Raw genomic sequence first — 121,896 nt, 5'->3', positions numbered from 1 at the left:
GGCCATCAAGGTGAGAACCTAGAGATGAGGGTGAGGAGCTGCTGCAATATAGGTGGGACTGAGAAGGGGTTCCAGCGGGGTGAGCTGGGGCACCCTGATGGGTAGCAGAGAAAACACACTCCCATGCCAGGCAGAACAGTGTCCGCTACTGGCAGACGCTGGTGAGCACCAACCACTGAGGTTAATGTTTTTCCCTTAAACATCAAGTTCAGAATCACTAGGGGTATACACACCCCATTTTGCAAAATGGTGAATCAATTCATCTCCCAAAAGTATAAAATGTTTTTCGGTTACATTTGAGACAATCCTGAGACTTTTATGTTCCCACCACCAGTTCATAAACAAACTAGACAGCTTTCCAAAGTGCACACACATTTGTAATCGCTGAATATACGAACGATGAAAATGTGAAGGGGACACACGTATCAAGCGCAGAACTGCTTTATCACTCGTTTCGCCAGCTCCTCCGGTTTCTTCCATGCTTGACTTTTCAAAAACAAGTTTTCTGGAAAATGTTTTGTCTTTACACTTTCTACTTTATTGCCGATCAAGATGTTAAGAAAACAACTTGGGAAAATTCAACGAGTGTTGAAATAGGATTCCTTGGAAGGAAAATTTCATGTTTTGCCCTTCATGATGTAACAGCACTTATGTAGAAACCCATCCATAGTATGTTAAGATCAGTCATATCCAAGTTTAACCAGGATATCCAAGTTCAAAAGCAAAACGAATGCAAATATACTTAAAGGAATATATGAATGATAAAAATGTGAAGCGAGGCATAATTAAGAGTCAGTCAGACCTAAAAACACCAGCACCATAGTATCAAGTAGTACACATATTCAGGTTACCTCTTAGCATTTATAGGGTTATTGTGAGGATTAAATGAGATGTCATATAAAGGATTTAAGGAATGTAAAGCTAAATATATTTTAGCTAATATTATCCTAGTATGAAGCAGAACCAACTAAACAATAAGCGTTGCTTTGATGAGTTTTAAATCCTGGCACTAATATCCATGTAGGCAGGTACTTATTTATTCTTCTTAGCTCAAAGCTGTCCTGTGGTTTACCTTCTCCTGAAAGTCCCAAATACCCTTTCATGAGGTCTACAAAGTAAACATGATTTTCATAATCATTGCAATGATAGTAATTCTAATTTGTTTTTTGGTTAATTCTCACCGGAGGATATACTTCCGATGATCTTTTCAGACAGAATGGGAGGGAGGGGGAGAGAAAGAGAGAGAGAGAGAGAGAGAGAGAGAGAGAGAGAGAGAGAAACATCGATGAGAGAGACACATTGATTAGTTGCCTCCTACATGACCCCAATGGAGCTGGGGATTGAACCAGCAACCCAGGCACACACCCCTGACCAGGAGTTGAACCCATGACCCTTCAGTCCACAGGCTGACACTCTAACTACTGAGCCAAATTGGCCAGGACAGTCGTAATTCTAATTTTATTAATAATAGTAATAATTCATTTTACAATAACACTAATGGCCTAACACTACTTTGATTTTTCACTGTGTTGACATTTGCACTGATGGTGCCAAAGCAATGGTGAGTAACACTACTGAAACCTTAGCACAAATCAAGATAGCGGGACCAATGTGTATTGGTGGACATGTTATTCTTCACTACCATGTGCTTATGAGAGGAAAAAATAAATAAAGCTAGTTTCACTTGACAATGTGCCTAGCCCTGGCCAGTTTGGCTCACTGGTTAGAGCATTGGCCCGTGGACCGAAGAGTCATGGGTTCAATTCTGGACAAGGGCACATACGTCAGTTGTGATTTGTTCCTGGCCCTGGTCGGGTTGTGTGGGAGGCAACCAGTCCATGTGTCTCTCTCATGTGATGTTTCTCTCTCTCTCCCCTCCCTCCCACTCTATCTGATGATAGAAAAAATATCCTCAGGTGAGGATTAAAAAAAAAAAAGGAATGTGCCCGATCCCTGGCCAGGTGGCTCAGTTGATTAGAGCATCACCCCCTACACCAAAAGGTTGCAGGTTCAATTCCCTAGGGCACATAAGGGAGGCAACCAATTGATGTTCTTCTCTCACATCAATGTTTCTCTCTCTCTCTTCCTTCCTTTCTCTCTAAAAAAATCGAATGAAAAAAAAGAATGTGCCTGATGATAACAGTATTTTTACTAAATCCTGACCTTTCAGTACACATCTTTTTAATATTCCATGTGATGGAATGAGAAGCACCCACAATGCACTTCTGCTGCACAGCTAAGTACAATGGACATCTTGAGAGAAAGCGTTTATACCACCACTTGAGTTATGAGCTGAATTAGCCATGGTTTCCATGGAACACTATTTTTACTGAAGAATGACTAACAAACTATGGTATTCAGATTTGAGTATTTGGCAGACATTTTTCTCAAAAATTAATGAAGCAAGTCTGTCACTTTATGGAAAACAATGACGATATTGTTACCAATGATAAAATTGGAACTTTTAAGTGGAAATAAACATTTTGGAAAACTCATATTCACCTCAGTGAGTTTGATAGTTTGCCAATAATTAAAGGCTTTTCTGATGAGATCAGTGGTGACATTAATGAATGTGATTTTTTAAATACAGTGTAATGACATGTGACAATATTTGATAGATCTGACCAATACATGCTGTTACAGAATTAATCATGGGTAAAAAATCCATTCAAGGTGGAAGACAGATCAATGGATTTCCTTGATATGGTTTTAGATTCCACACTACAATTAATCTTTAAGAAACTATTACTTGTCGAGTTTTGGTGTAATATCAAAGAAAAATACAGTACCCATAATGACTTCAAAAAGGTTAAAATATTTTAAAATATTTTTTCTTTCCTAACCACATCTTTGTGAGACCAGATTTTTTGTTGTTGTTGATCCTCACCCAAGGGCATTTTTCCATTGATTTTTTAAGATACAGTGGAAGGGAGGGAGGAGGAGAGAAAGAGAGAGAGACATATGGATTGGCCCACACCACCCCAACCAGGGCCAGGGATGGAAACTGCAACCCAGGTATATGCCCTTGACCAGGAATCAAACCCTTTGGTCCAAGAGAGCCTTTTTGGCCCAAGGGCCGATGCTCTAACCACTGAGCAAAAACAGCCAGGGCATGAGACTAGATTTTCTTTATATATTTCAATCAAAACATTACTACATTGAATGGAGAAGCAGATATCAAAATCCAGTTTTCTATTAAACCAAACATTGAAGAGATTTGCAAAAAGGAAAAATAATGCCACTCCTCTCAATCATTTTTTAAAAATCTGGGAATACATAGTGATGTTTAACTAAAACACATGATGTTAATATATAATAGGTTTATTATAAGTATTTTAAATAAAGTAATAAATATTTTGTCAGCTATTTTTTAATATGGCAAATATCAATATCTAACCTTATCCAAACTAAAGGTTTTTGAGATATTCAATAACTAAAGAGTATAAAGAGGTTCTAAGTCCAAAAAGTATAAGAACCACTATTCTAAATAGTTCTCCAAACTTGGGATGGTCTCCTTTGACCATTCACAGGAAGACAGTGCTTAGGGCAAACTTATACAGTAGAAAATGATCACTTCCTAGTCAGGTTAGGCAGTGGAATATTGTGAGGAAGGATCTCTTTGGCAGCTAGCTAGCACTGTGATAGTTCATTCTCCCAGTAACAGGTAAGTCTAATGGTACAATAGGACCACTGAATTCAAGAAAGGCAGGTCAAAGACCTTTTTGGAATGATGGGCTGCAAATCTGGGTCAAGGAAAAACAAATAACTGAAACCCCTTTTGATCATAAACAGATTAGGGAGAAACCTGCCCTTTCCCGGGCAAAAAAGACAAAAGGGAATTGCTATTGGATCTCACCATGGGCCCACGATTCTGCTCAAGAGGGCATAATAAAGGTGTTAAACCCTGTTGCTGGAATGGTGTGTGGTCAACTTCCAAAATTTAGCTCTCAGACTGATGTCGGAACCCCTCCATTGTCTGTCTCCTTTCCAATCAACAGGTGAACCAAGGCAGCCCTAAAGGCTCAAGTCCTTTCAGATTCTCACCTTCAGTTTGAGGGTAGAAAGTGGTGTATATATCTGAATATTGGTAGGCTCTGAATTTAATAAGGAATAAAAGCCACGAGAAACCGTTTGACCCCATTTCAGCCTCTTGTCCTGAAATTTCCATCTCACTGTGATGAAAAGAATCAATGTGTGATCTAACTAAAAAAAAAAAAGGGTTCTTGTCTAAGAGGAAAGGGAAAGAATAGGGGCCAATTCTAGCTTCAGAAAGGATGGTTTCTGAAAATAGGAGACTGAGCATCACCAATGAGGTCAGAGCAAGAACTGACTGGAATCACCCAAGTAGGCTCTTTAATTCTTCTTCTGATCACGGCAGGAAGCTTCCCGAATACCACCTTCTGTTTAGACATAGGCCCTCTTGGTCACAAATGACCACTTATCTTCCTCAAGACTTCTCCTATGTGAAGAAAGAAAAGAGTAATAATTTACCTGAACCCTGGAGTCAGCCTGTCTGGATCTTACCCTGTTGTAATGATCTGGGCGGATGACTCCATCCGTCCAGGCCTCAGAGTCCTCCTCTGTAAAATGGAAAGAGTGATAATGCTCCCGTCATCGGGTTCTTCTGAGGATCAGCCAAGATAATTAATGCGTGTAAACCACTTAACACCAGACTTGTCACCTACTAAGTGCTTAATAAACAGAAGTTATTATTAGGGATATTTATTTGCTCCATATTCTGCTCTGTGAACAGTGTTTTTCATTAGTTCTCAGTATAACTCCTTTTTTTCAGGGCTATTATTTCTGAGGTTCTGGTCCCTTATATCCCTGAGTCATCATCATTAAGATGCCGGGTTTCTGAAATCATCCCTTCTACTGCTCTCTAGGGCTCCCTCTCCCGACTGCTTAGCTCTCGTGGGGGCCCAGACCTAAATTCTGTGACTACGAGTCTCTCTGGGCTGGGCCACCTGTCTTAGAGGAATGTCCCTAGTCCCCTTGGAGACCACCAAGGAGGCGGCGACAACACTGAGCCTCCTCGGACTGTGAGATAAGCCGCAGCCCAGAAGTGGGAGCGAGGCGGGGGCGAGTCTCTGCTGCGCGTGGGGAGAGGGCGGGGCTCCGAGGTAGGAGCGAGGCCACACCCCGAAGGTGCGAGCTGGGGGCGGGGCCACACCCCGAGGAGGACCCGAGGCCCGGGGCGTGGTGGCTCCCCGGAGCCGATAGGAGCCTTAGGGATGCGCCAGCCGCCTCCACTGGTGGCGCGCGCCGTCACCTCGGTGCGTGAGGCAGCGCAGGGGTTAAGGCCGCCGGCGCCACCTGGGCGCCGCTGAGCAGACCCGAGAGCCAGCGAATCCCGCGCGGGCGCGGCGAACAGGTGCCCGCGCGCGTCAGGCGCCGGCAGGGGGCGGGGAGAGGGGCGCGGCCGGAAGCCCGGTGGTGCGGCCGCCGGTGAGCTCGAGCGGCCCAGGAAGGCAGGAAGGAGCTCGCCGGGCTGCGCGGCGCACGATGTGGAGCCGCCGCTTGGGCGCCCGCAGCAGCCGCCGCCGCCGCCGCTGCTGGGGCTGCCGCCGAGCCGAGGGACATGGAGCGCGGCTGCAGAGAGTGGCCGCGGGCAGCAGCAGCAGCGAGCATCGAAGCGACAGCGGAGCGCAGCCCGCCCGGTGAAGCGCTGCCCGGCCGGTGGCGGCAGCGGCGGCAGCAGCAACAGCAACAGCAACAGCAACAGGGCGGCTGAAAAGCCGGCGGCGCCTTTCCTCCCTGCAGCCTCCCCTCTCGCCTCGCGGCCCGTCCGTCCGTCTTCCTCTCCTCGGCCTTCCCTTGGCCACCCCCTCCTCCTCCGCGGCGCGCGCCGAGCAGCTGAGCCCGGGGGCGGAGGGAGGGGGCGCGTGCCGCCGGCTTGGGGGAGGGGCAGGCCGGCGCGCGCCGCGCCCAGGACTCGCGGGGACCCGGGGGGCGCGTGCCGCGGCGCGAGGCGAGGCGCGGGGCGGTGCGGCGGGGCCCCTCCCCCCTGCAGCCTGGCGCGCGCCGGCCGGGCCGCACCGCTGCGGGCTCCGCGCGCGCGGGCCATGTCCGCCTTCTGCCTGGGCTTGGCCGGCCGCGCTTCAGCACCCGCCGAGCCGGACAGCGCCTGCTGCATGGAGCTACCCGCCGGGGCCACGGACGCAGTCGGGAGTCCAGCCGCCGCCGCCCTGGTCTCCTTCCCCGGGGGCCCTGGGGAGCTAGAACTGGCGTTAGAGGAGGAGCTGGCGCTGCTGGCAGCCGGGGAACGGCCGTCCGACCCCGGAGAGCATCCTCCGGCCGAGCCCGGGCCTCCGGCCGAGGCGGCCGGACTGCTGCCACTGCCCGCCCAGGACCCCGAGCTGCTGTCGGTGATCCGTCAGAAGGAGAAGGATCTAGTGTTGGCGGCCCGGCTGGGCAAGGCACTGCTCGAGAAGAATCAGGACATGAGCCGGCAGTACGAACAAATGCACAAGGAGCTGACAGACAAACTGGAGGTGAGTTAGTCCCCTCTAGGGTAGGTGGGAAGTAAGGGGAGCCCAGGCACCAGCCAGGCCCTGGGCAGCTTCGGGAGCCACTCACCCACTCCACCCCTTCCTTGCTCACCCTACCTCCCTGGAAACCCCCTGGAAGGGTGGGGTGGGGGTAGGATGGAGGGTTTCAGATCATCAGACCTGGGCATCTATTGAATACACCTGCTTTTCCCACCCTGTTCACAACAAATGAGTTCATGCACAGCTCCAGTCGCTGTGGACCATTCTATCTATGTACTGTACACAGCATCTAAAATAGAGCTTACAGTATGACTAATTTATACAGCACTGAGGTGATGTCTGCACACAGGGACATGAGAAAGGGGAAGCATTTAAAATATGCTTCAGGTTTTCAGAGAAAGAGTTAATCTCTAATCAGGGTGTTAGCCTAAAGCTTTCCAGTTTGGGCATTAAGGCCTCCAGATGCCCTTGTCTTAACTTCCTGGCAGCTCAGAGTTGTGGGAAACAAGTGCCCCTAAAGGAGCTTTATATAGCCTTCAAATACTCGGGGATTAGGAAGTGTGGTTCCATTGCAGTCAGGCAAGCCTAGGCTCAGCATGTGACCCTTGGTAGTGGATTTAATTTGGACCTAAGTATTTACGTGCATTTAAACAGTACTTTTCTGTGTTCCGGGTCTTACACATGCAATTGCATGGCCAAATAGGAGAACCATATTGCTTCAACTATTGTTAATAAATACCCCTTAACGTAACGGTAAGATTTCTGCCATTTCTTGCTCTTTAACTAGAAAAGGGTTTTGAAAGTGGTATGGAACACCAGTATTTCTAAACATCAGAGAGATTTAAAAAGGGGAGGCATCTGTGGCAGTGGAAACAAGCTTATCTTTTTTCTACCTGTGCATTTACTATTGTTACCTGCTTTGGTTGCAACCAGATTTTTTTTTTTTTAAGTTACAAGAGAATAGTACAGTCCTGAATGAGGTCTGAAACTGACCCTAGTCTGGTTCCGTATCTTTGCTACTGGTTGAACAGTCAGAATGTAGATTCAGAAACTTTTCTGAATAATAAGATTTAAGTGTGTCTGTAGTCCAATAATATATCAAAAGTAAATCAGGGAGAAAAAAAGGAAACCAATGAGTGTCCTGTAGTTCAGTTGGCCTGTTAACTAGGTCTGCCAGTCGATGAACTCCTGAGATACCTCTCTGAAAAGTGGTTTGTGAAACCTATAGGTAGACTGCCAAAAAGCAACCCAATGAATTGAATTGTTTAATTTTCACTTGAAGTAGAGGTCTACAAATAAAAGAGTGTCTTTTTTTAAAACAGATTTGATTACACGGCTCTATATAGAAGTACTACTGCAGAGATTTATACTTGATTTGAAATTCCTTCAGTAAGGGACTTGATTGAAGAGACAGCAGACTTGAAAGGAACATCATATCAGTCAGTCTGATGAGTGGTAGATTTCAGAGTAATCCTGAGTGTGCAGTTACACACACACACACACATCCTGGATTCTAATGTGGAGCCTTTATACATTTCTTCAACAAAAGAGAAAGATTCAAAAATTTAGTAACAAGAAAGGTTCTGTTGTAAGAGAATAAATTACCTTTGACTTTATAAAATAGTTTAAGCTCTTGAACTGTTTTTTTTAAATCATCACTCCACTGCAGGTCAGCCTATGAACTCTAGTTACATTTCTGGAGGTTGGCTGTACAACAGTGTGAATGTACTTAATGCTACTGAACTGTACACTTAAAAATTAAGATGGTAAATTTTATGTTACGTGTACTGTAGTCCCCTCTTATCTGAGGACGATATTTCCAGACCCTTAGTTGATGCCTGAAACCACAGATAGTATTGAACCTCATATATTCTATGTTTTTTCCTATACATACATACCTACCTATGATAAAGTTTAATTTGTGAATTAGGCACAGTAAGAGATTAACAATAACTAATAATAAAATTGAACAATTAACTTGAGCACTTTCATCTTTTCACTTATAGAAAATACTTTATAGCTTCTCCAAATTGCCAGCATCACTACTCTTGTGCTTTGGGGTCATTATGAAGTCACAATAAGGGTCACTTGAACATGAGCACTGCAGTACCAAGACAATCGATCTGATAACCCAGAGGGCTACTGAGTGACTAACTGGCAGGGTGTGTACACAGCATGGGTACGCTGGACAAAGGGATGATTCACTTCCTGGGCAGGATGGAGTGGGAGGGTTCGAGATTCATCACGTTGCTCAGATAGGCGCAAAATTTAAAACTTGTGAATTGTTTATTTCTGGAATTATCCATTTGATATTTTTGGACCAAGGTTGACCCTGGGTAATTGAAACTGTGGAAATCAGAACTGCAGATAAGGTGGGGGATGCTGTACTTTACCACAATTTAAAAAATAACATTTTTTAAAAACCCAATATTGAGCCCTGGCTGGTTTGGCTCAGCGGTTAGAGCGTCGGCCTGCGGTACAGAGAGGCCCGGGTTCGGTTCCCGCTAAGGGCACGTACCTCGGTTGCAGTTTGTCCCCGGCCCTGGTCGGTCGTGCGGGTGGCAGCCACTTGATGTGTCCCTTTCATGTTGATGTCTGTCTCTCTCTCTTTCTCTCTCTCTCTCTCTCTCTCCCTCCCTCCCTTTTTCTCCCTCCCATTGTAACTGAACAAAAAATGGAGAAATGTCCTCGGGTGAGGATAAAAAAAATAGAAATAAAAAATAAAAAAAAATAAAAAGGAAACCAAGGACCAGAGAGAGAGAGAGAGAGAGAGAGACTGTAGACCCCAAGAAGGCAGGCACTAGATCAGTCTTTTTTTTTTTTTAATCCTCGCTCAAGGATACATTTCATTGATTTGAGAGAGAGAAACATTGGTGTGAGAGAAACATCCATTGGTTGCCTCTGTATGTGCCCAACTGGGGCTTGAACCTGAAACCCAGGCATGTGCCTTGATGGGAAATTGAACCTTCAACCTCTTTGGTGTACAGGACAATGCTCCAACCAACTGAGCCACACTGGCCAGGATTTTAGTACTGTTTTTTTAAGAGGGCAAAAAAAGTGAGATGAAAATTATTACATAATGGGACTCAGTAGTAGATTTAGGGAAGCAAACCTAGGGAAGGGATCCTTATTTGCATTCAGTGCTTGGTCCACTTAAAAAAAAAAATATATTTTTGCCCATTTGGTGTGGCTCAGTGGATTGAGCATCGTCCCATGGACTGAGAGGTCCTGATTCAATTTCTGGTCAGGGCACATGCCCAGATTGGGGGCTCAATCCCCAGGAGAGGGCATGCAGGAGGCAGCCGATCAATGTTTCTCTCTCACATCAATGTTTCCATCTCTCCTTTCCTCTCTCGCTAACAAAAATCAATAAAAACATATTAAAAAATAAATAAAATAAAAGAGTATTTTTTCTTTGTATTTTTAAGAATCATAGCCTGTACTTGCAAGAATGATGTTGCTTTTTCAGTTCGTTGCAGAAATCCATTTCTGTGACAACCAATTTTAGGTAAGCTAATGATATTAGCTTTGGTTTTTTCAGAGTTTTAAATAAACTTTATTTTTATAGAGTAGTTTTAGGTTTTCAGAAAAATTGGAAAGATGGTGCAAAGAGTTTCCATATGCCCTGTACCGAGTTTCCTCTATTACTGACATCTTACATTAGTATATATGATATGGTACACTTGCCTTAATTAGGAAGCTAGTACTGATATGTTGTTATTAACTGAAGTCCTTAGTTTATTCAAGTTTCCTTAGCCTTTACCTAATGTCTGTTTCTGTTCCAGGATTTCATCCAGGGTACCACATTGCATTTAGTTTTCGTATCTTAGTCTCTTCTTTGCTGTGACAGTTTCTTAGACTTTCCTTTATATATATATTATATACATATATTTATTATTAATTGATTTGTTTAGAGAAAGAGGAAAGGTGTTGGGGGACAGGGGAGAAAGAGAAACATGGATTTGTTGTTCCACTTACTCATGCATTCATTGGTTGATTCTAGCATGTGCCCTGACGGGGAATCGAACCCACAACATTGGTGTATCAGGGCAGCATTTACCAACTGAACTACCCAGCCTGGGTGACTTTCCTTGTTTTTGATGACCTTGACAGTTTTGTTTTGTTTTTAATTTTTTTTTTCCTCTATTGATTTTTAGAGAGAAGAAGGGAGAGAGAGAGAGTTAGAAACAATGATGAGAGAGAACATCGATCGGCCGCCTCCTGCATGCCTCCCACTGGGGACTGGGCCCACAACCTGGGCAGATGCCCTGACTGGGAATCAAACTGGCAACCTCTTGGTACATGGGTTGACACTCAACCACTGAGCCACACCAGCCGGGCGACAGTTTTGATAATAATTTTTTTCCTCTTTTTCTCTTTATAGAGGTATAATTGACACATTATATTAGTTTCAGGTATAGATACTAACTTTTAAGATACCACATAGCCCCAAGAAAAAAGGAATAACACTTGCTGATAGTTCTGCCTAGAGTTTACTGGTTAATTTCGCACTTAAATGAAAATATAATTTTAAAAGAAACCTTTCTTTTTTCAGAGTAGATATAAGGCTAAATTCTGTGTATTTATTAATAGAAAGGTCTTGAGCCCCCCCCCCCCAAGTGTTGGGAATCCTGAATTAGGATGTTTGTCACATGTCCAAAGAAATATGCGGACAGAACAGATTGATCAGCACCACCTGCCCTCTCCCCTCCCCACTAGTGCATCGGATTGTTTGAGTGGCTCAGTTGGGCTATTCACTAACAGCTGTTTGCTGAATATTTTTAAGTCTCTCTGTTCTTTTAGAACACAAGCCTAATTTATCCGGCCTCTCAGTAACACTGTGCTTACTGAGTTCTTGCTGTTGCCTTCTGTTCAATATTTTTTATTTTGGAAAAACTCAATAAAACCAAGAATCACAATTTCACAATTTTAGGATTGCAGTCAGCATTTGTTTCTGCATTCCATCTTTCTGAAGTGTCTGCGGCGACTAAAACGTTCTCCTTTTGGAAGTTCAGCAACATGAGGGAAGCATAGATGGAGCAGAAAACTCTCCTGCTGCTGAGTAGAAGTCCCTCCCATGACGTTCCTTTCTCCACATGCTCCGAACTGGGGCTGTATCAAGTATAACTGCAATGTGACTTTTTCAACAAATATACTAGCGTGGCTGTATCCAAATGAGTTGTCCCCTTGAAGTGATCAACTTGGGAGGCTGTACTCATATTTCAGTATTTATGAACAAAGCACCTTTGCTAGTGTGCTCAGAATTTTAATTTTGAATCACTATTTTTATCTTTTGGCACATTATTTGGACTTTTCTGAAATGGTAAACTTTGGACTTTGAGAAACATTCACAAATCACCCAGAGCACACTAAGGGGAATAAGATGTCAGGATGAAATGAGATCATCTCTGATGTGGTAAAAGGGGACTGCTTTTCTTGCATAACTATACACTGGTCCTTAAGGCTTTCCAAAAGAAGCATTCCAAAAAGTATTTGAAAAGAGATCTTGAATGGAATAAGAGCCTAGCTTCCCAAGGTGAAGAGATGACTGAGTATTCTGGAGGAGAAGATTCATACCCTCCTGTTAGCCTGTTGAAGTAATGTCATGCTTGATGTCAACCTTCAGTACATAAGCATTTCCTATAGAACTTGGATGGATGGATGGATGGATGGATGGATGGATGGATGGATGGATGGATGGATGCCTAGGCCTTATCCCGTTCTTAACTGGATCACAATCTTTGGAATAGGGGTTCAGGTGGGTATATTTTGGACAGTTGTACCAGAGCTTTTCTGAGAGTACCAGAAGTTGAGGGCCATTGCTTTAGGTATAGATTTGGCTCTTTTATACATACTGTGCTTTGAAGTAGGGAACATACTTACCTCTGAAAAGAGGCATTTGTATTTATCTCTCAGAAACAAAAAGATGTTCTTTCCTTCAACCCCAAAGGATCTTTTTCTGTCGAGCTGCTACTTCAGACCGTTAATACTTCTCCTGCATACCATGTGTCACATACAATTTATTACTTGGGTCAGCCTCTTCCACTAGAATAAGAACTCCATACCACCCAGCCAGTGTGGCTCAGTGGTTGAGCGTCGACCCACGCACCAAGAGTTGGCCAGTTGGATTCCCGGTCAGGGCACATGCCCAGGTTGTGGGCCCGATCCCCAGCGGGGGAGATCCAGGAGGTGGCCAGTCAATGTCCTCTCTCATCGATGTTTCCATTTCTCTCTTCCTTCCTCTCTCTCTCAAATCAATAAAGAAAAAAAATTAAAAAACAAAAACAAAAAACTCCATACAGGCAAGGACCTTGTCTGTTTTGTTCATCACCATGTTCCCAGCATGGTGGCTGGCTCATAGTAGGCACCTGGAATGAATGAATGAATCAGGAGTAAATATGCAAGGCTAATAGGCCATGATTTAAAGTAGGACTGAACCTGAACTTGCCTTAATGATTTTGAAATACGGTGCTAGATATAGCAACAAATATTTATTGAGTTGTGATTTAGAGCACTAAATGGAGTACGTGACTGAGACACAAATCCCAGCTCTGTCATTTACTAGTATTGACCTTGAGCGTATTACTTAACCTCTTCTGTTGCTTCATTTGTAAGAAAAGATCATCTGAAGGATCTCTGGAGTTCTTTCCATCTCTGAAAAGTCTGTGATTCTAAGTGCCTTGTATTATGCCAGTCGTAAAAGATGATTTAAACAGAGGCCTTCTTTTTTTTTTTTTCCCCCTCATCCAAGGATATTTTTCCATTTATTTTCAGATAGAATGGGAGGGAGGGAGGGAGGGAGGGAGTGTGTATGTGGGGAGAGAGAGAGAGAGAGAGGGAGACATTGATAGGCTGACACAACCCTGACCAGGGCTGGGGATCGAACTGCAACCTAGGTATGTGCTCTTGACTGAATCGAACCCTCGACTCTTTGGTCCATGGGCTGACGCTCTAACCACTGAGCAAAACCTGCCAGGGCTCAATAGAAGCCTTTTTTTTATCCTCACCCGAGAACATTTTTCCATTTTTTGTTCAGACAGAGTGGGAAGAAGAGAGAGAGAGAAACATTGACGTGAAAGGGACACATCAAGTGGTTGCCACCCACACGACCCAACCAGGGCTGGGGACAAACTGCAACTGAGGTACATGCTCAGTTGGTGGGAAATGAACCCAGGTCTCTCTGGACCGCAGGCTGACGCTCCAACCGCTGAGCCAAACCGGCCAGGGCTCAACAGAAGCCTTTTTTAGGGAGTCATTTTAAGTTGTTTAAATGTATAGTTCACCAATTAATTAAATGACTTGTTAAATTTGAAGTGAATGCCTAAGTTTAGAACCCTGTGCCCAAGGACAAGGATAAACATGATAAGTATTTCCAATAGCAATGGTATTCTCTTGATGAAACCAACTCCTTTTCTACTCTGGAAGACAGGGATATTTTCGTGGCTGTGAAATGGGCGACTTTTCCCAAGTGGCAGTGTTCTGTTGTACTGACTAATTGGGAAAAAGAAAAGTTAAGAGAGGCCCTGGCCGAGTAGCTCAGTTGGTTAGAGCATCGTCCAGATACAGGGTTGTGGGTTCAGTTACTGGTCAGGGCACATACACGACTCAACCAATGAATACATGAATAAGGGGAACAACAAATCGATGTTTCTCTTTCTCTCTCAAATCAATAAACAACAACAAAAAATTAGGAGTCTGCAAAGAGAAAAAAATGGAAGGCTGTGGAATTTTTTTAAAAATATGCTTTTATTGATTTTTTAGAGAGAGAGAAAGGGAAAGAGAGATAGCAACATCAGTGTGAGAGGTACATCCATCAGCTGCCTCCTGCACAAACCCCTACTGGGGATCGAGCCGGAACCCCGGGCATGTGCCCTGATGGGGAATTGAACCGGGACCTCTCAGTCTGTGGGATGATGCTCAGTCCACTGAGCCACACTGGCTGGGCAAGGCTGTGGAATTTTTAAGTTTTTAAATCCTCTTCACTTTTTACCCAGCACTTAGAACAAGAGAAACACGAACTAAGAAGACGATTTGAGAACCGAGAAGGAGAGTGGGAAGGGCGTGTGTCTGAGCTGGAGAGTGATGTGAAACAGCTTCAGGACGAGTTGGAGAGGCAGCAGGTTCATCTACGGGAGGCAGATCGAGAAAAAACTCGGGCTGTCCAGGAGTTATCGGAACAGAACCAAAGGTTATTGGATCAACTCAGCAGGGTGAGTCACAAGTTAAGAAATGATGGTATAAAATACTAAACATTGAAACAGAGCTTCTGTATAATGTCAATTATGTACATAGTAAAAGTAAGTCTCATTTTTGTTGCTTTTGGTGTTATAGCAACAAGTTAAATATCTCTCACCTACAAGGATTTTAGCTGTGCTGAACTGTGGGACCCTTGCCTGTCATTAGCCAGCTATGAGGCTTTAACAGTCACTTAACTTAGGAGTTTTCTTTTTAAAATGAGAGTTGTGCTTAATGATTTCTGACATCCCTTATAGCTCTAAAAGTCTGTGATTCCTTTGCCTTCAGAAAGCCTGTCACAGGTAAAATTATGTTAATGCATTTAGTTCAAATATTAAATGGTGCCTGCCATCTTTAAACTGAAAAGCTTAGCGAAACTGTCTAGAGCAAATGATTCTTATTGATGTTACATTTGTGAATGTACATTCCTTCGTATTATTTAAACACAAAAGGAGATATGTGCATCTGTATTTAAAATTTGTTCTCTTTCTTCCCACATTATGTAAAAAGTCTTTACTTGTACCTTTATAGGGTGGTGTCATGAAAGAATTAATTAACCAAGGTCAGGACTATAAAATCATTGCAAAGAAAGAATTTGAGGGCTGAATAGGTGGAAATCTAATTTAAATACTGAACATACCTTTCTAACAAATGCAGGAATGTTGTTAATGCTCCAGTCTCTAAACCCACCCACTTTTGAATCAAGAGCTAGATTTACTAGTGTACCTTAATCCATCTTGTGTGTTGAAAATAAAATTAACTCCTTAGCCAAAGGAAAAAAGAACTACTCTAATCTCATCTCTAAGCACTAATATTCTCATGAGTGCACTGCCCTGGTCTGCATGGTTAGCATTTGGTGCTTAGGTCTTTGGGAAAGGCTTAGCTAGAGCGGCATATGGTAACTTCTTGGTGTTTCCACTGATTTGATAGTTAACACTGTATGAAGTTATTTCACCAGTCACAGTTGCTTCTAGTGGGTATTCTGAGACTAGTTAAAGCCTTCATGCCTCACAGGGATGTGTGAAGTTAATAGAGAAAGGGAGAGGAAGGAGAGGTAGAGGTGAGAATGGAAGCGTCGGGGAGGGGAGAAAAGAAGGAAGGAAGGGAAGGAGAGAAAGAGAGAGATGCATTCCTATCAGAATGTATCTGCTATGAAATATCAGAATGTATCTGAAAGATGGCCCTGGCCAGGTGGCTCAGTTGGTTGGAGTGTCCTCTCAGTGTGCCCGGGTTGTGGGTTTGATCCCCCATCAGGGTACTTACAAGAATCAACCAGTGAATGGGTAGGTGGGTGGAGCAGTAAATCAGTGTTTCTCTTTCTCTCTCTCTCAAATAAATAAATAATTAAAAAAAATAAAATATATGTGAAAGGTGAGAATTCAAGTGATAGATCTAAAGATCTTACCTGCAGGTTTCCTAGCTCAGGAATCAAACCACCATTTGATTGGCTGGAAGGGAAGAGTGGGCTGTTCTTCAGGAAGTCATTCACAGGGCCAGCTCGGAAACAGCATTTCTGGCTCAGTTCAAAAACCGTTTTTAACAACGGGGAAGGGAATTTCTAACCTTATAAGACTATAGTTTTTTAAGTCTTCATTCATTATTCGTTCAAGATTAAACTAACCCGATAGGCCTTGCCACGTTGACTTATTTGTTCGAAAACATTCATTTCATACTTACAAGTGTTTTTTTTTATGGAGATTTAGGAAAGGAATACAACAAACCAGAATAACTAAAGGGGAAATTATTTCTTGAGGGCTAATTCATGTTATGAAAGAACTCTGCTTTCTGATCTGGGGAAAGGTAGATGGCCAAGAGAGATGAAGGGAGAAAGCCAACATTAGCGTGACATAGCAAAAGAGCCCAGAGCTGTGACTTTAGATGTTTCTCATTAGCTGGCGACCTTGTTTGTACCTCACTTTCCTTGTCCTTAAAATGGGGGTAAAAATGTGTACCGCACGCAGGTACTGGTGACATGAAAATAAGATCACGTGTTTCTGTGAAGCAGCATGTGAGGTCAGGATTTGTTTCGGCGTGGATGGTTCTTTGACCGAAGCGGTGTCTTTATCGTTCAGGTTCCTTTGCCTAATTTCTCTGTTGAAATCCCTGATAAGCAGCTCCCAAAAGAATATAGGAGGGTAGCATTTCCACTCGATCTAGATTCTTCTTATCCTCTCTGGCCTTGAATGTAGGCCCTTGGTGAGTTTAGTGGCCTTTTTTCCCCTTTTCTCTTTTTAAGCAGGACAATTCCCTGGGGTTTCCATCAGTGGCCAGTTTAGAGTGCATTACATTTTCATTTTATTAACCGGGTATTCAGGAGCTTGAGGCGCCGAGTGGTACTTTGAAATGAATTAAGATTCTCCTAGGACAAGAAAACAACCAGCAGAAGTAATAGAAGGCCGTGCTTTTCTTACAATGTGTATAATGTGTTTTTATAAGCATGACATGTATAATATCTAAAATGTAGTACATTTCTATGGTGTTTGTGTCCAAAGTATTTTTAAATATATTTCCTTTGCTGCCATGTTTCCAGGGTTCGTTCTGTTCTTTTCTCCTTCCTTCCTTCCTTCCTTCCTTCCTTCCTTCCTTCCTTCCTTCCATAAAAGCTCTATTGAGATATAATTCACATACCATAACATTTATTTTTATTTTTTTTAATTTTTTTTCTTTATTGATTTTAGAGCGAGGAAGGGAGAGAGAGATAGAAACATCAATGAGAGAGAACATCGATTGGCCGCCTTGTGCATGCCTCCCACTGGGGATTGGGCCCACAACCTGGGCATGTGTCTTGACCGGGAATTGAACCAGCCACCTCTTGGTGCATGGGTTGACGCTCAACCACTGAGCCACATTGGTCGGACAACATTTACTTTTTAAAAGTATACAATTCAGTCCTGGCCAGTGTGGCTCAGTAGTTAGAGCATCGGCCCACGCACCTAAGGGTTTCAATTCCTGGTCAAGGGCATGTACCTGGGTTGCAGGTTCAGTCTCCCACCCCCTGGTCGGGGTCGTGCAGAAGGCAGCCAGTTGATGTGTCTCTCTTATATTGATGTTTCTCTCTCTCTCTCTCTCTCTCTCTCTCTCTCTCTCTCATTCTCTGCCTTCCATTCTTCCCCCCTCTCTTTTCCTTCCACTCTCCAAAAAATCAATGGAAAAATTATTCTCAGGTGAGGATAATAAAAGTGTACAATTCAGCTCTGGCGGGTTTGGTTCAGTGGTTAGAGCATCAGCCTACGGACCACTAAGGGCACATACCTCGGTTGCAGTTTGTCCCCGGCCCCGGTTGGGGTTGTGTGGGTGGCAACCACTCGGTGTGTCTCTCACATCGATGTTTCTCTCTCTCTCTTCCTCTCTCTCTCTTCTTCCCGCACTATCTGAAGATAAATGCAAAAATGTCCTCAGGTGAGGATAAAAAAAATAAAAAAAAATAGAAGTGTACAATTCGGTGGTTTTTAGTGTATTTACAGAGTTGTGCTATCATCACTGCTGTCTAATTACAGGATATTTCACCTCCCCCCAGAAGAAACCCTGTGCCCATTAGCAGCCACTCCTTCATTCCCCCAACCCTCTACTCCATGCCCTGGCAACCGCTATTCACCATCTCTATGGATTTGCCTGTTCTGGACATTACATATAAATGGAATCATTAGCATCATGTTTCCAAGGTTCACCCACATGGCAGCATGTATTAGTACTTTATTTATTTTTACAGCTTGAGAATATTGTGTGGATATAACCCATTTTGTTTATCCATTCATTGCTTGGTGGACCTGTGGGTTGTTTGTACTTTTTGGCTGTCATAAACATTCCTGTACATGCTTTTGTGTGACCAAGGTTCTTTTCATCTCTAAACGAGGATACTATGAGCATGCATATCCCATGAGCTTCTGTATCCTCATTATGGTGGAGAAAGGGATAGGTACTGCTCTGATTTTATAGTTGGGAAAACTTTAGGGACAGAAGGAGACGTGACTTGATTAAGGATCTTCCAAGTCGAGACTGATTAGAGTTCCTGCGCCTCAATTTCAGATTTCAGGCAGCAGTGAAGATCATAGGCTTTGGAACCAGACAGCCCTGAGATCAAACACAGACTCTGCTATGTACTAGCTGGATGAACATGGAAAAGTTTTTTTCACCCTTAGTTTCCTCCTCCATGTAATGGAACAATTATATTACTAGTCCCTGATAGTGTCGTGTGGACTGAGATAATGTATACACAGCTCTAATCACAGAATCTAGCATATTGTAAGTGCTCAGTAAATGGTAGCTATATCATAAAGACCATGTCCTCATCATGTAGATGGGATTTCTGCATTTGTGAAACAGTGATTCTCTAACTTGTGAGTGGAAGAATCTGGTGTCCCCAGCACACACCAGTGTGTAAAAATGTTTTATTTAGTAGTTCAGTCTCTATGCAAAAATATTTGTGGAAAATGGGTTCTCGTAAGAGTTGAGCTGGGTTTATTCTACGGCACCTCGTATCCCCTGGACGCTGCTTGGATATATCCTGGAGATACGTTTATCCCCAGTTTATGTGCTTATTTGGACAACATGCCCTCTAAATTGTCTTCGAGCTTCTAAGATCACGAGTCTTGTGTTGTGAAACCCAGGCTGACATATTTGGAGAATGTGTAATTCACTTCCTAAGTTAGAAAGTAACACCACGACGGCATTGCAGGGGGTTTTAATAGGACATGTTAGATATTTACTCTCCTAACTATATCAGAAGTGGAAAGAGTACACTGGGCCCTGCTTTCACACAGAGGAGAGAAACATGGCCATCCATGCCTGTTGTCTGTCTAAGGGGAGTAGCCCCATGAAAAGCTTCATATAGAGGTTTGATGAGAATCTTCCTGATACATAGTACAGTACTTTTCACTGGTATAACAGCAAAAATCTCCAGAGCCCCCAGATGAGTTTCTCCCCAACAACAGCTGCAAAATATCAGAGCTCTGATCCGTATTAAAGAATCTTGAAGTGATTATTCACTGATTTAACCTGCTACAGCTTCTAACACAGTTCAGACACTGTGGGAAGTTCTTAATTCTGTGTGTACACTGTCAAGTCAAAGCAGTGATTTGAACAATGTAGAGACAGTCTGGTTCCTAATATTAAGACTATCAGCAATAACAAGCTTCTTATTTAGCCTTTTCAGTCTTCAGAGGCAGTTGAAATAAGATATTATTTTCAAAATGAATCTCAGTGGTATTAGAAACTTCTGTAAGAGTTCAAAGAAAGCCTTTTCATGGTATGAGGAAATCACCACTCACACATTCTTGCAAACACTAAGGTCAGACTTGTTGATCTGCTGACCAAAGAATGGGGAAAACTGTTGATTTCTTCCCCCCCCTTCACCTGAGGATATTTTTTCATTTATCTTCAGATAGAGTAGGAGGGAGGGAGAGAGAGAGAGAAACATCAATGTGAAAGAGACACATCTACTGGCTGCCTCCCACACAACCCTGACCAGGGACTGAACCACAACCTAGGTACATACGTGCCCTTGACCGGAATGAACCTGAGACTCTTTGGTCCGAGGCCGATGCTCTCACCACTGAGAAAAACTGTCCAGGGCCTTGATTTCTTCCTTTTAAAAATGGAGTTTAAAATTGCATAGGGAGCCCTGGCCAGTTTGGCTCAGCGGTTAGAGCATCGGCCTGCAGTCCTGAGAGATCCGGGTTTGGTTCCCGCTAAGGGCATGTACCCCGGTTGCAGTTTGTCCCCGGCCCTGGTTGGGTTACGCGGGTGGCAGCCCTCGATGTGTCCCTTTCACATAGATGTTTCTCTCTCTCTCTCTCTCTCTCTCTCTCTCTCTCTCTTCCTCGCTCTCCTTCCCACTCTATCGGAACAAAAAATGGAAAAAATGTCCTCGGGTGAGGGTAAAAAAATAAATAAAGTTGCATAGGGACTTCTAGGGTTTTTCTTCCCCAAAATATATAGCTCTAAAGTTTGTAGAAACTGGCTAGGAAATTTTCTTACACTTTTTCCTGCAATTTCATACACGATTCGTCTGTCATGCCTTTGTTTCACCTCTGTCCCTCACTCTCCTCCTGCCAGCACGTGTGTGGTCCTAGTCTCGTTTGCTTTACCAGGGTCAGGACTTCGGTTCACTGCAGGACTGAACGTAATTACTGGATAATTACGTTGATTTTTGCTTTTTCCATTTTAAAACATTATGAGATACAGTACTTTAAGCACACAGAAAACCGCAGAGAAGAATATAAGCCCAAGTTTGTAAAATCTAAACATTTTTCTTTAAAAAAAAAAACAAAAACAATTTTATTGATTTTTTTTTTTTTTTTTTTTAGAGCGAGAGAGAAACATCAATGTGAGAGAGAACCATCAATTGGCTGCCTCCTGCACGCCCCCTATGGGGGATCGAGCCCACAACCTGGGCCTGTGCCCTGACCGGGAATCAAAGCGGGACCTCTAGGTCCACGGGACGATGCTCAATCCACAGAGCCACACTGGCCGGACCTAAACATTTTTCATTCTTCAGATTTTTTGTAGGAGATGAAACATTATTGATGCATTTGAGGGTCTCATCTCATTGCTCTCTGCTCTTCCAGACTCACCATCCTCCCTCTTCACGTTCTTACACGTATACTAGCCGCATGCGCATATACGTGTCTGTGAACATAGATAGAGCTCCATTAAATACATATATACCCACCAGCAATGTATAAAGGTTAAATTTTTCCATGTTTCAAACATTTAATAAACAGCAGCATCGTGTACACATTTTGCAACTCATTTTTTTGGCTCCATGTTGTATTTGGGGGGATTGACCTATATTAATAGGCATAGTCCCAGTTCATTTATTTTAACTGTTTAGTATTTCATTGTGCAAATATAGTACTATATATATATTTTTTCCTTTATTGATTTTTAGAGAGAGAGGAAGGGAGAGGGAGAAAGAGATAGAAACATTGATGAGAGAGAACATTGATTGGCCGCCTCCTGCATGCCCCACACTGGGGATCAGGCCCACAACCTGGGCATGTGCCCTGACCGGGAATCGAACTGGCGACCTCTTGGTGCATGGGTCCACGCTCAGCCACTGAGACACACTGGCCGGGCGGTTTTGTCATATTTTAAAACTTTAGTCTCATGGATGTGAAATGGATTTTTTTTTAATCCTCACCTGAGGACATTTTTCCATTTTTTGTTCAGATAGAGTGGGAGGCAGACAGAGGAAGAGAGAGAAAGAGAGAGTGAGAGAGACATCGATGTGAAAGGGACATATCGAGTGGTTGCCACCCGCACAAGCCAACCAGGGCCGGGGACAAACCGCAACCGAGGGACGTGCCCTTAGTGAGAACCAAACCCGGGTCTCTCTGGACCGCAGGCCAACGCTCTAACCACTTAGCAAACCAGCCAGGGCTGAAATGGAATTTTTATTGTTATCATTTCCATTTCATGAATTACTAGTGGAGCTGGCCTCTTTTGTTTTTATGCTTATTGTGAATTACCTATTTATATCCCTCACCTGTTTTCTTATTGGTGCATAAGAACTTTTTGTTGTTGTTGTTTTTTTGGTATGTGCCCTTAGCAGGAACCGAACCCGGGACTCTCTGGTCGGCAGGCCGACGCTCCAACTGCTGAGCCGAACTGGCCAGGGCGGATTTTTTTTTTTTTTTTTTTTTTATATCCTCATTCGAGGACATTTTTCCATTTTTTGTACAGACAGAGTGGGAGGGAGAGAGAGTAAAAGAGAGAGAGGGAAACATCGATGTGAAAGAGACACATCGAGTGGCTGCCACCCGCACGACCAACCAGGGCCGGGGACAAACTGCAACCGAGGTACATGCCCTTAGCGGGAACCGAACCCGGGTCTCTCCGGACCGCAGGCGGACGCTCTAACCGCTGAGCCAAACCGGCCAGGGCCGGATTTTTTTTTTAAAAAGAAAAATCCTAACATTTACTCTTGACTGAGAGCCAAGATAACTTAAAATGAACATTTTAGAAGGCTGTAGGAAACTATTCGTTTGCTAGGACTGACGTAACAAAGTGCCACAGACCGAGTGGTTTAAAGAGAAGAAGGTTGCTGGCTCTCAGTTCCGGAGGCTACAGGTCCAGAATCAGGGTGTCAGGGTTGGTTCCTTCCGAGGGCTGGGAGGGAAGGATCTGTTCCGGGACTCTCCTCGGCTTGTGGGTGTCTGTCTCCTCCCTGTGTCTCTGTTCTTGTATGTCCGTCTGTTATCAAATTTCCTCTCCTTATAAAAACACCAGTCATAGTGCATTAGGGCCCAGCCTACTGACCTCTTTTTAATTTGATCACCTCTGTATCTCCAAATAAGGTCACATTCTGAGATAACGGGGTTTGAACTTTAACCTGTGAATGTCAACCCATAACAAGAACCATTTTTAGATGTTTTTTTCCCCCCTCGATAGGTCCAACTCTTGGATCTGAGTAAGTGCTGTCTGTGGAAGGTGTTCACAGTGGGGCCACTGTCCTGGGGGTTCTTTACACTCAAAAACATATTTACACACCAAAGACACATGTGCCTACAACTGCCTGACGCAGGGTTGCCATGACCAATGGGGAGATATTTAGAACCTGTAATTTTATACTTTGAAAAAGTAAGATCCGCCTCTCTTATTGCTCTCCTTTAATGACTAACTGGCATGCTGTTCGTTTGAGTAACATAGTGAAACCTTTGTTATTTTTTAGATCGTCTTTAATAGAACATTCAACAAATATTTGTTGAGCAAGGCACAGGGGATACAGTGGATAGCACAAGACCACTGCTCTGTGAAGCTAGTAGGAAGAGCTATATTAATAACTAAACAAGTCTACGAGAAGGGTGGTGTGCCGACAGATGACCAGAAGAAAGAGAGCGACTTTAGAAGGGGAAGGTAGGGAAGGCATCTCTGAGGAAATAACACTTGAGGCAAGACCTGCAGGGTGAGGAGTCAGCCACAGAAGAGCTGGGAATGGTGTTCTTTGATGGATACTGTTAGATGGTACACTCTTTGAGAACAGGGGTCACCTCTGGCTTGTTTATTGTTATCAACAGGTATCTAGCAGAGTGGGCATTCAATAAAACATTGTTGGTTGGCCCAGCCAGTTTGGTTCAGTTGGTCAAGTGTTGTCCCGTGCACCGAAAGGTTGCTGTTTGATTGCCAGTCAGGGCACATGCCTGGGTTGTGGGTTTGATCCCAGTCAGGGAGCATACGGAAGGCAAACCTATTGATGTATTTTTCTCCATCAATGTTTCTTTCTCTCCCTTCCTCCCTGTAAGCATGTCCTCAGGTGAAGATTAAAAAGAAAAAGAAACCCTGGCCTCTTTGGCTCAGCAGTTAGAGCATCAGCCTGTGGACCGGAGAGTCCCGGGTTCGGTTCCCGATAAGGGCACGTACCTTGGTTGCAGTTTGTCCCCGGCCCCAGTTGGGGTTGTGTGGGTGACAACCATTCCATGTGTCTCTCTCACATCGATGTTTCTCTCTCTCTCTTTCTTCTTCCCTCTCTCCCTCCAGTTCTTTCTGAAGATAAATGCAAAAATGTCCTCGGGTGAGGATTAAAAAAGGAAAAGAAAAAATGATTGTTGGTGGTTATTTTTGTTAAGTGACTAAGGTGCATCTCATAAGTAAACATTTAGCAGTATGTATCACTTTCTGAAGAATACACGATCTCTCCATGTGCTCTGCAGAAGAACACTCTCAACTCTTTCAAACTCACTCTTATACTGTGTGTGCGCTATTCAAAAGCCAGTGGTCAGAGGGGGACTGTGGATGTCAGTGCTGTGACAGGCAAGCGGGAGGTAATGGGGACTCAGTTGCCTCGAGAGCTGACGTCTTCATAGACGCTCCTGGCATGGCACCCACACCTCGTCTTCCATGAACTGAGAAGAGTGACCACAGAGTAGACAGAGCTTTTGTGTGTGGACGCAAAGCCTGGAAGTACATCTGGATGATGCTGTATCTCTCCAGGGGTCTGTAGGTTGATTCATTACTGAGAGTGCTGATGGAGATGGAATTGAGCATTTTATCTTTTACACCCCTGCCCCCCCAAAAATGATCTTGCCTCATGAGGGGGTTGGTCATTATTTGGGTTTGGGCATCATTCTGGCTACCTTCCCCCCCTTACAGGGAGCATACACAGGAAAGAACTCCCTGCTTCCACCTGTCTGTCATCTTAACTGTTCCTAGAACCCCAAACAGCCGGCACTCGTAGGTTCCCCTTCGGAAAGCTGCATAATGACTGTTTTTGTAAAAGGCAAAAGATTTATGCTATCTGAAGAGAAACCGGAGGATAATAATGACTGTTTGGGACCAAGCCTCACTGAGGATGTGTGGTAGCTCCATGTGCAGCCCTGGATGTGAAACTCTTGTGCATCCACCTTACAGTCATTGTGTTTTCCCTTCTTATTGCTTGTCCCAGTATTGCACGATGTTCTTCTAGCGCTTATTTCCCAGTGCCTTCCGTTCGTCCCTTTCCCCTTCGCTGCAGCTCTACACGTGTCTAACAAACCTGTCTCTGAGTCCTCACATCCAGAATTGTGGCCCTGTGCCTGGGCAGTATGACTTTGGGTAATGACTCTTTGACGGTGCCAAAGAGAGAAGCTGTATTTGGGACAATATAAAAAAGGGCTATTTCAAAGGCTGCATGAAGCCAAAAAAAAAAAAAAAAAGGTTATAGACTCGCAGAGCGAGAACGAGAGAGGGGGGGGGATAAAAAGACTCAGCAGGAAGTTAGGCCTAGGTCCAAGGCCAAGAGAAACCAAAGCTTGCATTTTAAACTAGAAGGACTTCGGCCAAGGGGCACCTGGAGGAGCATTCTGAAGACTGGTGGTGGAGAGGTTGAGGTAAAGGAACAAAGATCCCCTTGTGGTTCACGTGAAGCCGGGCAGTGTGAAATCTGTGTCTGGGAAAGCCTGGCACCCAGCGGTGTGTTTTGTGAAACGTGGTTTATCTAGTTGGGGTAGGGGTCACTTCTTAGAGAACTAAACCTTACTTACGAATATTCCTGACTAGATAGTCAGGAATTCAGATTTTGCTTCTGCCCTAAGTTTCTACTCATGGACTCTTTTTTTTTTGGTGATCTATTTTTTTAAATTTTGGTAAAATACATATAAGAGAAACTTGATCATTTAAACCATTTTAAAGTGTACAGTTTGGTGACATTAAAAAGATGGCATGGATTTTTTAAATTTAAAAAATATATACATTGTTTTTTTCCGATGGCAAAAAGAACTCATTCATGGTCATTGTAAAATAAAATTCAGACAGTACAGAAATATTTGATGTCAAGGGTGAAACTCCCTCACGATCCTCTGTCAGAAAAAAATACTAAAGACAGTTTGGTGTTAATTTTTTTTTTTTGGTATGTGCCCCTAGCGGGAACCGAACCCAGGACTCTATGGTCCTTAGGCCGATGCTCCAACCGCTGAGCCAAACCAGCCAGGACAATTTTTTGTATTTTTTTCACATATCATCCAGCCTGGCTGGTGTGACTCAGTTGTTGAGCATCGACCCATGCACCAAGAAGTCGTCGGTTCAATTTCCAGTCAGGGCACATGCCCAGATTGTGGGCCAATCCCCACTGGGGGGCATGCAGGAGGCGGCCAGTCGATGTTCTCTCTCTCTTTGATGTTTCTATCTCTCTCTCCCTCTCCCTCCCTTTTTCTCTAAAATCAATAAAGGAAAAATATTTTTTAAAAAACATTTCATCCACACGTACATGTGCATAGTTTTTCTGTTTACTTTTTGCTTTTTATTTATTTTTATTTTTTTTATCCTCACCTGAGGACATTTTTCTATTTTTTGTTCAGGTAGAGTGGGAGGGGTGAGAGGAAGAGAGAGAGAAACATCGATGTGAAAGGGACACATCGAGTGGCTGCCACCCGCACTACCAACCAGGGCCAGGGACAAACTGCAACCAAGGTACATGCCCTTAGCGGGAACCGAACCTGGGTCTCTCTGTACCCCAGGCTGACGCTCTATCCGCTGAGCCAAACCGGCCAGGGCTGCTGTCGTAGTTTTAACGGTTGCATGTCGTGTTGGTGTACATAGGGATGCACCGTGGTTGGTGTGCTGTTTCCTGTGGAAGAGCTCGTGTGCTGGTTACAGTGTTTGCGTGTTGCAGTCACTGCTGCAGTAAACATCCTTGCTGTACGTCGTTGCACTTTTACATTAGCATTCTCTAGGGTGGATTCTGGGGGTGGGTGTCTAGGTCACAAGGTTTGTACATGAAAATGTGTTTTAAAAGATTTTTTAAATTGATTTTTAGAGAGAAAGGAAGGGAGAGGGAGAGAGAGAGAAACATCAATGTGAAAGTAGAACATAGATCGGCTGCCTGCTTCACGCCCCTACCGGGGATCCAGCCTGAAACGTGAGCATGTGTCCTGCCCAGAAATCGAACTGGCAACCTTTCGGTGCACAGGGCGATGCCCAGCCCACTGAGCCACACTGGCCAGGGCCATTTAAAGTTTTAATAGATATTATCATACTGCCCTCCAAAAATATTTTAATCACCTGTACACTCCCTAACGTTTATCTTTATTAAGGCTGAAAACCCTATCATTCTACATACATCAATTGTAAAACGATAAAGAAAACAGGAGTGATTTTCATCTCACAAGTCAGGATAATGGTTACCAGAGGAGTGTATAAGAGGGGGTGGTTGGGGAAGTAGCTTTGGGGATGTTCTACTTCTTGACCGTGGTGGTAATTACATGGGTATTCACTTTACAATTATTTGTTGAACAGTACATTTATGTTTCGTGTATCTGTATTTATACATGTTATATTTTGCAATAAAAAATCATTCGTTAAACAAATATTTATAGTGTGCACCTACTATGTACAAAGGCACCGATCTGGGTGACAGGAAGCTGCAGTGAACAAGATCGGTTCCCGGGCCTAAAATAATGCAGTGGGGTTGACAGCAAGGAAGGAACCACACAAATAACATAAATCAGGTAGTGATGTGTGTGATGAAGAAAATAAAGCCAGATAAGGGGGGAAAGTAGTAGTTGAAGGGACAACTGGATTTTCTTTCTTTGTTTTGTTAATCTTCCCCCGAGGATATTTTTCCCACTGATGTTTAGAGAATGGAAGAGGGACGGGGAGAGAAACATCACTGTGAGAGAGACACATCGATTAGTTGCCTCCTACGTGGATTCGGGGCTGGGGATCGACCTGGAATTGAACCTTCAACTCTTTGGCGTGCAGGTCAGTGCTCTAACCATTGACCCACACCAGCCAGGGCTCGATTTTTGCTAGAGTTGTTCAGAAGCTGAAGTTTGAGCAGGCACCTGATAGATTAAAAGGAGTGAAGGAATGTTCCAGGCGAGAGGACTGAATGGAAAGCAGGCTGATGTGACCGGGATGTAGTCATTTTGGGATTGTGTGGGAGATGAGGTCAGAGAGGTAGTCTAACCAGATTAGTGTGCTGTGGAGCCGGTGATGTGTTTTGGGTAGGGGAGCCTCATGACCTGATTGATAGCTCTTTAAAAGATTACTCTAGCCTGGCAGGTGTGGCTCAGCAGGTAGAGTGTCAGCCCTCGGACCAAAGAGTCGTGGGTTCCATTCCAGTTAAGGGCACATATCTCGGTTGCGGTTCGGTCCTTGGCCCTAGTCAGGGTTGTGTGGGAGGCCGCCAGTCGACATGTCTCTCTCATATCGATGTTCCTCTCTCCGCCCCCCCCTCCTTCCCACTCTATCTGAAGATAAATGGGAAAAATATCCTCCGGTGAAGATTTAAAAAAGAAAGATTACTCTAGCTGCTGAGGGAGATGGATTCTAGGGGCCAGGGTGAGCCTGGAGGTCAGCGAAGGTGACTGGCCCCGGGAGAACTGATGGTAGCTTTGATTACGGAAGTGGTGAGAACCGTTACATTTGGGTGTATGTTTCGAAGGTAGAACCAACAGAACTTGTTATTGGAATGGATGGATGTGAGAAAGAGAGTTAAGGAAAGAAAAATAAGAAATGACTCAGACGTTTATATCAAGATTCTGGAGGAATAGTGGCATCATTAACCTGAGAGACCACAGATTATCAAAAGGAGGGTAGGTTGGCATATAAAACTGAGTAATTGTTTTTGGACTGTTGAGTTTGGGCTGCCCTTTAAACATCCATGTTAGTTTCATATAAATAGAACAATAAGAATTCTGTTGTATTGCCCTGGCCGGGTAGCTCAGTTGGTTAGCACATCATCCCGATATGCCAACGTTGGGGGTTCAATGCCGACAAGAATCAACCAATGAATGAATAAATAAGTGGAACGACAAATTGATGTTTCTCTCTTTTTCTCTCCCTCTCTCCCTTTCTCTCTCCCTCTAAATCAATTAAAAATAATAATAATTCGCCCTGGCTGGTTTTGCTCAGTGGTTAGAGCGTCAGCCATTGGTCCATTGGTCCAATGGTCCATTGGTTCGATTCTGGTCAAGGGCACATACCTCGGTTGCAGTTTGTCCCTGGCCCTGGTCGGGTCATGCAGGAGGCAACCAGTCAATTTGTCTCTATCACGTCGACGTTTCTTTCTCTGTCTCTCTCTCTCTCCCTCCCAGTCTATCTGATGATGAATAGAAAAGTATCCTCAGGTGAGGAATAAAAAAATAATAATAATTCTGTTGTATTGAGGTGAAATTTTGAGTTGTTTCCCATCTGAGCTCTCTCAGTACCTGAGATTCTGTTCTAGAACCTTCTGTTAGGTTGTCACCCAAGAACTGACTCCTTCAGAAACTGAAACTGTCCTCAGATGAGTGCCTGCTTCCCCTCTCCCCAGAGCCGACTTCGCCTCCGATCCCCTTTCTCCTTCTTACCCGCCCTGTACTCAGCTCCTAGAGCAGCCACTCTTCTGAGTTGTCTGCACAGTGACATGTGTAGGAGGAAGTGGATGCAAACAGGTGTTTCGTTTCCTGCCTGTTTGGAGCTGTTTTCCTCAGTCCGTGTCTCACGTCTGATGCACGCACAAAGAACAGAGGGAGTGTGTGTACTAGCTGGAGCTTATCTCCCTGAAAAGACTAACTTTCCTCTGAGGTGTAAACAGACTCTGGTTCTTTCACCAGCTCATTTGGGATCAACAGCTGCATCTGGTACACTTCCCGAAGCAGATTTTCCCCAGGTTTCCTTCTCAGGGATGAAGGCTTTAAAAGAGTGGCCATTGGTGTCACAGTCTCTTGCCTCTGGCGGGTGACAGACACATAGCCATTTCTGTTTCTAGGACACTTTATTAATTTTTTTTTTCTTTATTGATTTTAGAGAGAGAGGGAGCGGGAGGGAGAGGGAGATAGAAACATCGATGAAAGAGAACATCAATTAGCCGCCTCCTGCATGCCCCCCACTGGGGATCGGGCCCACAACCTGGGCATGTGCCCTGGCCAGGAATCAAACCAGTGACTTCTTGGTACATGGGTCGACGTTCAACTGAGAAACACCGGCCGGTCTAGGACACTTTACAATGAACAACAGCTGCTCATCAGAAGTAGTTTTAATTGCTGAATGGTGTTTTTGTTTAGTTTGTTTCCTTTTAGGGTGGGGACTGTATTACTTGTTTTCTTCTTAAAGTCCCTTCATGCACAGGCATTGTGTTGTAGAAAACAGATGTGGCAGTTATCAGTCAGCTTATCCTTGAAAGAAGTTATGCAAGCAAGATTATTTCCCAACCAAACAACAGTAATTTAAATTCCCAAAGATGTTTATGTATGGGACCTCCTCTTATTTCATTACTACTGTATGACGAAAGTAGTGGTCATTATTCTTTTTGACGGAGAAGGAAAGTGAAGATCACAAATTGAGTGAACCCTGGCCTGCTTGGCTCAGCGGTAAGAGCGTCGGCCCGCAGGCCAATGTGTTGCGGGTTCGATTCTGGTCAAGGGCACGTACCTCGGTTGCAGTTTGTCCTCGCTCTGGTTGGGTCGTGCGGGAGGCAACCAGTCGATGTTCCTCTCTCTCCCTCCCTCCCTCCCACTCCATCTGAAGATATATAGAAAAATATCCTTGTGTGAGGATTGAAAAAAACAGAAAGAAAAGAAATTGAGTGAGATTGCCCAAGGCCCTGCACTGGTTACAGGTTAACCACTGGTTTTGAAGACTGTTTTTGGTACATTTTCAAGGGTGGGTCATCAATCAGAAATAAAAACCTCCTCACATGTGATTCCATCCATTGGCTTATCTTTTAGGTGACAATAGGTCTGAGTGTTGTTTGGATGCCCCTAAACTCCAGAGTCATTTCGCGAAACGAACCCAGAGATTGGAGATCCACTTTTAGCAGTTTCTGGTGGTTACATCAAGAGTGTGCTAAAAGGACTGCAAAGCCAGAACAGAGCAGGGGCTTCTGCCTGTGGGAGCTCCCCTCCGTGAAGACAGTGTTGCCAGCTCCTCCCAGATTGGTATCATTGCTAATTAGTAGGCTAAACACATTAGGGCGGCAACTGCTTATTCTTTCGGCATATGGGTGTTTTTATGGGTAGAATCGTGTCTCGATTATTTGAGCCTGTTCTTAATTATGTACCCAGAGAGAACCATGCCGGATTCAGGAGTCTTCCGGTGGGCTGTGTTAGTTACAGCCGTACCTAGTTCTGATCATCTTTTTCAACAGAAGAGAGCCCGAGGTTCTGGCATATGAGGTCTAAATTTGGGAGGAGTTCAAGTCTCAAGATTCAGGTGAATGACTATGGGAATCGATCTTACTAATGCCGCTGGCTTTGACTTAATACAGTGGCAGCCGGATTTATTTATTTATTTGTCTTTTTTTTACAACATCTGGGTTCCCTCCGTCCCTGTAGACAGCTCGGGGTATTGTATCAGAGTGGTGAGAACAGAGTTAATGAGTTGCCCGTCTGGTGGGAGGTGGGGCCCTTCGAATGTTGTACCTGGCAAATGGGTTGCAGGTGACAGAAAGGTGGGCGTTTACTGGCAGGACAAAGAGAAATTGGCAGCAACTGTGCATTCTTTTGTTCCCCAGGCAGGTTAACCCCTAGTTCTGGTTTCTACATAGGGTAGCCTTGAAAAAATAAAATACCTGTATTCAGAGAGTAAACAGAATCGGCAGGAAAACAGGTAGTGTTTTGACTGGGATAGCATCTGCGTCGCTCTTCATGGGAGCCCGGGCAAAGAACCAGTGCTACCATGTCATTTTTAGAACTGAAAAAGAACATCTCATCTGTCTGGACCCGAGGTTTATAAAATGTTTGCTTTCCAGAGGTTCTTCATTTTTTTTAAATCCTCACCCGAGGATATTTTTCAGACAGAGTGAGAGGGAGGAAGAGAGAGAGAAGCATTGATGTGAAAGAGACACATCGATTGGCTGCCTCCCGCACAACCCTGACCAGGGCTGGGGATGAAATCCTCAACCGAGGTAAATGCCCTTGATCAGAATCGAACCCACAACTCATTGGTCCTCGGGCTGACGCTCTAACCGCTGAGCCAAACTGGCCAGGGAGGTTCTTCACATTTGATCATGGGTGATGTTTTCATTGTAACACTTGAAAGAACCATTGCCACAGAGCCTCCTTTCACAGGGGAGCGGCCCTTGGTGCCTCGGCACGTGCTGCTACCTAGAGACATCGGCCTGCAGCCTTCCCACCCTCTCCACTGACTAACGCGTCTTATGCTGTGGGGAGTTGAGCTGTGAAAAAACTGGTGGTAGTTACAGCGACATCACTGGGTCACTGAAATTTGTTTCAGTACTTTAAAATCAAAAAGTAAATCCACAGATACATCAAACTGAGTAAAGCTGACCCTGTTATCCTTATCCTCCCACTTCAAGTTGTTTTCAAAAGGCCTCATTGCTCTTACTGTGTTTATAAATGTTATACATTTAAAGTTATGAAATGCTTAATAAAAGATCGCCTTTATTGCCCTGGCTGGTTTGGCTCAGCAGTTAGAGCGTCGGCCTGCAGACCACAGAGTCAGGGGTTCTCGATTCTGGTCAAGGGCATGTACCTCGGTTGTGGTTCGGTCCACAGCCCTGCTTGGGGTCGTGCGGGAGGCAACTGATCGATGTGTCTCTCTCACATCGATGTTTCTTTCTCTCTCTCTCTCCCTCCCACTCTATCTGAAGATAAATGGAAAAATATCCTCAGGTGAGGATTAAAAAAATACATATAGCCCTGGCCAGTTTGGCTCAGCGATTAGAGCGTTGGCCCGCAGACCAGAGAGGCCGGGGTTCGGTTCCCGCTAAGGTCACGTACCTCGGTTGCAGTTTGTCCCCGGCCCCGGTTGGGGTTGTGTGGGTGGCAACCAGTCGATGTGTCTCTCTCACATCGATATTTCTTTCTCTCTCTCTTCCTCCCACTCTATCTGAAGATAAATGCAAAAAGTTTCCTCAGGTGAGGATTAAAAAAAACATATATATATGTATATAACTTTATATTACTTATTTATTGAGGCTTCTCATAAGATTTTATGTGGAAAAGGGTTGTGCTGTCAAAAGAAAAAAACAACAACCCATAATTTGGAAAACTCTTGGTTTAGATCAGAGGTTCTTAAACTTTGTTCCGAGTAGCCGTAGGTCTCCAAGAGGTACCTGAGGAGTAGTGGAAGAGCGGAAAGGGACATAACGTGGAGGATTTCTGTCCCCACCCCCCTTTCCATTTCAGTCGGAACATTCCTATGTTTTATATATTGAAGTCCTGATTAATATTTTTTTGGGAGGAAAATATGGTTTTTCAGCTGTATATTAAAAATGACTTGCAGATCACTCATCTACTAATAAATGGTTAAGGAAACCGAGACCCCGAGGAGTAAGCGACTTGCCATGTCTGCAGTCCTAGTCCCTCGCGACTTCTGGTGGGGCTGGTACTGAGCAGTGAAGCCATCTCTTTGGGAGTCAATAATATAATACCAATTAAGGAGAAAAACAAAGGCGTAGTGTTCACAATGTGTTGAGGGGTAACCGTAGTTACGTATTCTTACAGTATTTATTAATACTGAAGTTTCTATAACAGTTAAATCTCAAAATCTTAGTCACTTAACAGAGGGGTTAAAAACTGGTATTCTGATCGGTGGGTGGCTCTCTATTTGGATAATGATTTATTAATGATTTACTGATTTAGTCATCTCCATCTTGTGACTCTGCCACCTTCAGCAGGTGGCTTCCAAGGTCACCGCAGAAGGGAGCGAGCCCGGAAGGTTTCTGTGGGTCATGTCTGGAAATGGTGCACATTCACTGCCCAGAACTTGGTTACAGGGCCTCACTCAGATGCAAGAGAGACTGGGAAGGGTAGGCCAGTTTTGTGCCCAGAAAAAAGTGTGTTGGAGAATAGCTAGCCAGTCTCAGCCATAACAGTGTCAGAAAAAAGAGTCCTGGACTTTCCTTTTCTGGGCTTCAGTTTTCTGAAGGACTTGGAGTGGCTGATTGTTAAGAATCTACCAGTTCTAGGTAGAATGGCAGACCGTGTCACAGTGCCACCTTTTTTTTATACACGTACATCATTCCGCCCCAGGTAGAGAAGCTGTTGGCCTTTTTGTACGCAGGTAATACCTCTGGTAATCCCACATTTGGGGAAATTTGTTCACAGCTATAAATTGATCCAGAATCCCCACACTTTTTTAAAAAGTGGGTATGTTTTTCAGATTGCCTTGGGGGTAGGATCGATCCATGCATGGTTTTATTAAGTAGGATGAAACTGTTATAACAGATAAAGCCTAAAATCTCAGTGGCTTTCCATAATAGAAGTGTATTTCTCATTCCCATAAAGTCATGTTTTAATGAAAAGAACCGGCCTGGAAAACTGAAGACCTCACTTCTACCCTATTCTCTGTCCCTTACTGACCTTTAATAAATCCTCACTCTGAGTCTCAGTTTCTGTGTCAGTAAAACAAAGGGACTCATCTAGCTAAACGTCCTCATGTATCTTGGTGACTGCTACTAAAAAGAAAATTATCAAAGGGATGTTCTCACGTTATGTGGTATGTTGTGAGCCTGATGGCTTTGTAACGTTGCCTTCTTTACGTGCAGAACATAACCATCTATCTCTGGGACCAGGGGCAGCTCCTCTCACCCAAAGCCAGTGCAGTGCCTCTATAATGAGAAATAGAGAAAGGCTAAGGTGTTGGGTGCTACAACATTTATTTTCCATTTCAGTCATGACACATAAGGTACTTTCCCTGAACCTGACGTGGGCAGTGAGGAGGTATTCACCTGCTTTTCCTGTTTAAAATTCTGCAGTATAGTACTAAGGTTTTATGAGGCTGACGTTCCCACCTGTCCACGGATAATTCGGATTTTCCACATTGCCCTGGCGTTATTAGTTGCATTCAGCGCTGGGTGTTAGTCATTTGCAAAACTGGAAGAATTCCCCCTACGTGCACCTCTCGTCACTGGTTGCTAGGTTACAGCGTTTTACATTGTCCCTGTCTGGTGATGTTGCTATGGATACCAGTTATTCCTCTTCCTATGACACTGTTCTGGTCAGGCTCAGAGTGCAGACCAGACGTAACTATGATGTCAGACGTTTAGAATATGGCTTTCCGTCTACATTAGTGATAAGATCTAAGTAATAGGTATCAATTCCATGTTTTCTAATATATAAATTAAGGACATGAGGTGTAGCTGAATCCTGGACACACTTCATCACTGAGAACCCACCTGTATGCCATCATTATTCTACAGATGTAAAAGTAGCAGATTGAACTGTGAATAGGAGACCTGCTGTGCTCATGCTCCACACAGACCAGCATCCTGCCTCCTACAGGCAGGGCTCTCCATGGAATATAATCTTTTTGTATTTTTTATTTTTATTTTTTTAATCCTCACCCGAGGATATTTTTCTATTTATCTCAGAGTGGGAAGGAGGAGGGAGAGAGAAAGAGAGAGAGAGACATCGATGTGAGAGCGACACATCGACTGCTTGCTTCCCACACAACCCCAACCAGGGCTGGGAACCGAACCTCAACCGAGGTACATGCCCTTCATAGGAATTGAACCCACGACTCTTTGGTCCATGGGCCTATGCTCTAACTGCTGAGCCAAACTGGCCAGGGCTATGATACTTATTTTTGATGTTGCCCTCAAAGGTTAGGGACGTTTGGGGAGGCTCTTTGTCAAAATGTGTCAGATTCGGTTGATCTAAGTGCTGAAGCCTGTTGTCTACATTTTATTGCCACCTAATATCACACGTGGTTACATTTGTTTTCCTGCCAGGCTTTAGACAATCTGAAGGCAGGGACTGTGTCTTTAAGCAGTGCTTAGAATAGAGCCACACACACATGACAGGGATCCAGAAATGGCTTATTGATTTGTTCTGAAGACTGAAAGAGTAGGTCATTACCAATTTGACTTCAGATTTCTAGCATATTGGTTTAAGGGGGTACGAACCCTTACACCTTACAGTCTTTGAAGATCGGGCCCTAACCTGTGTCATTTAGCTGTTATCTAGTCTGACTCTTTGATCCCACAGTTGAAGAAACAATGAAGGCCCCAAGAGGATGTGACTCATACAAGGTCATAGAGCAAATAAAACTGTGGTTTCAACGAATGTGTTATAAGAAGTCTATAAAATAACAGTTTAAAATCTTTGCAGCAAAAATAATTCTGTGCACTTATTAAACAAAAGAGTGTTTTGTTTTATGCAGTTGGTTTGCTTAGAAATGGGGCAGTCAGACATATATTATTAAGGTTTTAATAGGAGCTCTATGAAGACCGGTTTTTGTTTCAAATCAACTCAAAGCCTTGCAGTCTACTTAAATACTCGACTTATCCCTCAGAAACCAGACTGAAACTGAACATAGTATAGGGTCGAGGGCAGCCTTTCAAAATTAACATCCTGTTTAAAAAACTGGCAGAATTCGAATGAAAAAGTCATCCCTAGCCTGTGTCAGCACTTCCCTAAAGTGACAGGAATTTATTAACCAAATAGGATCCTTTGTTTGGGAAACAGCAAAATGAAAGAAAATATGTCTTCTGAAGCGCAGACTGGCAAAGGTGTCAGTGAGGGTCTGTCCCTGTCAGTGGGAAAGACGGGACCAATCCAGGATACATAAAGCAGAGCCCTCTCGAGATGACATGTACTTCAAGGGGAAGCTCCCCTCCTTCCCAGGACCACATCCTTGGCCGAAGCTCTCTGACCTTTATGCGGTCATTCCCCATGTATTTCTCTGTCTTCCTCCCCATCTTCCCAGTGTCAGATCACCTTCCTCCGTGGGAGTGCTGAGCAGCACACTGCCTTCAGGGCCCTCCCCTTTGCCTGCTAAATGAAGTGGACACTTCTTGGCATGGCATCCAAACTCTGTGCCACCTGGACCTCGCACACACTTCCAGCCTCGTGTCCCCTTCCTTTCTGTGTGTGCCCTGTGTGTCAGATTAGCCAGTTTCCAGAGCATGCCCGGTGTTTTCCCAGCGCACGCTCTCACCCCTCATAGCCACCTGTCGGAATTTTCCCTGGTCCTAAGGCCGGGCTCGTGGCCGCTTCCTTCCGGAGGCCTTCGCTGTTCTTTCCCCACCAGTTTTCACCTCCCCTTCCACTGACCACAAAGGGCACTTTCCTACCTTTCTTTTGTCACTTGTGGTAAAGTCACGTGTCGGACTCTGTTAAGTCAGAGACAGTGCTCTTGGGGTACCTCCCACACAGGGATGAGCACCTTGTCTGAAACATAGAAACAAGGGAGCATGTAATACTTAGTGCTGTGGTTCACGTCTACAGTCAGTTGGAGTGTTTCCTAAAATTTTACCCGCCTAGACAATCAGTAGTTTACTTTCTTTCATGTTCACACCTTTTTAAAAAAAATATTTAGCCCTGGCCGGTTTGGCTCAGCGGTCAGAGCGTCGGCCTGCGGTCCTGAGAGACCCGGGTTCGGTTCCCGCTAAGGGCATGTACCTCGGTTGCAGTTTGTCCCCGGCCCTGGTTGGTTGTGCGGGTGGCAACCACTCGATGTGTCCCTTTCACATCGATGTTTCTCTCTCTCTCTCTCTGTTCCTCTCTCTCCCTCCCACTCTACCTGAACAAAAAATGGAAAAATATCCTCGGGTGAGGATAGAAAAAAAAAAAAATTTAATTTATCTTTTATTAACTTTTAATGTTATTGAGATATGATTGACATATAGCATGATATTAGTTTTCGGTGTACAACATAATGATTTGCTATTTGTGTATATCGTAAAATGATCACCAAATGTATGCTTGCTTTTGCTGAATTTCTTCGCCATTGCTTCTTATATCACTGGTTCCCAGTCCCAACATGAGAACTCTCACCCTTTGAAAAATGTAATCCAGCCCTGGCTGGTTTGGCTCAGCGGTTAGAGTGTCAGCCTGCGGTCCAGAGACCCAGGTTTGGTTCCCGCTAAGGGCACATACCTTGGTGGCAGTTTGTCCTCGGTCCTGGTTGAGTCGTGCGGGTGGCAACCACTCGATGTGTCCCTTTCACGTCTATGTTTCTCTCTCTCCCTCCCACTCTATCTGAACAAAAAATGGAAAAATGTCCTCGGGTGAGGATGAAAAAAAAGAAAGTGTAATCCAATTACCTTCTCTGCTTGTCACCCACACGATCCCAACCGGGGCCGGGGACAAACTGCAACTGAGGTACATGCCCTTAGCGGGAACCGAACCTGGGACTCTCTGGTCCGGATGCTCTAACCACTGAGCAAAACCAGCCAGGGCTAATTTATACTTTATAAAATGTACAGTTATTTTTAAGAAATATATAGACTTGTACAGCCATCACCATAATCCAGTTTTAAAATATTTTCATAATGCTTCCCTCCCCACCTTAAAAAAGTTCCCTTGTGTCCTTTTGCAAACAGTCCTCACTCCATCCCCCACCCTCAGCCCCAGGAAAACACTGATCAACTTTCTGTCTGTATTAATGTACCTGTTCTGGATATTTTATATATATGGATGGACTCAGACAGTATAGTTTTTTGTCTTCTTTAATGTAGCATAGTGTTTATGAGGCTCACTTACGTTGTAGATCATATCAATAGTTCCTTTTCCTGTTTTGTGGCTATTTTGTTTTGTGCATGCACTTATCCATTCACCAGTTTGTTGGCATTCGGGTTGTTTCCTGTTTTACCTATCGTGAACAGTGCTGCTATGAACATGAAGCTGACTCATGCACCTTTCTTTGTGGGACATGTGTTTTATGTATCTTGAGCAGATACCTAGGAGTGGCCTTGCTGTATGATGTAACTCTGTGCAACTTTTTTTAAAAATCCTCACCCGAGGATATTTTTCTGTTTTCATCAGATAGAGTGGGAGGGAAGGAGAGAGAGAGAGGAACATTGATGTGAGAGAGACACATCAACCGATTGCCTCCCATAGGGCCCTGACCAGGGCGGGTGACAAACCACAACCGAGGTACGTGCCTTTAGCCAGAATTGAACCTGCAACTCTTTTTTTTTTAATCCTCACCTGAGGACATTTTTGCCTATATCTTCAGACACAGTGGGAGGGAGAGAGGGAGGAAGAGAGAGAGACACACATCGACTGGCTGCCACCCACACAACCCCAACAAAGGCTGGGGACAAATTGCAACCGAGGTATGTGCCCTTAGCGGGAACTAAACCCGGGACTCTTTAGTCCGTGGGCCAACACTCTACCAGTGAGCCAAACCAGCCAGGGCTCTCTGTATAACTTTTTAAGAAACAGCCAAACTGGTTTTCAGAAAGACATTTTTATATTCCCACCCACAAATGAGGATTTCCGTTTCTCCACAAGAGGACCAAGGACCTTCTTTGTGTTTTTTTTTTAATAAATATTTTTATTGATTTTTTTTTTTAAGAGAGAGGAAGGGAGAGAGAGAAACATCAGTTGGCTACTTCCTGCACGTCCCCCACTGGAAGATCAAGCCCACAACCCAAGCATGTGCCCTGACTGGGAATTGAACTGGCAATGCCATTTTAGTATCTGCAGATTAATAAAAAGTATAAAAGTGACACATTATTAGGGACTTCGTAATATTTTCAGAAGGATTTATACAGGCAGACCTCGGAGATATTGCAGGTTTTGTTACAGACCACCTCAATAAAGCTATTAACAATCATTTTTGCTGGAAGGGTTTTGTTTTTTTTTGGTTAAAAAAAAAAACAAAACCGACATCTATAGAGTGCAATAAAACGAAGTATGCCTGTATTCTGTAGTCACAATAGCATTTGATGACACGATGTAGTCACTGTACAGGAGATGCTCTGTATGCTCTTTACAGCAATTCAATGTCCCCAAGGATCTGTAGTTGGGAGCGACTGGTCCAGATGACTCATTTAGAAAGAAATATAAACCATCTTGTGTCATTTTTGTATCATCTGTCAGATAGAGACCTAGAAACCTAGACGTTTGAAAACATGTCAGGTATTTGGCCCATAATAGGTGCTCAATTAATGACAGCTATTAGTTCTAGAGATCAGCATGGCTTACTAGAGAGTATAGGCTCTGGACTACATAGGTAACCATTCTAACTGATCTGAGTCAGGCTAAATTAATAACAATCTCCTTAACTCAGACTGCCTTGGAATGGGGACTATATGGATTCTTGTCAACACCTATTTTTGTAGTTAATTCTTGCTAACTTCAAATATCTGTTTGTATCTACCCATTTTCTTTTTTATTTTTTTTACATTTTTGAGATAGAGGAAGGGAGAGAAAAACATTGATCAACTGCCTCCTACATACTCCCTAGTGGGGATTGAGCCTGAAACCTGGGCATGTGCCCTGACTAGGAATTGAACTGGCGACTTCTCGGTGCACAGGACAACACTCAGCCAACTGAGCCACACAACCAGTCTACCCAGTTTCTTTAGTTTCCTCTTTGTGAACCTCTTCTCCCCACCCTACCCCGACCCCCGGTTTATCCAAGTCACTTCGAAAATGTCATTCCTGTCTTCTCAACAGGTAACTCTAGTCCCTGATCACATTAGAGTCACCTGGGCAGCTTTTGCACTAAATACAAATGCCTTGGTCTCACCCCCAGATATTCTGATTTGACTGCTTTGACGATGTGACCGGGCGTGACGATTTTTAAAAGCAGGTGATTATAATGTGTGCCCCAGGATGAGAACTACTATTCTAAGGTGAAACCAGGGTTGGTTCTTGCCTAATTCAGTATCAGCAGCCACGTTACAAGTGCCGGCAGACCTCGGAGGCACAGCCCTCCACCAGCAGAAAGATGACGACTCGCTTTTCTGCAGTCGTCTGAAACCGAACCCGTGATTTCTAGGTATGCCTGTATCTTAATTCCTTTGGCAGTCAAGGGATGGAGCACAATGGAGTCTCTGGGAGACCCCATTAGAATGATACCAAGCCACTGGGGGAACCACTCAGGTAAGACCTCCTTCCACCTAAGTAGCAAGTCAGTATCTGAAAGGAGGTGTGTGGAATGAAAGCAAAAGCCTTAGCCCTTGCTGAAGTCGGGGCATATTTCATCTGCCATCACTCCTTCTAGGAGGCAGTGTGCATGGTGAGATGGATTCAGGTTTGGGCACTGGATAAATCTGGGTTTATTTTGGCTTTTTTGATAACTAGCTGTGTTCGTTGAGATTCAGAGAGTTCGCAATTACATACTGTCTCATCTGGAGGGGAAAAGGGGGATTATTAACAAAAACAGAGTCATACACCTCGGGGGTCGTTTGGGTTTTAGACTGTACATAAAATCATGAGCGTACTGCTCGGCTTAGTCAACAGCAGCTGAGTTAGCGGGGCTGCTCATGCTGTGTCTCACCGGCTGGACACTACAGCCAGCGACTGAAGTTAGAGACGGTCTTAGACTGTGTGTATCTCAGGTGCCCTGTGCCCTACACTCAGAAGGTTATAAAATGTGATGTGTAGAAAATAGAAACTTTGATTTAAAAAAGAAATCTGACTGGTTGGCCTCCTAGGTAATAATTAAGAGCTGTGGCCTTATGACATTAGTGCTCAGCAAGTAAATGTTGCTACACATTGTAATGGCGGTAACCCCTCATTTCTGTATAATGAGATTCATGGTCAAAGTTATGCAATGTCAGACAACCCAGGAGCAAAAATAGTGGTGCACAGTATTTAGCAAGAAATGCTTCAGTGGTTTCAGCAAGTTTGATATAAGCAAGAGAATGGGTCTGAGGGGCAGCTGTAAAGAAGAACCAGGCCAGGAGTGGGAGAGAGGTCCAGACAGGCTGGGATGGATTCTTCCGGCCAAAATCAAAACATTGAAATGCGGTTCATTTCTTTTTCCCAGCTCTGTATGAAAAGGGCCGCGAAGCAATGAAATACTAGTAGTAAGGAGTACCCCTAGTGCCCAGATTTACTTTCTATTTATCTTTCCCCACGAAGAAGGAACCGGGCTCCTTGGAGAAATGACTAATCCCAAGTCTGGAGTAGGAACTTGACAGGGTGAGCCTGAGACATCCTCTTGTGCTAGGAGCAAGACGGCTTCCGGAGTCTAATGGAGTAATTCTCCTTTCATGGAAAACAAGCTAGTGGAGCTGTTAGAAAGACACAGACGTCCATTTGAAGGGACTCCGACTGGCTCGAGTTGGGCCAATCGGAGCGTTAGGAAGAGTAATGACTGCAGTGGATTTATATTCATGAACGTGGAAATCCGTGAGTGAGCATTGACACTCAGAAAAGAGAAAGCTTGACCCCCAATTGTCCGCATCAAAAATCACTCCAGTATCAACTCCTTACTCTAACTATGGGTAAAGGAAATAACTGAGCATTTTTCCTGGAGCATCTGTTTGTTTTTTAAGGCCTGAATAACTCTAGGTGATGAGGGTATGTTGTTCTTTACATGAGTATATTTTTAAAGAAAAGGGGCAAAAAACAGTAGAAGGTAAACTCAAAGCGCCTGTAACAGGGAACAGTACTCGTAACTGAGGCCAAGAAGGTTTTGTGGGTGCACGTGGAGGGAAGGACCTGTGGGAGTGGGGTGTGCAAAGGGAGTTTCTGCTGCACTGTCGTGAGGCTGTGGCTTGTCAGCTTTTCTTTTTCTTTCCTTGCTGTCTCTGTGGATGAGATTTTTAGTGTGAGATCTCTGTGCTGTGGCCTGCCAGAGACTTGGGACTACAAGAAGTTGTCCCCATGCAGCCGAGGTGGAGTTGGTATGAAACTGTGGTGGAAATTCCACAAGGAATCTGGGGTTATGTAAAGAATATGAATCGTTGGCTGTTTCAGTGCGTGAAACGAGAAGAGCGTGAGCAGGATGCCTCGTCGCAGGTCCCTTGGCAGTGACGTTGCATCTCGTCTCAGTCCCCTTGCGGTACCACTTCATCTTGAAATTGCCTAGGAGTAACGTTTTTTGTGTTTGTTTGTTTTTATTCCTCACCCAAGGATATTTTTCCATTTATCATCAGACAGAGTGGGAGGGAGGGAGGGAGAGACACATCGATGTGATAGAGCCACATCATCTGGTTGCCTCCCACACGACCCCAACCAGGGCTGGGGATGAACCGCAACTAGGGTACAAGCCGTTGACTGGAATCAAACTCAAACTCAAGACTTTTTGATCCTTGGGCCGATGCTCTAACCGCTGAGCAACCAGCCAGGGCCAAGGACCTGTTTTTTATCTTTCTTTATTTTTTGTAAGAAAAAATTTTTTTCTTGATTGATGTTAGAGAGAGATGGGAGAGGGAGAGAGAGATAGAAACATTGATAAGAGAGGACATCCATTGGCCACCTCCTGCATGCCCCTGGGGATCAGGCCCACAACCCGGGCATATGCCCTGACCGGGTATCGAACCTGCAGCTTTCTGGTCCACAGGACGACGTTCCAACCACCTGAGCCACCCAGCCAGCTCTATACCCCACACTTTTCTCTCGGGTATAGTGTAGTAAGTGTCCAAAACATCTTTAGTCCCATAGGACCCATTTAGCTATTTTCATCCAACACAGAGGCTAACATCACTTAATACCATGATCCCTAATTAACACATCTGTTTACTCTTTTTTTTTTTTTTTATCCTCACTCGAGGACATTTTTCCATTTTCTGTTCAGGTAGAGTGGGAGGGAGAGAGAGGAACAGAGAGAGAGAGAGAGAGAGAGAGAGAGAGAGAGAGAGAGAAACATCGACGTGAAAGGAACACATCGAGTGGCTGCCACCCGCACAACCAACCAGGGCCGGGGACAAACTGCAACCGAGGTACGCGCCCTTAGCGGGAACCGAACCCGGGTCTCTCAGGACCGCAGGCCGACGCTCTAACCGCTGAGCCAAACTGGCCAGGGCACATCTGTTTACTCTTAATTTGCAATGATAGTACAAGGTGGACTGACAGCAAGAAGATTCGGGTTCAGAAGCACCAAAAGGTTGATTGCCATGTACCTAAATGGGTCTTTTTAAGACAAAATTTTAATCGAGACAGTGGCGGGTTATCAGTCTCAGTCTGCCTTCCCATACCCCTAAACTGTCCAGGACTCAGGATTCACCCAGGAAATGGGCTGTTTTGGAGGGCTGGCTGTGAAATGGCTTTGTTTTCCTCCTAATGTCTGATCAGCGCCAGGGTCATGACTGTGCATTTAGTCAGGGGTCTGGACTTGGAAAGAAGCTGTTGCTCCCTGGGCCTGCAGGCTTGGCTCAGAACGCCAGTTCGGTAGTGCCTCCAAGCCTCGTTTTCACTAGACGTTTAAGTAATAAGAAAACACCTCTAGTTCTGTGTTTTGCTCTCGACCTTTGACTCTTAGCTTTACTGAATATTTCAAAAGCCCATTTGTCAGGGGGAATTTGAGAACTGATTCCTCCCAAAAACGATGACTGTCGAAAATAAGAAACGTGTTACTGTATGAAAAAGGCAGCCGTGGTGTAGCAGTGGCTAGAAACGCAGCTCTTCTGGCAGAGTCTGCCGATTCCATGGTTACAGGGGAGCGAGTGGTCAGCTGGGAGGGCAGCAGCTGACTTAAGAAAAAGCAGGCTGGGCCTTGGCCAGTTTGGCTCAACGGTGAGAGCGTCAGCCTGTGGACTGAAGAGTCTCGGGTTCGATTTTGGTCTGGGGCAAGAACCTTGGTTGAGCCTCAGTCCCCGGCCCTGGTTGGGGTCATGCAGGAGGCAACCAATCGATGTGCCTCTCTCACACAGATGTTTCTCTCTCTCTCCCCTCCCACCCCACTCTGTCTGAAAATAGATAGAAAAATATTCTCAGGTGAGGATTTAAAAAAACGTGTGTGTGTGTGTGTACATACACACACACACATCACAACCGAAATGAAAAATTAGAAATAAAACAGGGCCCTGACCCCAGTCAGGGCACATACAAGAATCACCCAATGAGCCCGGCCCGTGTGGCTCAGTGGCTGAGCGTCGACCCATGCACCAAGAGGTTGCTGGTTCGATTCCCAGTCAGGGCATGCCCAGGTTGTGGGCAAAATCCTCAGTGTGGGAAATGCAGGAGGTGGCCAGTCGATATTCTCTCTCATCAATGTTTCTATCTCCCTCTCCCTTTCTCTCTAAAAAACTTCTCTCAGTAAAGAAAAAACAAAAACAAAAACGAATCACCCAATGAATGCATAAATAAGTAGACCAATGAATGGATGTTTCTCTCTCTCTCTCCCCCCTCTCCCCGACCTTCCCTCCTTAAATAAATCAATAAATAAAATTTTAAAAAAGAAAAGAAAAAGCAGGCTGGTAAACATGGATCGCAGAGGTGGTCAGAGGTGGCCATGATCCAAGAAGGCAGTGGGGAGCTCCGGCAAAGTGCTGAGCAAAGGTGGGCCTGACAGGAGTACGTGGACCTGCTCGATGCCACGCAAGGGTAGGCATGTTAATGAGGAGCACAACAGGTACGCACAGAATGTGTTGCGGAACCCCAGGGGCAGCATTGTGCTCCGTGCCTGAATTGCATAGCTGTGATTTTACCTGAAGGTTAGCACCGTTTTCCCCCTCAGTGGGTAGGACGAAGATTCCTCGGCTTCATTCTCTAGAACACAGTCTCAGGCATTGCCATCGTTAGGACTAAGCGTTCTCTTTTTACTTTCAACTTGGTTGCCGGCAGTGGAACCCTGAGTTGAAATGTAGATCTACTTAGGATTTTCCAGTGTTTACAGAAGCTTTCCCTCCGAGCCTGCCATGTATAGCCTCAATCCCAAGAAATGCATCTCAGAATAAAGAAGATTCCATGGCCAAGGAAGTCCGGGAAACATGGACTGTTCTGTGCCTCTCTCGGAGATTTGCAGTGTGTATTAGTGTACTAACGGTTTGGGGAAGTCTCATAGTAAAGAAACCTGTTTGATTCAGTGTTTCCCAAACTTTTTGACCTCAGAATTTTTTTTTTTTTTTTTTTTTTTGCTAATACCTACTTTCTTTTGAAGCAATATTCTTAACTTGGGAAAGAACATACCCTTGGAAATAATAACTAGATGCCAAGTGGATTGAGCTCGAAACAAGTGGAGAAGATTTAGTTTAGCAGTAATGTTGCTCCATGACTTAGAGAAAATTTCAAAACCTCAGTAGGGAATCGATAAGCCCAAGAAAGGGACTGGTGATGATGAGATGGATGTATTTTGGAAAGTGGGACAGGCTCATGTCACTTAGACCTAACAGGATGACGAGGGCACCTCACATTTGCTTCAAGCTTTCAAATGTACCAAACTGACACCTCCCACAATCAGGACCCTGTGAGGTAGAAAGGAAGAGACTATCTTCATGTAACAAAAGAGAAACCGCATATTAAATGACTTTCCCAGAGTCACATGACATGGCTAATATGTAGTGAAACTAGATTATCTAGAACTCTGGGCTTCATCTCCAAGTCCAGGGTTTATGCGCACATCACCAAAGTAGTTGCTCACAACTATGCTAATGAGTGCTGCTTTTATAGACCTGTACCCTTCCTCTCATTCATTTTCTTCTTTTCCCCTGATAAGGACCTCTAATTGCATTTCTGCCCCTGAATTGCCACAGCATCTGAGTGATGAGCAGCCTAGACATCACAAATACCTAGTTTGTCCCTGGGCATCCTGCTTCTCAGAGGATCACAAACTTGAGACTTGCACACACTTCAGATTCCTAGTATAGAACATGACTCCAAATGTGAATTTAGATCCCGCTGTTTCACCTTTTCTGGTGTAGTTTTCTTTTTTTTTTTTTTTTTTGTACAGATAGAGTGGGAGGGAGAGAGAGGAAGGGAGAGAGAGAGAGAAACATCGACGTGAAGGAACACATCGAGTGGCTGCCACCCGCACGACCAACCAGGGCCGGGGACAAACCGCAACCGAGGTACGTGCCCTTAGCGGGAACCAAACCCGGGTCTCTCCGGACCGCAGGCGACGCTCTAACCGCTGAGCCAAACCGGCCAGGGCTCTGGTGTAGTTTTCATAAATTCAGCAGACATTTACTGAGAACCTGCTACCACCTATAGGCAGAGCCCCATCACCCCATTTGATTCCCCGATGCGTTTCAAAGTTGGAGACATCAGTACACTTCAGTCCTTAATACTTCGGGATGGATGTCATTCACTGGAGTTCAGCATGTGTTTACAGTTCCTTTTGTGGTGTGTGTGTGCGCGTGTGTGCGCATGTGTGTGCCGGGCACATGATAGGTGCCTAACCAATGTCTATTGAATGTGGGAAGGACTCAGTCAGGTCAAAACACAGGAGAAAGATGACGAGTTTGTGTGTTCACGCAAGCACTAGAACCGTCTGTGGTCTGAAAGGGTCGTGTCTGTCTCGACCGTCTCAAAATAAAATTCCTCCCACCAAATCTTCCCTTCACCTCATGACATTCGTACAGGGCCCCGCCTCTACCTGCTAGAACATTCCGTTCTTAGAGGCAAAGCATTTCCCTTCTCAGAAGCCAGCAGGAGGAGATCTTTCAGGAAGAGGAGGCCAGAGGAGGCCAGAGCTCCTCTTCCGGGTAGTTCTGTGGTCATGGGCAGTGACAGGAACAAGGAGCAGCCGATGACGATTTCAGGCGAGGTTGGTTGGTTGGTTGGTTGGTTCAGCCTGAGTATCTCATGGCCGAGTCAAGCTGTCCTTCCTACGGCCCTGTCACTTTCAGGCCGACTGATGGGTGAAGGAATCAACAGTTAGTTTCTGCTCGTCCACATTCTACCCACCTTCCCTAAAGGCGTGCCTCGCCGTTCCAGCACAGTGGTTGCGTCATCGGGTTGGCACTTATTTATTTATTCATTGCCTGGAAGATTTTGTTTTGCTTAACTTACTATTTTTTTTGTTAATCCCCTGAGAATATATTTTTTTCATTTATTTTTATTTTTATTTATTTACTTCTTTTTAAATGTTTTTCTTTAATGATTTGAGAGAGAGAGGAAGGGAAAGGGGGAGAGAGAGATGGAAACATCAATAAGAACATCGATTGGCCACCTCCTGCATGCCCCCCACTGGGGATTGAGCCCACAACCTGGGCACAGGCCCTGACCAGGAATTGAACCAGCGACCTCTTGGTGTATGGGTTGACACTCAACCACTGAGCCACACTGGCTGGTAGAGAGAGTGGAAGGGGAGGGGAGAGAGAAAGAGAGAGAAAAACATCGCTGTGAGAGAGACATCAATTTGTTGCCTTCCAAATGAACCCCGATCAGGACCAGCAATCGAACCTGCAACCCAGGTAGGTGCCCTTGACTAGGACCTGAGACCCTTCTGTGCATGGGCCAGCACTCTAACCACTGACTCATGCCGGCCAAGGCTTAACTAATTTTTTAATTTTTAAAACCAAAATCATATCATATGCTTCACATATTATTTTGTAACTTGCTTTTTAAGTTAGGGATCTTCTCTTTTCTATTCCAGTAATTTTTCACTATTCTAATTCTCAGTCCTTATTCAAATTTCCTTAATTGACCTAAAAAAAAAAATGTCCTTTACTCTTGGTTTGAAAATCAGAATCTAACCCAGGACTATGCCTTATTTTTATTGCATTATGTCTTATCCTTTAAGGGTTATTTATTTTAGTACAATTCCCCGTTTTGCGTTGACATGTTGAAAAACTGGGCCAGTTGTTCTATAGAAAGTTCTAGCCTCTGAGTTTGTCTGGTTGCTTTCTTATAGTGACCTTTAGCTCATTCTTTTATTCCTTGGCATTTCCTATTAACTGGAGGTTAAGCTTGGTGGATTCAAGTCAGACAGTTTTGGCCAGAAGACATGCATTTATGATGAATAACATCGGATGACACACTGTTGGTTGTCCCTCAGTATTGCTGAGACTGAGCTCCTGGACTATGGGGATGATGTGAGATCTTCCATTGTTCTGTCGTGTTTTTTCCCCTTTTGACAAGAAAAGTAGTCCATGGAGTAGTCAGGCATTGACTTTTGAACGATTCTTCTTTCAACTCGACCAAATACTGGAACACAATGTGTCATCGTTCAAAGTCACTGAGCATTCTGATGAAAGCTAAATTTTCGCATGTAAATTTCCAACATGGTTTTGGTCCATACAACTTATGTTCTGATTCTGGAACATGAGCTAGTTGTAAGACCAATAGAAATTACACTTTCTCTCTCTAAGATTGAAATTAGGAAGACTTCAGATATAATGGCTGAGATCTGCCATCTGTAGAAATGGCAAACTGAGAATTGTCTTTTAATGAGTAGAGGTTTGGGAACATGCAAAGTATAAGCTAGGTGATTTCAGGAAGGCATGACTGGTCTTATTTTTAACTAAAATTATAATACTGAGCTCAGCTATTGTGGCTCAGTGATTGAGCGTTGATCCATGCATCAAGAGGTCACTGGTTTGATTTCTGGTCCGGGCATATGCCCAGGTTGTGGGCCAAATCCCCAGTTGGGGGCATGCAGGAGGGGCCAATCGATGTTCTCTCTCATCGATGTTTCTTTTTTTTTCATTCCTTTTTTTAATCCTCACCTGAGGATATTTTTACATTTATCTTCAGACAGAGTCAGGGAGAGAGAGAGAAACATCAATGTGAGAGAGACACACCGACTGACTGCCACCCACACGATCCCAACCGGGGCTGAGGAATAACTGCAACTGAGGTATTGTCCTTGGCCAGAATCAAACCCGGGACTCCCTGGTCCGTAGGCCAACGCTCTAACCGCTGAGCCAAACCAGCCAGGGCTCTCATCGATGTTTCTTTCTTTCCCTCTCCCTTCCTCTCTCTCTAAAAAATAAAAATAAAAAAAAATTAAAATTATAATACTGAAATTAACTAAATACCAAGGAGTTTAAGATCTTCCATCTGGCCGATTAGTTTCCTTCCCTGGATTGGGATGTTGGGCTTGAACAGAAGCATCTGGTCCTGGGCAGTGGGTACCTGGATGGAGGGGGCATGATATGTGGCTTCGTGATCCCATTTGGGACATAAGATCATCTAAGAATCTTCCAAACTGGAATTTGGCTTCCACGACAGTTTCTTTCAAGAGATGCAGGGATCCATAATATTTCTATTTATTTCCCACCACTGCTGGTGGTCATGAATTAAATGAGCCTTCTGTTCAGGGTTTTACAAGCCCCTTCACAGCATAACCCTCTTCTTCCCCCGAGAGGAACCACTATCCAGACTTTTATGGTAATCAGTCCTTTACTACATAGCGAGTTTTACTTGCTAAATATGTATCCATAAATAATACCATTTAGATTTCCCTGTTTTGGAATTTTGCATAAATGGGATCATACAGTGTGAATTACATTGTGTCTGATTTCTTTCACGTAACAATTTGTTTTTACAGTTCATCCACGTTGAGACACTTCGCTTAGGTCATTCATTTGCTTTGACATATTATATCCCATTATATGAATATATAGTATGCCTATTTTGTTGGTGATGGTTGTTTACAGGTTTGGGCTATTAACAAATAATGCTGTTATAAATGATCTTGGACGTGTATTCTGTTGAACACAGCACACATTTCTATAGGATACACCCCTTGGAAATTGCTGGTACATAAATCTTGGACAGCTTCTTTTATTATTCCTAAAGATAGATTCCTTGCAATAAAATTAATGGATCAGAAGATGTAACCATGGAAGGTGATTTCAGAACTACTGTGATTTTACTCCATAATCAGTAAGATAGCCTTTATTCTAGTTGTATTCTTTCTGCTCCAGTGCAGACCAGCTACACTTTGTTCTGTCAGTAAGCACTTTCCTTGTACTGGGAGCATCAGATTTGGTTTTCCCTAAAGTTCGTCTGGAAATGTACTTCGTTCATGTGGCCTCTAACCTGCCTGTTTTTGTGGATTTATGTAGTAAATATGCCTGATTGGCTGGAAAGTGTAGAACTGTTGGTGAATCTCATTGTATAGAAATATCAATTCACCATGATCAAATGTATAAATAAATACACTGATACAGTATGCTTTAGTTTAGGATTCGATTTTCCAGAACTTAACAACGATCAAGTGAATGTTTTCAAGTGCGTGCTTCTGTGTTGTTGCTTTTACTTTAACAAATGCGACCCCTGTTTGTTCTTCTCCATAGTTCTTGTAGTTCTCGTCCTTCCTTGAGTGCAGGGCTACATTGTATTCCTTGCCTCCCATGCCTCCCCGTGGTGGAGGTTCACCAAGTGTATGTTGCGATGGACTGGATTATGACATTATTTGGAATCATTGCCTTTGTCTTTTTGCTCTCCCTTGGCATGTTAGGTTTATTAATGTGTGATCATTTTTTATTTACATAGAGCACCTTCTCTGCCACCTAGGAGGTCTGAGGTGACAGGTTATTTGGATTCTCTTTGGCTTGGAATAATTATTCTGGCATTTAAATGAGCCTCTGTCCGAATGTGCTCCACATTTTCGCTTCGATCTTTTCAAGCTTCCTTGCTCCCGAGAATTTTCAGGCTTATAAGACTTCAGTTAATTAGTAATCTCCATCACGGCATCCCAGATAGACGTGGACGCTGACGGACAGAAAGGGAGCAGAAGCAGCTTTAAATAGCATGGTGCTTAGTGGTGCGATAGCACTTTGTACCTGAGAGCCTTCACAGACGTTGACTAATCATCCAACACCTTGAAGAAGTAGGAAATGGGTTTTTATTATGTATTTAATGTCTGAGAAAGTGAGATATGCTTTTAATCTCTCACCTCTTCCTGAGAAGTTGATGTTCACTTGGGAACAACTCACTTTTTGTAGCCTGGTTTACAGAATACATTTCTTTCTTTCTTTCTTAACAGACTCATCCTTTGACCTTTCATTTTTCTTCAGGAGAAAACGGAGTCAACTTCAAAACTTAACTGCTTTCGTTTTCACAAAGCCAATCCACTAGGCAATTTCTGGAAGTAGGAAGCTACGCTTGCTCCCTTATCATCCCTGGAGAAACAAGACAATAGATACCAGCTCACAGCACTGCGTGAAGTCGAATTGTCCCTAAGGATGGTCCAGCAGTGGGTAGAGTTAGTTTGTCCCATATTTTTTATGTTTATTTTTAAAATTTTTATTTACTGATTTTAGAGAGAGGGAATAAGGAGGGAGGGAGGGAAAGAGAGAGAGATGGATTTGCTGTTCCACTTATTTACATATTCGTTGGTTGCTTCCTATATGTGCCCTGACCAGGGATTGACCCCACAATCTTGGGGTGTATTGGGACAGTGCTCCAACCAACTGAACTACCCGGACAGGGCTGTCCCATATTTTTTAAGGCCTGAGGAAGGAGGCCAGGTTGCTTACATGAATTGCTTCTGTCCACCCAGTGAACCAGGAAGTTAGGACAGGTGATCCATGTCCCAATACTTTTTCCTTAAACCAGTGGTTTTTAACCTTTTGTTCCCATCAAGACACGTGCTCAGAATGTTTCTGTAATGTTCACTTGGCTCAGAGGACTAGCTGTAACTATACCTTTTCTCTCCCACTCAAGAAAACATAATGAGCCAACATTTTGAATTTGCTGCTATTCATATTTTTTAACTAAAATATTTGCTTCATTACTTTATTAGCAATAACATGATTTGCAGCATAATCGCAACTGATCATGACCAGATACCAATATATTCATAGTTAAAGCTTCATACAAATTTTTCAATTGTTTCAAAATAGTACGTGACATTATTAGAAGTCTTTCAGTACTTTTGATTTCTTTAAAAAAACATACATACAGCAGTCTCTGCCTTCTCACCGACTCACATCCTGTGTTGTTCTTTTTATATTTTTTCAGTGTTTATTTTCTTTAAATCTTTTTTCTTTTTCTTTTTTGTCACATGATTGCCTATTGTGAGCCTACCCCTTTCTGGATACTGGAGAAGTTGGGCCCCCCTTTCCTTGGAGGACCCTGTAGTTCAGTGCCAGTGATAAGGCTTGTTTTGGAGAAATAATTGGTCATACTGGAGAAGTCACTTAACCTCTCCCAAGTTCGGTGTCCTCATTTAAGTAGTAGGTTAATACTATCTGCTGAACAGGTGGTATTATGAGGACCTGGCAAGTATTCACAGGACAGCACTTAGCACTGGGGCCTGGCTCAGGGTAGGCTCGCAGTGACTGTTGGCTCGGTTTGCATTTAGGGAACCACGCAAGACACTAACAGATGCTTAATTATAATACGGAGGCTGTTTTTGTACTTTTTAAGATTTTTTAAAATTGATTTTGAGAGAGAGAGGGAGAGTGAGAAACATCAATGTGAGAGGGAGACATCAGTCTGCCTCCTGCACACCCCCTACCGGAGATGGAGCCCACACCCTGGGCCTGGGCCTTCACTGGGAATTGAACCAGTAAGCTTTTGGTGCATGGGATGACACCCAACTAACTGAACCACACTGGCCAGGGCTAGAGGCCACTTTAAAAAATATGAATTGGCCCTGGCCAGTTTGGCTCAGTGGTGAGAGCGTTGGCCCACAGACCAATGAGTCACGGGTTAGATTCTGTTCAAGGGCACGTACCTCGGTTACAGTTCGTCCCCGGCCCTGGTCAGGGTTGTGTGGGAGGCAGCCACTCAGTGTGTCCCTCTCATGTCGATGTCTCTCTCTCCCTCCCTCCTACTCTATCTGAAGATAAATAGAAAAATATCCTCCAGTGAGGATTGAAAAAAAAAGAAAAAAGAAAAGAAAAAAATATGAATTGAGAGATAAAAGCAAGAACTGAGAGCTAGAATTTATTAGGAAAGGCTTCGTGGAGGATGGAGGATTTTAAAGAGACTCAGAATTTGATGATGAAGCTGTCAATATTATAAGAATAAGGAATGGATAGACTCTGCTTTGGAGGAAGAATTTGGGTCCCCCGTCCTCTTCCCCTTACAGAGAGTCTCGCCAGCTCCTTATCCCCATATAATATCTGTGTTGCTTCCCTCGTGACTCCACAGAAAATAATTCTAACCCAGTGGGAAACCTTGTGGGGCTAATCCTTGTCAGCATTACTGCCATTGCCGTGGCAACCATCAGATGCTATGTAATCTTACTGAGGCAAGATGCAAGAAGTATTTTCAACAATGCCCAAATCTGCTGGAAGATTGTCCCGTGGGGAGATTACCAAACTACTTAAAACTCTGTTTTTCCATATTTCTGTGTGTAAACATTTAATAATTTTAAGAAAAAATCTTGCCATGGATTTTTTTCTATAAGGAAACGGTATTATGCTTGAATTTTCTTGGAATCGTTTTTGCAAAATGGGCATAACAGATAAGGTAAAGCTGAAGGGCGAGGGGAGGTTTTATACCTAATTTATATAGCGTTTGTGACTACTGGTTAGTAATTGGGGGCAAAGGTAGTAATGGGCATGATTTGTCAGTCAGTTTTGTTCGGATGAAAGATTTAAAAATAAAATTTTTAATATTTACAAATAAAATGTCCAGGCAAAAAGTGAACTCATTCTGGCCCTGGCTGGTGTGGCTCAGTTGGTTGGGCATCGTTCTGTGCACCAAAATGTCTCTGGTTCAGTTCCCGGTCTGGGTGCATGCCTGGGTTGCAGGCTCGATCCCCTCATAGGCGCGTGCAGGAGGCAGTGGGTGGATGTTTCTCTCTCTCATCGATGTTTCTCTCTCTCCCTCGTCCTTCCTCTCTCTCTAAAATGAATTTTTAAAAATCAGTTAATAGGACATACCCCATACGTAGCATTATGGTAAAATGAAACAACATATGTTACCTTGGAGCAGTGCTTGGACATAGAAAGTGCTTGATAGTCATGATCTTCCTTTTCTTCAGGGTTAGTTTGTTGCATTCAGCCCAAACTAACAGAACACGAGAAATCTAAATTTAAAGCTCACTCCTACATATGCTTTTTTTGGGAAGGTGCCTGTTTAATAACAAGCTCCAAAGTAGGATTTCAGATCTATCAACTATCAAAAAGTAATGACCCTTACTGGCAACAATAACTTTTTTTTTAAAGACCTTATAAAAGACAGACTTGAGTGAGGTTTATGGAAGGCTCAGGGAAAAAGATTGTAGGTTCTAAGTATTGAAACATTCCACATGCAAAAGCAGAGTGAAAGTGTAGGTAGGAGCACCAAGCAGCAAATCTGCAGATCAGCCATGGGTAATTTACATCAAAGCCTGAGCCAGGGGACCTTACAGGAAATAATGCCCTCTCCTAGGGATGGGCTATTTAAATCAAAGGGAATTATGTCATTAATTCCCCGATGATCATGCTGGAACTTTGCTAAAGGGACATTCCTGGGGTTTAGCTTAATTCGCCTTCTGTTTTCTACAGTCATAACTTGAACCTCTCAAAAAGTACTCATACAACGTATTCAGATTTTATCTCATACAATAAACATGTGAGCACCTATTATATACCATGGACATTTTTAGGGTAACAAAGATAAATAGGAGGTACAGTTCCTGTCCTTAAGCCCTCCACAGTGTAAGAGAGAAAACAGACATGTAAACAAATAAATAAAACAGTGTGTGGCAAACACACAAAATAGAGTGTGTAACACTCAAAATAAGAGTATTATAGAACTGCAAATAATGTAGTTTTCTCCTGGGAGATTATAAAAGCAGTAGCGGTCACCTCTGAAAAAACTAGGCTGTTAAGTTTAAGAATTTATTAGGTGAAAAATTTCAAGGAAAGATATTCCAATAAGCACCTGGAGGCAGGTTCAGGGAGAGAAGAAAAAGGCGTAATTGGATTAATTGTTTGATGTTTACAGTGGTGGGAAGAAGTGACAACCATGTTGGAAGCAGTTTTTCCCTAATCCTTCTCCAGCTCCAAAGGAGAACATTTGAACTTCTTAACCTTCTTTTGAGGTCTAGCTGAGTCCCCTGGTGAGTCATAAGACCAAAAGAGGGGAGGGGGGAGTACTAGAATTTTGTTTATTAGGATTAGACATGACCGTTGTTTTCTGAGGGACTCCCAAATGTGTCCCTGTGACACCATTTGTCTCCATGGAAGATCTCCTGAGTGCTTCCCCAGCCCATTCCCCTCACCCTCCTGCTTATTCTGAAAGGGCTCTCGGTTTCTTTTCCAAGTGTCCGTGTAATCTCCTTTTCAAAGCATAAACGTTTCCCATTCCAGGAAGTCCCACCGTCCTCGGTATTTTCAACCCTAAGACAACAGGCCTGTTCCAAGTCAGACGTGTTCTTGGGGACAGTGCAGGGCCTCGGTGAACTGGAGAGTGATTCTTTTAGCTGGCCTGCATTTCCCTGTCCACTCCTGCCTTTGCCCCCAAGACCTTTCAAGGTTTTTCTGTGTCACGCTACCGCCATCCAGGCGAGAAGGAGAGGGCCTGAATTCTCCGCAGCACTGCCTCGGCTTGCACCCCCCATCAATCCCTGGGCCACGTTTTCTTCCGCTCATTCAATCTTTTACACATCTCTGTGCCCGTGACCTGAACATCAGATTTTGTAATTGACTTGAGAGAGAAACATTGGTTTGTTGTCCCCGTCATTCATGCATTCCTTGGTTGCTCCTTGTATGGGCCCTGACCGGGAATGGAACCTACAACCCTGGAGTATCAGGACGATGCTCTAAACAACTGAGCTACCCGGTCAGGGCCCACATCAGATGTTAAATCAGGGTTCATCTGTGAGGTGATTAGAGCTAGCGTGCAGTGACGAAGGTGACAGAAATAGCAGCAGCCAGCGCCCAGCGTACCTTGTGTGTACCAGACCCTGTTCTAAGCTCTTTCCACGTAGTCATTTATTTCCTCTCCACACCCTGTGGAGGTAGCTACCACTGATCCTTGTTTTACAGGTGAGGAAACTAGGCACGGCTAGTTAGGCAGTGAAGTAACCGGTGGAGAAGGAAGACTTCTTTTCTGACCTTGAGTTTGGAGAGTTCCGCACAGTCTCTGTGCCCCCTGTTCAGAGCCTACAAGGCAAGCGTTCCAGCCGTGTTGGAATCAGTGCGAAGGCCAGGCCATCAAGTGAACACAGGGGAGGGTGTGTCGTTCAGTTAAAAATACAGAAATAAAAGGCTGAGTGAATCCAAAGCTCCGGTTGTGAATACGGTATACGGGGACTACCTGGGGCCTGCCTGCCCTTTTTTCTTTTTCAATTAAAGCCCGTGGTGCCCGAGTTGCTGGTCGTTGATGCTGAGGGGTTACATTTGTGACAATGATTTCAAGAACAATAATAAAACTGTTATTGTGCTCTTATTTTAAAGTTCCAGGAAAACAAAATTAGACTTTGTCCCTGTTTAGTGGGTGTACATTTTCTAAACGTCAGAGAGGAGCTCTTACAAATATCTCGTGTGAGCGGGACCCCAAGAATGCATCGACCTCACAGGCGTCCCCGCACTTGAGTAGTAAACACCGTCATGGCTCCGGGCTTTCCTGTGGGCTGAGTTCTCGGCATCCCTGGAAATTGTCTGGTGTGCGGCTGTTTTTGTCTTTATTTAAACAATGGTTATGAGCCCTGGCCGAGTAGCTCAGTTGGTTAGAGCATTGTCCAGAGGCCCAAGAGAGGAAATAAGTGTATATACACTACACTAACACGCTCATAACCAGACATCTGTAACTATTTCTCAATCTATCCATCTGTATATATACGAGGTGGGGCAACAGTAGGTGTACAGCTGTTTGTATGGAAAATAATGAATAATTAACAAATAATACAAGAATAAACTGTTTCACGTACTCACAACTCTAAACCTACTGTTGTGCCACCCCCGTGTATGAACGATATGATCATAACTAATTGTACACACGTGTAGAAAGACTGGTGGAGGGGTTAACAAAATGCTAACAATATTTTATTTAAATATTTTTCTTTATTGATTTTAGAGAGGAAGGGAGAGAGAGAATACCAATCAACTGCCTTCTTCATGTGCCCCACTGGGGATCGGGCCCACAACCTGGGCATGTGCCCTGACTGGGAATCGAACCGGCGACCTACTTGGTGTGTGGGTCTATGCTCAACCACAGAGCCACACTGGCCGGGCTAAAATGCTAACAATATTTTAAAAGCATACCCACATTCTGTGGGGTTCTGCCACATTTAAATTGAGAAACAGATTTAATTATTTGGAAAATAGTGTGTTCTAAAGCAACAGTGTTCAACTTCAATTAAATACAAATGGTTTTGAATAATTTGCCATCTGTCTTTTGCTTTTTATTTATTTTTTGTTAATCCTCACCTGAGGATATTTTTTCCATTTATTTTTAGAGAGTGTGGAAAAGGGAGGGAGGGGGAAAGAGAGAAAGACATCGATGTGAGAGAGGCACGACCCCGACCGGGGCCAGGGATCAAACCCGCAACCCAGGCACGTGCCCTTGACCAAGAATCAAACCCTCAACCCTTAGTTCCATGGGCTGATGCTCTATAACTGCTAAGCCAAAGCAGCCAGGGCTGTTTCTTATTTTTAACAAGAAAGTATATAGTTAACAGTTCTTTTTTGGCCAGTTTAAACAAATTTAATCTAAATGTTTCATTTTGGGTAAATGTTCATAGGTTATTAATCATGTCAAGAAGAGGAATCGGGGAACAGCCCTGCTCAGTGAGGAGTGATCTGTCCAAGGTGGCCCTCTGACCAGATCGTACTTATGGGAAAAAGGAATACACCGTCTGTTTGTTTTGCCAATGTGAAGATTGATTAATAATAACCCAAGCACCCAGATTATAAAAGGTGTTCAGTTCAGATAGCTCAGGGGCTACTTAAGTGTTAACTCTCCAGCATTATTTAACATAGTTATTCCTCAGATGTCTTGTTTTTATAATCGTCCAATCTGTGTGCAGTGGAAGTAGAAGAGACATTTTGAGAATATTTAGAAATAAGTATCAGAAGATTAAAATGTTGCCTAATACCCAGTGGTGGCAAGGTATTGGGAAGCAGACATACTTGTACTCATTTGGTAGGGGTATAAATTGAGGCAACCTGTTGGGGGGACAGTTAGGCAATACCTATCAAAATGAATATGCGTATCCTTTTATCTAGTGATTCCACTTATACGCATTTATTCACTTAGAGGATAGTCTCCCACAAGCACAAAGAAGGGTAGGCAAGGATTTTTTGCAGCAAAGAATTGGAACACTCCACATGCTCATAAGTAGGGACTAGTTAAATAAACGATAGTACATTTGTGTAACTACCACACAATGATTAAAAAGAATAAGGCAGATCTACATATGGACATGGAAAGATATTACAATATGTCTTTTTAAAGCCAAAATTATTGGTAATGTTTTTTGGTAGATGGACATACAATAGACAATTTCAAGAAGGAATCCCAAGAAACATCTCCCGCGTGGGTGACGTTAGAGCTGTCACTGGAGGGGGCACTGGCGACGAGAGACAACTGGAACTTGTATTTCAGTCCTTCCACTGGTGTGGCTCAGTGGACTGAGTGTCCCATGGACTGAGAGGTCCCGGTTAGGACACATGCCTGGGTTTTAGGCTCGATCCCCAGTAGGGCGTTTCTCTTTCATATCGATGATTCTATCTCTCTCTCCCTTCCTCTCTCTCTCTAAAAAAAAAAAAAAAAAAATCAATAAAAACACATTTTTATGAAAAAATTCAGAAAAGTAAAAATATTGATTACAGATGACATTCTTTGCCACAATTTTGCCACAGCTTAAATCAGGCAAAACTCACCATTTTCAGAAGTAAACTGCTAAGTCCTATGCCTGCCATTTTCTGCTATCAGGATGAATTGTCCTAATATTTCCCCCCCACGCACCCCTGCCCAAAACCTAGAGGTAGGAAAATTCTTATTTCCAAAGGCCATGACTGCTGCCCCAAACCCAGGTAGGAACAGTTTTATCTCCAAGAGAAGGATGGCTCCTGGTGATGGGCTGGCTATTGCATAGCTTTGAAAGGTCCGAGGAGACCAGAACTAAAAGTTATGGGTGCTGATTGTTTCTGTATTTCCCCATATTTTCTAGCTTGACCCACCACCTTCGTGACGTGGGCTGAGTCACTTAGGCTGTTCCCGCACAGACCCCGAAGTGGACTGTGTAACATGCGTGATTCATGTCAAGGTGGTGATGCTCAGAATAAGGTGTTCTCAGCACTCGTTTTTTAAGAAAAACAACTGATCCTTGGATATTTGATTATTTCACACAGTTGCCCTACATTTGTCACAGTGCAATATTTCTTTCTATCCCTAGACTTCAGCTCTTTGGCTGAATCCTACGGAGTCCTGAAATAGGGAAAGTTGGGCGTTCCTTTAGTTAGACCTGCCCTTTCTGTGTTACTGTGTAAAGGAGAAGTATCTCCATACTTTGGAAAAGTGAGATTCAGAGAAGTGAAATGACATAGAACACGTGCACATATATGTGGTAGGACCGGAACTCTAACCCTGACCATCTGACTCTCTCCATCAATAGTGAGACGTCCCCGCGGGAGCGGAATGGGTCCCTTCAAAAAGACCACTCTTACCCTGGCTAACTCTCCCACTTGAAGAACTTCAAAGACGCTGTGAAATTCCTCATGGAGCCAAGACTGGCTTTGTAGGCTTCCTGACACTTTGATCAGAAAGCATTTAGAACATTAGGGTTGTGTTATTTATGTTCAGAAATAGATAATATTCATTCTGTCAGTCAGGTCTAAAGATCTAAGCCAGATTCCATCTCTGAAAAACAGAAGAAAATAATTTCTTTTGAAAGGTGCCAGTAGTTCCTTGCCAATGGTAGATGTATTCGTCTGGTGGATTCCCCTCCATCATCACAGGCAAATGATGGGCCACCTGGTTGGAGGGGGGAGAGCACAGAACCCGTAGGCCAATGACCAGGGCAGTGCCACTCCCCATTTCAGCCTCCACCTCCTTGTCTGCAGAGCAAGGCCAGTGATTCCTGCTTCGTAGGGGCCAGTGGAGATTCACATGAGAGGTGCCAAAGGCCTTTGTGAACAGTACAGTACGTCCCTCGGCACACCTGACGAGTCAGACATTAACGGAGACATTATAGCTTAGTGGTTAGGAGCTCAGATGCTGGAGTCAGGCTTCCTGGTGGGAAGAGACAGATTTTATTTCTAGGAAGATCGCTTTGAGAGAAGACAAGTCTACAGGAGCGTGTCTGATACCACCTGGGCTTGATTTGTCACCTTGGGTGCATCTCTGTGGCCTGGTTGTCTTGTGATTCATGTCAAGGTGTGGTGGTGCTCAGAATAGGTCTGCTGCCTGAATTACCCAGTGCTTTGCAAATCTAAACATATTAGAAACCCTGATAATTGACTGAATTCAGCACAGGCAATCAAACTGCAGCTCTAGGAGATGGAATTTTCCTCATGGGCCCTACGTTCTATTAGAAGAAATTTCAAGAGTCTTAAATAAAATTGCTTAGTGTTAAAAAAAGAAGAAAGGAAGAAATCCTTGCTAAATTGGACTCGTAAAGTTTGGTTTCGATAGTGAGCAATAGAAATGGAGAAAACTATTTCAAGATAAAAGAAGGCAGTATTGCAGTCCTAATTTTGTCCTCACCCGAGGGCATTTTTTTCTTATTTGCATTTATCTTCAGGTAGAGTGGGAGAGAGGAAGGAAGAAAGAGAGAGAAACATTGATGTGAGAGAGACACATCGAGTGGTTGCCACCCACAGAACCCCAACCGGGGCCAGCGACACACTGCAGCCGAGGTACACATCCTTAGCGGAAACCAAACCCAAGACTCTCTGGTCCATGGGCCGACGCTCTAACTGCTGAGCCAAACCGGCCAGGGCTGCAGTCCTAATTTTGGTGTAAGATGACTCAGAGTTTGCCTTTTTAAAAAAAATTTTTATTGATTTGAGAGAGAAAGATCAATTTGTTGTTCCACTTCTTTATGCATTCATTGGCTGATTCTTGTATGTGCCCTGACCGGGGATGGAACCCACAACCTTGGTGTATCAGGATGACACTGTAACCAATTGAGCCACCCAGTCAGGGCCCAAAGTTCTGATGTCATCACTTACTGAGATGTCAGGAAAGTGTCTTCACTTACCTGAGTCTGTTCCCTCAGTAATAAATTGTCAAAATGTTGGTTTTGCCAGTTGAGATAAAGCATTTAAAGCATTTAGCATGGTTCTTGGCACATAGTAGGTGCTCAGTAAATATTACTGTTATTTGTAGGCAAGTATGACTGATGTATTTCTAAGTGGTTAAGAAGTAGATGGTGGGTGCTCGCTTCAGCAGCACATATACGAAAATTGGAACAATAGAAGATTAGCATGGCCCCTGCGCAAGGATGACACGCAAATTCGTGAAGCGTTCCATATTTTTGATTGTTAACAAATATTATAAACAATTATACGGCAACGAATTCGACAATCTAAGCGAAATGGACACATTTCTAGAAACACACAGTCTCCCAAAACTGGACCGGGGAGAGATAGAAAACTTGAGCAGACCAATAACAACAGAAGAAATTGAAGATGTAATCAAGACTCTCCCAGCAAACAAAAGCCCAGGCCCGGCGGACGGCTTCACGGGGGAGTTTTACCGAACATTCAAAAAAGAGCTAACACCCATTCTCCTCAAACTGTTTCAAAAAATTCAAGAAGAAGGAAGACTTCCAAACTCGTTTTATGAGGCCAGCATAATTCTAATTCCAAAACCAGAAAAAGACACTACAAAGAAAGAAAACTACAGGCCAATATTTCTGATGAACAAAGATGCCAAAATCCTGAACAAAATAATAGGAAATCGAATCCAGCAATACATCAAAAAAATTATTCACCATGACCAAGTGGGATTCATCCCAGGGATGCAAGGCTGGTACAGTATTCGCAAATCAATATATGTGATACACCACATAAACAAAATGAAAGATAAAAATCGTATGATCATATCAATAGACGCTGAAAAAGCATTTGACAAAATCCAGCACCCATTTCTGATAAAAATGCTCAGCACTGTGGGAATAGATTGACCATATCTCGATATAATAAAGGTCATGTATTCCAACATGGCGGCGGAGTGAACAGAAGCTACACAGACCGTCTCCCAGGACCAAGCTGGAATTACAACTATAACACAGAAAAATCGATGGGAAAAAGCAACAGAAAAGCAGCTTGCGAGGACCATACAACCAGGGACACTGACTCAATCCTGGTAGAATTGCGAAGGCGCGAGACGGGGGCTGGGAGCCCACGGCCAGCAGCGGCCTTGGCTGTGAGCAGCGCCCTCGGGTTACACTCCCAGGCGGCCCCACAGCGCGGAGCCGGGACAGAGGCTAAAACAGCCACAGCCACTCACCTTGGGCTCCGGCAGAGGGAGGGCAGACTGGACTGGAACTGTGTGGGGACACTCGCGATCTGGAGGGTGCTCAAAGCTTTTGCTGAGTTGCTGCCATGCAGGACGGTGGCCATATTGCTCCTTCCCAGGGCCCTGGGGAGAGGCAGCAGCCCCTTCCTTGGAGATCCAACCCCATCCTGAGGGCCATTGAAATGCAAATTGAGGCTCACTAACGACCAGCATCTGCCTGACCCTCAGGAAATCCCCTTAATGCTGAGCACCTGAGGGAGGTTTTCAATCAACTGACAACCCAAAACTCTTCAAGTAACCTCGACTGCTAGCCTCCAGGCAAAAAGCTAGAGGATAACAGTACCTTTCCTGGCCTAGCAATTCTAACCAGGAAAGTAAGACTTGACAGTGGTGTTTAACGTGGGTCCTCCCTCGCTCATCCAAACCCAGGAGAGGGAGCCACAAACAGCAGAACACCAACACCCACAGGGAAAAGTTGGCAGACTCCAAAGCCCACTGTGATAGCCAAAATGGTGAAACACAGAAACAAAAGCCAAATGAAAGAACGAGACCTCCACCGAAAATGAGATCAATGTGAAGCAGTTAGGCAAGATAACAGAACTAGAATTCAGAGCCATGATCTTGAGGAAGCTCAACAGCACGAGTAAGGACATAGAGATGCTGAAAATCAACCAATTGGAAATTAAAAACCACCAAGAAGAGATCAAGAATGACATATCAGAAATAAAGAACACATTGGAAGGTTTAAACAGCAGAGTAGAGGAAGCTGAGGACTGGTTCAGTGAGTTAGAAGACAGAGTAGAAAAAATCAAACAATCAGAAAACCAAAAGGAAAAAAACGATTAAAAAACAGGAAGACAGCTTAAGAGAACTGTGGGACAACTGGAAACGTAATAATATTCACATAGTAGGAGTCCCCGAAGAAGAAGAAAGTGAGCAAGGGTTAGAGAATATATTCAAAGAAATAGTGACAGAAAACTTCCTAATTTGGTGAAGGAAGAAGGCATTCAAGTCCAAGAAGCACAGAGAGCCCCAGGTAAGAAGAACCCAAACAGGCCACACCAAGACACATAGTAATTAAAATACCAAAAATTAAAGACAGAGAGAATCCTGAAAGCAGCAAGAGTTAAGCAACAGGTTACCTACAAAGGAAACCCCATAAGGCTCTCAGCTGACTTCTCACAAGAAACACTGCAGGCCAGAAGGGAATGGCATGAAGTAATCAAGGTCATGAAAAACAAGGATCTGAATCCAAGACTACTCTACCCAGCAAGGCTGTCATTCAAAATAGAAGGTCAAATAAAGAGCTTCCAAGACAAAAAAAAAAAAAGGCTAAGGGAATACATTAGCACCAAACCAGCATTGCAAGAAATGTTAAAAAGACTGCTGTAATTAGTAGAAGAAATAGAAAGAAAAATATAACCATGGGTAAGAAGGCATGACTCATCTATAAGTTGTTTACAAGAGACCCACCTCACAACAAAAGACTCACATAGGTTGAAAGTGAAGGGATGGAAAAAAATTTTCTAAGCAAACGGAAAGTAAAAAAAGCTGGGGTAGCAATACTCATATCTGATAAAATAGATTTCCAAATGAAGACCATAACTAGAGACAAAGAAGGCCACTACATAATATTGAAAGGATCTATCCAACAGGAAGATTTAGCCTTGATAAACATATATGCACCCAATATAGGAGCACCAAAATATATTAAAAATCTTCTGGAGGACTTCAGAGGAGAAATCGACAGCAATACAATCATAACAGGGGACTTCAACACCCTGTTGACACCACTGGATAGATTCTCTAGACAAAAAATTAGCAAGGAAACAGAGACTCTAAATGAAGCACTAGACCAAATGGATTTAATAGATATCTACAGATAATTACACCCCAAAACTACAGGATTCACATTCTTCTCAAGTGCACATGGGACATTCTCAAAGATAGACCACATGCTAGGACACAAACTAAATCTCTGCAAGTTCAAGAAGATTGAAATCATATCAAGCATCTTCTCAGATCACAATGGCATGAAACTAGAAATCAATTGCAACAAAAACATGCAAAGACATTTGAACACATGGAGGCTAAATAGCATGTTCTTAAACAATGAATGGATTACCGAAGAGATCAAGGAAGAAATTAAAAACTTCCTGGAAACCAATGAAAATGAACACACAACACAAAATCTATGGGATGCAGCAAAAGCAGTTCTGAGAGGGAAGTTCATAGCACTACAGGCCTACCTCAAGAAACAAGAAAAATTTCTAATTGACTATATAACCTCTCAACTTAAAGAATTAGAAAGCAAACAAAAAGAAAACCCCAGAGCAAGTAGAAGGAACTAGTAAAGATCAGAGCAGAAATAAATGACATAGAGACAAAAACAAAACAAAACAAACAAAAAAAAAACATTTCAAAGGATCAATGAAACAAAGAGCTGGTTTTTCAAAAAGATAAACAAGATTGACGGACCCTTAGCTAGACTCACCAAGAAACAAAGAGAGAGAACCCAAATACACAAAATCAGAAATGAACGAGGAGAAGTAACAACTGATACCACAGAAATACGAAAGATCATTAACAGCTACTATGAACAATTACATGGCAACAAATTCGACAATCTAAGCGAAATGGACACATTTCTAGACACACACAGTCTCCCAAAACTGGACTGGGAAGAGATAGAAAACTTGAGCAGACCAATAACAACTAAGGAAATTGAAGAGGTAATCAAGACTCTCCCAGCAAACAAAAGCCCAGGCCCAGATGGCTTCACAGGGGAGTTTTACCGAACATTCAAAAAAGAACTAACACCCATTCTCCTCAAACTATTTCAAAACATTCCAGAAGAAGGAAGACTTCCAAACTCGTTTTATGGGGCCAGCATAATTCTAATTCCAAAACCAGAAAAGACACTACAAAGAAAGAAAACTACAGGCCAGTATCCCTGATGAACATAGATGCCAAAATCCTGAACAAAATAATAGGAAATCGAATCCAGCAATACATCAAAAAAATTATTCACCATGACCAAGTGGGATTCATCCCAGGGATGCAAGGCTGGTACAGTATTCGCAAATCAATATATGTGATACACCACATAAACAAAATGAAAGATAAAAATCACATGATCATATCAATGGACACTGAAAAAACATTGAACAAAATCCAGCATCCATTTCTGATAAAAAACGCTCAGCAATTTGGAAATAGAGGGATCATATCTCAACATAATAAAGACCATATGAAAGACCTACAGCCAACATCATACCCAATGGGCAGAAACTGAGAACAGGAACAAGACAGGGATGCCCACTTTCGCCACTCTTATTTAACATTGTACTGGAAGTCTTAGCCACAGCAATCAGACATGAAGAAAAAATAAAAGGGATCCAAATTGGAAAGGAGGAAGTGAAACTGTTGTCATTTGCAGATGACATGATATTATACATAGAAAACCCTAAAAACTCCATCAAAAATCTACTAGACTTAATAAATGAATTTGGCAAAGTAGCAGGATGCAAAATTAACGTCAGGAAATCGACGGTATTCTTATACACCAATGATGAACTCACAGAAAGAGAAACCGAAAAAACAATCCCATTTACCATCGCGGCAAAAAAATTAAGATACCTAGGAATAAACTTAACCAAAGAAGTAAAGGACCTATTTGCAAAAAACTACAGGACATTGAAAAAAGAGATAAAGGAAGATATAAAAAAGTGGAAGCACATACCTTGTTCATGGGTTGGAAGAATTCCCTGGCTGGTTTGGCTCAGCAGTTAGAGCGTCGGCCTCCAGTCCAGAGAGACCCGCGTTCCTTTCCCACTGGGGGTGTGTACCTCGATTGCAGTTTGTCCCCGGCCCTGGTTGTGTCGTGCGGATGGCGGCCACTCATTGTGTGCCTTTCACGTCGATGTTTCTCTCTCTCTCTCCCTCTCTCTCCTTCCCGCTCTATCTGAACAAAAAATGAAAAAATGTCCTCAGGTGAGGATTAAAAAAAAATAAAATTACCAAGGACAGACTTCACAGAACTAGAACAAATACTTCAAAAGTTCATTTGGGGCCCTGGCCAGTTCGGCCCAGAGGTTGAGCATCGGCCTGCAGACCAGAGAGTTGCGGGTTTGGTTCCCGCTAGGGGCACGTACCAAAAACAAACAAACAAAAAAGTTCATATGGAACCAAAAAAGACCTCGAATAGCCACAGCAATCTTGAAAAAGAAGAACAAAGTTGGAGGGATCACATGACCAGATTTCATATACTACAAAGCCACTGTAATCAAAACAGCCTGGTAATGGCACAAGAACAGGCAGATAGATCAATGGAACAGAACAGAGAACCCAGAAATGGACCCAAGACAATATGCTTAATTAATATTTGACAAAGGGGGCAAGAGCATACAGTGGAGTAAAGACAGCCTCTTTAATAAATGGTGTTGGGAAAATTGGACAGCTACATGCAAAAAAATGAAACTAGACCATCAACTTACACCATACACAAGAATAAACTCAAAATGGATAAAATACTTAAATGTGACCCATGAATCCATAAAAATCCTAGAAGAAAATGTAGGCAACAAAATTTCAGACATCATACGCAGCAGAATTTTCACTGATACATAACTTAAGGCAACAGAAACAAAGGAGAAAATGAACACATGGGACTACATCAAACTCAAAAGCTTCTGCACAGCAAAAGAAACAACCACCAAAATGGAAAGGCAACCCACTCTATGGGAGAGCATAATTGCCAATGATACATCAGATAAGGGGTTAATTTCCAATATATAGAGTGCTCATACAGCTCAACAAAAGGAAGACAAAAAACCCAATTAAAAAATTGGCAGAGGAACTAAACAGACACCTCTCCAACAGGACATACGAATGGCTAAGAGATATATAGAAATGCTCAACATCACTAATCATCAGAGAGATGCAAATTAAAACAGCAGTGAGGTATCACTTCACACTTGTCAGAATGTCCGCCATCAACAAATCATCAAACAAGTGTTGGCGAGGGTGTGGAGAAAAGGGGACTCTAGTACACTGCTGGTGGGAATGCAGACTGGTGCAGCCACTGTGGAAAACACTATGGTGTTACCTCAAAAAATTAAAAATTGAACTGCCATTTGACCCAGTGACCCCACTCCTAGGAATATACCCTAAGAAGCCTGAAACCCCAATCAGAAAGAATATATGTAACCCCATGTTCATAGCAGCACTATTTACAATAGCTAAGATCTGGAAACAGCCCAAATGTCCATCAGTAGACGAATGGACAAAAAAGCTGTGGTACGTATACACAATGGAGTACTATGCAGCTGTAAGAAAGAAAGAACTCTTATCCTCTGAGATGACATGGAGGGATCTGGAGAGTATTATCCTAAGCAAAACAAGCCAAGCAGAGAAAGACAAATATCACATGATCTCACTTATTTGTGGAATATAATGAACATAACAGTCTAAGGAACAGGGTAGTCCCTGAGACGTGGAAGTGGGATACAGACTGACAATCCCCAGAAGAGGGGGTTAGGGGGAGATAAACCACAGAACTTATATGCATGTATGCATGAACAATGGACATGGACAACAAAACGGGACAGGGCGGGGAGGCGGGGGAGGGGGTATCAGTGGGGGGAAAAGGAGAAACATCTATAACAAAAATTAATTTTAAAAAATGTAGCTGGTGGTGTCTGAAGTTAAATTTAAAACGTTGAAGGAAAAAGATGGTTTGATTGTTTTGCACTTTTTTTTACATTGATTTTTAGAGGGAGAGAAACATCAATGTGAGAGCAAAACCTCAATTGGCTGCCTCCTGCACACCCCTACTGGGGATTGATTGAGCCTGAAACCTGGGCATGTGCCCTGACCAGGAATTGAGCCAGCAACCTTTTGGTGCATGAGACGACGCCCAACCAGCTGAGCCATACTAGCTAGGGCTGTAATTGTTGTTTTAAAATTAGATCTATAGGTTAGTTCTAGTTGCCTAACTAGTCTGGGGGCAACATTTGTCTAATCTATGGGACCCAAAAAAAGATGGGCAATTATTATATAGCACTTGAAGATAAAAGAACCATGGAACATGTAGTCATTACTATGAAAGCCTCATTGAACAGCTAGCCTACCATTTCAACGTTATTACCATCCCACCTTCTCTTGAAAGCCTTTCCTAACCACTTCAGCATACGGTGATCTCTCCCGAGAACCTAAAAAGCTTACTGACCCCATTTGGCCTCAGAAAAGCACTGAGGCAGTTACCCTCCTGTCGGTGGCTGTCCTCTCTCCTGGGCAGTGTCCAGGGTGCTCCTCCGTGGGGGCTGGGAGGAAGGCCCGTGTGTCACCCAGGCAGCATTTTTTCAAAATGCTCTCCTGCGTGTTCGAGAGCAGGTACGGATACAATAAGGATGCTCTGTGTTCGCTGTGTTTTAGCATCAGGGTGGGACAGGAGCTCCTCAGCCAGCACTCCCCAGAGAATTAGAAGTTGCAAAATAATGTCCTTGAGGAATGAAAGGCAAAAGTCTTACCAGACATGACGAGGAGTTTTAAATGATGCCCGCGCTGGGTAGGAGTGAGCAGCATAGATGACGATTTCCCTGGGCCCCCAGGAGGTGGGTGCGCGGCACAGGCATTTCCGTGGTCGTAGGTATATCTGTCTTACTCTTTCGTGTGATATACAGTACTGAGACATTCTCCGAATTTGGATCTTTGCTGAGTTTCTGCAGTGTGCAGAGTAACGATGGTAACTAACATTTCGTTTCAGAGCTTATTACTATTTTCTAGACCTGCTTCCTCTGATCAGCCGAGTGGGCTAGGACCTAGACAGAGCCTGTCATGGTGGGGTGAGGGGAGGGGTTGGTCTCACGTGGGTGCTAGAGAACAACTGGGCCCAGGGGCGTACTCCTAGTAGAATAGAGAGTCGCAAAGACATGCTTGAGGAATGAAAGGCAGAAATCTGAACACACTCCCTTTGCATAACCTCAGACTCCGCTCTGAAGGTCTCCTGTGCTTGCAGGCATCAGAAGTTGAGAGACAGCTCTCCATGCAAGTGCACGCCCTCAGAGAAGACTTTCGGGAGAAGAACTCCTCCACCAGTCAGCACATCATCCGCCTGGAAAGCCTGCAGGCCGAGGTGAGCCCGGAGCTCAGGGGTGGGCTCTTCTCATGGCAGGCGCTGCATCGGGGCTCAGATCAGGGGCCCTCTGAATAGGGACACAAACACCTGCTCCCTCCGAAGTCTCTAGAGAGACCGATCTGTGAGGAGCTGGCTGGGGAACGCGTGATCCACGTTCCTCTGGGTGGTCTGTTCTGGAAAAATAAGGTTGCTCAGAGTTATGCTGAGTGTTTTGAAGTCATGAATGGCCCGCTTTTTACTGCATATGTTGACTCCTCCAAAAACATCCTCGCCGATCCTAAATCGAAGATGGGAGAGGGAGCCTTCCCTTTCTCCACTCCATGTGGGTCCCGTTCAGTTCGCCTGAACATGGCCTGTGCTCACCTGTAAAAGGAGCAGCAGAGTATCCACTTCGTGGGTGGTTGTGAGGATTTGCTAAGTTAACGTGTGGGAAGTCCTTGGTGTGGTGGTTGTAATGTCACTGAAGGTGTACGTGAGCCCTGGCCAGTTTGGCTCAGTGGTTAGAGCGTCGGCCCGCGGACTTGAGAGTCCTGGGTTCGGTTCCCGCTAAGGGCACGTATCTCGGTTGCAGTTTGTCCCCGGCCCCTGTTGCGGTTGTGTGGGTGGCATCCAGTCAATGTGTCTCTCTCACATCGATGTTTCTCTCTCTTTCCCTCCCGCACTATCTGAAGATAAATGCAAAAATGTCCTTGGGTGAGGATAAAAGAAAAAAGTGTACGCGAGGCAGTCAGGGTCTATGGCCCTGCATGGGCCGAGGGAGAACAATGTAGGAGACAACACTGAGAATCCAGGTGTGGGAAGTAAGAAGGGGAGGGTCTCCTGGGGAGGCTGCTCCCTAATCTGCTCCTGAGGACCCCTCTGCCAAGCGTCCTTCAGCTGAGTTACCCTTTGAAGGACACACGAGGGCCAGATGAATTATACCCACTGTGGTTAGGGAAGCAGCCAGCGTGGTCAGGCCCAGAGAAGCTGGCTGCTCCTCTGCTTCGTAAATGACCAAATGACCGGAAGATGTTTTCCCTAAAGTCTGTCAATCTCTTCTCTTTTCTGCTGCTTCCCACCCCCTCCCGCCCTCCCTTCCCTTGGACCTCCTGCTGGGACTGAGCAGCAGGTGCTTGAAGTAAGTAGTTTGCTGAGGTGGGTTCGGCATGCCTGTGTCCGTTGGTGCCTTCGTGTGCATGGCTCGTCCTTCAGCTGCGCCCGTCTTCTCCCCGCACACCCCCGCCCCACCCACTGCCTCTAGCCCGTGCAACACAGGGTCCTTCCCAGGAACTTCTGTTGCCAGATTTTGTCACAAGTTTCGGGGGGGAGGGGGGAGATGCCACCTCACGCCCATCCCTTGCTTCCAGCAGCCCTGCTGCTGTTAAAACCCGGACCATGAAATCGTTCACTTCAATACGTGACCTCATGGGGCCGGGGTTGTGCATCAGAACCGTAGTACCTCATTGCTTCACTGAGTGGAACTTGGGGAGCAAAGACGATCCACGGGAAGGAAAATGTCAAGGCCGGAGGGGGTTTAAATGAAAATCAGCCAGAGTGAGAATCCCCTTCACGTGGGCTACGTTGCTGCCGTGTCGGGAATAGTGGGCCCATTCACAAAAGGGGCCTGGCTCCTTTCGGTCCCTTACCCAGGTGCATACTTGAGAGACAGTCTTCCTTTGTTTGGCCAGACACCTGATCTCTCTGGACAAAGGCCACATACTTCATTTCCCCGGGACGGCATCCTATCTGATTGATGGGTAGCCATGGAGATCTTTGCCCTGTGAACAGAATTCTAGTGCAGAGAGTGAGAACGGCCGAAAAGCAGAGGGAAAGGTGGGAAAGGCCGGTCCCTGTAGTGAATTGTTATCTACACTAGACTGGAGGGCATGGAGAACCTCCTGCCCATGTCAGGAGACTGTTTATAAGCAAGACACTGGGTAGGAAATCAGTCCAGCAGTGAACTGATAAATAGGAGGAGCCGGGGGGGGGGGGGGCCTGCAGGAACTCCAGAAGCCCCCCAAGGCCACTGGCGGTCGGGGAGCCTGGGAAGGCTTCCCCAGCCCCGAGCAGGTGTTCTGGGGTGAAGCATCGCTGGCCCTGGGGAGTGCTGGCACAGCCTCTCACCCTGCAAACCTCGAGGCCAGAGAAAACTTGGCATCGCTTTCCTCTGTTTTCCAAGTGAAATCAAGAGACCAGACAGGCCTTCCTAAAAGATCGATATCGCTCTGAAGACCGGCTAGATAGTCAGGGGACAAACCTACCAGCCTGTTTAGTAAAAGGAGAGAAATTGCTTCTGCTCACAGATTACTTGCTCGGGAAGAGCAACCCCTTGAAGTCGGTCTGTCCCTGGTGTCCGTGCCCCATTCTCTCGCAGGACACAGGCTGGCAGGCCCCGCGTTGTTTCCTGAGCCCTGCCAGCTGCCCATTAACTCGGTGGAACTGGGACCTCTAGAGCCAGGCCTGCCAGGGGTGGGGGAGGCAGAGCCCCAGAGCAGGGAAATGCAGGGGCTCCGGGAGCTGGCTCGGCGCGCTCCTGCTCATGGCTTGAGAAGAAGGAAGAAGGGGACGGCGGGTTGAGTTCCACACCCTCCTGAATCGTGGGGTTGAAGTCAAGTTGGGGGCAGGCGAGGTGGGGCTCTTCTCTGTCTTATCTGTGGAGATTCCAGAACACGAACCTTCCCTTCTCCGCCTGGCACCCCACATTCCAGCCTCCCCAAAGCTCTCCTCCCACCCCTTCCCACGCAGGTTTCTAGAGGGGAGGGGTTTTCTCTTCAGCCTAGGAGTTTGCAGCTGTTTCCTCAGAGATGGGGGCGCCGGGCCCCTGGGCAGAGCACTCGGAGAGTTGCAGGTGTTTGTGTTGGGGGCTCGTCCCTCCCTCCCTCCTCTTCAGCCCGGGTGTAACTCCTCCCCACCGCCTGCTCTCCACCCTTTCAGATCAAGATGCTGTCGGATCGGAAACGGGAGCTGGAGCACCGGCTCAGCGCCACCTTGGAGGAGAATGACCTGCTCCAGGGCACCGTGGAGGAGCTGCAGGACCGGGTGCTGATCCTGGAGAGGCAGGGCCACGACAAAGACCTGCAGGTACCGCCCGGGCGGGGAGCTGTTCTGTGGGGCTGGGCCAGATCCAAGCCCAGCTGGGAGGAAAGGCTGGGAGGCCAGCGCCCCCTCGGGGTCGGGAGCGGGGGACGTCTCCTTGCGGGCCGGGTCGCAGTTCTGGGACACTCACTAAGTTGGCTGGTCTTGGCTCTGCCAGAGAAATGTGTCACCGCCCCAGGTCACCCTTCCATTTTATTCTGAGCCGCTGGCCCCCGGAGCAGCTTCACAAGAGTTCTTTCTGGGCTGTTGACGCAGCTGGGACACCGAGCGAGCGTGTCATTCTGCCTCTTGAGGGGGTGAGACCTGCTGTGGTCTCAGAGGGCGCCCGCGGCTCTGTGCTCGGCTCTCGGTGTCTCTGCTGCTGCTTCCCGGGGCTGTCGGCTTTAGCTGGCAGGAGCCAAGAACCTGCTGACTGAACACAGCCAGACTTACGTCCTGCTTCTGCCAGTTGCCAGAAACGACACTGGCTGACCCCTTTGTGAGCCAAATTGGCCTCTTTTCTTCTCGCTCAAGGAAATTGCTTCATGGCCATATTTGTCCTTACTTGGGAACTGCCACCAGGCCTCAGCTGAATCCCCAAGCTCACCCTTAACAAGAGACAACCCCCTAAACGAGATCATCACTCCCGGCGTCCCCAGAAATAGAGTGTAGCTGCTGCTACCAAGAAGCTTTGCTGAGCTGGCCTAGGGGCACCCGGGCCGGAGGCGGAAGGAGTGGCTTCCCCTCGGGCGTCCTCGGGGCCTGCCAGGGAGTGGAATGGGTCGCAGCAGTGCCACCCGTGTGCAGGTGGTCAGCAGGGATGCCCGAGCACCAGGCGGGCCCCTGGGCTGGGCGGTTAGCTGTTGAGGAAAAGCCCTGGGATGTGGGCTCAGATGGCTTAGGGGACGATCACTTGTTGCACCATCAGCTGAGCTACCATCTGACTGATGAATCTCTTTAAGGGCCAATTAGCCATTTTTCTCCCTCCATGTCTTTCTGTACCTTCAGCTTGGAACTTGGCCCACAGCGGGGCCTACGTTAATGTTGAATAGAAAACAGTGCTGGAAGGGGTCTGCTCATCTTGTAAGGTGGATGATGTCAACGGCGGGGAACGTCTGTTTGCTGCTTTTTTTTTTTTTTATCCTCACCCGAGGACATTTTTCCATTTTTTGTTCAGATAGAGTGGGAGGGAGAGAGAGGAACAGAGAGAGAGAGAGAAACATCGACGTGAAAGGGACACATCGAGTGGCTGCCACCCGCACGACTGACCAGGGCCGGGGACAAACTGCAACCGAGGCACGTGCCCTTAGCGGGAACCGAACCCGGGTCTCTTCGGACCACAGGCCGACGCTCTAACCGCTGAGCCAAACCGGCCAGTGCTCTGTTTGCTTCTTTACAGGGAGCAAGTCCGTCTGCGTACATTCTAAAACCGAGGCTGAGAAAGTGAACCGTGGGTCCGCAGTCGCTTAGAGAGCCCCACCGGCTTCACCTGGCGCTCGGGGATAACTTCCAGCCAGTGGGTGTTTCCCCAGCACTGACACCCCGTCGAGCACCCTCTCCTGAGGGTTGCCGAGGTAGAGGGCAGAGAGCAAGTGCAGAAAAATGGAAAAATCGCCCCAAAGGAACGCGCAGTCTAGCATGAGTTCTCAAATGAAATGTCCTCATTTCAAATCAAGAGCTGAGGGCTTGGGGGTGGGGAAGAGCCAGGACCCGTGCGGACTCCGGTGCCTGGCTGGCGCGGTGGACTGTAGGTCCCCCAAGTCACAGCATGTTCACAGCCTCACCACCTGCCGTCCACTGTCATCTGCTCGGGCCTCTTCAAGGGGCGTGTCCCTTTCCCCAGGGCCTGCAGCAAGTCGGGCGCTTCCCGCTTTGATGTGGAAAATCTGCGCTCACGGCCGAATTCTCGGCTCTCCCAACTATGGGTAGTTCTGGTTCTGGGGTTCATAAGAAACTCCTTCCACTGCTGCTGTGACCAGGGTCCCCCACAGACCCTTTCTGTTGCTGAAATGGCCTGTATGATACAGAAATAAAAGTTCCAGCTCTCTCAGGTAGTGTTTCAATGGTCCTAAATCGGATTTGTGAACTGTAGAGCCGGTGGCCTTGCAATGGATGTAATGCTGTGGTTTGTATCCTTCCAGTCAGACAAGGGAGGAGAGAAGGCTGAGCAGGCAGGGTAACAGGCCCACCACGGCCGGAGTGGCCCCCACCCCTTGATCTGGGTCACTGTGTCATTGGGGTTCTACGGTCAAACACCGATTTTTTTTTTTTTTTATCCTCACTTGAGGACATTTTTGCATTTATCTTCAGATAGAGCGGGAGGGAGAGAGGGAGGAAGAGAGAGAGAGAGAAACATTGACGTGAGAGAGACACGTCGACTGGTTGCCACCCACACAACCCAACCGGGGCTGGGGACAAACTGCGACCGAGGTACGTGCCCTTAGTGGGAACTGAACCGGGTCTCTCGGGTCCACGGGCCAATGCTCTAACCGCTGAGTCACACTGGCCAGGGCTCAAACACTGATTTTTAACCCACTGATCAAATCCAAATTGGATTTTTTTCAGGCTGAGAATTATTATTCATCGAGAACCCAATACATGTATAAAATTCAAGCGTTTTGCTAAAACTCTTAATACCCAGGAAAGGCTATTGTCCCTTGAAAGTCTACATTACTGCCCCATTTCATACCCAGCTGGGCCTCTTACAGATGTGTGCAGGGGCCTCGTCCCAGTGAGTAGGCATAGTTCATCCACAGGGGGCGCACAGCCCCACTGTGGGGTGACCCAGAAAGCGGGTGACCCAAGTCCGGCCCTCGCTCGGACGCTGAGCATGTGCTGCTAGGTCACTTCACATCGCACCATCTCAGTTCCCTCTGAAATGGGGAGACTGCGCCCCAGTTCTGCCCACGTTAAGGGCTTGAACTTGTTATACTATGTAAACACAAGGCGTTGGTGTCTTCCTTGTTGATGCATATAAATACATTTAGTGTCATCTTTGTTATCTCAAGGATGATGTTTCTCATTCTAGAGGGTTCTTCTACTTAATAGACTTCCCTGGTGTGCTTTGCTTTTCCTGCATAAGTCTGTGGATCAGTTATTGATCCACAGAGAGGGCAGACCTGTCCTGGTCTCTTGTTCTCTCGCTGTTATAATTAATTAAGCACCTTCGAGTGTGCATGAGTAATTGAACTAATTTTGTCCAGTGCAGAAGCACTTGTAGTTGTTTGTGCTGAACTTCTCCTGCTGAGATGTGTGTGGAGTTGTCTAGAAAATAATTGTAAAGCACTTTGCCAGTTCAGTATGCCGTTTGTAACCGGGCCAAATGCTTCCTAGGAATGTCTTTTTTCTTTTACGTTTTTTTTTTTTTAACCCTAATTTATTTTTTCTGAGTTTCCTCAAAACTGGGGCGGGAGGAGTTCCCACTGGACCAGCCGGTGTTGCTGATCCATGGGAACCACGCAGAGGAAGCTGTCGGCTCCTTTTCGTTCTGAGCCGCCTTGTTCCAGACCTTCCTGGTGAAGGCTCGTCTAGACCAGGAGGCCACAGCCTGGCCAATGCCAGCCCGCAGGGCGAGGCTCTCGGCCACCTAAAGAATTGGCTGGCTTTGCTCTGGTCGGTTTGGCTCAGCAGTTAGAGCATCAGCCTGTGGACCCAAGGTTGTGGGTTTGATTCAGGTCAAGGGCACATACTTGTGTTGCAGGTTCAATCCCCGGCCCGGGTCTGGGTCATGTGGGAGGCAACCAGGCGATGTGTCTCTCACATCAGTGTTCCTCTCTCTCTCTCTCTCCCTCCCTCCCTCCCTCCCTTACACTCTCTCTAAAAATCAATGGAAAAATATTCTCAGGTGAAGATTAACAGAGGGAAAAAAAACTGCCCTGGCCGGTTTGGCTCAGTGGTTAGAGCGTCGGCCTGTGGACCAGATAGACCCAGGTTTGGTTCCCGCTAAGGGCACGTACCTTGGTTGCAGTTTGTCCCCGGCCCTGGTTGGGTCGTGTGGGTGGCAGCCACTCGATGTGTCTCTCTCACATCGATGTCTCTCTCTTTCTCCCTCTCTCCCTCCTGTTCTATCTGAAGATAAATGCAAAAATGTCCTCAGGCGAGGATTAAAAAAAACAAAACTGACCAAAGGTTCTGCAAGGCCGCTTGCTGTCTGTGGGGCTACGGAGCTCGGAGTTGCTGCCCGCGGCCCCCGGTCTCTGAGCTTCTGCTGGAGCCCCGAGCCCCCTGGCCAGCAGTCTGGGGAAAAACACTGCAGTGTCTGCTCTACGATATTAATCCTCACCCGAGGACATAGTCATTGATTTTTAGAGGGAGGGGAGTGGGTGGAGAGAAAAAGAGAGAGAAACACACATCGGTGTGAGAGGGAAGCCCCTCCCAGGACGAGGCCTTTGGCCGTAAGCCGTGAGGTAGGACCGAAGGCAGACAGCTTTTCCCACGGGTTTGGAAATTCTTGGTGTTACTATTCAGACGTATTCCAAATCCCACCCCTAGCTCTTTTCCAAGCAGCCTTAACTTTTCATTAAAATACAACATACATGAGTAAAGACTGCAGATCTCAAGCAGACGGCCCAGTGAATGTTTACACATAAATACATACACCTGTGTAACCACCACGTGGCTCGACACATGGTCTCCTATCAGCACCCACGAGCGCCCCTCCCAGGCAGCACCCTGCCACTTCCTCAAAAATAAATCTGTTCTTTCATCTCTCCTCGCTCAATGAAATTGGGGCTCTTTTTATGAGTGGCATCATACAGTAGGCATTGTTTTATGCCTGGCTTTCGCTCAACATTGTGTCTGTGAAATTCTTGCGTGTTGTGGTACAGAGTAGCGGCGTGTTCTGTTTACTGCAGTAGAGTGTTCTAGTCGTCCGTTCTGTTTCTACTGGCGTTGGGGTTGTTGCCCATGTGTGGCTCTAAGGAGTCACGCTGCTGTGGGCATCTCGTTTGTCTTTCGTGCACACCTTTGTGTTGGGTCCGCCCCTGAAGGGTGGGGCTGCGGGACCACAGGGTCGCTGTGGATTTCACTCACAGACACTGCCAGACGGTTTCCTGAGATGGCAGCTCACCTTCCACCCCCACCAGCCCTGCGGGCCCCAGTTCCACATCTTCATCAGCCTTTGATATTGCTATTGTCTTACTTGTTTTAGCCACGTTGTGGTGAGACGCTAATGGTATCTTACGTGTGTGTGTGATTTTTTACTGTGGAGAATTGCAGGCAAACTCAGAAACAGAATAGTGCAGTCATGCCCCATGTACCCCACGCCCAACCCCACAAACCATGGACTCCTCACCAGTCCTCATCACAGCCACTTGCTCCTCTCTAAAGTCAATCCCAGCCTGGCCGGTGTAGCTCAGTAGTTGAGCATCAACTCATGCACCAAGAGGTTGCTGGTCTGATTCCCAGTCAGAGCACATGCCCAGGTTGTGGGGCCCGATCTCCGGGGATGACATGCTGGAGGAGGCCAATCGATGTTCTTTCTCATCGATGTTTCTATCTCTTTCTCTCTCTCTCTCCATTCCTCTCTCTCTCAAATCAATAAAGAAAAATTACATAAAAAGATAAAGTCAATCCCAGAATTTTTATAATTTCATCTGCAAATAACAAATACCTCTAAATGATAACTTCAGAAATATAACCACCAGACTGTTATACCTAAAACATTAGCAATAGTTCCTTAATATCATCAAATATCTAGTCAGTGTTCACATTTTCTGTGGTCTTATAAATGTTATCATTGCCCTGGCCGGTTTGGCTCAGCGGTTAGAGCGTCAGCCTGCGGTCCTGAGAGACCCGGGTTCGGTTCCCGCTAAGGGCACGTACCTCGGTTGCAGTTTGTCCCCGGCCCTGGTTGGTCGTGCAGGTGGCAGCCACTCGATGTGTCCCTTCACGTCGATGTTTCTCTCTCTCTCTCTCTTCCTCTCTCTCCCTCCCTCTCTATCTGAACAAAAAATGTCCTCGGGTGAGGATAAAAAAATAAATAAATAAATAAATGTTATCATTGCTTTTCACATTGTTCATTTGAATCTAGGTACAAATTAAAGTAGGCCTCCACATTGCTGTCGGCTGGTGTCTCTTAAATGTCTTTTAATCTGTAGGTTCCCCCTATACCTTTTGTATTTTCCTTGAAGTTTATCTGTGGAGGAAACTGAGCTGCTCGTCCTGTAGAATTTCCCAAATGTGCATTTCGCGGGCTGTGGCCCCTGGCGTGGTTTGCATGCTTCTCCCTGGTCTGTGTTCTTTGGTAAACGGGTGGTTGGACCCAGGAGCACGATCGGGTTCCGGGTCGGTGTTCCCTGCCTGGCCTGGCTCTCACAAGCCGCCCTACCACTTGCTGTCTCTCTGAAAGCTGCACCAGAGCCAGCTGGAGCTGCAGGAGGTGCGGCTGTCCTACCGGCAGCTGCAGGTGAAAGTGGACGAGCTCACCGAGGAGAGGAGTCTGCAGAGCTCGGCCGCCGCCAGCACGTCCCTCCTGTCCGAGATCGAGCAGAGCATGGAGGCCGAGGAGCTGGAGCAAGAGCGGGAGCAGGTGCTGACACCCCTGTCACTCTGGCATGTGAGGTTGCCTGGGGACCCCGGGGACTTGGGGAGCCCATCAGTGCCTCCTGCGTCGGCCTGTGCAAGCCCCTGGGCCTGTTGGCTCGAGAGTCATGAGCAGGCCCGGATGGAAGCATGTCCCTGGCTCATTGTCGCCCCGGTGGCTCATGGGAAACCTTGTTAACTAGTCATTAGCCTCATAGCTCTATGGTGACGGTCCTAGGTCACTCGTGAGCCATCCACTTGGCTTTTCATACTGCACATAACCACTCGTTCCCCTCGTCACGCACCGGCTCCCACCAGAGGAGCTGACCATACAGAAGGGCTTTATTTGGCAAATGGGAGGGGCCGGAGGGCAGGGAAGTAAGAACTGGGAGTCTGTATAGATGTCCTGGGCCCATATAACTGTCAGTATTTCTTGGCACGGGTGATTAAAAAACAGCAGCAACGTTCTCCTAGGATAGGGCCTTAGACACTTGGGCTCGCACAGCAGAAAGAGACCACCGGGTGGCGGTGCCCTCTGGAGCCCATGGTCAAGAAGAATTCTTTTGTGCGGCAGCTGAGGCTGCAGCTCTGGGAGGCCTACTGCCAGGTCCGCTATCTCTGCTCACACCTGCGAGGCAACGACAGTGCTGACTCGGCCGTCTCCACCGACTCCTCCATGGACGAGTCCTCAGAAACCTCGTCTGCCAAGGACGTGCCGGCCGGCAGCTTGCGCACCGCCCTCAGCGAGCTCAAGAGGCTGATACAGAGCATCGTGGACGGCATGGAGCCCACGGTAAGAGGCCGGGCTGGGCAGCTCCGTGCCTTACAGGGCCCGGCTAGCGGGAGCTTGAAAGCACGTGCAGAGTGGGGCTCACCCCGGAATGGGAACCTTATAAGTCTGCAAGTTTCTTCTGAGAGCCCGGAGTCCTGGTGGTGGAGCAGAGGGGCCAAGTGTCTGGCAATGGAGGTCTGCACGGGCCTCCCTCCTGCAGACACCAGGGCACGTGGAGGCCTTTCTCCATGTGCGTACGGGCCCTGGTGGTCTCGCCTTCAAGGGCTTTCCTTGGAAGCTTTGAGTGTAGAACTTTGGATCCAGGTAAACAGTGCAGATTCCTTTCCGAGATCGAGCAGAGCATGGATAGCCCGTTGGTCCCCGTGGTGGGGTTAGCTGGACAGGCCAGAGAAGACCTGGAGCTTCTGCTGAAAGTATATAAATGGGGGAGTTGAGATGATGCACAGGCCTTGCAGGGCTCGGTGTCGGCTCTGTGGAGAGGACCACCGTGTGCCCAGGGCCCCCGAAGCCTGGCCTTCCTCCTGCCTCACCCTCCACTCACCCTGTTCTCAGGCTGTTTCCCCTCAGGGGTCACCCCCTGCAGGGAGGCTGTCCGTGTCTGAACATGCCGTGGGGTCTGTGGAATGGGTTGCAGAATGGAGGCACGTGGTCCTGGGGAAGGGGGAGCCGTGGGAGGGAGGGTGCTCTTCACGCCACGTGATTTCCTTGCCCTGAAGCCGAAACAACCAATGTAGATGTCTAGCTGCTGTTGGCGGATTGAAACTGAGCAAGAGAATCTCTCTCCTCTAATCTTCCCTCCTTTCTCTCCCTCCTGCTCCCCATCTCCTCTCCTGTCTTGCTCTCCCCTGAACTAAACCATGTCTCTGCTCCCCTCACCCTCCAACTCTGCCCTCTCTCCTCTCCATCTCTCCGCTGCCCTCCACCCTCACCCCCTGGTTGGCTGGCTCGCTCCCGTGCGGTCAGAGCTCCCGGAGAATTGACGATGACTCTTTGGAAGAACAGATAAGGCAGACCAGTGAGGATTCGAGAGCCCTAAGGGAACTCATGGAGGGAGAGAGGGGTAAACTGAGGCAAAGCCTAGAAGAGCTGCAGCGACTCCACAGTCAGGTGAGCAGCCCCGTCCTCAGTCCGTTGCAGGGGGTATGCAGTGTCCCCGGATGCTCTCGGGAGTGTCCCTGTCGCACGTCTGTTCCCTCTGACAGACCCTCAGAGGGCAGTGCCCTGAAGCTGGGTGTCCTCAGAGAAGAAGCCAGTCCCCTGGTGTAGCCCAAAGTCGTTGTCAGGGATAAGAATGTCCGACCGGCCCTGGCCGGTTTGGCTCAGCGGTTAGAGCGTCGGCCTGCGGTCCGGAGAGACCCGGGTTCGGTTCCCACTAAGGGCACGTACCTCGGTTGCAGTTTGTCCCCGGCCCTGGTTGGTCGTGAGGGTGGCAGCCACTTGATGTGTCCCTTCACGTCGATGTTTCTCTCTCCCTCCCGCTCTATCTGAACAAAAAATGGAAAAATGTCCTCGGGTGAGGATAAAAAAAAGAGAATGTCCGACCGTCCGTTTCCTCGGATTCTGACCGTGTCGAGGCCACAGCTGCAGGACACCTAGGGATGTTTTTCCAGCAGCTTTGAGCAGGGAAGTTGGGAGACCAAGGGTCGATCTTTGCAGGTCTCCTCTCCGTCAGCGCTGTCTCCTTAGCCAGCCTGTTTTTCAGCCTCGGGGGCACTTATGCTGCTCTCGCTGTCCCTTCCCCAGTGGACCGTGATTTCCTCTCTCCTGGGAACACTGCAGGAAGGACATCCGTGTTCTGATCTGCACAGTTTGCCAGGGCTTAGGAACAGCCCCACCCGCAAAGGAGCTTCCACGGTGTGTCTTAGGAGATAAATAAATACAAGGTCTTCCTTTCGACCAGGGTCCTGTGCAGAGGTTCTATGTCACTTGTGGGGGACACCAGACAGGCAGCATATTAAACCCTGCCCCCACCCAGCCTGCCCCCCTCTTCTCTTGCCCAGAGCTAGTCGCCCCTTCCCTGCTACACGAGACTGATGAGAGGGAATTGAAGTCTGGCTTGTGCTCCAGTCTGTTTCTTCCACTTCAAGGACCGTATGGAAATAAACGCCTGCCCTGGCCCATTTGGCTCAGCGGTTAAAATGTCGGCCTGCGGACCAAAGAGTCACAGGTTCAATTCTGGTCAAGGGCGTGTACCTCGGTTGCAGTTCGTCCTCAGCCCTGATCAGGGTCATGTGGGAGGCAGCCACTTGATGGGTCTCTCTCACGTTAATGTTTCTCTCTCTCTCGCTTTTTTTCTCTCTCTCTCTCCCCCCCTCCCTCCCACTCTATATGAAAATAAATGGAAAAATATCCTCAGGTGAGGATTTTAAAAAAAGTGAGAGAAAGAAACTCCTGTTGTTTTTTGGGTCATGCCCATTAGACTTTCTAGTACCTTCCCTTGGAAGAAATTGGGAGTCCCACCCACAGCCGTTAACTACTGCCCCCACTGTGAAGACCCGGACGACCAGGACAGGGAGAGGCTATTGGAAGCTGTGGCTTGTTTCTGGCTGAGCATGGGGGGTAGGTTTGGGCAGCCAGAAACATTCTCCTGCCTAAAACCTAAGGCCCTCGGGGGTCGATGGGCCAGGAAATAGTGCAGACTTAGGGGCAGGTCTTTGAAACCGGAAGAAGACAGTGCATGAGAACGGGGGTCTAAACGTTCTTCGGATCAGTACAGGTTTTATTCATGCCGATGCCTATTAAAATGTGTGTCCGCTCTTTGATATTGGCTGGGTTTTTTTGTCTTGTTGCTTCTTGGAACTATAAAACCAGAAACACCAGAGGGCATTATTTCATCCAGAAGCATAAGCAAGGTGTAGGTTGCTGAGAGTCCCGTGTGAACTTTTTTAAAAAGTTTTTATTGATTAGAGAGAGAGAGAAACATTGATTTGTTGTTCCACTCATTGATGTATTCATTGGTTGATTCTTTTTTTTTTAATCCTCGCCCGAGAACATTTTTTCGGTTTTTGTTCAGATAGAGTGGGAGGGAGAGAGCGGAAGAGAGAGAAACATCGGCATGAAAGGGACACATCGAGTGGTTGCCACCCACACGACCCAACCAGGGCTGGGGACAAATTGCAACCGCTTAAGTACGTGCCCTTAGCGGGAACCGAACCCGGGTCTCTCTGGACCACAGGCCAACGCTCTAACCGCTGAGCCAAACCGGCCAGAGCATTGGTTGATTCTTGTATGTGCCCTGACCGAGAATCGAGCCCCCAGCCTGGATGTGTCAGGAGGATGCTCTGACCACCTGAGCTACCTGGCCAGGGCTTGAACATGAGCTTCTAAAGGGCACACGGCCCCCTTGCTTCCCCACGTCTGGACCTGTCATCCGGCTTTTCCACCCGTAGGACTGTCCCTGCCACCAGCACGTGATCTCAGCCCTCCTCATCCATACGTTTCTGATCAGTTTCTCTCCCCCTTGGAGACTCTTGATTCCCTTCCTCCTGGAGCCGCCCGGCCCTACGTGCTCACGCTTGCCCTCGTTCTCATCCCCCCTCCCAGTCAAACCTGAGACCCCCAGCAGACCAGACGCCTGGGGGTCTGACTGCCCTTTATCTCCAGTGTCAGGCACAGCGCCCTGCCCAGAGCAGGCGCTCGGAGAGCCATCAGCACCAGGGCAGGTAGCACCCCCGACGTGTAACTTCAGGATATTTTCTTTGAGGCTATTCAGTCACGAGGACCCCCATCTTTTTTGGGAAAAGTGGATTTAGGGGTGGCTGCGACCTGTCGATGTGTAAAGAAGCCAGATCGGCCATCAGCAGGCCCCCCGGTGGTGGGGGCAGGGCAGGGGCACGGGGTAGAGCTCCCGGCCCGCGTCAGGCACCCGGCTGCGTCCTGGATGTTGATCATCTTATTTGACTCTCACAAGAGCTCAGTCGTGGAAAATAGTTACATGTGTTCCTGCTTTTTATAAGAAGTGTCTGTGACTCCGAGAGGTGAGCCCCTTGTCACTCCTGAGGCCGGTGGCCGGTGGCGTCAGTCCTGAGGCAGGTCACTGGTGGTGTCTATCTTGACCACATTTTCCAGGTCAAAGCAAAAAGTTCTTGCTGAGTTCTATCTGGAGCCTAGTAAATGTTGGCATTTCCTGCCTCGCGTGTACTTTCATCCTGTCGCTTACTCAGTGAGCAGAACGCCTGTCTGGCCCACGGTTGGCCCGAGGTCCTGCCCGGGCTCATGGGGTCGTTGGAGGCCTGGCTGTCTCTGCCAGGTGCTTTCTGGGCCTTGAGTCCTGGGCTGCCAAGCTGCAGAACCTGCTAACGCTAGGGCGAGGCTGGCTTCTCCCTGCCGCCCGGCCTGCCCCAGGGTTAGCGCCCATGCGTCATGGCCTCTGCAGGTGCCCCAGCCTGTCCTTCCCGGAGGCCGCTAGCCCTGCTTCCCGAACTATCTCCACCCGAAAGCACGGAGCGCCAGGTCCTGACGTTCTCACGATCCCCCCAGGCACCCAAGACGACAAAGTCCATTGCCCATAGTGACAGGATATCGTCCTACACCCTCTTCTTTGTGGGGTATCCTCCCTCTGATTTCCTCCCGATGGCTACTTTCCCGGGAGCTGGCACCTCTGCTGTCTTAGTCTGGGGGTCCGGAGTGTCTGCAGGGAAACTCGACCTTCAGCCTTAGTCCGGGGCCTCGGTGCTATTCTGTCTGACGATGGGCAGGCCCGGGACTGGAAGAGAGTAGACCGAAAGGTGACGTCTCTCCCCTGCTGGGAGAGACAGACCTGTGTGGATGGATCCTCCCTTGGGAAAATGTCAAAAGTATGTGTAATATTTAACAAGAGGGCAGGTCAGGCATCCCGACTCCAGTCTGATCCTGTCGACTGTGAGAAGACTCCACCCTTCCAGTCACGCCACAGATGCGTGCTGAACGCTCCCCCAGTCCGGTTTTCTGGTTGTGGACCAGCAACTCCCTCAGCTCAACTTAGGCAGAAAGAGAATGTATGGCAGTTAAATCTGCTAGCTTTCAGAATCGACTGAAGTCTGGAGAACCGAGCTCCAAAACAGGAAGGAGCTGTGGAAGTAGGGCGACAGTCTACTGGCCTTGTAATAATTTCCCGGTGGCCTGTGGCTCTGCTGTCCCCTGACGGGCTGCAGGCCCAGGTAGGGGAGAGGGGTGTGTGTGTCTGGCAAGTCACGGATTCATGCCCAGGTGCCCCGGAAATATGTCTCTCACTTTTGGACTCCCCTAGTGGGGGGAGCCTGTCCTGTCTTCCACCAAGACTCACGAAACCAGGAATGCCCCCAGAATAGGAAGGGGTGTAGGGTGACTAGCCAAAAAAAATCACAGCTGTCCACTCACCGCACAAGCATTTTGGGATTAAGCGTCATCCAGAGACAGGCTCCGAGGTGCACAGATAGGACGCGCTTTCTGCCTTCACACCGCTCAGGGTCACCGTGAGTGCGTGAGCCGTGGTCACAGGAGCCTCCCCGCCAGAGTGCGGGCTGGGGCGCTGTTCACCGAGGCATGGAGCGCAGAAACGGTGACAGGTTTGAAGGGAAAGGTGACAGCATCCGTTAGGCGTCTAAATTGCATGTGGCCGTGGACCCGGCCAGCAGGGTGAAGGTGGTGGGGCCAGGTTGCGTCAGCTGCTGTCACAGAGATGGGAACCAGGTCCCAGGCTTGAACCAGCCAGGGCTCCGCGGGTTAACGGTGCTCCTCGTTGAGTAGAAACAAAACGTGAGTTTCTGCCCCCGCAAAATGTGTTTCAGAGCCCTGGTGCATGTGTGGTCTCCATTCATTAGTCCCTGGGATTGCCTTGACAAAGGAGGGGTGTGGTGTGCTGCGTCCAGAGGGGATCTGGTTCCGTGGCTGCGGTCCGGGCCCCGAGCTTCAGCCTAGCGTGCGGCATCCTGTCCCCAGGAGAGATGAGTCTCCCTCGGAGCAGGGGCCACAGGAAGTTGCCGGTTGGCCTGTGCTCCTCGCTCCTTTCTCCCAGCAGCTGTGGTGTCATCACGTCATCCCTTGGGCTTCCTCTTAGGTGACACTGCTGAGTGTGGAGATGACTGCACTGAAGGAGGAGAGAGACCGACTCAGAGTGACATCTGAGGACAAGGAACCAAAGGAGCATCTTCAGAAGGCCATCAGGGACCGGGATGAGGCCATTGCAAAGTGAGTGAGCGTGGCTTGTTTCATTTTACTTGGATGACAAGTAACATGCGTACATTCTCAATGTTCAAAGTTACATCACACAGCCCTGGCTGGTTTGGCTCAGCAGTTAGCGTTGGCCCGAGGACCAAAGGGTCGAGGACCAAAGGATTGAGGGTTTGATTCCCGGTCAAGGGCAAGTACCTGGGTTGCAGGTTCGATCTCAAGCCCCAGTCGGGGTTGTGCAGGAGGCAACCAATCAGTGTCTCTCTCACATCCATGTTTCTCCCCCACCCCGCCACTCGGACTAAAAGTCAATGGAAAAATATTCTCAGGTGAGGATTAATATAAATAAATAAGCAAACAAAGTTAAGTCATACAGAAGAATATAAAAGTGAGAGGGAGTGTTTCCCTGCACGCCCACCCCAGCCCAGCCCCGTTCTTCTCCGCAGACGCTGGTGGAACTGGGACGTGCGTTGTCCGCAGGCCCTTCCCTGTGCACACAGGCGCTGTGCGTGCAGGCGTGCGCTTTGTAACGCGTCAATGGATGAGGCTCTACGTGTCTTGTTCTCTCCCCCATGTACATCGCAGAGAGCCTGCCAATTTCATTGTGTCTACCTCGACATTTTTATTTTTAGGGTGGTTCTTTTTTTAAACTTTTATTCTGAACATCTTCAAGCTCACACAAGTAGGAACATACACCGGATCCCTTCTTACCCATCTCTCAGCTTCAGCAGCGATCGGCACGTGGCTGGCGTTTTACATCGCTGTCCTCCCCCTTTCTCCACCTCCCACTAGTCAGGGTTAGAGTCTCAGCACAACCTACTTGCTCATCTGTGAACACGTCGGTGTGGATCTCGACCAGAAAAAAGCGCTTTCTGTAAAACACCCCACCACCAAGACAGCGCTCTTGAGAAAACGTGTAACAGTTCTTAGGTCATCTAGTATCCAGGGTTTGGATTTCCCCAGTTGTCCCGTAAATGTCTTTTTATAATTGATTAGACCCAGACGCCACAGTCCACACAGTCCATTTACTTGTTAAGTCCCGAGTTTTACCCTCCGTTTGTTCATGTCGCATTTACTTATTGAAGAAACTGGATTGTGTGTTTCAGAGTTTTTCTACATTCTGAGTGTGAGTGCATCCCCAGAGTGGGATTGAACATTTTTTTCTTTCCCCTGTATTTCCAGGGACATGGGTGATTTTTTTCAATGTTTTGGGTTTTCTTTAGCAGAGAAGAAATGTATAAATGCATTCTCTTACATTAAAAAAATTTGGAAGTACATAAACAAAAAAAACAGGTTTACCTATATTCCCCATGTACTCAGTCTACCCTAGTCACTGAGTGGGAGGAGATAAAAAGTACTAAAAATGTATCTGTTTTAGGGTGCTTTAACCACGTAGTAACATCTGTGCATCACTTTGCTTTTGTCCTTTAACCCTCCAGCCACAGCAAGAGGTAAATATATTCAACCCCAGTTTTACAGATGAGGAGGCAGATTCTTTCCCCAGGGTCCCAGCAGTGGTGCTCGCTGGCCCCCTCGGGTCTCTGACTCCTGTCCCTACATCCTTTCCCCTTACCACCCCGCGGCTTGTCACGAAGCTAAAGGAGCTCATTGGAAACAATTTGTAATTAGATACTACATGTCATTAAAAAAAAAAAATTATAGGATACGTTTTAATTTCTGACTTTAAAACCTCCCACAGCTTCCCCTTCTGACTTGCACGTCTGCTGGCCCCGCCCTTCCCTTCTCTGGATCGTTTTCATCCTCTCCATTTCTTAGTGTTTTCCTTGGGTCCCTTTTCTATCTGGTCAGAGCCCCTTCGCAGTTCATTTAGGAACGTTGTGCTCGGTGAGGCTCACGAACCTGCGTGTTGTTGAGTGAACTCGGAGTCTGGAGGCTTCGGCTAAAAATAAAGGATATTTGTTCAAGGGTTTTAGAGTTTTCAGACTAGAAACACAGACTAAGACCCAGAAATGTTCCAAAGAGAGGAGAGTTCAAGTTCTTCGTCCTGCATTCTCAGCCCTGGGATTGGTCCAGGAGGCTGTCCGTCAGACGGGAGGCGTTCTGGATGTCGGATGCCAGGTCCTCTGAGACCAGAAGGTCTGGTCACATCAGTGGCCTGGCTGATGGCGGTCACGTGGTCCGGATAAGGGAGTCCTTCAGGGAGATAATCGGGGTTCTCTGGAGGTCTGGGGTATGTCCACATGTACAGGGTGGGGCAAAAGTGGGTTTATAGTTGTTTGTATGGAAAATAATACAACAATAAATAATAATAAAAGAATAAACCCTGTCTCACAGACTCATATAACTGTAAACCTACTTTTGCCACACTCTGTATTTTCAGGCATTGACAGGGGACTGGAAAGTGAAAACGTTTCTGTTCCCAGGCTAGTAAAAAAAAAAAAAAAAGAATAGAGTCTTTTCTCGTGCCTGGACCTTCAAAATGTTAATAGTTTTAGCTTGATGAAAGGGATTTCATTTTCTATATTCCCTACCTTCACTCTTTCCTCAACTTCTTTGCCTGGTAGATTCAGTTGGTGAATACTTGGATGGCAGTGCGATCATTTGGAGTGGGAGCTGACTTACGGATAAAGAACGAAGGGTGAAATTGTGTCGTACAGTTAGGGGGTAGAAGGTAACGTGAAGGTGCTAATGTGGAAGCCCCGGGAACAGAGCAGAGTGAAGTTAGCAGAGACTGTGGTCACCTCTTCTCAGCGAGGCAGGTGGCAGAGTGAGCATCAGGCTCGGACCATATTCTTCATCAGCTCGGGAGGTGGGAGATGCAACCGGAGAAGGTGCCAGGGTGCAGGAGAGAAGAGACAAGTCCCTCTCCCTTAAGATAAGTGGGACCTAGCCAGGACACCTGGGTGACAGGAGGCCACCAAATCCCCATGAAACCTCGAAATACCTACCGTTCCTTGCCCAGGTAACCTGGAGTCTGGGCAGATTTACAAATTCTCCTCACCGAGTAGTGGGGGGCTCTGCACTGTGGCCCCTGTCCTTCCTGGACCCTACAGAGCAGGGCTAGACCTTAGGGGAGTTGTTAGATCACCCCAGGACAGTTCTTTTTCTATGCCTTAGAAATGAAATTCTTGGTATATAAAAATTGAGACAACAGACCTAAGGAATCATTTAAAAAAAAATTTTTTTTTATTGATTTTTAGAGAGAGAACGGGGGAGAGAGGGAGAGAGAGAGAAACATCAATGAGAGAGAACATCGATTGGCTGCCTCCTGCACGCCCCCCACTGGGGACTGGGCCCACAACCTGGGCATAGGCCCTGACTGGGAATCAAACCGGCGACCTCTTGGTGCCTGGGTCGATGTTCAGCCACTGAGCTACACCAGCCGGGCATCCTAAGGAAACATTTTAAATTTGTTGGGGGAGTCACACCACATTCGTATAGGACCTTAAGAGTTTTCCAGGATGATAGATGATGTATTACAGAATTATGCCCCTGAAAACTATACAATTTTATTAACCAATGTCACCCCAATAAATTCAATTATATATATATTATATATATATAAAGGGGAATATTAAAGAAAAAAGTCTTACATGGTGATTTCATATACATCATCCTGGCTGCACTTTAGAAGCAGGTGGGGAGCTCTCCGGATGCCAGAACTCTCTCCAGAAAATTCAGCCTGACTCTCTGGGTTTAGAGCTGCTGCTTAAAAATGTCCTCCTGCCCTGGCCGGTTTGGCTCAGTGGTAGAACGTTGGCCTGCGGACCAATGAGTGGCGGGTTCGATTCAGGCCAAGGGCACGTAACTCAGTTGCAGTTCGCTCCTGACCCTGGTCAGGGGACGGCCAGTGGATGTGTCCCTCTCATGTTGATGTTTCTCCCTCCCTCACACTCTATCTGAAGATAAATGGAAAAACATCCTCGGGTGAAGATTAAAAAACAAAACCGTCCCCCTGACCCACCCCATGATTCTGATGGGTAGTCAGGAGTGAGAAACCCCAAGAAAAAATAACTTCCCTCTCCACCGGGCCTCTAGAATCTTATGGTGTTCCTTCTCCTTGCGGGAGAAAGGCCCTCACTAAAACAAACAAAAATCTGGGGCTAGCAATCTGCCTTATAAAAACAAAAAGGAGTCAGTTACTAGTGTTTTCATTTAAATAAGGAATTCTTCTAGCCCCTTAAAATATTCCTTTTAAAATCTCTGATTAATATATTGATTAGTGGTTTCTGCAACTTTGCTTTCCTGGTCTGGGGTTTCCCCCGAATGACAAGCACCAGTGTTCATTCCCTAGTGAACAAACGTTCCGAGGGTGCAGCCCGAGACCGGGATGTGGGGTGGGCAAGGCGGGCCCTGCTTCAGGCGCTTTCTGGGAGAAGAGCCCCCTCCTCTAAGCTCAGAGAGGGGCAGCGGCTGCTGGACCTTCGCCTCTCGTCTGGGCAGCGTTAGTCAGCACATTTCTGGGTTCCAGGCTGCTTGTGGCGCCACCTGCCGGGAGACGCCCGGGAGTTCATGACGCTGCAGCGAGGTGGGGCGCCAGGGATTCAATCTGACAGGCTGGGCGTCCATGGCAACCGGCTTCCTGCAGGATTTTCCGCTGTTTGCCACTGGCCAATGGCAGCGGGGGTGACGCAGCCTGCGGAGTCTGACGCGGGCGCTCATTGGACAGACCCAGCTCCGCTCCCTGCAATCCCAGGCCTGGCGGGCCGTCCTGAGCAGCTTCTCTAGAGAGAATGGGCGGGGCGCCGGTCTGGAGCAGTGGGGTGTCAAGGGCGGTGACTAATTGCTCACTGGACTGGAGGCCAGTGAGGAAGTGCTGGTCACGGTGGTGACCTGAAGGCTTTACTCCAAGTGCCCCGCCTTCCAGCCATGCTTAGCCTAGAGCGTTCCTGAGGCCAGAGCTGGGCGACCTCTGCAGGGGGGTAGCGGTCCTTGGGCGTGCACATTAGTCGCTGGCCCTGTGCAGCGAGGACACTTTTGCTAGTTTTCGTCGTGTCAAATGCAAAAGGTATGAAGACAAGGGCTAAATAATGCTCATTTTGGCAGCGAGACAACCAGTGCGACCTTTGCAGAGGCTACCCAGTTAGTCTACTGCACTTTTTATTCCTATTCTCGCTCCCCCTATTAATAGTATTTTTCATTGAACTATAATTTAGCAGTGTTGGGGAAGGTTTACAAAGTGGTATGTGTAACATTTCAAAATGAAATTACTAAATGCACAAGTGTGAGAGCACTTACCCATCCACGATCAGCATCCAAAGATAACCAAATAGACAGTTTTGCCAATGACTTTCAAATACACACAGGCAGTTTTTCTTTCACAAAGCAGGTATATCAGACCTTGTTTTTTGGTGCTTTCCTCCCCCAGACCCAAATACATTGTGAGTCATTTATCACCAGTCCCCTAACTGTTGGCTGCTATGATTAGCCAAGCTGTGATGATCACCACTTTGTGGCCACCTTTGCACATGTGTGTCTCTCTTAGATCCCTTAAAGGGGATATTGCTAGTGAAAAGGAGGGGACCAGGAGGATAAGGAACCCCACCTTTCACAGGGACTGGCCTTTTGGGGGGGAGGATTAGCAGCTCCCTCGTGCTGTGTGAGGCCTTTGATCTCCTGTGGGTTCTAGTTCTGATTTAAGTATCGTCCTCCTAACCACTTCGTCTGTGAGATGGCAATGATAGATAATCATCTCTTCCCCTACAGGTTGGTTAGGAAAATTAAGAAAACATCTTTGAAAGCATGCTACAAACTTTCCAGCCTTCTACAAGGAACATCGTAGTTACTGTTAGTGTTTGTTGTGCGTTCAGGGTCAGAGCCTGTTTCCTCCCCTGTGGACCCCGGGGCCCCAGGTAAAGAACCAGGTCCTGGCACAAGGTGTCCATGCCCTCCCTGGCTTGTCTGTTTTCAGGAAGAACGCTGTGGAGCTGGAACTCGCCAAGTGCAAGATGGACATGATGTCTCTGAACAGCCAGCTGCTGGATGCCATTCAGCAGAAGCTGAACCTCTCACAGCAGCTCGAGGCTTGGCAGGTGAGGAGCGGGAAGGCAAGGCTCCAGGAGCCTGAGCGCCGGCAGCGTGTAGGACAGTTGGGTCCTGGTGGTCCAGTGTACGTGGATGAGCAGCAACCCCGTCTTCACCTGCGGACATCCAGAGCCCCTGCTCCTCTGTCCCTGGGGCGGATGCCTGAGGCTACTGTCAAGAGCACTGAAGCCCAGGTTGTGCTCTTTGGGGCCGTGGTGACCCACAGGCTCGGAACAGGGGCCTCCTTCAGCTGGTCATCGCTGCTTTGTTTAAATTCACAAGAAGGAGGTGGCTGTTGACGTGGAGGGCCCAGGAAGCCCTGTACGACTGAATGAAACACGCAGGCAGGTGTAGTTCAGCAACCCTGAGGTTGCTGGCAGCTGCTGCCCTCCCCTTTGCCAAAGGCCAGCTTCCTTTTTCCGAAGAGCCCTGCCCTGGTGCGAGCCTGGGGAGGGAGTCGGTGTGGCCCTCGCCAGGAGCACTGCTCTCCGAGTCCGGCAGCCTCCCGTCTCAGGGCTAACGTGGCTCTCCACTGGCCGGGGCTCTGCTGCTTTTTGTTAACGAGGTTAGCGTGGTACAATTTCAGGATGTGGGTGTAGCCCTTCATGTTGCTCCCCAAGAAATCCTAACCAGACGGGTGAAAAGCTGCCCGCGGCTTTACCAGGCAAACCCCGCCGTGGAGGGCAGGTTCTGGTGCCTGTTCCTCCAGGGGCCCTTCTGAGCTTTGACCCTCCTCCCCACACCCCCCGAGAGTTGGTCCCTGGCTTACTGTCCTGTTCTTTTCTCTTCTCTCCTGGCTACAGTTTGCTTCCTCAGGGCTTTTTACTATCTGGCTCCTTTGGTTTCTGATCTAGTGGCCTTTCTCAGTTCCCGTATCAACAGCTTTAGTTGTACACCCCTCCTGCCTTTGAGGTGAGATTGACCCTCATCCCACCCACCTTCCTGCTCACTGCCATCCAAGTCCCGTCCCCGCCGCCTCCCTCACGGCCCACCATGTTCTGTGTGCTGGAGTCTGGCGTCATCTCTGCGCGCTGTGCCATGCCATCGGGCCCCGGGCTCCCTCCTCCCATCACCCTCATGTCCGTGAACGCGGCAGCACGTGGCCCAGTACTGACAGGCTGACCCCTGGTTTTTTGGTACCGCCTCATCAATGGGTTGCTTCACCCACAGAAATAACAGCAGGCCCGGCATTGTGAACAGCTCATGCGTGTGTGCGCGATGTTCTACGGTGACGTAGGCCATGGGATTCCCTTGGCAAGCTTTGGGGTATAGAGACCGCGGTGCGCAGTGCCAGTGGCAACACTGGCCGCTCTGAGGGTTTCTTTCTAAGGCGGCTCTGCCGTCCTAGCGCTGCAGTCAGCAAGGTGTGTGGAGCGCCTCCTGGAGAGGGCTGTGCTGGGGCTCTGACAGCAGGCGCTGGATTCCGGGGGAGGAGGAGGAGTACAGGGAGGACGAGTATGAAGAAAGACAGGGAGGGAAGGAGAGAAAGACAGGGAAGAGAACAGGACAGGAGCAGAGAAGGGAACAAGGTCGGCACCTGCCGCCACCTGGTGACATGGCTAAGAAAGTGTTTCACACTGAAACCTGCAGACATTTGCGTGACACCCATTGGGGAGAGCTTGGCTGAGCACGTAGGTGATGGACAAACTGTTCAGGGAGAGCGGGGCTGGCCAGCCCCTTCTGCCCTCATAAAGCAGTGGTTGCCCCGAGCTCAGGGAGCTCCCACCCCTGACTGTCGTGGGACACAAGCAGCGGGCTCACCCCAGGGTTTAGCCCAAAGCTCAGTGTCTTTTCACCAGGACATCCCAGAGCCCGCGGGGTTCAAGGGTGAAGGAATCAGGCAGATGCTTGTTTCCTGCTGAGTGACCTAGACAGGGCTGCTTAGATTTCTAAACCAGTCGTCGTCATACTGTTGGTGGCAGAGTGCCTTTGTCAAAGGGAGTCTCGCACAGAATCGGAATCCAGCGACTAGAATCGAGTGGGGTGCTCTGTCCAGCAGCTCCTCTGTGAGGTGGAGTCGGGTGAGGGGGCACTTTCTGGGCAACGTGCACAGATTGGAAAGGGAAAGGTGCTACCGCAGTGAGGGGGCTAAGGAAACGGGCCTAAGTTAAAGCAAGACAAGCCCCGAAGTGGTGATGCGCGGGCCTCTACCAGATGGGGCCTCGCAGAGGGGGCTGACGAGTGTGGTCGTTGGTAGGCAAGGGTAGCACCCAGGGAGTCTGCCCTTGTCACGTGTGGCTGCTGGTGATGCATGGGTGTCAGCAGCTCAGAACGGTAATTAGAAGGAGAAAGGGAGCTGGCAAGCTGAGGTTGCTGGCAGGGACAGGCACCCACCCAGCCTCAAAGGACGTGGGAGGCAGAGCAGAGAGGGGCTGTTACAAACAAGGCTGAGCACTGGCGTACAGCTGACGGCCAGCGTGGACAGACAGGAAGGTACCAGCTGCCTATTGGGACAAACCGTCTGTGGGGTCAGCCGAGGGGTAGCACGGTCAGGGAGAGGCCAGGCCCAGCGAGATGAGGTGCTGTGTGGTCCCGAGTGTCCCAGCATCTACACTTGCTGCTTTCTTGGTTGGGCAGCCCTGGCTGCAGCCGCTCACTCATCTCATCCTTCATCCTCATTTCACATCATCTCCTGTCCTTCAGGCTTGTCCCCTCCCTGCCCACCCCCAGTGCCAGGACACTGCCCTGCTCAGCCCCCTCCGTTGTGTTCTCTGCAGGATGACATGCACAGGGTCATTGACCGGCAGCTGATGGACACGCACCTGAAGGAACGGAGCCGGCCTGCTGCTGCCCTCTCCAGGGCCCATGGCGCGGGGCGTGGGGTTGAGCCCAGCACCACTGAAGGCAAACGGCTCTTCTCATTCTTCAGGAAAATTTAAGTTGGGAGAAGTCAGGCCAGCAAGGGTTGGTGGACCGGAGGCAACCGAAAGGGGTGCAGGTGAGGGCCCAGTGCACTGGGTTTGCATGCAAGGGCCTTCCCTGGACCAGGCTCCTGGTGCAGTGCCCGCCTGCACTGGGGCCAAGTCGTCCAGGAGGGCTGCTTGGCTTCTGAAGGCTGCCCTTGCCAGAGGGACGGGCAGGAGCCCTGTCGCACTGCCCAGCCAAGCCCTGCCTGGGTGTCCCTAGGATCTGCTGTTGTTGAGCAGGGCTCAGGCTGCCTTCGGAGCGGCCCTCCCTGCCCATCCCAGTGGCTCCCAAGCCCAACCCCAGGCGTTGCTGCCCTCCTGTTATGGAAGTTGGGGAACAGAAACAGGGGCCCTTTCCGCATGCCTCAGGAGGCTGTTGCTGCCCCCAGCTGGCTTGAGCCGCAGGGGACCTAGTCCTGCAGGGCACCAAGCCTGAGCCTCCATCCCTCCCCCAGCCCCAGGCCCAGGGAGTAAGGGGAGGCAGCCCCTCCCCCATGTGCATGCGCCTCTGCCAGGAGCACCTCTGCGGACAGGAGACCCAGCCCCTGGGGCCTGACGGCGGGGGCCGTTCTCTTGCCCTCAGCCTTGGTGGGCTCTGTGGCTTGGCTGAGGCCATCCCGAGCCCAGAGGAAGAAGGGCCTGCCCCCTGCTGCCACTGCCCTCCCTGCCCGGCCTCCGCCAGTGCGGGCCTTCCCCCTCAGCAGGGCCTGCCAGCCAGTCTCCTCCCAGGCCCTCTGCAGGCTTCAGCCATCCGGCCCTTTCCCCCTCCATGGGGCCGGGGCGGGGAGGGGTCTCCTCCCAGCCCCCTGCTCCCTGCACATATACAAGTTCTGGGTTCAGCCAAGCAAGCCCAGGCCACAAAACGACCCCAGAGGGGTCTGTGATCAGCCACCTCCATCTCAAGGGCAGCACTGTCACCAGGGGTGGATGCCTCCAGATACTGCCCACTAGGCTCGCAGAAGGATGAGTCCTGCCACCTGCTGCTTCTGCTCCTTCCTCAGCAGCCACTGCACCTCCTCACTCAGAGGCCCCGGGCTGAGCCAGCCCACAGGCTGCTTCACAAAGGATCGATTCCCTCCCTCACCTGGGGAAAGCACAGCAGGGACGAGCGGAAAGAATGTACCTATAGATATGTACATACCACAGTGCTGTACTTTTGTATGTAGCAATCATGTAAATACATGTATGGATTTTATAATATACATATTATATATAAATCTATAAAGGCATATTTTTAGAAAAACAGCGCACCACTGCTTCTTTTGAAAATAGTCTAAGAATAAATTGAATTTCTACAGAGCTTCCCGCCTCAGTCATTGGGTGCCCGGAAGGGCTGTTTGGTCGGAAGGCAGCTTACCTTTCAGAACGCACTGGCTGGCATGAGAGGCAGTCCACAGCGTGCCTGGTAGGTCACCTCAGCCACTGGGACCCAACCAGTGGATTCAGCCAGGAAGGGGCACCTCCCCTGGAGGGTGGAGGCATCCTGTCAGTGACGGCTGATCTGGGAGCAGTGGCGGAAGGCGCCGCCTCCATGCCCACCCTGGCCTGGGCTCCCTGCCAGGGAGTGCTGCACTTGCCCAGCCACAGGCAGGCCCTCCAGCCCGGCACACACTTCAAGCCAGAAAGAAGTCACTCAGGCAAAGCTCCCAGTGCACCCTTCTGGCACGTGGGGAATAAACAGGGCGCTCCCCCTGGCTTCGTACCACGTGTGCTCTCAGCCAACACGTCAAACCAGAGAACCTCAGCCTGGACCAACCTTTCATGGAGAAAATGAACTTGGCTTCTCAAAGTGTCCCTGGGCCTCGGAAGCACCTGTTCAGGACTCGGACAAGAACAAACGAGCTGGACACAGTGGATGGAAGAAGCCAGGCCCACCCAGAGCACAGCTGGAGGAGAGGAAACAGACCCTGGAAGAAAATTTGGCAGCTTGAACCTTTATTTTTAGTACTTTTTTAAAAAAAGCATAATTAGAAACTTTCGATACAGAAATAATCCTAGCAAACCATTTAAAAGTTTTGTTGTTCAACAGGATTTCGCATCAGGTCCACCAGGACATCGGCCCAGCCCTGTGAGGCCCCCACCCCCCCCCCCCATTCATGCGTACTAACACTCAGTGGGACAGGCACAGTCGTCACCAAAATCACCTCGCCACCTGGGTCTGGACATCCAGTTGCCAGAAGCCATGAGGGTTTCTAGCCTGGGCTGGACACTTCCAGGACCCCTCCTCTTATTGCTTGAATTTGTGAGCACTGCCACAGTGGCGTCATCTTAACGCTCAGAGTGGAGTGTGCTGCCCACCCAGGATCCATGATCGGCCAGGACAGTCTGAGGACGGAGACCCTGCTTTTGCTCCTGGCCCAACCAGACAAGGCTGCCTTCTGGTTGGCCCCACAGCACCGCCTTCCCAGGCCCACAGAACTCATCCTGTGGCTCCAAAGTGAATGCCTGTCACGTGGAACCACAGTGTTTTGGCATTTTGGGGAAGTGGGAAAACAGGTCAAAGGAACTCCCCATTTTGATTAAAAACCCCTCACCAGTGTTAATGAGGAAAATCTGCAGTGTGATCTGATTGTCCAGTCAGGACTTCACCTGGAAATTGCCTAGGAAAGGAAATCTAATAAAACACATCATGGTGTTGAAATAAATTATTCCCAGGTTACGTGATCCTTTTAGGGGGAAGGCGAATAAAATGTCCCAAGGAGGAGGGAAGGGGGCAGTAATCAAGTGCAACGACCCTGGTTTTTCCTCCAAGGGACCAGGTTAGGTCAAAGCTGCCCGGCTCCAAGCCCCAGCTGCCATGCCTTCCTCGTGCTACCTCCCTACTAACAGTTCCGTCAGTGATCTGAGGCCGCCTGCCGTCCAGCTCAGGGGTATCCTCCCCACAGTCCAGCAGCACCCACTCCCCACATCAAAGACCCAGGACCACAGACAAGGATGAAAGGCCCCTTCTTCTTTCCCACCAAGAAATGTCCAGAAAGGCAGAGCTGCTCTGCCAAGAGCCCGGCCCACAATGACAGGAAGCCATTCACTTTTTCTAAAAACACTGGACCCAAGGGGGAGGCCACAACTTTTGCTGCTGTGCCAACCAAACCTCAGGAAGAGAAAAAAAGTGTGAGGACTTAATTCATTTGATTTGGCTTCATTTTCGTAGTTGTTAAAATAATGCTCCTAAGCCCCATCCCTGCATGAACACACCCTGTCCTTCTGCTGGAACTGAAACAGGTTGGTATAAATAGAAGCCACAGCTCTCCTGGGTTTGCAGCTTAGAGGCGTCTAGAAGGCAAAACAAGAAATCTGTTGGCCAAAGGGCAGGAGTGACTCCCGTGGAACTGAAGGGCTGGGCCAGCTGAGGGCAGGGCCTCTAATGGGAACCCCAGGCCTATATCAAGGCCAGGCCTCCCCAGCTGCCAGAATGGTTAGGGGTAGGAGATGGGAAGGGCAGGGAGCTAGGCTGGGAACACAGACGGCACAGGCTCCGGAGATGGGTGAGACCCTACGTGCCAGGTACAGAAGTCCACAAAGGCCTGCAGGAGAGAATGAGTAACGTGGAGCCCACTCCAACAGTCCAGGTTGGCAAAAGATGTGGCTAGAACACGATCCTGTCTCCTCAGGAAGCTGCTGGCGGTGAGATGGGATGGGGAGGAGGATCTGTCGCAGCAGGCTGGCATTAGAGAGGCAAAGCCAGGGCAGGACGAGGGTGAAACGGCCGGTTAAAGCAATATACATTATGTACAAACTGGTTAATCAGTCCGCTCGCTGGCAACGTCCTCGCCCGGCCCAGGCGCCTTGGCCAAGGGGCAGGGGCACCAGAAGGGAAGGGCAGGTTGTCCAACACCTTCTTGTTGGTACTCGAGGGGGAGGGGAGGAAGTGCCGATGGCGCCTCCAGATACAAAAACGTGGAGAGAATTCTTAAATAACTGCACGAAACTGAGACTGTCCCCCGAGGAGCCCCGCGGGCCTCGGGCCAGGGAGTGGCCGCAGTGCAGTCTCTGCAGTGGGCTGGGTGAGGCATTAGCAGCAGCGTTTCTTTCGTTTACTATTCCTTGTGAGCTTCACCACATCGTTCTGTTGTTGCTGCTGCTGTTTCGCTAAGTTGTCTTTCTTTGCTCGGAGGACCAGCTCTGTGATGCAGTTGAACATCTGTGAGGATGAAGGAGGCAGGGCGCGCCTCAGACCTCGCAGGGAGGCCCCGTCTTGGCTGCGCTACCTCTGCTGGCCAGCATGGCCGCCTCCCCGCCTCCCCACCTCCCAGGGCCCAGCTTTCTATTTCCACTCATGACTTTTTTGATATGTATGTCCTCACACCCTGTCGAGAAGGAGGTGGTGACGTATAAAGGTCAAAGAGGAGGAACATCGAAGACCAACGAACTGTGTCCTGGGGAAGTCAATCTAAGGATTTACCACTCTTTTAAAGAGAGAAAGAACCCCTTTCCTTCAACTGGAATCTTCGGACAAGACAGCTAAAGGTGCCCCTGCTCTGGTGATGGGCTAGAGGACCCAGAGCCTGCCCACTCCATGCCACCTCACTGCACGTCCTGCTGAGAACCTCCCCTAGACCCTAAGTCTGCCCTGGATGCCAGGATCCACCTGCCAACCCACAGTCCTGTCCTCCACTCCGCCGGGAAAGGTATCATCCAGCACTTAACAGTTTACTTCACTTTTTCCTCACAACCCAAGGGCAGGGACTCTCACCCCACCCCAGTCTACAGAGGACACGAAGCCTAAGGATCTAAGTTGCTGCCCAAGGTCAAGCAGGCCCCACCACAGGCTCCCAAGTGGAAAGGTCAACACTGTGATCCTAGCCTGCCTGAGGCGGCGGGTGTCCAGGATACAGTGGGAATCTGGCTTCCCTCGGCCTCTGGACTCCACACACTGTGGGCAGGACTCACCCAAAGCCATGAGTACAGCCAGCCTGGGCTTGTGGGAAAAGCCCCAGCTTTTCTCCCACAGACTCCCGACTGCTTTCCAGCAGGCCCCACAAAAGTGAAGGGAGGCTGCGGGCCAAAGGCTCAGCCGTCTGCAGGGAATGTGCACCCACAGCAGGGGCCACCTGCTCTCTGGAGGCCGAGGCCGCAGGGAAAGCCAGAAAGCAGGAAGTGACAGTAGTGGGCACAGGGACAGGGAGGCAGATGACTGAGTAGCTGTGGTGTGGACAGGTCAAAGTTTGACTCAGTCTCTAACAAGCTGGAAATATTCCTTAAGTTGGAACCTCAGTTTCCCATTTGAAGCGTGGGAATAATTTTCCTCAGAGGACTTGAGATATGAGCTAACACTTGAAAGAGCCTGGCAGTTGATGGGGTGCTCTCTGTCGGCCACCCGGTGCCCTAGGTAGGCTAGCCGTGGGAGAGGAGGGCCGTGGTCGTGGAGCAGAACTGGCCGCACTCCCTCCCCGTCCCTGCTCCAATCGAGCCTCACCTCTTCCACGTTGACATTCTCCTTGGCACTGGTCTCAAACAACTGGATCCCCATCTGCCCGGCGAATTTGTAGGCATCTTCTGTCTCCACCACCTTCCGCTCAGGGTCATCATTCTTATTCCCCACTTCAAGGCAAAGCAAAGTCAGCTGGCCCTGCAGGGGCACCCCCTGGCACCCTCCATCCCACTGTCCCCACCCCAATGAGCCCAACCTCACCTAATATTCGGCACACATCATCACAGTTCTGGTTAATTTCGTGAAGCCATCGTTTGACGTTGACAAAGGACTCGGCGCTGGTGACGTCATAAACCACGATGACCCCGTGGGTTCCCCGATAATATCTGTAGGGCCAGTGTCTGTATCAGAGCTTCAGCCTACACAAGATGTGCCTGCCCACGCCCAGAGAGCAGCTGGGAACTGGGAGGGACAAACACTTTCCAGCAAGACACCTAGAGTCTCCTCCGCTTGGTGTCCTCACACTGCCCCAGCCAGCAGGAGGGGATGTTCAGCAGCCTGCATTTCACGCTGCCCCAAGGCACCAGTGGGGAGGGAGTGCTCAGCACCAAGGTGGCCAGCCGAGGTTATTCAGTCTGCCTCTAGCTTGAAACTTTTTTGAAGTTTTTGTTTTATATTTAAAATTCAGGCAGGTTTGGCATTTGACATTTATTATCACTATCCTTGTTTTGACATTCAAAAATGTTTCTCTCCTCAAATCTTAGTGAAATGCCATTCCAAGAAGATGCACTATTTGTGAAACTCTGCCAAGGTCTGAACTCCCTACTCCCTCCCTGGGGACAGGTGGGCACCTCCCAGCCCGCCGCTCCTCCATGCTGGTGGCAGAGAGCATGGAAACAGTAAGGGCATGCAGGTACAGTTGGAAGAGGGTGAACCAAACATGCAGACCCCGTGGCCCGAGATCAGCTAGAAGGTCTAGAAGGCAGGAGGGTATAAACATTCCCCTCCAGACACCATGTCCCCACTCATTCAGTTGATTCAGTAGGATAGACGGAGGACATCAACTTGGGGAGGAAGAGGATGACAAGGCCTCATACTTCCACTTCCCTGGAGAGCCTTCCTGGACCCAACAGCCAGGTGACACCCTGCCTAAAGCTAGAGAGACTCCTACTCACCAGGGGCTTCTGAAAACAACGAGGTAAGAACCAGTGCCCATGGCTTTGCCATCCCCTGCCTTGGGAAGCCCTAATAATCAAACACTATGCCCTCAGAACCAGCCCTGCCCCCTGCCCTCCAGCAGTTGCTGCTGAGAGCACCAGGTTACTACCCGTTCAGCTTGGTGGACACCCATCTGAGCAAGTACAAGTGCAGGCCAAGAATCAGGGGAAGAGATGACTGTCCCCTTCCAGCAAAGTGTGAGCAGTAGAAAGTGTTTCCAAATTCTCCTTTGCTAAGACTATTAAAGATACCAGGAAATACCTACAGCTCTGACCCCTGCACAAAAGGCCTGCTGCTCCATGAGAAATTCCACCCTCCTTGGGGCCCATGTAAGGAAACTCAGAGCTCTGGTGTGGAGGGCCCCAGGGCCTCTGGGCCACCATCAGTACTCACTTCCACTCACCACAGCTTAGCTCTGTGCCAGGCACAGCACCCGGCGCTTATATCCACTACCAATCATGTCTGTGACAATCTGGTATGACAGACAGGAGGGACTGCCTTTTTATCAGTGAGGACATGAGGCTGAGTGACCTGCCTGAAGCCACAATGCCAAAGTCAGGGCCAGGTATCAAAGGTGCTTCCCTTTCTCGTCACCTCTCCCTCTCATCTCACGCCTCCCTCCTCCCCAAACCCAAGCCCCTAGCCACACCTCTTGGTCAGTAAAACCCAGTTACCAAGAGACAAGAAACTGTGAGAGGATGACAATCAGGCTCTTTCTTGTCAGGTTAAAAGGATCCAATTTGAGTTTTTCTTTTAATGCCCTGATTCAGAAAAGGCCACATTATTGTACCCTGACCGCCCTAATCCCTGAAAAGAGAACGAACTCCCGACCTCTTCCAAGTCTCCTTCCTTCACCAGCTACCATCACAGAGTGGCGAATCTTTCCGTGGCCCCCTCAGCATGACCTGCAGAATCTCCTGCCTCATGAGGGGCAGAGTTGGGGACCCTGAGGTGGAGCTACCCTCAGCCTCCCCAGACAGGACAGCCAGCAGGGGCCGAGCTGGTGCCCACAGCCGCCAGGGTGCAGTGTTGCCCCCTTCTCCAGCACCCTGAGAGAAACACATAGCCCTCAGGCAGCTGAATAAAGAGACTGTTCACCCCCCCACCCCAAAGAAGCTGACCTCATGGCAGCCAGGGGGAGGGGCTGTGTCTCCTCTGCTAAAAAGGCCTGGGTACCCCACAGCCCACTGCCCTGCCTGAAGCATTTCTTGTGGCCTTAGGCCCAATAATCTCAGCTGCCCTGAATTCCAGGACTGGTTTTAGCCCACGGGAGGCACTAGAGTATCTGCCATCTGCCTCAGCCCCGGGGTAAGGGGTCAGCAGAGAGCAGGCCTATAGACTGGTTAAAGGCAAGAGCTTTGGCATCAGCCCTCAATTCAACTCCTGACTAACCAACCAAGCTAAGTCACTTCACCCCCTCTGGGCCTCACTTTCCTTGTTCATAAAATGGAGATAATCACAGGACTCTTTTTATCAGGATTAAATATAATGAAGTAGGTAGCGTCCTTAGCCAGAGTCCCAGCCCAGGGTAAGGACATCTGGAGTCAATGCCTTAGTCTGACCAAGAGGTCTTGTTCGGTCCTGGACACACAAACCACCCAAAGACATCCACCCTCCCCCAAGGCACCTCTGCCTTCCTTAGAGCCTCACCAACAGTCACTGAGACAAGGGGCTCAGGCAGCTCATCAGCAAGTAGCTGTAGAAACGGCACTGCACAGCCCCCAGGATGGGACCTCTGGGGTTTTGAGGTGTCTCGGACCACAGAACCTGAGTGCTCACCAAAGGATGACAAACCCACAAAAACTGCTCAGGATCCGAGCCCTTCACCAGGGCCAGCCAGCTGTCACCCCCGAGAGTGCCCCCACACTCGCAGCCACCACTGTGGGGGCTCTTCACCCCTCACACTTCCCACCCTCAGAAGATCCTGTAGCCAGCCTCGAGTCTGCCCCATGTCCATGCTGAAGGGAGAAAAGGGGTCTCTGGTCAGAGAACTTCCTCACCCCCCTTCCCAAGAGCCCCCATTCACAAAGGGACCACTGGGGGGAGATAAAGGAGAGGCCTACCGAAGAAGCAACTACTGTGGGCCAGACCCAGCTCCTACTGTGGCGTATACACCACGGTGTGCAGCCCAAGTTCTGCCACCCACTGGGAGCAGGATCCTTCTCAGAAGTCCCCTCATCTGTAAAATGAGGACAATAATAGTACCTCCTGCAGAAGGCTCAATGAGATACTCATGAAGCCCAGCACAGACAGAATACCTGGCACATAGGACTCAGCATTAAAGCAAAGCCTAGAAATAAACCCTCTGGGAAACTGGAAGCACAGAACAGTTAAGACAGCTTGCCCAAGGTCACACAGTAGAACAGAAATGTAAATTCTGCACCATTTGCCTTCAAAGCTGTGCTCTTTCCTGGAATCTGTTTCATTAACAGCCCAAGAACCAAGAGTTGGTCCACAGGACTCCAGCTGTCTGGAGCTCTAGCTGGGCAATCCTCCTATGTGCAGCTAAAAGTCACAAAGATGCTGCAGCAGCACAGGACAGCAGCCCACTGGGTGAGCCAGGCTCTCAGTAACCAGCTTTGGGGAGGCCAAGTAGTGGCCTCTCGGCAGCCTCCTATGCATCAGCAATCCTTCCAGGCCTCCCAACAGAGAGAAGCCAGCTCCTAGAAGTCAGGGTGGGTAACAGGATGCTGTATAGCTGTCACAACTGGCACCCCAGCAAGATAAATGTCATTGACTAATCACCAGGTGAAGCCAATATCATTCATCCCATTTTACAAAGGAACCAATGGCCAAAGGGTACAATGACTGGCATGCACAGTCCTGCCAGCCCCCAGAGCCAGGGTGCTCAGCCACTGCCCACCCACGAGCAGCAGCCACACCTCATTCCCTCCTCCTCCCATGTCTTTAGGAACAGGAGGGCTCAGCTTGACATCACCGACTGTGGCCAGCATGGAACTTATCTCCCAATAGCCTCAGGGGCCCATCCCAGTGACATTTGTACCATGACCTGGACTAGTCTCTCAAGTGTGTCCAATGTCAGTGGCAAGGGATCAGAATGGGGGCAGGCTGCCCTGACTCACGTGGAGGTGATGGTACGGAAACGTTCCTGCCCAGCCGTGTCCCAGATCTGCAGCTTCACTTTCTCCCCATTGATCTCCACAGTCCGAATCTTGAAATCCACTCCAATTGTGGTGATGTAGCTGCCTGCACACACACACACACACACACATTAGTAAGGCCCACAGGTGCCCCAGTCAGACTAAACTGCACTAACTCTGGCCCCAGCATGTTCAAAGTCCCAGGGACATAGTCCCTGCTGTGATGGAGCCCCATGGAGCCCCCAGTCCAGGGCAACAGACAAAATACAATGAAACAAAGTGATGAAGACAATTTCAAGAGTGATGAGTGCCACAAAGGAAATAAAACCAGGGATGTAACTGGGGAGGGACAGCCTCCTTTAATTAGAGTGGCCGGACTGTTTGTTAGCTATGGCCTGAGAACGATGGGAGGCCTATCATGTACTCTACATTTTTCCTTTTCTATTATATTCCAAACATTATTAATGACCCTCAAAATTAACTTCCTAACACAGAAGTCATGACCTGCGATTTGAAAAACAATGCTCAATGCAGAGGAGATAGTAGCAAAACTAGCAGTGGGGGAAGGGGGTCATGTGAGGTCAAGCACAAAGTCCGAGGCAAGTAGGGAGGGGGTGCACAGGCCTGATCTCAGGCATTTGTACCATTTAGAGAGCTTGGACTTTCTGTTGTGTGTGACGGGAAGGCACTAAAGGTTTTCATCAGAGCATGAGATGCTTTATAAACAGCTCTCCTGGGGCATCCCTGCGAAAGATGGAGTGAAAGAGAACTTTTGGCCAAAGTAACAGTCCTGTCCAGGCTTACAAAGGCCCCAAATGCTAAAACATGTTTTCACTCCTTTTGAAGTTTATAGTGTAACACAGTGCTGCAGACAGGGTACACATACAACTGACTCTATAAAGTATCAAAAACTCTAAAGGAAAGGTCAAAGTTCAAGGTGGGGTGGAGATCAAGGAAGGCTTTGGAGGAAATCACATTCAGCCTAGCTTGAAAGAATAGGTGAAATATCAAAGGTTGAGACTAGGTGGGGGTAGACATGCTACCCAGAGGAAAAGAACAGAAGCAAAACAGAGAAAAACATTCAGAAACAAGCCAGCCCTGGCACTCAGCAAGCACTGGATGACACCAAGGAGCATGGCCCAAGCACCTCTGGCTGCAGGCGCTCCACTAGCAGCTGGTGGCTGAATGAATGAGTGAGCAAGAGCTTGTGAAACAACAAAAGAATGAACAAAGAGTAGGAGCAAGAAAGCTGGAAAGGTGAGCTGAAAACAGATTATGAAGACCAGTGGTTTTCAACAGGGAGGACTGTGTCCCCACAGAGAACACTGGGCAATGTCTGGAGACATTTTTGGTTGTCACAAATGAGGCAAGGGGGGCAATGCTACTGGCATCTGGTGGGTGGAGCCCAGGGATTTTGCTCCACATCCTTTACATAACAGCCCCACAACACAGAATCACAAGGCCCAGAGTGTCAACAGTGCTCAGGTGGAGAAGCCTTGCCATGAACTCTGCTCACCTAAGGGAGAACAGCTGAGATTTGAGGCACAGGCAAGCCCCTGGGAGAGCCATATACTAGCTGGATAAATTCAGCAGTCTAATGCAGGTGGGCAGGAGCTGCTGCAATGCTTCAGGCTAGAACCAACTGAGATACTGGTAGTAGAAATGGAAAGAGGAGCGAGACGGCAAAAGAGAGCCCTCCAGGAGTAGAAGCCAATAGGATGGGGAGTCAGAGGGTCATACAGAGGAAAAGGAATATTTTTCAGTATAAGAAGAAGCTGCCCCTTTAGTGACCATTCTTAAACAGAAAGTGCTAGCAATAAACCACTGGTATGTACTGAAAGGTTACTGAATCCCAGGCACTATGACTTACAATATCACAGGTGACCCTCACAATAACCCTTTGTGGGAAGGATGATGATCAGTCCCACTTTACAGATGAGCTGAGACTTAGTCAGGCTTGTGGTCACACAGACAACTCTTTGCATATCACACCACCTGAGGTGCTGCTAGACTACTGCTGGGAGAACCCACTTCTCCACCAAGAGAGGCATTAGCCATGCAAACACTTCCTAGTTTTAGCTCACCCCTTAACCACATCATAGGGAATTCCCTACAAGACAGTCACATTTCATCCTTGATCAGAGAGGCTAGGCCAGCCCGAAGCCTCTGTGATGAACCTGATGTATTCAACACACAGAAGCACATCCACAGTGAAGAGGGAAATACAAACTTAAATAAGATAGCACTTTTTGCTGATTGATTTAGTAAAAATGACCACCAAGACCCCAGCATTGATGGGCCCTTTAAACCCCCTCAGTGGGCGTGTCAGTTCACTTAGTACAGCGTTGAAAGCTAAAGTTCAGAGTACCATGAAAGAGTTAAATGCACATACCCCCCTGACCTCGTGAATACGCTTCTATACCAAAAAAAGAAACATACAATGTATCCCAAGAAATGTAGTGCCACTGAAACTAGAAGCTACCAGAAAGCATGAACCTATCAAGAGCACTATTAACGAACCACGAGCATCCATGCACAGCCCAGGAAACTTCAGAGCCATTCAAAAGAACCAGAGGTCTGTAGGTAGCCGTGGAAGGGCGATCCTAGATACACTAAGGGAAAGCAAGCTGCTGACCCACCACATGTGTAGTGGAGCAGAAAAGTCGGAAAGATAGAAACCATGCTGAACAGAAGCTGCCAGGGCACCAGAGGGAGCAGGAGAAGGGACAGCTTTCATTTTTCACTTTATTGAGTCTTCCTATTTGAAATTTTACACAGGCATGCACTAACTTGTAATATGTTAACTTTTTTTTTTTAATGTTGGGGTACAGAAAGACCCAGTGTGGCCAAAGTATGGGCCTGTAAAGGATTTTTCTGAACTGGACAGAGTAAGACCGACCACAGAGACTTCTAACCTGTGCCTCCCTCCTCTCCTCCTTCCCCCAGCCTGCAATCAGAGTGACAAGGTTTCCGACTCGAGGCAGAGGCAGGTGTGTTCTGGCGCCAGGCAAAGGGATTTCAAAACCAAAACACCCCAGTAGCACCCCAGGGGCACACTCACCTGAGAAAGTGTTGTCTGCAAAGCGTAACAGCAAACTGCTCTTGCCCACACCTGCAGAAGAGAGAGCAGGATATGAGAGGTGACATAGGACCCCTCCCTCCAACTCAGTCCTTCTTTCTTCAGGGAGATGACACCCAGGTCCTAACTCTTAAGCTCAGTGGGACCCAGCTCCCTCCTCAATGCTCCTTTTGATTTCAAGCAGCTACACACCAAGAACATCTCCCCGACTCAATTTCTAGCCTTTTCCTGTCCTAGTGAAAGACAAGCTGCCGCCCAAAGCCCAGGGAAGAGATGAGAAAGGGACTTGTTCCCAGGTCCTGTGCTGAGGGCTAGCCCCAGCAACCCAGAGGAAGATACCAGATGACAGAAATAGGCAGAGGAAGGTCAACCAAAAGATACTGACCCCAAAGTGCGCCTAAAATGTGGTCCCTAGAAAACTGCATATCATGCCCTGGTCGATTTGGCTCAGCGGTTAGAACGTCGGCCTGTGGACCAGAGGGTTCCGTGTTCAGTACCCACTAAGGGCACATACCTGGGTTGCAGTTTGTCCCCGCCCCAGTTGGGGTCATATGGGGGGGCAACCACTAGTGTCTCTCTCACATCGATGTTTCTCTCCCCCCCCCCCCCCATCTGAAGATAAATGCAAAAATGTCCTTGGGTAAGGATAAAAAAAAAAAGAAAAGAAAACTGCACATTATGTGTGCAGCTTTGGTTAGTATGCAGTGTGAGGCGAGGACCTGTAGAGCTGCAAAGAACCCTGAGATCATCAGGGCTATTCTGCAGGTGTGGAAATTGAAGTCCAGACAACTCAAACCAATTGTCAGCCATCTTACCATCTTACCCCCATTATGGCACTGTCAGCTGGATCAGTGAGGACGGGTGTTTACCATACACTACCAGCCCAACAGTTTCTGTGTGCTCAGAGCATTTCACTTGCCAGAGCATCTGCTGGCATGCTTGTTCCCCGCATAGGCGGAACTCTCGTAAGCTTGGCTTTCCTTTACTTCAACACACAGCAGCTTTAGCCTGCCAGGGGCAACCTGTCCTTTGTCCTTCTGTCCCATCCTCTACCCCTGCCCCACCTAAGGCTGGCTGGGTCAACTGACCACAGAAGGAAAGAATTAGCATGCATAGAGCACTGTGTGTGGTGGGCACTTTGATGCTCCTATAACTCCAACTGCATCTGTTAAGATGAGGCAACTGAGACTCCAAAAAGCTAAGCAGCTGGCTTAGGAGCCTCCACAGCAAGTGGAACGGAGATCTGAATCCAGGGCTATCTACTTCAGCGCTCTAAAGGTCTTTCCAATACATATTGCTCGGGAGTCTTCTTGTGTCTGTTTCAGGAAGTTGAATACAAAGACCCCAAAGTGGCTCTTGCATCTCACTCCTGGTCGACTTTTAGCAGCAGTGCTATCAAGGCTAGATTTGAAGAGGTCTTAATCTAGGGTCTCAGAAAGCCCTACACCTAAGTGCAAATTTTGAGTATATGTGCATATTTGCAGGGAGGAGCCCATAGCATTCATCAGAAAGGGCATTACCTCTGCCCCCATCCCAGCTGTGCTTCTCTAACCCTAACTAATCCAAAGTCCTCTCTGATGATCTGTTTGGAGACCTCTCCAGGTGAGAACATTGTCCAGGGAAGCCGAGAAGAACTTGTTTTATGAAGTAAACCTGGGTCTGACCTTCCCAAAGGCAAGCTGGAGGTGCTGCGTCCAGGGTACCTGCTACTCAACCCGTGTCTGCAGCACGCTTGCTCAGAGCCACTTCCTCATTGCTGCCTCTGTGAGGCTTCCTGCTGAGCCCAAGTCCTGGGCTGGGTCCCTCAAGGCGCTCTGCCTATCGCCAACACCCCACTGGCCCTGCTGGCTCCTTTGCTTCCTCCTGGAGACTTCTGGGTCCGCTTACTCAGCTAAAAGCTGTTTCTGGGCAACTAGGCTGTGAGTTCCTCTAGGAAGGCGATTCTCACCTCACTTACCCTGGACATTCAATGTGTTGGAAGCCAGGCCCAGCACTTAGTAGGTGCCAACAAAACGCCATGTAATGAATTATGACTAAACGGATGCCAATCACACTGACAGCTATGCTATCTGACGCTATGAGTGCAGCATTAACAGGAGCCAAAGCAGTGCTTTTCAAACTTTGGGTGAGTGGCAAAATCCTTTTTTCTAATTAAATTTTACCTGACTCTCACACATCTAAAACAGATAAGGGGGGCGGTACTCTCTCTGCATGAAGCAATGAAGCACCAGCACTCCCTCCAGCTTGGCCTCTCTGGGTCCTCTTCACTCAGCCACAAACTCCTCTGCAGAGCCTCTGAAAACCACTAGGCTGCAGAAAGACCTCTACAGTCACCACACCAACAGCTCCTCCGAGCCTCATTTTGGGCCTGACACCAACCTCCAGCACTGCTCTTCCCTTTAAATGGAACAGACACCCACCCTGAGAAATGTCATCTCCTAAACATCCCTGGAAGAGGCCTTTTTGGGAAAATATGCTGTTACCATTCGTCCCACAGCACTGGCCTTAGGGAGGAAGTGACAAATCCCAATTTACCTTCACCACAGCTGAAGTCAACAGCTTCCCAAAGGCCATAGCTCGTAAGAAACCCAACCAGTCCAGCCCCATCACCTTTTACCTTGCAAGGAGCAGAGGCCAGCACTTGTTGCCTCTTGATAGCCAGGAGACAGACTTATTCTGCAAAAACTTCACACACCATTCTGTCATCACCATACTCCCCGCATCACACTCCCTCTCACCCTTGCTTCTGCCTTTTGAACTACACAGAGGCTCTGGCCCTCTAACAGCCTCCACAGAAGTCCCCACCCTCAGCCCTGCTCCTCCCTTGGGCTCTAGTTCCCTCACTCCCCTTTGCTTCAGTTCTACACTGCTGAAGACCTTTAGACCTTCCAGTAAAATGTTCTCAATCTGACTTAGTAACTAATTCACTGTATAACCTCAGACAAGTCACTTCCCCTCTCTGAGCCTCAATTCACTCATCTGTAAAGTGAAAAGCTTTAACTAGCTCTCTGATGGCCACTCCAGCCTCCGGGTTCTAAGAATGAAGATGGCTAGCTCATGGATCAGATGAAATGCTGTTACAAATCAGAGCCAATACCAGAACCTAACATACAGTGAAGAACCTTAGGCATAAAGAAGAACTACAGAAGCTGAGGAAATGTATTCCAGAAGCATGTACAATGTGACAGAGTGGGAAGAAGAACTCTAGATTTATAAAGAAACCAACATTCATTGAGGGCCTACTGTTTACCAGGTCTGACACCAGCTGCTCACACACGAATCCATGCGCGTTAATTCCTGGCTTTGCTTCTAATGAGCTGTGTGGCTTTGGACAAGTCAGTCAGCTCCTCTGAGCCTTAGTCTGCTTATCTAACAAACTACACAGGCACAGGGTGAGAACCAGATGAGAAAGTGTCTGTGAAATCATTTGGTAAACCTTAAGGAAGCATCTACACAAGGAGCCCAGGTCAGGGGAGTGCATGATAGTTGTCTCCCTGCTCAGCTACCAAAGCTTAGGTGAACTTCCATGGCTACCATCTCCCAGTCTCCTAAGGGTTCAGCTTTGAGTATCAGCTGTCAGGAGTAATTAAACTGCAAAGCATTTGTCTTCTCCACACAACGTAGTCCTCCATGCTCAGACTGAACTAGGAACCAGACCACATAAATCTTGACCCAGTGAGTCTTCTCCCACACCTGACTTCTGAGTGAAAAATCAATACACCATGCAAAATGTACTGTGAGAAAGGGGGCCAAGACCATCCCCTGGGTTTCACAGAGAAGAAAAGCCAGCAAGCCGCATCTTCTTGCTGAGTTTATGCTTTTTATTTCTGGATATCAACACAGGCCCTAGATGACTTGCAGAGGGATAAGGACCCCTGACCATGGTGGGCTGACTTTAACTCCGAAAGGAGAGAAATCACCCTAGGGCCAGCCCCACAAAACCATGGCCAGGGCTGAAATCAAATCCTGTAAAGGCATAAGCCTCCGGACCCAGAGGAATGCTGGAAGCCATTTCCAAGAGCAAATCTACACAACTTCTCTGGTTTTCTTTTATTCAAACCACAACCTCCTCCTTTCGAACTCCTTCCCCAACCACAGCTACTCTTCATCTCCGTAGTTAACCCCTAATTTTTCCTCTTACCTCTCCCTTCCACCAGGAACCACGGAAACCTCAGCCATCTTTCACCTGATCCAAACCACCAACCACATCCCAATCCAGCTCCACAGTGAGACCAAAAGCCACCCCTTCCCTGGCCCAGCTATGACACTGTCACCCAATGCTTCTACATCAGGGTCTTACAACCCCTTTGACTTGGCCCCCTTTCCTTAACAATCCACGGGCTCTACCACCAACCTGGACTCTGCCTCTAGTCACATGACCCCTCTTCTCCACATTCAACTCTGGTCTGGTCTGGTCTATAAATTCTGCATGCTCCCCAACCTTCTACCCAGTGCCCCAGTCATGCTCCCATAAGCCTCCTGAGGCCTGCCTCCCTGACCTCTCCGTCATCCCATAAACCTGCTACCTACCACACACCAAACACCTCCAAAACTCTCCACCCTTTCCCAGAAACCAGCCTACTGATTATAGGGACACTTAAGATCCATTCATTCAGCAAACGTGTGTGAGGCACCTACCGGGCACTGGAGAGGTGGCTGTGCACTGAGCGAGGATCTCTCCAGGACGGTGGACACGGTCAGAGAACTTCTCTAACACTGGCTGACCCACGCCCAAGGCCCGGCTGGTGCACACACAGCATGTAAGAGCAAACGAACGCCGAACACTCCCTGTGGGCAGGGCCCTGCTCTAAACACGACGTGTGCGGCGTCTCACTAACACCCGAGCAGGCCAGCGAGGAAGACCCTATTGTTCCATTTTACAGATGAGGAAACGGAACCGCAGAGAAAGAGCCAATGCAATTCGGGAGGAACGAGCCAGGCCCTGTGCACAGTGCTCTGCCTGCCTCACCTTATTTAAACCTCACAGAAATCCCACGAGGCAGGTTCCGGGAACAAGTCCACTTTGCAGAGGAAGAAACTGAGGCTTACAAGGATACCGATCATCGTCCTATGCACAGAAACCGTCTGCGACAGGTCGGTGCCAGGCACACTTTTCCAGCTTTATCGCATCGACTACTCACACCTCCCCGAGAGGCAGGTCCCCACTGCTCCGACGAGGAAACTAAGGCTCAGAAAGGCGAAACAACCGCCCAAGGTCACAGTGAGGAAGCGGGTAGCCCCAGCACTCGAACCCAGGTCTCTCCAACTCCAGGGATCGCGCGACTTGACCAAGGTCACACGTGAGGCAGCGGGAGGCGCGGTGAGTGGAGCGGGCGCCCCTGCCGCCTGCTCGCCCGGCTCCTCCGCTCCGCAGCCCGGCGCCCCAACCTCTCCTTGGCGCGGCCCGGAGCCCCTCGGCGCGCCCCCGGGACCGGCGGCCGCCGGACAGCCCCGCCCGCCCGCCCGCCCCGCGCGGGCCGGCACCTCCCCGCCCGTCTGCCCGCCCCGAGGCCCCCGCGGGCCGCGCCCGGCAGGGCCCACGCCGCCTCCGGCCGCCTCGGCCCTCACCGCTGTCGCCGATGATGAGCAGCTTGAAGAGGTGGTCGTAGTCCCGGGCCATGGCGGGCGGGGGAGGCGCGGGCTGGCGGGCGGGGTCGGTGCTGGCCTCGCGTTCCGCAGCTCCCTCCGGGCTGCTCCGGCAGCGGCGGATCCACTTCCCGAACAAACAGCCGGAACTGACAGAAACACCTCCCTCCGCTCCCCCCCTCCTTCTCTTCAGCAGCCGCCGCCGCTGCCACCGCCTCCCTGTTTCCCGCCCCGCCCCGCCACTGCGCAGGCGTAGCGCCTGGCACCGCCTGTGCGCAACCGCAGCCGTGGCCAGCCGCGCCCTCTCCGCGCTCGCGCACCGCGCATGCGCTCGTCCCGCCGGCGCAGGCCGAATGTCCGGTTTCTCCTTGGTGAACTTCGCTGCTGCCGCCCGCGGCCCTTTGGGCTCGGAAAGCTGAGCTGCTGTAGAGCCCTAACTGAAAGAAATCGAGAATGCTGAAGAAGCCCGGGACGGACTCGCCCTTTCAACTTCAAGTCCTCCCAGCGCTGCGGAGAGGAAAAGACAGGCGCGCAGTGACCGTGGGAGCTGGCTTACCCCAAGCCCCTCGTTCCACGAGACCTGGGACTCGGACGCCCCGCCCCCTTCCTGCATGGACACCGCCCCCGGGGCGCTGGCTCCGGCCCCACGCCTTGTCCAGAGCCTGTGGACTGGACGCCGAAGCGGTTGGTGGCTGCTGAGGTTTTTGGTGGGGAGTCGCCTGCCTGAGCTTAATCGGGTGAGGAGTGTGGCCTTTGAGGTCAGCATTGGGTCGAAATCACTTCCCAGCCCTGTAACACTCTTGGAGCTTGAGTTGCGGTCTTGGTAAAATGGGGTGAGTGGTTAGATTCAGAGCACCGTCCAAGTTGACGCTGAGCCTGGAAGGTGAAGGACCCAGTGTGTAAAATGCAACTCGGAGACCCAAGGTAGCAGCTCCCTGGTCTTCAGTTTCACACCACCGACAGATACACACACAGCTTAGTCTGATTAGGAAGACCTGGATCGTCAGAACTTGTGTTACTCGCTTTGTCATCAGCCCGTTTTCTTCCAGTTTTAGAGTAAGTTCCCACCTTCCTTAAAAATGTTGCCATCCTCATAAAATTGCAGAGGTTTGTAGGTTCTGTATAGCCCTGTCCCTTTCCAGTCGTGTACCTGTAGGACATGTACCTGTAGGACACTTCATTTCCTTTAAAAAAAAAATCGTGACTGTTGTCTGGCTGATGCGGCTCAGTGGTTGAGCATCTGCCCATGCACCAAGAGGTCCCCGGTTCGATTCCCAGTCAGGGCACATGCCCAGGTTGTGGGCCCAATCTCCAGTGGGGGCCATGCAGGTGTGGCCATTCGATGTTCTCTCTCATCCATGTTTCTCTCTCTCTCAAATCAATAAAAAAAATGTTTAAATCTTGACTATAAAAAAGTAATGATCATGGATGAGTGGAGCTACAAATCAATATTTCTCTCCAATCAATAAAAATAAATTTTTTAAGTAATGCTCATGGTTTTTTAAAAAATGTATAGAAGTTTACCAAATAGTACAAGTTACTACTTTTCCTTCAGACCCACTCCTCACAGATAACCTCTTAATGTTTCTTGGATACCTTAAAATACTTAACAGATATATAAATGTCCCTCAGTGAGTTTTCTGTGCCTATGTAAACACATGTACGTACATTGCCTTTTCTCTTTAACAATATACTTCGACATTTTATTATTGAACAGCTGCTAACAATATAGTTATTGAACAGATGCTTTATGGTACTCCATATGGTTGTACTATAATTTAACCACCCTGTTTATAATTTTTTGTTATAACAATGTTGCATGGAAGATCCTTGAACAGCACATGGTATGTCTGACTCAAGCTTTGAGTTGTTTTTCCAGGAGCTGAGAACCAGTATGATGTCAAAAGAACAGGGGCTTGGAATCTGAAGGTACTACCTGGGAGAGGAGCTGCTCAGATGACCATTGAGAAACGGTCCTTCTTGGTCTGGGAAAAGTTAGTGGGCTCCCCTTTGATCCAGCCATTCTATTTAGGAAGCATCAGGGAAGAAGGAAGCCTCAGTGCAGCCACAGGCAAGCACACTCAACCCTGAACAGCCAGTGAGGCAGGCAATCACCAGACCATCTTCTCAGTCTGCTCTGGAGTCAGAGAGACTTGGGTTCAAATGCTAGCTTTGAAATCCTGACTCCACCCCTTAAAAGCTTTGAGCTTTTGGATAAGTCACATCACAATGTCTCAGAACCCTAGGTTCTACACAGGATAGTTATGAGGATTAGAACTGTTTGTAAATAACCCACCACATATAGGCATACTTTTTTTTACCGAGTTTCACAGAGGTTGTGTTTTTTACAAATTGAAGACAAGATCCTCCACCAGCAAAAGGCTCAGATGAAGGCTCAGATGATTGTTAGCATTTTTTAGTAATAACGTACTATATTTTCTAGACATATGCTTATTGCACTCTTAACAGACTACAGTGTAATGCAAACATTTACGTAAAACTAGGAAACCAAGAAATTTGTGCAACTGGCTTTATTGTGGTGGTCTGGAACTGAACCTGCACTGTCCCCAAGTTCTGCCTGTGTGCATGTGGTTAACAGTAACTAGTGCTGGCCCTGGCCAGTTTAGCTCAGCGGTTAGAGCGTCGGCCTGCGGTCCGGAGAGACCCGGGTTCGGTTCCCGCTAAGGGCATGTACCTCGGTTGCAGTTTGTCCCCGGCCCTGGTTGGTCGTGCGGGTGGCAGCCACTCGATGTGTCCTTCACGTCGATGTTTCTCTCTCTCTCTCTCCCTTCCTCTCTCCCTCCCACTCTATCTGTACAAAAAATGAAAAAATATCCTTGGGTGAGGATAAAACAAAAAAAAAAACAGTAACTAGTGCTGTTAATCAAGGGCATTGTACACTGACTCATGCACACTCTTGGCCATTTCCTATTGTAGACGCTAGCACACATTTCCAAGGCAGCCTCCGACATCAGGGCTGCAGGATACTTTTGAGAAGTAGAGCAGAACTGGCCATTATGAAGACCAGATTCCTGACTTGCCTGCATGTGTCTTCTTGAAAGCAATAGGCGTTAATTCATTTATTTAATAACTAATTATTTAATGAGTGTTGTTTGTTTATTATGTGCCACAGACAGAATAGAGCCTTTTCCCTCCAGGAGCTTACAGTCTCATCAGAATAAGATACACTCATGAGGAATTCAAAATACAAGATAATGCAATAGATAAAATAGCAGTCTAGACTTCAGAGGAGGAGCACTATCACTTTCAGAATGATAGGGGAAGAGATTTCATCATAAATGTTTCCTGATGGAATTTAGAGAGCTTTGAATGACAGGTGTATTTAAACAGCCAGTGTCACAGCCTATGAGAATCATCAATTTTGTCTTTGAGGGGGAATTCCCTCTAGGCCAGGATATGTGCCTGACGTCCCCAAAGTGAAGCTCTGAGTACATTTCCTGTAGAAACACTATTTTACATTTATTTAAACTACAATTATTGAAGCTATGTTTTGATAGGTAGGTAGACATTATATATATAAACTTGCATGACCTGAGGTAAGATTCAGTATGTACTACTGATGGGAAACTTTGTTCCACTGTTCTGAACAGCCAACTTACAGATGAGCTTTGCACCACCACCTGTTTGTACGTTAGAAACTACACTGGGGAGGCATTTTGAGCACAGGAGCAATATCAAAATGCTATTTTAGGAAAGTAATCTGGTACAAGCATGCAAGATGGATTTCAGCTGCAGAACTTTAAAGGAGGTTATTGCTGAACCCCAGGTGTGAGGTAACAACAGGAAGAGACAGATGCAGAAGGCAATATGCAAACAGTATCAACCAAAGCAGCATTAAAAACAAAACAAAACACACACACACACACACACACACACCTAGCAAAAGAATGGGTAGTGAAAACAGTGGTGTTGAATGAAGTATTTATCAGGACAGCACAGGTGAAGGATTAGCAGCCAGCGAATGGTAAGGTCTGAAGATGGGCGAGGGGCACTTGAAAGAGCTTAGCTGGCAAAGAGTCCAGAAGCACAGTGTCACCAGTGGGGAGGCTGCAGGTAAAGAAGAGGCCTTGGTCACAGAACCAGCAGTGCCTCGAGGGTAGCAGTGGGAGAGATGAGGGTTAGCACAGCAGAGGCCTGGAGGGACCTATGAAATCCAGGTCTCAGGCTTCTCAGCAGTGGATTCTAAAGTTGCTGAGATAAGTAGCAAGGAGGAAGCACATGTTGCAATCATGTAAGAAGGTAGAAATGGGTGTAAATGGGAATTTAGAGAGGGCAGGTAAAGTGAATGTCAGGAACTTTAAATGAGGGACCAAGATAGGGCACCATCCAACATGCAGGCACAAGAGGGATGGAATATAGGAAATTGCACCTGGTCTCCCTTTGATGGAACTGGAAATTGGCTCTTTGTCCCATACCTGCATGCCTGATGCCACACTACAAGACTTGGCAATGGCCTTAGGTAGCCCACAAAATCAAGTGGATGTTAAGTACCTTGATCATAGGGACCATCCTAGTATCCTTTGGGGCCTAATACGTGGTAAGCACTTGAGTGTCTATTGAATTATAGTGAAGCCACACATAGAATTTAAAGAGAAGGAATATCAGAAATAATACATAGTTTACCACTCTCCAGCTTGCTTTATGAGGAGTATGGGCCAAATTTGGGGTCTCTCACTATAACTCATCCCCCACCCCAATCCATTCCCACCAAATCCTTCAGTAGGATTTTAGTCCTCTCATCTTTTAGATTAGATCAGTGATTCTCAAAGTGCAGTCTGGGGACCCTGGAGCTCCCCGAGACCCTGTCAGACTCAGTGAAATTAAAACTTGATTCATACTAAGATGGTATTTGCCTTTTCCACTCTCACCTGCTTACGAGTATACTGTGGAGTTTTTCAGAGCCTACACGACACATATCACAAGACATTGCAGAAGCAGACGTGAGAATCCAGGCATTAGACAGACATGCAAAACCACGCCACTCTCCTCGCTAAAATGGCGTGTTTTAGAAAACTTAGTTATATTTGTCATGGATGGTTATGTGTACTAACATGTAATGGACTTACTATTTTTAAGTGAGTTAATAAAACTTTGAAAGTGAACCAGTTTTGATGCCTAAGGTGGTAAAGGGTGAGATACATATAAGCAAGAGCTCTTTGGGGTCCTCAATAATTTTTCAAAGTGTAAAGGGTCTCAAAGTCAATGTTTAGAAATACTGGATTAGATACTCTGAACCCCAGCTTCCCACCTCCCTTTTTAACGGGAATCTACATGGTAAGAAGGATCTACTATAGCTTATGACCAGACTGCCACCTCAATCAGAGAAATCTCCCAAGTAGCATCAGAAAGTGGTGTATACCACATGGGCACACTCAGGAGTCTCACCCAGAAATCCCACTGAGGTAATAATCCAAGACCAGTTTTTCTAGTTTCCTAAATTTCATCACCAACACTACCCTTCTACCCCAGCAAGCTGCAGGGAACCTTCCTAACAGAACCCAGGGCCGGCTCAGAACCGCCCAGTGAAGTAACTGGGCTCCACCTCTTCTGAAGTGAAACCCAGTCACTCCACAGAGCTGCACGCCAAGAACTTGATTAGTTTCTTTTGTTAAATTCAACTTTCAAATTTATTGTTATAGAAAGGCCCTGGGGCTTGGTGACCAGGGTATCAAGAAATATGGGTTGTTCCTAGTTCTGGAGCCAACTAACTGGCTACATGACCTTAGAGTTTCTCTTTCTCCTCTGTACTTGACTTGACTCCTCAGAAAATAAGCAGCAGCTCCTCCCGGAAGCACCACTCCAACAATAATGGTAAAGTGCTTTCCTGCCCAGGCACAGTAAGGACCCACCTGTATGCTCTCATTTGGTGTTTCAGATAGTCAAACAGAATAAATGTCATTCCTAACAAGAAATGTTTCTGTTAACTTTTCAAACTTCAGTTCAAAAAGTTATAAATACATCTGCAAATCCTGGGCCCAGCAATTACCTCCTGTATGTGAGAGGCCTGTCCTTGTGACATTCCTTGGACAGTAATAGGTACCTTGCTCGTGTCCAGTTCCTCTTCACTGACACCTATTCCTATCAGCCACGTATGAGCACTTCCTGCATGCCCGGCCTGGGCAGAGCACTGTCTCATTCACTCCAGACGGGCCTGTGACTGCAGATGTGGCTCGCAGAGGCTAGGGAACAGGCTCCAGGCCACCTAGCTTATTACTAAGCAGTGAAGTTAAGGTTTAAGCCTGACCTCCCAAGTCTGTGCAGCTCCACTCCACTCGAACCTGAAAGCACTATCTGCGTTTCCTTAAAAACATTGAGAACCTAGGTCCTTACTGCTTCCAGTTCTCCCTATTGTTCTATTTTCGAAAGGCTTGAAGGCAATTTAAGACACGTCCATACAGAACCATACTTAGAATAAAACATTCCTAACTGCCAGTCTTATTTCAAAATCTGCCCTCAGTAAAATGTCTCCAAGTCCCTGCAAATAAGTGTCCCTTGTCACTGTCCCAAGCCCTCTAGCATCACAGCAGTGTGACGGGGAGGATCTTACCTGGAGATTTGGTTCCCGGAAGGGATGGGACATGTCACACTCTCCCACACATTTTTAAATAATCTTGACACTCAGGACTCCAGAGGTTCCAAAAGTCCACTGAAGGACTGAAAATGCTGTTTCGTTTCCCGTGGGTTACCTAAGGGGGCATATCTTGTCACTGCCTTTCAGGCACGTGGCAGAGGAGGATAGGAGTCCCCTCTCTAGAGGATCACCAAATCTGAGAATAAGCATCTCTCTGACTTTCCCAGCAAGTGTCCTGTAAATGGGATGAGGTACTCATCAGGCCGCAGAGCAGCTGGGTCAGGCCTGGGCTGGGGAGAGCCCTGGGCCAGTCACCCGAGCCGCAGCCGCGTTCACCTGGCGTGCTGCCCCTGGACCCGCGCGGCCCGGGTGCAGGCCGTGGGAGGGTTGGAGGCACTGTTTGAGAGAGAAAAGCGCTTGTGCCTCACTAGCCAGCACAGAAGTAAGAGAAGGACTGAGCCCTGGGGACGGGCTGCCATTTATTAGCAAGTGCTTCTCTATGCCTCAATTTCCTCTGGAAAACTGTAAAAACAAGAGAACCCACCTCATAGTCTGAGAGGACTAAATAAAAAATTGTTACCTGTTATGATTACTATTAATCCCTAACGGATACCTTTAAGAACAAGTACATTTTAGAGTTTCATTCACAATTCCCCATTTCACAGATGAGCAATCTGGCCTCGAGAGGTTGGATGACTTGCCCAAGGCTACACAGCTCTACCAACCAACGGGGCCGCCAGCTTCGCTGCTCTGCTGCCAGGAGCCATTTCCTCCAGGTGTCCAGCCTGGCCTGACCAGGTCCTTTTGGTCTGCTCCACTGTCGTGTCTGGGACAGCCCTCCAAAGCTCACTTCCTGGGAACTCACACCCTCCTCCCAGACTCAGGAAATGTAATTCAACATGCTCTGGAGCCTTTGAGTCACCCATCTATGCTGAACAGAGAGATCTCATCCTCCTCCAGTTTCTGGAACTGGAACCTGGTGTTTTTCCTTTAGATTTTGCTGAGTGTCTTCCACCTCTAAGGCCATCAGGTTCCTCTCCCGATTTCAGACTGTGGACTGAACACTAGAGGTGGACAGAAGCATCACCTTTAAGATCCGGGAGGAAACACTGAGGACCACCTAAGGGGCTTAACAGAGGTTCCCAGTCTATAGACCCTCACCCAGAAACGTCATCTGCCTCCCCGTGGCTAACTGGCAGAGGCAACCACATATGCAAACAGCTTGCTTGCCCAGGCAGCAGGGAGGATGCCAATGACCATCTGATCCCAGAAGCAGGGAATGGCCAGTTACCATGGCTACCAAAAGCTGAAATCGTTGGCTACTCTGGCCAAGGAGACTGACTCAGCTGACCTCTCAAGGTCCCTTCCAGCCCTGGGACTCTACAGTTACACTGAGCCAGCTGAGACCATGT

At 47.5% G+C, this 121,896-nt stretch overlaps 2 protein-coding genes and 1 non-coding gene across 9 annotated transcripts; 2 read left to right on the top strand and 1 right to left on the bottom strand.

Annotated features, from left to right (window-relative positions):
* The first annotated feature begins 5,479 nt into the window (after positions 1 to 5,479).
* BICDL1 (BICD family like cargo adaptor 1) lies at positions 5,480 to 95,570 on the top strand. 4 transcript variants are annotated; one of them, XM_036276273.1, is made up of 11 exons: positions 6,047 to 6,494; positions 14,486 to 14,701; positions 70,029 to 70,145; positions 71,254 to 71,265; positions 73,062 to 73,208; positions 79,552 to 79,731; positions 80,299 to 80,517; positions 81,481 to 81,624; positions 86,534 to 86,664; positions 92,519 to 92,639; positions 95,349 to 95,570. In XM_036276273.1, the coding sequence occupies exons 1-11, from the start codon at positions 6,066 to 6,068 to the stop codon at positions 95,508 to 95,510; spliced, it is 1,878 nt and encodes a 625-aa protein (XP_036132166.1). In that variant the 5' UTR covers positions 6,047 to 6,065; the 3' UTR covers positions 95,511 to 95,570. The 4 variants fall into 4 exon arrangements, with proteins under 4 accessions (XP_036132167.1, XP_036132166.1, XP_036132169.1 ...); XM_036276274.1 differs by lacking the exon at positions 71,254 to 71,265 and having other exon boundaries at positions 5,480 to 6,494; XM_036276276.1 differs by lacking the exon at positions 81,481 to 81,624 and having other exon boundaries at positions 95,349 to 95,541.
* Positions 61,924 to 62,026, top strand: LOC118640449. The gene has a single exon (XR_004961371.1). It is a non-coding gene; the product is annotated as a U6 spliceosomal RNA (small nuclear RNA).
* Positions 95,571 to 96,766: 1,196 nt separating the features above from the next.
* Positions 96,767 to 114,019, bottom strand: RAB35 (RAB35, member RAS oncogene family). Of its 4 annotated transcripts, XM_036276279.1 has the most exons (7): positions 113,875 to 113,952; positions 108,289 to 108,339; positions 105,210 to 105,333; positions 101,170 to 101,294; positions 100,954 to 101,078; positions 97,294 to 97,444; positions 96,767 to 97,002 (listed from the first exon to the last, which is right to left on the bottom strand). In XM_036276279.1, the coding sequence occupies exons 1-6, from the start codon at positions 113,924 to 113,926 to the stop codon at positions 97,322 to 97,324; spliced, it is 600 nt and encodes a 199-aa protein (XP_036132172.1). In that variant the 5' UTR covers positions 113,927 to 113,952; the 3' UTR covers positions 96,767 to 97,002; positions 97,294 to 97,321. The 4 variants fall into 4 exon arrangements, with proteins under 4 accessions (XP_036132172.1, XP_036132171.1, XP_036132173.1 ...); XM_036276278.1 differs by lacking the exons at positions 96,767 to 97,002; positions 97,294 to 97,444 and adding an exon at positions 97,451 to 99,678 and having other exon boundaries at positions 113,875 to 114,019; XM_036276280.1 differs by lacking the exons at positions 96,767 to 97,002; positions 97,294 to 97,444 and adding an exon at positions 97,451 to 98,810.
* Between the last annotated feature and the right edge of the window lie 7,877 nt (positions 114,020 to 121,896).

This window comes from Molossus molossus, unplaced genomic scaffold, assembly GCF_014108415.1.
Source record: "Molossus molossus isolate mMolMol1 unplaced genomic scaffold, mMolMol1.p scaffold_m16_p_22, whole genome shotgun sequence".
Lineage (NCBI taxonomy): Eukaryota > Metazoa > Chordata > Mammalia > Chiroptera > Molossidae > Molossus > Molossus molossus.
This window is presented reverse-complemented; position numbering and strand designations above follow the sequence as displayed.

What these genes read in the sequence shown, in the direction of transcription:
- BICDL1 (XM_036276273.1), top strand. Translation starts at nt 6,066, where the DNA reads ATGTCCGCCTTCTGCCTGGGCTTGGCCGGCCGCGCTTCAGCACCCGCC. An exon ending in GCCACGACAAAGACCTGCAG is followed by an intron (nt 73,209 to 79,551) that starts GTACCGCCCGGG and finishes TCTCTCTGAAAG; the next exon opens with CTGCACCAGAGCCAGCTGGA. An exon ending in AGCAGCTCGAGGCTTGGCAG is followed by an intron (nt 92,640 to 95,348) that starts GTGAGGAGCGGG and finishes TGTTCTCTGCAG; the next exon opens with GATGACATGCACAGGGTCAT.
- RAB35 (XM_036276278.1), bottom strand. Translation starts at nt 113,926, where the DNA reads ATGGCCCGGGACTACGACCACCTCTTCAAGCTGCTCATCATCGGCGAC. An exon ending in TTCCGTACCATCACCTCCAC is followed by an intron (nt 101,295 to 105,209) that starts GTGAGTCAGGGC and finishes CTGGCCCTACAG; the next exon opens with ATATTATCGGGGAACCCACG. An exon ending in AGAATGTCAACGTGGAAGAG is followed by an intron (nt 99,679 to 100,953) that starts GTGAGGCTCGAT and finishes TCATCCTCACAG; the next exon opens with ATGTTCAACTGCATCACAGA.